Raw genomic sequence first — 144,179 nt, 5'->3', positions numbered from 1 at the left:
TCTTCTTCTTCTTCTTCTTCTTCTTCTTCTTCTTTTTTTCTCATCATCAGCTTCTGTTCCTTGACTTCTTTTTTCTTCATGCTTCTATTGGCGGATCATTTTCCTCAACGCCTGCGCTTCCTCCATTGTTCTCCTTGCTTGAGTAAATGGGATGGCCTCTGCCATGCGGGCTGTTCTCTTCCTCAATCTTGTATATCCCAGAGAGAACTGGCTGTCATGCTCCTCTTCTGAAGACTGGTACTCCGAAGGGTATCTCTTTGTTGGGACCCAACTTCCTGGCTACTCCAAGCATCTAACTCTGTCTTTTTGCTGTCAGTGTCCTTTCTGGTTGCGCTTTGCCTTGTTTGTTTAGCTTTTGGTTGCGGCCTAGAGGATGGTCTGGCCACAGGTCTTACTGCTCTTTAGATTTGTGAATCAGACCTATCTGCGCTTCTGTGGGTGGTAGATCATCAATTACCCCTAAGGCAATTCGTGTAGCATTGGTCTCGCATTCATGAAGGTCTTGCTCTTTTGGTACCCCTTTAGATTTGCTTCGACGATGTTGTCAAGGAGGTAATTTCCGAAGTCACAGCTGACCACTCTTCTCTCTGCTAAGTCCATTGCCATTACTACTTCCATGTGCAATAGCGGTTCCGTGTATCTTGGTGGCTTCTGTACTTTGAAGTGTTGCGATATGAGGCACAAAGGCAATTCGGTTTCTAAGTAGATCAAATCCTGATATGTCAACTTGTGGCCTCTTTGCTTTAGGAAAGTTTTGTCGTTGTCTATTGCTTTTGTCTTTTGCAATAGATTGTGCGTCCCTTGCTGCAGATGGAGAGCTTCATTGATCATTTCTGCTGTGATCTTAGCCATGACTGTTGCCCCATCTTTGTTAGTGAGAGTGGCTTCCCAATTGTATTGAATCAAGCTTATGAGTTCATGAGCTCGTCTGAAGTCCATTCCCTAGGGCAGTAATCGTAGGAAGCTATCCAATTGTAGGCATTTGTCCCCTGCTTGTACTTCTGGCTTTTGGTGTAGTGTCCACATTTCCCTTGGGAAGATACTGGTCTTCACTATTTCTCTGTCCGCGGCTTGAAATCTTCCAATGAATATGTTAGCCGGTATTCCTTCAAGTACCTATTCGGTGATACAAGCCTTCTCATTTGAGGAGATATCTGTTATCTCATAAGATGCAGCTTCCCACTCCCTTTGTGCTTTCCTTCAAGGCATCCTGTGGTCAGTTTAGCATTGGAAGCAGGGTTTAGCAATTGATCAGAACTGTCGGCGGAAAGTTGAAGAAAACGCAAACTTTGACAATAAAATAAAAATGAGCATAACTTTGTCAAAACAACCCCAAATTTGACCAAATTTCACTTGTGCATCTAGGATTACTATAGGCACAAGGGTATAGTGTAACAGATGAATTCTGGCAAAAAGGTACATGGATCGTGATCCATGTTGGGATGCATTTTGAAAATCCAACAAGGGGAGGTTGTTCTTGGGCATATGGAGATGCTACTCTGCAAATTTCTCTAGATTTAGGGTTTGAGGTACATGGATTGCGATCCATGTTGGACAATATCTTGAAAATCTGATGATACCATCTGGTAGGGTTCATCTAGATGGTGCCTTGGTCCAAAAATTTTGGGATTTGGATCATTGGTTTGGTACTTAGGCTAATTTTTGGAAATCTTCTGCAGATTTAGAGAAATTTGGCATTTTGAAGTGGATTTTGGAATTCAAATGGCTTGAAACTTCATGGCTTGGCTTTTTTGAACATATTGGGCCAAATGGTATGAATATTTCTTTGTTTGGGCAAAAAGGTACATGGATCGCAATCCATGTTGGGAGAAATTTTGATACAGGTTCTTTGCACATATGTTCCCATAGGTCTTCCTAGTACATTGGTGAAATATTTTCAAATTTGGACATGTTTTTTCTTAGTTTACCCCATTTTCCAGTTTATGAATATGTTTTTTCCGTCTTGACCAGATCTGTTTTTTAGAACCACTTTTGGGCACATCCTTTGCGTGATATCTGTTATTCCCTCGATTCCCGATGATTTGTGCCTCTAAATCACAGCTTTGCCTAGCTCCCTGTCAAATCCTACCAGAATCTGAATCCATGTGAGGGGAAAAATTGATCTAGGCAAATTGCACCACTTTGCAGGTAATCTTTTGCTTGGTTTTGATCCTAAAAACACCCTTAAGTTACATCTCCTTGATGATAGGCTTTGAGGAGAGTGTGAAGCTTCCCAATTGGCTAAAGCCGCAAATGAAAACTCCTTAAGAACTTTGCTCCTAGCCCTATTCCATGAGTTTTTTCTGAAATCATACCATTTTTCCTTTCCATGAGTTTTTTTTTCTGGAATCATACCATTTTTCTTTGAAAATGGCCAAAAGACCATTTGAAGTCTGAAGGTAGCAAACCAAGAGGATTTGATGATTTTAAGAGCAATTTTTGTGATTATTTCTGTAGCAGCGGTCATATTTCTGCATCCCCGGCTAGTGAACCACTCCTCCCCTGATTTTGGCAAAAAGGTACATGGATCACGATCCATGTTGGGAAGCATTTTGCAAATCCAGCTAGGGGAGGTTGTTCATGGCCACCTGTGGATGCTTCTGTACAAATTTTTTTGATTTTAGGGTTTAAGGAACATGGATCGCGATCCATGTTCCACCACCTTTTGCAGTTATTTTTGCCTTGCCTGATTCTGCCAACTACTTGGGGTCTACTGATGAAAGGTTTTTGGTTTTGGATGAGTTTTGAAGTCCCCCATTGGCCATGACGATTTGCAAATTTTGTGACTTTGTGCCGCTCTGATCTGTTGTTTTGGCAACGTTGATGCAGTATGGGGCATACATAAATGTTCTTGTAGGGTTAATGATCATACCTATTGAATCTGGTGTAGTAAGAGCTACTGAAGTAGTCGCAACAGGCAAAAACAAAGCCAAAAACCCTATGCTTTTGTGGCTCTCTCTCTCTCTCTCTCTCTCTCTCTCTCTCTCTCTCTCTCTCTCTCTCTCTCTCTCTCTCTCTGAATGCAAATGAGCTTATGTTGCCCCATTTGACTATATTATCCTAGTCTTACTTACCTCCACTCATCATATCTTGTTCATGTCACTTGCAATTCGAACCGTTCTTCATTCTAATATTCGGTCGACAAATGACGTTCAATCTGCAGTTTTGATCCTTTAGAAGTTGGCTCAAAATCCATCGTGTGTCGAATCTTTTCATATTTGCCATGTTCGAAGCCCTTGCTTTGAAGTTTTGCCGTTTGCTTTCAAAAGTCAATTCCAACTTTCCTGGCTTGACTCATCAATTTTTGTTGATTATCTGTTGTTTTTAGATTTTTAGTAAAAGAAAATTATCTACAATTATTATTAGATGGCCAAAATTTAGCCAAATTAAGTGTAATCTCTCATACATACATATTCTTAACCCGCCGGTATTAGATGGTGTCGGCATGGCTCATGATTGTTGCCGGCTAAGAGTTTATAAGGCTCTGAAAAGCTTGTTTTAAAGAAAAAGAAAAGCAAAGCAAAGAAATGATATGATAATAATATATACAAAATGATAATCCTGCTACATTTTCCTCCCTTCTTAAAGTGATTCGTCCCAGACGAACATGTGTTAGAGTGCATGGGAACAAAGTATGTGTCTATGCATAGCCGTATAGTATGGCTCTATGATGAGAATGGAGGATATGCATGGGGAAACAAAATGTTGTGCAAGAGAGGGTGCCGAACAATATGTTCAGTGGTTGTTGATGGCGAGGTTACGTTGAAGCTACGTGGTCCGAATAGTAGTAATTGTAGAAGACGTGCCTTGTGTTTGACAATGACCTGCAGAAGTTGTGATCCTACTTGTTGTTTTGATTGAGGGCTTTGTTTTGGTCTCCATTGAAATTGCTTTGGTGTGGATTCCCTTGAAGAGACATCTTGTGGGCGAGTTTGTTTTGGTTTCCATACCTACTTGACATCTTTTGGTTGTCGATGTTGATGTTGAATTGGCCTAGGTTGCCTGACAAAAGCTGTCGAGGTCGGATTTTTGTTGAGGCAATGTAGGCTATCTTGTATTGCTTTGTCATTTTGGTATCCATAATTCCTTTGGATTGGTTTGCATGATGGATTTTTTAACCCATATTTTCATGACCACGGTTGGAGGATATCGCCGAATTGGAGTAGGTGGTGATTGTAGAGGTTCCCATACATGGTCTGTTTGTACAAAAGGTGTGGCGAAATATTGGTCCTCTTGTCTAAGCCACAAAGTATTGTCCTACCAGTTTGGCGTGGCTTGATAAGTGCGCATCCACGGCACTCCCAAAATAACTGCTTTGTTAAGATCCTGGTCCTCGACCACATGAAATGGATGAGGATAAATTGTTCCATCAACAGTGATTGGTAAATTTACATGTCCTAGACTGTCCATCGTGCCTTTGTTTGCCACTTTGAACCCTATCGTGTTTGGCGTTAGAGGTTCCCTTGTGAGTTTTCTGAAAGTGGAGTAGTTAATAAGATTAGCTCTTGCCTCAGTGTCCACTAATGCTCGCTCGGTGGTGCCATCAGGAAGTTGTAACCTAATGTGTAGATCCATGCCACCTAACCATGTAGCCTCCATTTGTATGGATGCTATCAGAATAGTATCGATACAATCGTGTTGTTGTGCATTTCTCTGAAAGTTTGCTCGCTCCTTGCGCTTTAATATTTTGATTTTGGCTTTCTGCTGTGCCTATTCCCGAATGTCATGTGCTTGACTTCTGCACTGTTCTACTGCATGTATTGTTTCGAGTTCTTCTGGTGTCAATGGAAGAAGATATTTCTTTAATTTGCAGCCACTCGTCCAATTAGGCATCTTCTCACATGCTAATGTTGCAAGCTTGATGGCGCCGCTTTATGATATATCATGTATTATAAAAGGCCCCATCCCTCGCTTTTTGAGTTTTTTGGAGTGTTGTTTGAGGCTATACATTAAAACATAATCCCCTTTTCAGAACTCCTTGCTAATCACATGTTGATCATGGAAAGCCTTCATTTGTTTTTTTTGAGCATATGTCCCAACTATCGCTCTCATTTTGGTTTCATTTAATTGCTCCAGGGTGTCTAGTCTTTCCGATAGCTCGTGGCCCATCCACCCTAATTGTGTTGCAACTCGTAGGGTTTGGATTAAGAATGCCATGGGTAGAATCACATTAATCCCGAACACCAGGTTAAAGGGAGTCGTCGCGATGGAAGTTTTAAAAGCTACTTCGTAAGCCCATAATGTTGTGTGTAGCTTTTGATCCCAATCATTTCTTGAGTCACTGACTATTTTGGTGAGTATAGTGCATAAGATTTTGTTGGTACTCTCTACTTGCCCGTTAGCTTGCGGGTGACAGTGCTGATTTGCGATGAACCACCTGAATTCGTCAAGGAGGCTTTCAATGATGTTGTTTAGAAAGTGTGTTCCCCTATCGCTCACTATTTCAATGGGTAGACCATATCTTGTAAAGATATGTTCGAAAAGGAACTGAGCTATTGTTCATGCATCATTTTTTTGTGTTGCCTTTGCTTCCACTCATTTTGTCATGTAGTCTGTTGCCACTATGATATATTGTGCGTGCGACCTGTTGTATCTCGGAGGTATGATGGGACCAATAAAGTAGATCTCCCATTTGGTAAATGCGCGTACCCCCATCATTGGCCTTAATGGCATTTCATCTCTCCATAGGGGTGGTTTTGTGCGTTGACATTCATCACATTGTTTGACATAGGTTTCTGTATCCCTAAACAGGATTGGACACCATATGCTTGAGTGTAGCACTAGCTTTTCCGTTTTATCAGTAGAGAAATGTCCCCCTGGATGACCTGCATGCGCTTGTTCTAGGATAACATACTATTCGCTTTCCATAACACACAATTGTAGTTGTTCATCTTTTCCCCGCCTATACAGTTGGTTGGAAATTAGTAGATAGTATTTAGCCTCCTCTTCTACAATTTTCATTCTTGCCTTGCCCCATACCTTAGGGAAGGTCTTGTTTCTTAAGTACTCAAATATGTGAGTACTCCATTTGGGTGCTTGTACCAGTCGAAACAGGGTGGCATGTTCCACTGGAGGTTGCTTTGTACAGATATCACATGATTTTACGTATGTATGGACACTATGTTCCATGTTTTACCCCCCGTAAACTCCTTGTCTCTTTAGCCGTTGGCATGTTTGTGTTTCTCCATTGTGAAACCCCGTATTTTGTATATGAGCCTGTTTGAGGTAGTAGTCGGATTCTTCGGGTTGTACACATAGTCTCAAAATCGCATCCTTATCGTGCTTGTACAATCATCCTAAAAGCTGGAGATTTTGTGTTCGATGTATAATTGATGGTTGTCTTTCTACCTGTAATGACACGATTGTGAGTAGAGGAATGACCTCTTTACTTTACCTTGGAACCATTTCAACGTTAAACAGATACGAATCTGGAAGATCATCATCGATACCCTCAAGTGCTTCCCCATGGAACAATCTTGAAAGATGATCTGCTTGTATGTGTGTAGTCCCCTTTTTTACGACTACCGTGAAGTCGAACTCGAGCAATAGTGTAAACCAACGAACAATTCTTCCAGTGTTGCAAGGTTTGTTTACTAGATATAACAGTGCTTGGTGATCCACGAAGAAAACAAACTTATTTGCAAGAAGGTAGTGTCTAAATTTTTTGACAGCATAAATCATTCTCAGACCTTCTCTTTCCGTAGTGGTATAATATTTTTCTGTGTTGTTTAGCTATCGACTAGAGTAGCAAATGGGAAAATCCGTTTTCTTCTCTCCTGGCTGGTCTAATATGCATCCTATGGCATAGGCTGATGCATCAACATGAACATGAAAGATTTTGCTCCAGTCAGGGGCTTGCAAAATTGGAGCAGAAATTAGTTGCTGCTTCAATTTGTGGAAAGCTTGCTCGCATTCTTCTGTCCATTCAAACTTAGCAATGAGGGTATACAACAGCTCAGCTATTACAGCATACATATATATGAAATGCCTCTAGTACCCACAATGCCCCATAAATGCCTGCACTTCTTTCATTTTTGTTTGTCTTGGTAGTGCAGCAATTATTTGTACCTTTCCTTGATCAGTGGAAAATTCCATTTTTGGACACAATGTGGCCCAAAATTTTACCTTGTCTTACCATGAAGACGCATTTTTGCAAATACGATACATTTTGCACTTTTCAAAGACTTCCCCTAGATGCGTTATGGGGTCACTTCTCAGATGAGAATGAACACAAAGATCATCCATGCATATCTCTAGAAATTCTCTAAGATATTCCTTGAGTGCATGACTCATTAGTCTTTGGAAAGTAACAAGGGAATTGGTGGGGCCGAAACGCATTACCCTATATGCAAATATAGCCCACTCTATTGCAAGAGTTGTCTTATGCTAATCTTCTGCTTTAATTGTCAACTGATAGTAGCCTAAGAACCCATCCAAAAAACTATAGGCCTCTTTCCCTGCTACCCTCTCAATAACATGATCGTTATTGGCAGTGGATAGTTGTCCCTAATGGTGGCTGCATTTACTTGTTTGAGGTTTACACACACACAGTTTGCCATTCTTTTTTGGTACTACCACAATAGGGGACACCCAATCGGTGTGTTCAATCTCGTAGATAAACACTGCATCTTTCAGTTTGTCTATATCTTCCTTAATTTTCTTGGCCAAAGTCATTGTATGTGTAAGGACGTTGTCTGCATGGTCTAGCATCACCTTTAAGGGGTATCGTGTATTGACAGATCTCAGGATATATCTCCTTTAGATCTTTGTATGACCATGCAAAGACATCTTTGTATTGTTTGAACGTATCTATCAGAAGTCGCTCTTCTTCGTCAGTGAGGTCCGTGGCAATGTATGCCATTTAGGTTCCTCGCCTGGTTCTACTAAGTTGATGCATTTGGCTTTTTCAGGCCCATCATATGAAGTTCCTGTCTCTTTGGGATCTCGTTTGGGTTTCTGCACCACAATTTTGCTATCTTGAATAGTATACTTCTTATAGTGAGAAGGTGCATTGAATTTATCATCGTTTGATTCCTCATCGGTTCCCATTTCTGTTGTCCAAAATTCCTTCAAAGCTCGTTTCAGTTCATTGTATTTGTTTTTGCATTCCATTTTGGACAACTTTGTTGCTTTCTTGGAAATGCTCTCCATTTGTGGTTTTTTTGTGTTCTTCTTTTTCATTTTTGTTTTGGTTGAGTCAAGTTTCATGTCTTGTTTCATTTTTTTATGCGTTTATCTCGATATCTACGCTGTCTTCGAGGGTTTTGGTTTGAAAAATCATAGTAGATTACCCGTCGATCCTTCTGTTTGATGTTCTGACTTGAGCTACTAGAAAGCTCTTCGTTTGCGTTTTCCTCTAACAACTTATTTGTCGAGTCCTAGAAAGCTTCTTCGTCTGTTTGGTCAAGGTCTCTTACTGAGATCTCATCCACTATGCGTCGGCAATCGGCAACCCCTTCCTCGTCAGGGACTTCCAATTCTAATCTTGGATCTAGACTGACGCACAACATAGGCTTTGGTACATATGTCGCGTCTTGTGTAGTCCTATCAAGAATGCAATCTTCCTTTTTTAAACTACCACCCTCTGAAGCTTCTCTTGTCCAATGGTAAGCTTTGTTCTGCAGCCAAAGCTGGTATTTCCCCTTCTTGGTCAATTGTGGAGTTTAGTTCTTCTCCTGGGGTCGTTCTACATCTCTATAGCTATGATCTATGACACTAATTTTTCTAGTGACATCCTTGTTCCTTAGATAGATATAGTCGTATCCCCAATCTTGTACCATTTTGAGATGATGCTCCAGGATGCCAATTGGTCTCTCCAGATACCCATCTGCTAATACTCCTGGCCTTTGTTGAAGGTTGCACCACTGGGTTAGATGATCTCCTCCACAAGTGTCACATTTTTGGGTGGGCGGTTGTCGTGTGTTTGGGTTCATCCTGTTTCCTTGGTTTATCCTTTTGATCACTTCCTTGATCATTTGATCAACGTCCGGCACAGTTGGGTTTTGCCTGCCCAATTTCATCGTGGACTCACTAGTGGTTGAAGAGGTACTACTCATTCCCTGATCTATGTCTTCAATCACCTCTCCATATGCCTTGCAATTATCTACAGATACAATGCCTCTTTCATGACTTGCTCAAAAGTTACACATGCCTTTAAGTGCAAGTCCTTTTTGAGCATGTCATTTCGCAATCCTTCTAAGAAAAGGACTGACAGTCTTTCATCCTTAGGTAGTTCCCGAGCAGGGCATCTTTCTATGTATTGCTTAAAATGAAGGGATGCTTCCTTCACTTTTTCTTTCTCCTTTTGTCTAAATGCATAGATCTAGGGGACAGTGTTATGCTTGATTCCTCTCTTTGAGAATTCCTCACTGAACTCTCGGAGAAGTTGCTCAATACTTGGAAATTCCAGGCTATTTAAAGGTTGGAACCAGGTCAAAACAGTCCCTTCTAACGTCAACCGAAAACCTTTATATTGAGTATAGAAATCAGTTACCTATTTCACTCTCAACACTTGTTTGAAGATCGAAACATGAGCATACAGATCTCCTAATCCACTATACTTTTTGGGTATGCATTTTGCCACTTGAGATGGTCGCATACGTCTAGCCTCCGCAACCATCCTTACAACCCCTGCTCCTACTGGTGTAGTTTCTCTAGGTTCATAATCTCCTCTTGGCACTACAAGTGGTATCCTATCCGCTATACGTTCATTAAGTCGATCTCATGTATTAGTTGGAGGGATTCTAGTGGAGCTGTACTGCCCCTATGTGTATTCATGGAAGCCCTATATCCCATTGATCCTAAAGGCCCTGTGTTTGGAACTCGTTCATGTCCAAAAGAATCTTCCACTTTGGTTCTCACTGGACCCACATGTGCAGTCTCAGATCTCATGTGAGTGGTCGTGGTTTTCACCTCTTCCAGATTTACATAGTATTGGTGGAGTGGTCCCCCAAAATATGTATATCTCTCTAACTCCTTACAATCCATAGGAGAGTATTTTTTGCCATACTTGTCTATTATGACCACCTGAATACTTCTCCCTTCTGTGTACATAAAAACATATAGTTTTTTTATGGTCAGTCAGTTCCTTGATGCGGGGTTCGTCTCATCTATAATAGAGTGTTTGTTATCCAGCCCCACATACGTGTTGTCTGTATTAAGATGCTCTGTCTTATTGGTGCACTGTTAGGGTTCAACTTGTTAGAATCCTCAGTCATGAGACCTGGTAGATGAGCCACCCAAGGTGGATAGGCAAAACACAGTGCACCAATGCACTGTTAGGGTTCAACTTGTTAGAATCCTCAGTCATGAGGCTGTATGATCTTTCTGACGAAGTGTCAGAGAAGCTCTCCTCTAAAATGGGTTTTAAAGGCGGCAGTGGTCTTTGATTCATCAGTTGAGTGATTGCTCCCTTGGTCCGAGCCGTTGGGATTCCTATTCTGGTACAATATTCCTAATCACAAATTCATGAAGAATTAGTATTGTAGAATCCAAACCAGGTTACCTCATTAGCTAGTTTGAATTCCCTGGTTGATCTTACTTGCTGGGTAGTATCCTCTAGTACCTGCAATATGTCAAAAAGTGCTTGATAGCTGTGAGCTTACAGTCGTTCCTATTAGTTCTGGTTTTTAATCGTCAAATTTTAACTAGGTTTTTCAATAACACACAATTCCACACACAATATCAACAATTTAGGTCCAATTTCAATTTTGAAAGAGCCACCAGGGTCTTGTGGACCACCTCTTTGTGTAGTGAAATTTTGTTTCTGTTATGACTCAGACGAACATGGATCGCGATCCATGTTGGAAAGCCAAATGGACTTTTCTTTTTACCATCAAGTTCAACATGATTAGGAGGTCTTATGGTATCAAAATTTTTAGAATTGAACCTCTGGATTGAAAGTTGGGTCAATTCTGTCACTTTGCCAGAGTTCCTGCCAGTTTTGGGCTTTTGGTAAGGTTTTCTGTATCCAAATTCAATTTTGAAAAGACCACTAGACTCTCTGTGATGCCCTCTAGCTATGGTGCAACTTTTGTATCAAAATGTGTCAAAGAAACATGGATCGCAATCGATGTACCTTAGTGCCAGAATGGACTAGAACTTGACTTACAGCTAGTCCTTGGCCTACTAATGTTGGCTATATGGTTTTTTAATGTTTCGGAGTTTTTTAGGTCAACCAAAAGTCAGTTTTAGGGTCTTTTCTAGTGGTTTCCCCCTTGATCTTATTTTTGCCCCTTTGGCCCTCTTTTTGAACTTTTTCGATAAGGGTTGCTAGGGAGAAAGTACTTCAAATGTTATCACTTTGCTACTTGCCCCAAATCAGCTCAAAATTCCAAAAAGGTACATGGATCGCGATCCATGTTTGGCAAGATTTTGGACTGATACTTTGTGAGTTTGTGAGAAAAGGTCTAGTGATGCTATTCTCCAAATCTTTTTAGATTTGATCAAACTTTTCCAAGTCAAAAGCAAGATTTTGTGTCTGCTTTGCGGTTTTTTGCAAACAACTCCTTTTTTGGTATTTTGATCAGGTTTTTTCACTTTTTGGCTATGACTTCTTTTGGAAAAGTTGTTCCTTTAGTAATCAGGAGTGCACTGGTCAAATTTCACTGTCAGATGTCTACCTAGTACATGGATCGTGATCCATGTTGGGAAGCATCTGGTCATGATTTTTGGTTCTACTGGTTCCCTGCCCAATTCTCTTCCCTTTTTGAATTTGGACAAGTAAAAGTTCAGTTTTTTCCAATTTTCCTTAATTTTCAAGGTTTTGCTCTGCTCAACCCAATTTCTTGATTTAAATGATCTTTTAGCATACTATTTCCGACCAAACTCGAGGTTTTGGTGCCTGAGAGCATGTTCTAAGCAAAGGAAACAGTTTTAGCACGTTTTTCCAGAAAGGTATATGGATCGCGATCCATGTTGGACAGGCAAATTGGAAATCTTTTGCACACTTTGTTTCTAGCAAGCTTGTCTATCCCCTTTTTGAAGGTTTTGGCTGAGTTTGGTACAGTTTTGAGGCTCTGACCATCAATTTTTCAACTTTTCAGAGTTATGGTCTTCGATACCAAAGTAAGGTTTTGGATAGCTTTTTCCTCGATCCTTTTGGCCTCGAATGATGGTGCAAATTGTTACTTAACCTACTCCTATAAAATGAAATAAATCCACAAACATAAATGAATTTAACAGTACAAAAATGATAACGAAGTGCGGGGTGGAATAGTCCTTTTGAAGCATGGCAAAATCAAAGAACGAAATACTCTCTTGTACTTCACTCACAACTTTCTTTGCTCATAAGGAGTAGCACTGGCTAGTCTCGAACTCCAGTCTCTACTAAGCAGCAAGAAGATTCTCACTGTGAACGTTCAAAACTCTCTCAATCTCATGATATCCTTTAGTCTAAAACTAAGGGTTTTGACTTAAAGGCTAAGGGAACTTTCCCACGGCCATTCGGTCACTTACAATGGGGTGTAGACTCAAAGAGGCTGACAAGGTATACCAAAATATATTACAATTAAAAATCTTCATTAGCTGAATTACACCGCTTCGTTCAAAAAAATGAGTGAGTATTACAAGGTTTGGTGTATATCCGCATGTTACGTGTCAGTCCGCTGTGTCGACCAAACAGTGCTCCTTATTCCCATGTATATGAAGAATAAGATTATGTACACATGTGGGCAGGCAACTGCAAACTCAACAAGCAAACAATCTGGGACAAAGTGCTCAACTGAGCGTAAAGTGCATAACCGTATACGCAAGTAGAGATCAGACTAGCTCAAAATGCATCCCACAAGAGAAACTGCCTACAAAAGCGTGTGGAACCTATGACTGCATGTACTGTAGCCACACAAGCATATGCAATCCTCACTCCTGCAAGAGTGGATACAAGAACACCAAACCGTGTTCAAACTAACAAAGCCTGTCAAAATTTGTCAAAGTGAGTAAACCCTCGACCATTATCAAAGTGGGAGTCTAGCTCGACCACTAAACCATCAAAGAGAAAACTGCGGATACGCATAAACCATGGCGAGAAATCTTGGGAAAAATCTGGCAAAGTTTTCCACGGAAACTAAGCAAAAACTCAAAAAGCCTCACCAAATTGCATAAAGAACAAACACTTAGTGTCTCACTAAACAGATCCACAAATGGTCTACATGCAATGCCAAAAGCCTGACAAACTGGCTCACTCCTGATCGAATAGCTCTATGGACGTGTACATGTCCAAAAGCGCTGCAAACCTGTAAACCTGCTACCTGCGAGCTACACCTAGCTCAAGTTGTATCCACATATGCATACATAGCATGAAACTACACAAAACCATTCAAAAAACTGCTCTCTAGTGCTCAACACAAGTTGCACTGCAACCTGTGAGTAAAACCGCTAAAAAATGGTAACTACTACCTCATCAATCAGTAAACACGTCAACTGGAAAAACCTGCCGAGAGCTATGTGCGCTCAAGGAAAAACCCGCTCCAGAATGGGCAGTGGGCGCTGAAAATGTCGGTATATGCCATTGAAACCAAAAAACTAGGAAGATGTCAAAGTCGGAAAGCGGGGATGGCAATCGGAGCCATCTTCCGCCGCTAGGCGGAAATGTCAATGCTATGGCCACCTGTGCTCGAAGTCGAAAAATGGATGTCGGCTTCCGCCGTCGAGCGGAAGCGCACTAGTCAAATAGCCACAAATCGTTGTTGAAATCGATGCCAAGCTAATGTCAAGAGCCAAGGCCAAGCCGCCGTGAGTCACTGATGTCGAGGAGAACGCCAAAACGTCGAGAAAATTGCTAAAATCGGTGTCAAAATCGATGCCGAGAAGCAGGAGAAAAATAACTGAGAAGGTCGACGAAATTGGGTCGATGCCAGGTGATGTCCGGGCTTACTCACCGAGGCTTGCAAAACACTGCAACAAACACCTGTGTGTGCTAGCATGAGCGCATGCCAAAGGCTCTGTCTCTCTCTCTCACTCGCTCTCCATCTCTCTCTCTCACTCGCTCTCTATTTCTCTCTCTCAGCTGTGTCTCAAACGGGGTCGAAGAGGGGGGGGAGTTCGAGGGCTTTACGCGGGATCGGACCCTTGCACACACTAGAGTGTGTGCTCAAAGTTAAAAGAAAACTTCAATTTCTCTTTCGAAATCTGCCACCCGCCCCTATCGACTGTCGGATGAGACGAGCTGCATGATGCGAGCTTGCCCGCCTCCCCAACAGTGTTAGGATTTGAAGGGCAACCTATTCTTTCAAAAGATGGGTTGTAGAAAAATGCACCCTTCCGTATAGAAGGGTCTATTTTCAGTTTGCCCTTCCAATGAGAAAATTTCGCATAATTTACAAGGCAAGATACTATATTCTGTCAATGAGTATAACCAATATACATACAGATATTGTAAATGAGCATTAATATATATAGAATGTTTTTTAATTAGCCCTTCCATTGACATGTATTCTATTTTTTCACCCTTCTCTATAGAAGGATAATTTTTGAACAAGCCCTTCCAATGACAGACTCAAAAAAACTTTGGCCTTCATACGACCGGCAAAATGCCTTAAGAAGGGCAGATGGGCGTCAAATCCTATCACTGCGAGTCCCCAAACTATAGCGCAAAGTGTGTGTGTGTGTGTGTGTGTGTGTGTGTGTGTGTGTGTGTGTGTGTGTGTGTGTGTGTGTGTGTGTGTGTGTGTGTGTGTGTGTGTGTGTGTGTGTGTGAGTGAGTGAGTACAGAAGCCGTCAATTCTCTGGCTGCCATAATTCCAGCATTGTCGTGTTCCCCCAATTGAGTGTTGCTCGGCTGCACCCTCTCTGCCCGATTTCCCCCGCAATTGAGTGTTGCTCGGTTGCGCCCTTTTCTGCTCGATTTCCCCCCCAATTGGCTGCTCGGTGCTTGAGTTGACTTGCCCCTCGCTTGGCCTGCTCACGGTTCAAGTCGACTGCTTACACACACACACACACACACACACACACACACACACACACACACACACACACACACAGTGTCACAGTGTGTGTGTGTGTGTGTGTGTGTGTGTCACACACCACCAAACATCTCAAGCCCCTTGCTCAAGCCCTTCAAGAGGCTCCTGCTCTTCTTGCTCGACTTTGTGATCTCCCAGATGCCTTCAGTTGCCTTGGTTCCCCTGCTCGTGGTATGTACACATGTGGGCGGGCGGTTGAACACCGGACGTCTAGCCCGGGCAAAAGCGTAGCGCCTTTACCCCAACATTTTCATCCACCTGCAAGTTTTGTGAATATTTTTCGTTTTTCTAAAAACATGTATAACAATGAAAAGCAACCAAATTGCCAGTGCAAAACTTTTCCATGCTTGGAAGTTCAAAATGCCTGATTTAAAATGGGTGGATGTTATTGAGATTATAGTCAAGGTGATTGAGAAGATGCAGATAGAGATGCCAATGGAGAATTCTACTCCTCAATGGCTGAAAGCTTTCATGATATGGAGCACAAAAGGTCATATACTGAGTATTTATCATATTGTGGGCCTAATGGTTGGGTACATCAAGGATTTTAATTCCTAAAAGGCGGCTTGGAAGAATTTGGTCTTGCTAGATTTGACCAACATCAAGGCAAGAAAGTTGCAAATGAAGAGAGAGTTGAGCACAAATATGAAGAAGGGCTTGTATGATACTGACTATGTATTGAAGTTAAAGGATATTTGTGAACCTCTTGCAGCTATTGGTGTTATAGTGGACGATGATGACAAGGTGGAAGCCCACTTGAGTGGTTTGGGACCGTTGTACAAGCATTTCAAGACCTCTTTCCATACTCCGGAGAACATTTTGTGCTTCATATCACTTCTAGTAGTGGAATAGTTGAGGCAGAGAGGTTGTTTGTTATGCACATGAATCTCTATAAACATATCTAATTGTGGTAATAAAGTAGGGTGTGTTGATTTGGGTGCTTCAACTCACATGACCAGCCATGGCATATGGTTTAAGGACTTGCAAATTTTGGAGAGACTTGGTAATGTCAAAATTGGGGATGATACTATACATACTATTGCAGATACAAGAAATTTGTTATTGTCTTTGATAGATGGAAAAGTGAAGTATTTGGTTAATGTATTGCATATACCTAGCATTACAAAAACCTGGTTTTTATTGGGGGAATGAATCAACAAGTGTCTACATGCCAAGTTTAACTTAGATGGTCTATATGTAGAAAAATACACGAAGAAGAAAGGTAGAATATTCATTCTTGTGTTGTAAGGGAAATTGAAATTTTGTTATTTACTGCAAGTGACATGTGGAAAAAGCATGACCGAGCTATGGCATATGCAGAAGGACATCACATTTATGTATATATTATTATTCAAGTGTTCTTTATGAGCTATGGCCATTTATGTCTAGCCACCCAATGTGTATTCATTTTGAGCATTCAAGAAATCTATAAATAAATATGTGCAAGAGGAAAATGATCACTTTTACACATGGGGAGATTGCACCCAGTGCTTGTGTTATTCTTCTCTCCTCACCTCTCTTCTCTCTTGCCATGCCAGTGTAACACTCCGCTCTAGGAGGTGCATCAGCATGTGTTCTACTCTGTGTGTGTGTGTGTGTGTGTGTGTGTGTGTGTGTGTGTGTGTGTGTGTGTGTGTGTGTGTGTGTGTGTGTGTGTGTGTGTGTGTGTGTGTGTGTGTGTGTGTGTGTGTGTGTTACTCTCTTATAGTGTATAGCTTGGATTATGTGCAAGTATGATTAGCAGGATGCAAATCTATTGTTTTATGCCATGTAGTATGTTGTTTTTAGTATTTTGCAGGGTCTTCGCACCACTGTCTATTGCAGTGGTATCAAAGCCGAGGCTAAGCTCTTGCAGATTATGGAGACAAGGCATCCAGAATTCATATCAAACCTAGGATCTAGCTTTGTGACCATGGTAGTCGACATCATCTTCGTATAGCAAGCTAAGTACATTCTCATTTTTGTGTTGGAATTTTGTCTCTTAGCTATGTTACAACTCCTCTCAAACTTCCTCGATCTCGACGTACCGATTGAAGATTTTACATATAATAGAGAAATTAATTTATATAATAGTATTGCTATTTGTATATAGATGGATTAAGCGGAGTAATAGAGTTTTTTCTTTGGAAGTCTGCATGAGAGAAAATCAATCACGTTCGAACATTATCAACTAAAGAAAACTAAGTAATTTTTATATAGAAGTACGTGCACGAGCGTTTGGTGAGAAAAATTAGTAGATTGATCACAAGAGACTTGGCCTTGAGTTAGCTTTGATTTACCTCACCATGTTCATTAGATGAAGAAGAGGAGAAGATAGCTTTCTATTTTCATATATACATACCGTTCTGCAAAGAAATGAGATCTATCAACCCCGAGCTCTAGAGGATGTCCTGAAAACAAGGTTAAGACCACTCAAACCATGCTCACACACAAGATTTCAAATTGCAAGCGTGCCGAGTTTCCTCCTCATGGGAACCAAGCTCGACATGAATATATATAAAAACTAATACAATTGAAGCGAAACCATATCGTCAGATCAGCGCCAAAATGTGTACATTACATGGTTTGTGAAGTGTAGAGGATCTGGGAGCGGCGTCTGTTGGGATGCATGAGAGAAATGGCAACACAATAGCATAGGCAAGTGGATGGTCAACAGTGACACATAGCAGTAGCAGTAGCAGTAGATCTAGGGGCCTACCAATAACGCTATCTCTCTCTAAATCTGCCAACTCAAACGCTGCAAAAAAAATTTAGTTCCTTTTGGCTCCAACTGTTGCAAGCCTCCAAATGGCTCACGAGACATGCATCACTTCTCTCTCTCTCTCTCTCTCTCTCTCTCTCTCTCTCTCTCTCTCTCTCTCACACACACACACACACACACACACACACACACACACTCTTTACACCCAATGGTGATCTATCTCTCTCAACCACCCTTTTTTCTCTCTCATAGAAGAGTGGCATGCAGCTTGCATGCACTCGCAGTCTCTCAAGGCACTGAAATGATGGTGAGCATTCCATGCAACGATACCCACCAAATTACATACACCCATTTTACAACGAAAAGTATCCCGTTTTTGTGTGTTGGCTCCTACTGCCACTTTGGTGGAGCATAGTATAGCCGCCCTCCATTCCATCTCTTCCCCCCTCATCCACCCATCCCTCTCTCCCCTTCGTCTCTGCGACTAACGCCCACACTTTTTTTAAAAGATCATACAGCCACCCCCACTTTTGTTTCTAGTGTGCATACCTAATTTCTTTTAACATGCTCATAGCCACTATCACCATGCATGTGCAACCACGGTAGCAATTGTAGTCACCCTTGTAACTCTGCAATGACTATTGAAGTAGGTGGCTCGCTACCTACAGTGCATCAGCACCACCTTCTACACAAAGATAGCCCCTTTTGGCTACTCGTCATGGGGCACACCCAATAGCTCATGGCACCTTCCCGTGTGTGTGATACTTATAGGCTGATCGTAACAACCACCATCTTTTTCTACACACCCTTGCCTCCGCACAAGCGGGCTTTGATTGCGCTGGCAAAGAAGAGTTCCAGCAAGCTCCAATCTCACATGGAGTTTACTACGCGGTGGGGTGCACTTGATAACGTTCGATAGCAAGACGAAACTACACAACAGTAGCATGCACTAGTAGGTATAAGTAATGCTCTAGATGACGGCCCCAAGAGACAACAATAACAAAAAAAACAAAAAAACCCGATTGCTCGCTCTCTTTGGAGCTGCAAGATGGCGTTATGCTTATTATTTTGGTATCGTGCATGGATCTCTATCACCGCTTTTACAGGGTCGTGCCCTTTTTTTTTTGAATGATGGCCATGTGCTCTTGTGCCACATGCTACTGGCAAGGGTTGGTTGATGTTGTGTTGCAAGAGAAAACTAGTCATGGATGGAGCCACCCATGGATGCTTGTAGAGGTCACATGTCTAGTCTCTTATTCCTTGGATACTTAAGAATCTCTACTCTCTTGGTTCATTGTTTCGACATCGTAACTACTATTTACATCTTGATATGATTATCAGCCCTTCCCAAAAGCTAGAGACGACAACCAACGTTAACTCCCACTCTCTCTTTCTCTGATCATCACTCCCAATCAAAACAGACCATGGAACCTTTTGACTTATATAAGTCCAACAGCTACGATTGATGTTTTATAGCATCACAACTAAATTTTTAAGTATTATTTCACTTTTGTGATACACCCTATTAGCAAGTAGTTGCATAAAATGTAACTCGTTTGCACATAGCAACATAAAATGTTGCTCATTGACGCATACATTTTAGCATTACATTTATCCAATTCATTGCACGCCAAATCAATCTCCCCAAGCACCTAGAGGAGCGGGCCAAAATCAAAGATAATCAAATAATGGTATTACCTTGATTATTATCATTAAATTAGTCAACCATGTAAGTATAATAGAGGATGTCATTAGATATAATCACCATTAGCAAAACAAAGGGGTTTTAAGACACAGTATGTAACAATTGTAGTTGGGAATAATTAATAGGGTGGTGTTATCGTTTAAACCCTAGAATTTGCTGCAATAGTAGCAATCAATCGAAAGTTGGTTCATACTTTTAATTATGACAAGCAGAGAATGCTATCTCATCATTCCTATTTAATGCTAAGCTACCTCACACGACTTTTACACTGACTCATTCATAGATTGATGCTCTTAAATGTTATGAATGCATCTACACAACTTACAATTTAAGGCACATACAAATTTTGTGGAGATTCTCTTTTCTCTTTCATATTCAAATGACTACTCATTGTTATAAATCTTTTAGCTTTCAATTACGTAAAGAGAATGGCCACCATTGTCTCTAGAATGATTTTGTTAACCCGGGTATATAAGCAAAGTGATTTGGAATTGGAATTGGAATTGGACTTGGTATATGATGAGTTCCTGTCATAACAGTGCTTATGGAATTGGACTTGGAATATATAAAAAATTGATTACTAAATGATGAGTGTGACCAATGATATCTTGATTTGTCACGGTATGACATATACTACTTAGTTTAGTGGTATGGAACACTAGAATATGTAGTATGTGGATAACAACGTACAGAAGCGAATTCATTTGTTTACATTTACAAGTTTTATTTATGACATATAATTTTAACCATTATTTTTTGTCAAGTATGGTTTGCAAGTAACTTAGCAAACTGAGGACAATTGCTTTCTAACAAAGAGGTATGTAATGGATATTTATATTTTGTTATTTATTGTAGCTGACATGTGGAAAAAGCATGACCGAGATATGGCATATGCTAAAGGACATCACATTTATGTATATTCTATTATTATAGTGCTCTTTATGAGCTATGGCCATTTATATCCAGTCGGCCAATGTGTATTCATTTTGAGCATTCAAAGAAATTTGTAAATAAATATGTGCAAGAGGAAAATGATCTCTTGCACGGGGGGGACCCAGTGCTTGTGTTATTATTCTCTCCTCTCCTCTCTTCTCTCTCACCATGCTAGTGTAGCACTCCGCTTTATGAGGTCATCAACACGTTTTCTCCTACTCTCTCTCACTCTTTGTCTCTCTCTTATCACATAGAGCTTGGATTATGTACAAGTATGGTTAGCAAGTATGCAAATCTATTATTTTATGCCATGTAGTATGCTGGTTCCAGTATTTTGCAGGGTCTCCACGTCTTTGTCTGTTGCAGATGTAGCTATACAAGAGAAGAAATCTTCCATGTTTCCACAAGGTTTTGGAATTGTTGTGGGTATCAACCTCTGGCACAAACATATTAGGCAAGCAAATGTACAAACAAAAAAAAACAAAGCCAAGAGCTTTCTATAAGTCTGCCAATATTTAAAGTTGCTGAAATGCATAAATTATGTGAGCTTTTATTTTACAAAAGCAAGCAAAAGCATCCTTTTCTCATGTTAAGCATGTAAGCAAAAATCTGTTGATTTGGTACATTATTTGTATGGGGTGGGTCTCACAAAGACTGCATCTATGGGCAGATGGGGGTTTTATTTCACATTCATTAATGATTATAGAAGGAAATTATGGGTGTATTTCATAAAGGGGACAAGTGCCATGTTTAATTGCTTTTAGAATTTCAACGCTAAGGCTTAAAAATAGGGTGGAAAGTCTATAGAGTGCTTGAGATCAAAGAGAGGGGGAGAAACATCTCTAATGAGTTTAGCATTTTTCATAAAAAGCATGGATTAAGAAATAGTTTTCATGCAAGTATACTACACAACAAGGTGGTGTTGTTGAGTGAAAGAACATGCACATTGCAAAAGTTGCAAGAGCATTAATGAATGAAAAGAAAATGGCTCAATGTTTTTGGACTAAGGCAATGTCTACCTGGGTTATCGACCATGGGATTGGACCACATTAGTATAGGGGAGGGGGAACTTAAATAAAGGGGTGGAAATCACTTTCATATATGATCAAGTCAATATGTAAAAGATTATCTCATTAGATACCATAAAAAATGTGATGTGGGTACTACTTTAACACACCCTTTTCCTATTCATTATGTTTTTTATTTTTGGAGTTTCTTATTTGACACCCTTTTCCTATTCATTATGTTTTTTTATTTTTGGAGTTTCTTATTTGACACCCCTCTGTAAATAAAATGCAACAATTTTTGGAATTGTGAATATCCTGCTATTGAACCCACATGTTAGGTACATGTATTATAGATTATCTCCTTGAGAATCCAAATGCCCTCTTGTGCTCCAATTGCCTGCCCCCTTCTGCTACCTTGTGTCAGCGGCCTTGTCCACCTGTGTGAGCATAAGAGCTTTCCTTCAATGGCCTCAACAAGGCTTGGCTCCATCATCTTAAGCTTCCAATGCTCCTATTAGCTCCTAAGACACTACAAGAGGTCACTTGAATTTCGGCGCCACATTACCGGCGTCACTGGCGGGCGTCGGTATATGTGTGTGTATTTATGGAGGGAGCTAAGATTCTTTTTAAAATTTGATTTTCAAATTTCCGACGCCTCTTCTGGCATGTATTCTGACAATAGCGCGAATGCCCATACCGACGCCTCTTCCGATGGCTGTATCGACAGCTGTACTGATAGCTGTACCGACGGCACCTGCAAAAATCAAAACCACGGGCTTTCTCTGCGCATTTCTCTTAGTTCTTGCGCGTTTTCTCAAGCTCTTCTCTTCCCCATCTCTCACAGATCTATTGTGATACACGGTGTCAGAGGTGCTAATCTTGCTTGTGGGTTAGCGTATAACACTAAGGTAAGATTGTTTTCATGTTTACTTGTAAATTTAGGATGTAGGGTTTGACTTTGTGTTTGTGTGTGCGTTTTTGCAGGTTCCGGGACTTTTACAACAACTTTCATTGCTCAAATAGGACGAATGTGAGTGCTCAAACCTTTAAATGCATATTAAGTTTATTTAAATTACTTTGTATATTAAGAAAAAAAATTCGTGCTTTAAACTTTGAATGCTTTAAACTTTCAATGCTTTTAAAGAAATTAGGATTTGTTATGTGAAATTTCATTTTAAATTATGGAGAAAATATGCTTAAGTTTATGAAAAAATCTTGTTTTGAAGAAAAATTTTATTAAATTATGTCGTTTTTCAAATTATGTAGTTGATGGGTTTATGTTTTAGGTTAAGTTTAGGTTATAAGTTAAGTTAGATTAGGTTAGGTTACGTTAAGTTAAGTTACGTTGTTATGTTAGATTATACGTTAGGTTAGGTTAGGTTAGGTTATCTTATACGTTAAGTTAGATTAAGTTAGGCTACGTTAAGTTAAGTTATATTATGTTAGGTTAGGTTAAGCTACATTAAGTTAGGTTAGGTTATCTTATATGTTAGGTTAGGTTAAGTTAATCTACGTTAGGTTAGGTTAGGTAAAGCTACATTAGGCTAAGTTAAGTTAAGCTATGTTTGACAATACGGCAAGCCATCTGACTTTCCGTATTGCCAACGGCTCACCATTGTGTTGTTTATATGTTCGCGAGCGGTTTTCAAATCCTAAAATAGCACCATGGCGAGCTGTTTGGCAATACGGAAAGCCATAGATCTTGCTTACAATGCATATGCATTGTGGGCAAGATTTATGGCTTGCTGTATTGCCAAACGACTTGCCATGGTGTTGTCTATATGTTTGCGAGCAATTTTCAAACGCTAAAATTATCTCGTGCCCCTAAAAACAACACAATGGCGATCCGTTTGGCAATACGGCAAGCCATAAAGCTTGCCCACAAAACATATGCATTGTGGGCAAGCTCTATGGCTTGCCATATTGCCAACGGCTCGCCATTGTGTTGTCTATATGTCTGTGAGCAGTTTTCAGCCATAAAATCGCTTCGCAACTCTAAAAATAACACAATGGTGAGCCGTTTGCCAAATTGGCAAGCCATAGAGCTTCCCCACATCGCATATGCATTGTGGGCAAGTTGTATGGATTGTCGTTTTGTTAAACGCCTCACCATTGTGTTGTTTTTATGCTAAGTTAGGTTAGGTTAGGTTTAGGTTATAGGTTGGGTGAGATTATAGGTTAGGTTAGAGCTATCAACGGTATAATATTCAAAAAAATACAAACGGACTTCGAATATGATTCGTGTACTTCTAAAAACACAAACGGACTTCGGTTAGGTTAGGTTATAGTTTAGGTAGATGTTATAAGTTAGGTTACATTAAGTTAAGTTAAGTATAGGTTTTACTTTAGGTTAGATTATAAGTTAGGCATAACAATTATAGGTTAGGTTAGAGCTAGCATCAAATTAATAGTAGAAAAAACACAATCGGACTTCGAAGATGACTCGTGTACTTCTAAAAGCACAAACGGACTTTAGTTAGGTTAGGTAGATGTTATAAGTTAGGTTAGGTATAGGTTTTATGTCAGGTTAGATTATAAGTTAGGCATAACGATTATAGGTTAGGTTAGAGCTAGCGTCAAATTTAATAGTAGAAAAAACGCAATCAAACTTCGAAGATAACTCGTGTACTTCTAAAAACACAAACGGACTTCGGTTAGGTTAGGTAGATGTTATAAGTTAGGTTACATTAAGTTAAGTTAGGTATAGGTTTCACGTTAGGTTAGATTATAGGTTAGGCATAACGATTATAGGTTAGGTTAGAGCTAGCGTCAAATTAATAGTAGAAAAAACGCAATTGGACTTCGATGATGACTCGTGTACTTCTAAAAACGCAAACGAACTTCGGTTAGGTTAGGTTATAGGTTAGGTAGATGTTATAAGTTAGGTTAGGTATAGGTTTTACGCTAGGTTAGATTATAGGTTAGGCATAACGATTATAGGTTAGGTTAGAGCTAGCATCAAATTAATAGTAGAAAAACGCAATCGGACTTCGAAGATGACTCGTGTACTTCTAAAAATGTAAACGAACTTTGGTTATGTTAGGTTATAGGTTAGGTTTAGGTTATAAGTTAGGTTAGGGTTATGTTATAGGTTAGGTTAGAGCTTACGTTAAATTAATAGTAGAAAAAATGCAATTGGCCTTCAAAAGTGCACATTGACTTCAAGAACCTTAATATATAGTCATTGACCAACAAAGATGAGATTATTACCCTGTGGTCCTAATCTCTGTGCACCTCTAGACCGAGGTGTGCAAGGATCGGGCCTGCTGGCTAGAGAATATGAAGTTGTTAGAGCTAGCAAAAAATAGTTGAAAAAATGCAATCGGACTTCAAAAGTGCACACAGACTTCAAGAACTTTAAAATATAGTCATTGACCAATAAAGACGAGATTATTACCCTGTGGTCCTAATCTCCGTGTACCTCTAGACCAAGGTGTGCGGGGATCGGGCCTGGTTAAACCCTACTGGCTCTATGTCGTTCAAGTTGCTCCACGTAGCAAGCAAGTGTATGAAGGATTGGATGTTGAGCTCGAAGAGGTGATTCATGAACAAAGCGCAGGACCGACTCCAACTTTAAGTTTAGATTTTGAGGTGGATGTCAACATTGAGCAATTGTCTGAACCTAGAGATGAGGTGTCAAATAGTGAAGCTGATGCAGAGAGCGACAAAGAAGTAGAGTTTGATGACGAAGATGCAGAAGTACAAATTGAGATAAACATCTTTGGTTCATCAGATCTCATAGAGGATGAGAGATTAACTAATGACTTTTGCTAGGAAACCTTTTGTAAAGCTTTTTTTATTAGTTTACAATACACTTTAGATGTTGTCATTTGTGTAGCAGTTTCGTTGATTTGTTATTTGTATTGATTAAGCATTTCTTACGTAAACTAGCATATTTTGTGGGTGTTGTTTGTGTATGATTAGCCATGGCCGATGACGATGAGCCATACTCTCATAGTTTTAGTTTTCCAGTCACTCCGGCTGGCATGTCACTCGAGCAGATGGGCTCGTTTTTGTCTCAGTTCACACCAGAGCAAATCGCGATGGCACAGCACCTTTGGGGTGCAGGTCCCTCTAGACCTACTACGGTCGACCCTACGCCCGGGTCCCTACATCGAGCGGCCCCACACCTCAATCTAGTGTGCCCCCTATGCGTAGGACTCGTGTGTCCCCTACACCGACGGGTGGTTCATCCTCGAGACGACATAGCCGTCATTTTGGAGGCGGTGGTTGCTGTGGTAGTAGTTCTATCGATGCGTCCACACCACTGAGAGAGCGTCCACCACTCTCTTTAGTAGATAGTTCACCGATGGGTACACCACGTACACCTTGGGGATCACACGAGCATGATCCTAGCAAGGGTGTACAAGAGCAGGGATGGGGCTGTTGTGGCAGATAAGGTCAGAAAAGAAATGTGATAGAGGATTCGACAGCTCTGTACGATTCAGTTTGGTCACTTTGTGATGGAGATTTGGGAAAACCTCGATGCTGAGAGAAAGAATTACATCGTTGACGCCATTCAGAGTGAGTACAGGCCGGTAGAGGGGTACGATCAAGTCTCGAACGCCTGGATTTTGAGCGTGGCGAGGTCCATAATGTCACATCGTCGGTCCGAGACGAGAGACAGGTACAATGACGGAAGTCCCAAAACAGCATGGTTGGATGCAGAGGAGTGGCCAGGGATTGCAGGAGAGACACAAGACAGTCCCAATAGATTTCAGCAGGAGAGAGATGCAGCCAGAGCATGTTTGGAGTCTGCTGGAGCGTCACATCTTGGGAGTGGAGGCTATGATATGCTTCCACATGAGTTTGTAAGTATTATACGTATGCTTTAAATTATTGATAATATATATGTTATTTGAAGATTTATCTAATGATTAAACCATAATTTTGCAGGAAGTTGCCGTGAAGCGCCTTCCGACACGCCAAGAGGAGAAGTATGGGTACAAGCATGGACTTGTGGCCTTTTGACCCAGCTCTGCAGGAGGAGGGAGAGGACGTCAATTGGGAGGCATTACCATGAGGGTCTTCTCACTCAGTGATTGTTTGCATATGTACAGTTTTGGGTGCTTATGTTTATGGTTTATGGTTATGTTTATGGATGGCACGGAAGTTATGGTTAAGGTTTGACAGTCAACTTAAGATTATGGTTTTGCTATGATGATATGACAAACATCTGATGGTTATGGTTATGGTTATGGTTGTGCAATGATAGTTATGGTTGTGCAATGATGGTATGGCAATCAGGTGATGGTTATGGTTTTGCTATGATGGTATAACAATCATGTGATGATTATGGTTATGGTTGTGCAATGATGGTATGGCTGTTATGGTTATGGTATGACAAGCAAGTTATGGTAATGGTTATGGTATGGCAAACAGGTTATTTTTATGGTTTTACAGTTTTTGACTCATGTTTTAATTATGTTAACAAGTTATGTTATTCTTACAATTTTGCTAATTGCCATATACTCGCTCTTTAGCGTCAGCTTGTAGGTGGAGTGTGGTTGCTTGTGCACTCTTCCTTTGGGCAAAGAGGGTTGTTTTCTTTTGCTGCAATATATGCAACATTAGTTCCCAGCCTTCTCTGCCCAAATTTTTTTTGCAGGTTTTGGTCGTCGGTACAGGTGACGGTATCACCGTCAGTAGTGGCAACGGTATGACCGTCAGAATTTAGTATATAAATACCGATGCTTATTACATTGCATATTTCGATGCCTATTTAAAGGTCTATTCTGACGCCCTCTATATCGATGGTCATACCAACGCTACGATACCGGCGTCTCTTCCGAGGCTTATTTCAACGCTTTTTAGTTTAAAAATTAACGCTATTTCGTCAGTACCTGCGCCGATTTTTGCACGACGTCTTGTATGAGAGAAAAAAAATGTTCTTTATACATAGAACTGTTTTTTATAAAATCTTTCAAAGAGCTAATAAACTTTTTAAGAGGTCCATTAGGGGCTCATTCTCACTATGGGATCGTCTTTTGACAAGAAAAAACTCTCTTTTATCAATAGCAAGGTCACCATAAAAAAAAAACTACAAAAGATGCCATGCAAAGAAGCTAAAGCCCTATCAAGGACATAGACAAAGCCTCATGCAGTTTGCAGACTAGGAAGTCTCTCATGGGTTGCCTTCATCAATGCACCATGACACCTCAATCCATGGTATTATGAGGCAATTATAGTGATGGGGCTAGTCCATCTATTAGCTTCACAAACAGATATTTACAACACCAAAATGCAATGCAAGTCACCCAACTCGAGTGTAGCCACTAATGATCCAAGTTTCAATGAAGCCTTCCAGTAATTCGAGTGGGATGGACCAAATGTTGAGTGTCAATGTCAACAATTCAATTGGAATCCTCTTGAACTTTTAGTCCAGATGAACTAGTATTTGAATGATCATTAAAGTTTTAGTCTTACCTTTATGCATCCGCAAGTATAAGCCAAAAAGGTTTTTTTTTTTCACATGATTTTTCCTATTGTCTTTATATACTCATTCATTGGTAAAACGGGTTTAGACACTGCCCATATCACCCAATACACCATAAGACCACTCTATTATTCATGTTTCAAACAAACATCCTTCATCTCATTGTTCTTGTCTTGGTATAGTTTGAGGAGGGGAGCCATCTTTCTTTGAATTTAACCCTACCTTAATGTTTATCTCAATGTTTCACCACCTATGAGATGAAGGAGGGAAATGTTAGCGTAAGGACTACCTAATGGAATGGTATACACTAGATAAGGTAGCCTTAGCCTCATTGGCTTATCCATATCTAGATAGCCTATCACTATAAGTTGTCCTTTGTCTCTATAGAGCACGGTTCTTCTCTCATGGTTGGGGGGGGGGGGGTGGGGGGGGGGGGGGGGAGGGGAGGGGAGGGGAGGGGAACTCCCAATGAGAGAGAAAAGTGCCCCAACGGTCCTAAGTGTGTCACACATATCACTACCATATACATGGCAAAAAAGCCCCCCTAGAGTGATGCAGTGAACAAGAGTTGGCACATCGAATATAGGGAAGTGCCATGCCCTATGAACATGATCAATCCAAAAAGAGAAGTAAGCCCAAAGCTTTGCAAAAAGCTTCAAACTTCTCATGAGGCAATGCCTTTGTGAATAGATTTGCAAGGTTGTTCTATGTCGGCACATAAGCCAAGATGATCTTGGATGAGAGTCTCTCCCTAACATAGTGGTAATGCACCTCAATGTGCTTTGTGCAAGCATGAAAGGCTGGGTTGCAACTACCACCGTGCTCTCACTGTTAGTGTAGATGAGAGTGTGAAACTCCTAGCCAATTCCCCAATCATCCATAAGGCATGTGAGCCACACACACTCAACCATAGCTGTGAAAGTTAGCCCGTACTCAGTCTCACGACTAGAGGTGGCCACAATAGTTTACTTCTTGCTCAACTAAGATATGCATGAACTGCCAAGTATGAAACAAAAACCACTCATGGACACTCATGTGTCATAGCAATCAAATTAATCCAAGTTTTAAAAAAAGCATGTAATTCTAGCAGCAATGATCCCTCCTTGGGATAGGACAACCCAAGATGTATATGGACACTCGTGTCATAGCAATCATCCCAATCCAAGTGAGAAAAAGCATGTAATTCTAGTGGCAATGATCCCTTTTTCAGATAAACAACCCAAGATGTATAGTGCCACTCAAGTAGTGAAAGATCCTCTTAACTACTAGCCAATGCTTAGACCATGGGCTATGCATAAATCTGCTCAATTACAAGAGTAAAAATGGAATATCTAGCCTTGTAATGCAAACATAAATGAGGCAACCATGATAGAGGGTAACATATGTAGGATCTCCAACATCGTGTAGACTTTAACTTCAATTGTGTCTCCATAGGACTGGCAATTGGCTTGTAATTATCAAGTCCAATTTAGCTTAGCAAAGTTTGCACAAATTTTGTCTGACATAATGCAATACCCCCATCATAAGTAATGATATGAAAGCCCCAAATATGGTGTCTCAATTGTGGCATTCAAATGAGCCTTAAATTTAACAATATGTGCCGCATTCAAAGCAATGAGAGTAAATCATCCACACATCAAATGGTTCCCTATTGAAAATGAACACAAAAGACATAACTCCAAGGAAATGCGAAAATTGGGAATGGATGGCAATACCCAAAACCAAGATGGCATTGGGATCCTAGACCTAGCACTACACGTAGAAGCCATGTGTGCAAATCTATTAGTCTCCTTAAAAATCCAAAGGCAGCATTGGGTGGTCATGGCTTCGGATATGAGAGGCTAAAGTAGATCTTTTCTTGCAAGGAAGCCCATGGAAGGATGCTAAAGAACATGAATTTTTTTTGGCTCCAAACTAGAATTTTTTGAAGCTAAGGGGCTGCACGGAGGATATACTAAGAAAGCTCAACAAAGCGGCATTGTCACAATTGCTCCTACACAGATCTCCTTGGCTCTCCAATCTAGGAGGAGGATCCTTGAAGGCTTTTTAAAGGGAAGTCGCGAGAAAGGTGAATAACAAAGGGATCTCCAAGCTAGCACATTTCTAGGATGATTGCCAATTTTTCACAAACGACATGGACTAGTGGTGGTGCAACACATTTTCAATGTAAATGAAAGTCTATTCATCAATAGATTCTTAATAGCTCTATCCAATAGCCCAATGCTTGTTGTTGGGACAAAGCTGGCATTGGCTTGAAGATAGAATCTTTGCACGTCCAAAAACATTGGGAACTTATAAGAAGTTGATTGATAAAGGAGATTGGTTCACTCTGTTGATCAAATTGTGGAGGGTGAACTGGTCATAAGAGAAGTGGTTATAGAGTATAGACAACCTTTGGGAGGTAAAATGGCCAAACTCAATGAAGATATTTCTTTGGAAGCTGTTGTGAGGGGTTATCCATAAGATTATTGCGATACAAATTGGCATCGACACTTGCTCTAGGTGCAAAGCATCTTTGAAGGATCCCTTGCATCTATTTAAAGACTACCCTTCCTCGCAAGGATTTGCCACCAAAATCTGTAAGTGGGTACAAAGGACATGGAAGGTACTCTTCATTTAGGAATGACTTGGTTTTGGGAGGGAGAAGATTTTAGCATGCACACAAATAACTAGATACTACTATCTAAAGCAAATTTGGCAAGCCCAAAACCTTTGGCTCTTTGAGAGAAACTTTGTGGGAGCTCAATTCAATGATATTGTGCATGAAAGCACTGAGCTTACATAGGGTCAAGTGTAGGGTCTTGCGCAAGCCGAAGGATGGAAACATGCACTAAGCTGCATTGGCTACTCGGGTGGTGCCCTCTAGGGGAAAGCAGACCACTAATTTATGGCAATAGCTACTGGTTAAGGAAAATGCAGGGTTTCTTGCTGGTAAATTGTATAGCCCCTTTCTGGAAATATTGTCCCCTTAAGGCACATGTACTACTTGAGGTTTATTGTACATTCTTTGTTGAGTTAATATAACCTTTTCACTCACATTGTATGTAAAAAAGAAAGAAATAAAACGGAGAGGGTGCTTGATAACCCACTAAAGACAACTCTGTGTGTGTGTGTGTGTGTGTGTGTGTGTGTGTGTGTGTGTGTGGTTTGTCATTTATGCTAAAGACATCTAGTATGTAGGTTTGTGTATGTGTATATGTTTTACCTTCATTAGAGGGTGGCCAATTTGAATGGGGAAACATAAACCACATAGTGTGGGCAATCTCTTGATGATGGTTGGGCTTGATGTACTCCATGAACTTGCCTCAAAGCTAGAATTACATATCGATTGCAAATAAGTAGGAGGCCACTCAATGCCTTCAAAAATTGCCACTACTATAATTTCCTTTGCATTGCTCACATAGTCACATAGATTGATTTAACCATTGGTTTTGTGTAGTTTAGGTTAATGGAGGCCAATACTTTACTTTTTATCTCTTTATATGGCACATTGTAGGGTTGGTTTATTGGCACAACAATTAAACAATGCTCTTTGTTTCAAATAATAATGAATTTTTGATGCTTCTCTCTGCCTCTCTGTCTCTCTCTCTACTTCTATCATGCATGATATAGAAATGTGGCTCATTTCTTGGCCAAAAACATGTAGCTATGGTGGAAGAGAGTGTAGGTTGCAAAAAAAATGGCTAGAGGCTAGAAATTGTAGGCTTGGACTGTGTTAGTCATGATGTCAAGTGTTTAGGGGCTGGAGAGTTTAGTGGCAGCTATGATAGAGAATTGTTGCCTTTTATCTATCGGCTTGTAGCTTGGAAAAATCTTCAGGGGAACAAATGACAAGGGGAGGAACCAAGAGCAAAAAAATATAGACTAAGCAAACAATCTTATAGAGAAAAAATGATGAGGGGAGGAACCAAGAACATCAAATCCTATAGGAAGCAAACAACCAAAGGAGAACCAAGAGAAAAAAGACTTTTTAAGAACAACTAACAAGGGGTACTTGTGTTGTAGCAGAGTGATCAATGAACTATTAGTAAGAGAACCCCAACATAGGCCTTCAAAAATGGAAAGTTGTCTAAATTCAAAGGCCCTCTGTATACAAGTAGAGAAACCACATAGGGCTACCTCTTCAAAAATCTATACTGACAAAAAAGAGACCTTTGATTATAGACAATATATAAAGGTGTATAGTTGCTTGCTCTATCAATTGTGACTAAAGTTAGAGGTCCTTTGGAGGGTGTTTGCACATTACTGTAGCATAAAATGCGGTTGCTCAAGCCATGTCAACCGATTGAATAGAGCGGGTAGGCATTATGGGGAAGTGACACATTGCCATTTATAATAAATCAGCTTGGCTCATATATCAAACAAATAACACAACTTCTCCAACACTATGGAAAATTGGATGGATACAACAGGTAATGCCAAATGTAGGCAACAAGAGCTATTGTCCAAGATGATGATAGATTTGATGCTTGTGTGGCTTCTAGCTAGGATTCTGTGATGCACATGGAATGACAATGTGTAAATGTTGCTATGCCCATTTCCTCACTGTCTCTTTTGCATTGGCATTCAATAGGTTCAAATGAGAAGCATCGATGTAGTGTGAGGCCCTAAAATGTAGAGAGTAGTTCAAAGGCCTTCTAATTTGAGGTGCTTAAGAGGGATTTCCCATAGGCCCTCTAAAGGTGCTCGTGGAGGGCCCTCCAACTCCAAATGATAGCTCCATATCTACTACTTTTAGCTCCCAAAAATGCCAAAAAGAGGTTTGGCAATTTTATAAGGGGGGGATGTGTATCATCAACGGTTGTCAAAGGTATCAAGTGTCATAAAATTTAATATCTAATCAACCCAAATGATTTTCTCATACTAAATTGATCATTTGATGTGGGAGAATAAACGGGAACAAGGATTAGAATATAGACATGTGCTTATGGATTTGTCTCAACACGGGGCCAAGGTTAAAGGGGTCCAAATGAGAGATGGTCTTTTAAAGAGAAATGTTACCTAATGGAGCTTAAAGACCTTAGGGTTAGCTTCATTAAAGACCTCCAAAAGTTAGAGTTAAAAAGTCCTTCGACCTTAGGCAAAGCTAGGGCTAACCTTGAGGTGGGAATCCTACCCAAGCATGAGGTGCTTGTTGTACTTCCTAACTAAAGTGCTTAAAGTGTTTGTGGGAACCTTTCCCAAGCTTGATGTGCTTTTCATGCTTAAATGACTAAGGTTCTTGAAGTGTTCAATTCAAACATCAACTCTCAAGAGGCATAAAGGGTTTCCATGCTTAAATGACTAGGTGTTTGAAGTGTTCACTTCAAACATGATATCTTAAGAAGCACATATGGCCCTCATAATGTGCTTGAATCCTATTGGATAGGCTTTAAGGGGGTCCAATAATAATTTAGATGCATAAAAATAAATAATTAAGTTCTTTCTCTCAAAAAAGAAAAAGAGGACACATGTCCAAATGATATAATTAAATAATACGAGAGAGAGAGAGACAGAGAGAGAGGTGTACCAAGTATGAGAGGGGGTATACTCCCCCCCCCCCCCCTCCCCCCCCCACACACACACACACTCTCATTGTGTGGAGTGCAAAGTGCAAGAGCTCCATCTCCTTCTCCAAGCTTGTTGAGAAGTGGGGAGCCTACAACACTCTTGGCTATGGAATGCAAATCCAACCAAGAGCCATGCTTCAATGCTTAAGCTTGGCATCTTCTTCATCTTTATTAATATGCTATTATGCTATGCTAAGCAAGAAGAGCGATGATAAGTGAGGAATTATTTCTTTCTCCTATGGATGATTCTTCTTCCTCTCTTCCCTACCCTCATTCCCCGCTAGCTCTCTCTACCTTCGAAGGTGTTTGAGGCCTTGGGACTGAGGCTTGGGATAGTTAAGCTTTTTGCAAATTTTATGGTATGCTTGTGATGCATGAAGCTTTCCATCTTCATTTTCATCACCTAAGTCACAAGGAACACAAAGATTGTACTGTATCAAGTCTCTCTTGATGGGAGAATCTATAATACAAACGCCTTTGTGAGGGGGGAACGGCTCCAAGTAAATCCGGTCCTCAACTATTGTCATGTTCTCTAATACTCTCTCTCTCTCTCTCTCTCTCTCTCTCTCTCTCTCTCTCTCTCAAAAGTATTGTTCATGCCAAGTTAATTAAGTACTATGTTTATGTTGCTACCACCAATTAAGTTCACCCTCTATGTTCTCAAAGTAACCTCAAAAATGCTCGCTCTAATTCTCTTAATTCCGCTATTCTCAAAGTTCATAGGCCATTTCCATTACATTGGTATCAGAGCATTTGGTTTCTCTTTTTTTGCTTAAGAAGAGAGGTCCTTAAGTAGTCTATTAATGGTTGATTTTGTTAATTATATTAGGGTAAGTAAGACTGGGATCTATTATCGGTTTTGTTGAGCCCACTATGTGGGATATGCTCCACACCTTGGGAGCTTTGGTCTTAATAATGTGGTCTTTTTAGACTTACCTACATCTTTACCATTATTGAGCCATAATAAGTTCAAAAGGAGCTATCCCTCGGAAATTCTACTATGTTAGACCCACTCCAATACACTCTATAATTAACAAATTCTAGTTGTGTGGGTGTAGATATTTCAGTGCTTATTTTCAAAGGCTAAGAGGAGTAGCAACTAAGGTTTTGAATTGCCAAAGCGTACACGAAGTACACACACAAATTTTGTTAACATGGCTGACAATAACCAACAGAGTAGAATGAACATTGATAAACTTTGATTTTGCACATGAAGGTGCTAATGATGATGCCCCCATGTTTATCAATTATCTCGTTACTAGGTTGCGTTAAGTTATGGGCAACCCTCCTTTGCAAGCCAAAGTTACTCAACAACTTCGTGCTTATGGGTTTTCCCTTCCTCTCCAAGAGGAGAGAGAGAGAGCTTAGGAGGCCTCTTGATGAGACCCCCAAAAGAAGACTCTCTCCCCTACGAAAGGAGGAATTCAAAGAGCAAGAAAGTAATGAATCCCTAAGTTCCTCTGAAGATGTGGCTCAACGAAGACGGCGGTTTAGACGATCGCCAACTCCTCCCATGAGGAAATGGTCAACACACAGTCCTTCTCCTCATCACTCCAAAAGGGAAGAGAGGAAATGAAGGAAAAAAAGGTCAAGAAAGAGGTCACCCTCTTCTCCTTCTTCTTGATCTTCCTCTTCTTTCGACGAAAGCTATGGCTATTCTCTTTGAGAATACAAGAGGGGAGGACATCGCAAATCATACCCTGCATGGCGAAGATCACAAAAGCTCAAGAAGTTCAAAGAGGGAGGAAAGAGTATCTCTTTTCTCACCTATGATGGCACCTTTGGTGCCACTGACAAAGTATTGGCCATCATTCAACAATGTAGCCTTTGGAGACGAGGGCTTCCCGAAGTCCTCCAAGCTACGCCATGTAGCTATACACTTGCTGAAATCGGCTCGTCAATGGTGGGCTAGCCTTCGTGGAAACGATGATGCTCCAAAGACATGGAAAACCCCGGGGAGGTCACCTAATAAAAATGTAACCTATCACGTGAGTTCAATAGAAGGGTATTTAAAGTTCTTGAAACTTACAGAAATATATATACATAAGGGCATTATTTTTTCAAATTTGAAAAAAACTTACAGATTTTAAAAGAAAAGGGTACATTATGTTCTTAACAAAATTCACAGATAAAGGGTTTTACAAACATGTCTTGAACGCACGTGATATGGTAGTTTTACACATAGTGAACCCCGCGGGTGGAAAACTCTACGAGTTTCCATCATGAAGCAATTCCTTGCAAGCAATGCAAAGGACAAAGTACTTATCAAATGGCGCAGTTTGAAGCTTCTCTCACATGAGTCTATTCACAAATATCTGGACAAGTTTTGTGATTTACATCTCAAGGCTACCGTCTTCCAAAAGATAGACTTCGCTGAGCAAAAGCAACAATGTTGTGTGGGATTACCTGAAGAAATGGCCGAGTATGTCAACTCCCAACGGCCTAGTTCTATCACTGAAGTAATCCACCGTCATGGTTGCTTCCCGCATCAATTTCCAACAAGGGGCTAGATGGAATGTCAAGCCCATGGAAAACAAAGACAAAAGTGATGCAAAGGGAAAAACCAATGCCCAAAATTCTTCATAAGGAAATTCCAATAACAATAACAACAACAATCGGTCCAAGGAGAAGGGACTTTACAAAGGTAAAAAAAAACTCTAGCATGAAGAGCTTAAAGCTTTTCGCAAGGACCATAAGTGTTTTAAGTGGGGGGAGCAAGGGCATGGCTATCGTTCTTGCCCCAAGAGAAATGCCCGTGTGAGACTCCTAGAGCTTCCACCATCGAAACTCCAAAAGAGGATGCCCATTGCAAAGGATCACCTCTCTCCTATTCTTGGGGAAAGGTAAGGGAACATGATGCCTTCATCTTGTTTGACCCTGGATCTACTCACAACTTCATATCAATGGAGTTGGCCACCAAGTTGGGCATTCAAGCATTTGAGATGGGAGATACTATAACTGCTGACACAACTTTCAAGGGACAACAATCCTCTGTTACTCCCTTGATTGGGAAGTTGAGACTCTATGTCCAAATCTATGTCGACAAAGAAGATTTTTTCATCTCTCCTCTCCAACATGAGGATGCTATCCTAGGGGCACCATGGTTCAACCGCATGGCTGCCAACATGAAGCTCCCTACTAAAAGACTATTAAGGCACACCAAATGGCAACCCTCTTCATATCTCAGATTTTCAAACACCATGGGTTACCAACATCCATCATGTCAGATAGAGATCCTAGAATGACCAATAATTTGTGGAAAGGTCTCTTTGAAAATCTAGGTACAAGATTGAATTTCTCTTTGGCCTATCACCCACAAACAGATGGCCAAAGTAAGATAGCCAATCTTACGATACTCGATCTACTAAAGACTTGTGTTACAAAAGTAGATCAACGATCACAATGGGAGAAGTACTTACCCTTTGTAGAGTATGCGTACAATAATATTGTCCATACTACTACAAGAAAGCACATTTTGAGATCATAGAGGGAAAATCTAAAAGTCCCTTGCTACTTAAAGTACATGGGAAGATCTTCGTTGCTGCTGCTGCTGATGAGTATAGCCGTGACCTACAAGAATCTTTTCAAAAGGTTAAGGAGGCTATATCCATCTCTCAACAAAGGCAAAAAGATGTTGCTGATAAGCACAGAAGGACCTTACGTTCAAAGAAAATGATTGGGACTTACTTAAGTTTTCCAAGGCTCGATTGAGGCAAACGACGGGCAAAAATCCTTCGGGCCATCAAAAGTATTATGCTAAATTAGAAGAAAGATACTATAGTCCTTTTCAAATCTTGAAGCCAATCAATGACATGGCTTATCAACTCAAGTTTCCAAACCATTGGCTCATACATAATGCTTTTCATGTGAGCCTATTTAAGCCCTACAAAAGAGAGCCACCAAGAGAACCAATTATTGAAGACCCTCTAGAAATCGAAGACCAAGAAGAGGTGCTACAACCCGAAGCTATCCTTTGGCATGAATACAAGGTACTACGGCATGGTAAGATTACCCAACGATATCTTATTGAGTTCAAAAATTATCCTTTTGAAGATACTAGATGGATGCAAGAAGTACAACTAAAGGATAGTATGAACCTTGTCAATGCTTACAATGTTGCACTAGAGTAAGCAAATGTAAATGCTTTCTAAATGAACAATGTTTTTGTCTTTTAAGAGTAATCCTCTTTTGTGCAAAAATTTAAATAGTATGCATGCTTAGAATCATGTTTGTGATGACGGCGTCACTCAAACACCAAGTAGAATTTGTCACTCTACTTTGGGAGTATGATGGACTAAAGAGCAGACATGCTCGCGGCAGCTACGTCTCCCAAGCACCAAATGGACTAGTCATCCATTCTGGAATGATGTCGTAGGGTGAAAAGGGATCCTCTACCCGCTAAGAAACGTAGACTAATGACTAAGACTTTATCTCTTCTACCTCATAGTCGAGGTAATGTCATAAAATCTAATATCTAACCAACCCAAATGATTTTATTATATTAAACTGATCATCTAATGTGGGAGAATAAACGTGAACAAGGGTTAGAATATAGACATGTGCTTATGGATTTGTCTCAACACGGGGGCAAGGTTAAAGGGGTCCAAATGAGAGATGGTCTTTTAAAGAGCAATGCTACCTAGTGGAGCTTAAAGGCCTTAGGGTTAGCTTCATTAAAGACCTCCAAAAGTTAGTGTTAAAAATTCCTTTGACCTTAGGCAAGCTAGGGCTGACCTTGAGGTGGGAATCCTATGCAAGCATGAGGTGCTTGTTGTGCTTCTTAACTAAAGTGCTTGAAGTGTTTGTGGAAACCTTTCCCAAGCTTGAGGTGCTTCTCATGCTTAAATGACTAAGGTTCTTGAAGTGTTCAATTCAAAGATAAACTCTCAAGAGGCATAAACGGTTTCCATGCTTAAATTATAGGTGCTTGAAGTGTTCAATTCAAACATGATATCTTAAAAAGCGCAAAAGATACATGTCAAGATCCTCCACATGTGGCCCTCATGATGTGCTTGAATCCTATTGAATAAGCTTTAAGTGGGTCCAGTGAGAATTTAGATGCATAAAAATAAATAATTAAGTTCTTTCTCTCAAAAAGAAAAAAGAGGACACATGTCCAAACGACATAATTAAATAATACGAGAGAGAGAGAGAGAGAGAGAGAGAGAGAGAGAGAGAGAGAGAGAGGTGGACCAAGCATGAGAGGGGGTATACTCTCCCCCCCCCACACACACACACACACACTCTCATTGTGTGGAGTGCAAAGTGCAAGAGCTCCATCTCCTTCTCCAAGCTTGTTGAGAAGTGGGGAGTTTACACCAACACTCTTGGCTATGGAATGCAAATCCAACCAAGAGCCATGCTTCCATGCTTAAGCTTGGCATCTTCTTCATCTTTATTACGATGCTATTATGCTATGCTAAGCAAGAAGAGTGATGATAAGTGAGGAACTATTTCTTTCTCCTATGGATAATTCTTCTTCCTCTTCCCTACCCTCATTCCCCTCTAGCTCTCTCCACCTTTGTAGGTGTTTGAGGCCTTGGGACCGAGGCTTCGGATAAATGCTTTTGCCAAAGTTTATGTTATGCTTGGTGATGCATGAAGCTTTCCATCTTCATTGCATCACCTAGGTCACAAGGAACACAAAGATTGTATTGTATCAAGTCTCTCTTGATGGGAGAATCTATAATACAAACGCCATTGGGAGGGGGAACCGGCTCCAAGTAAATCCGGTCCTCAACTATTGTCATGTTCTCTAATACTCTCTCTCTCTCTCTCTCTCTCTCTCTCTCTCTCTCTCGCAAAAGTATTGTGCATGCCAAGTTAATTAAGTACTATGTTTATGTTGCTACCATCAATTAAGTTCACCCTCTATGTTCTCAAAGTAATCTCACAAAAATGCTCGCTCTAACTCTCTTAATTTCACTATTCTCAAAGTTCATAGGCTATTTACATTACATCAAGGTTGCAAGAAAGATTATTAGTTTGGCTTTATGGAGCATGCAAAAGATAGCTGACAAAGATCTCTTAATGAAACTTTGGTGTTGCTTTTGCATAGTGAAAGGTCACAATGGATTACATAAGAGGATAAGAAAGAGTGTGTGTGACCCACTACATAATGCCCGTCTTTATGGATATAGAAAATCAAACATCAACTCTCTCTCTCTCTCTCTCTCTCTCTCTCTCTCTCTCTCTCCACACACACACGCACACTCATATACAAAAGACATAGCTTAGTTAATGCCTCTGTTACACAAAATAGAAAGGAAAAAAGTGCCATTATTAACTTACCACCTGACGTTGATCGACAAGCTTTGCCTAGCACTCCTTAATTGCTCCCAAGAGTTGCATGCTCTTATGTAGGGAGGTAAAAGGGCACGAAAGCAAGAATGTGCCTACATAAGGCCTTAGTAGTGCATCGAACTCTTTGAAGCAATTGTGGTTTTTTTGGATACAACTTGTCGATTAGTGCCACATGAAAATTTAATGATGATAAACAAATTTTCTTTCTTTTTCTCGGAAGAGGGGCATTAACTAAGCATGCCTAATGTATATATAGGTGATGGTGAGAGATGGTTGACATTTGTTGGCACCCTAATGAAAATAGGGCACCACTCACAATACCCCTTCCTCGTTGTGCACTTATTTCATCTCGGATCTCTATTTTACATTTCTCTATTTTTTATATTAGTAGGGTGCTTGCATGGCAATCCTTGCATACATGCATGTTTTTTGTATATAAGACCTCTTGGGTGTATTAATGATTGAATGCTGCCAAAAAGAAAAGTCTTCTTTGAATCAAGGGGACTATTTTGTGAGAACCATTGTAATACCCTTGTAGGGACAATTTAAGTTTAAGATCTTGTAGGATTTGTCTACTTTGTAGATGAAGGGGACTATTTTGTGAGAACTATTGTAATACCCTTGTAAGGACAATTTAAGTTTAAGATCTTGTAGGATTTGTCTACTTTGTAGATGCTTGATATCCTTTCCACTTGCATTAGTCTAGCGTGTACATCCTAGCCTAATAAGCACTTAGAGAGCCAACCAAACTACATGATAATCAAAAGATGTCTTCGTCTTTTACTCTCATAGCTTTGTCAAAATACCTCGCTTGCGTGAAAAGGACAAGTAAATAAGTATGGGGCTCCTCATATTGTCAATTGCATATTTTCCCTATTCTCTCAAAAAAGAATTTTCCCTTGTCAAGCAAACTAAGTAACTACATGCATTGAGCACAATAAGAAAAGTGATTGCAGCTTGGGAGGTGCCCAGGTTGTGTTGCATCCAACAAAAACGGTTCAGAGCTTCCTAGGCTAGCCCTTGCTAGGCATATCCTCCTATGAGAGTTCGAATGAAGAGAACCCTCACTTCACATGTAGTTTTAAAAGCCCAAAGGTTCCTTGCCATAGCCATGTTGAGCATATCTCGCAATCAACGCTCTCCAAGAGACGACATTTTTCAAAAAAAATATCCACAAGAAGTTTTTATGCTTTTGTAAGGGCACCACATTTCCAAAGCATTGTGTATCAAAACATGTTCCTCCAAACGGCCTTGACTAGCAAGCTCACCATGAATGCTCTCACCCATGTGCATGTCTTGCCTAAGGCCACATGCCTCCTAAAATGCAAGCATAGGACATTGTAGGAGAAAGGCCTTCTCTTTGCATTTGGTTGAAACACCCCAGAGCTCCCTTATGTATAGCCATGTTTGGCATATCCTGCAATCATTTGGTTTCGAGAGATGACATCTCGGAGAGGATGCCAAAGAAGAAATTTTTGTGCTGTTAAAGCATCAACAAGTAAGAAATATTTCTCCAACATCCCCTAACTAGCATCCTCATTAAGAATTCTCTCGGCCATGTTAAGATCTTGTGTAAGGCCATAGATCTACAAGGTGTTTTAAAATTTTGTCACCTCTTCGACCAATCCTCGTGGAGTTGCTAGTGCCCCAGTATCTCCCAAGGGCTAATAATAGGGAGTGAGGGGTGTTTTGTGGCTGTGCCCGACCTATGTGAAGTAGTTTTCTCATTTTTGGCACATTCCTGCCATTGTTTTGCCCGCCTTGTATTGTTGGCTATGTCATATGGTGAGCCTCTTGGTGGCCTGGGGGTGAGGGTGTTTTTCCTCGATACCTTGTTCCATTGGTGTGCACCAGTGCTCGAAAAAAACTTTTTCCCAAAAACTTGGCAAACCTACATATGAGAAACAATAGAGGTAAATTGACTAAATATGAAGGTTTTCACACCAATTTACACTAGTTTTCTTCTAATTTTGCAGGTTTTCTCACCTTCAACTCAAAAACTTAGAGGTAAATCTCAAAATTTGTAGGTGGGGTTACACTAAACCTAGGTTTTTTTCGAGCACTGGTGTGCACCAAGTTTCTAGGGTTTTTATCAAATTTTTCGTATTTTAGGGTCGTGGAATTGAGAGTGGAGGTAGGGCAATATGGCCTTCCTCTTATACATGGGGGGAGGGGTGTGTGCCCACATTTGGTCATTATATCGGTTCATCAGTAGCTTGCCATCGTTTTGGGTCTCTCTCTCTCATGCTTCTCTCTTCTTCTGCAAAGTTTCTCTCTCTAGCTTTTTCTCCATATCGGCCTTCCTCTCTATTGTGCCTTTGCGTTTTTGTAGGTTCCGCGCCTACTATTCCCTCTCCTTCCTTGGGCAACTCTCATGTTTTGCAAACATTGTTGATCTAAGAAAGCTCCACAACAAAGTTGCTCTCGAAGGTTGCTACTACCCGCCGTCAATTTTTGGAGGTCTTGCAGACATGTTCTCGTTAATTTCAGCCATATTCATCCATCTTCCACTGCCACTTCTTACATGGTATCTAAGCTCCAGGGTTAAGATCTACCATTGGAGAGTTTTTGCGGCGTGTTCAATTCTTTTCTTGCATTTTTGGAGAGGAGTTACCTTGTTGCTTTTTCACATTCATATTTGGTATTGTTGCATTGGTGCAAGTTTACAAGGATCTAGTTCGAGTTTTGCACGTATAGAGAGGTTTTCTATTGTTTGAAGTAAATCTTAGACTCATAGCAGTCATTTTACTCAAGGATAGACCCGGATTTGTTGATCATCAGTTAAATAGTATCAACTTTAGTACTTGGAGGATGACAATGATGACGATATTTGATTCTTATAATCGGGGGTTCTTTGCGATTGAGACGGAGGAGAAGCCATGTACAACGAAGGAGGGGGCATTGTGGGAGTTTGTCAATGCTCGAGTGTAATCTTTTATCACCTACAATTGTACCCCATAGATTTCGAATCATATGAAGGCAATGACGAGTGCTAAGCAAATTTGGGATCATCTAGAGTCTATCCATGAGCATGTTACCCATATGAAGCATGTTGCTTTGCAAGTACACTTGATCAAAATGGTAAATTGGAGAAATTGATGATGTATAAATAAAAAATATCTTCCAAAAATAATATAACATCCTAACCAACTTGAGCAAGATATGCTGTCTTTGAAGAGTTGGATGTCCAAGCACGTTTATTTATATCCAACTCACGATAGCTTGCAACCTCAGGAACTCCTTCTCTGTTATAGTTATATGTGAAAGGGAAAGAGAAACAAAGCACTTATGTGCAATAAAAGGAAAAACTTGTTGTCGACATGAAAATGATGATTAAAAAAATTATGTTGCTAAAAAAATTTAGAGCACATTCAACACTGCCAAGGTTGGAAAGTACCTATGAATACAACTAGAGTGCTTCATTAGCTATGTTCCATCGAACTGAGATCGAACAAAATATTGGAAACGGAGAGAGTGAGAGAGTGAGAGAGAGAGAGAGAGAGAGAGAAGAGAGAGAAAGAGTGTTAGATTTTTTTACCTGAGAGTGTTTGGGATACCGATCATCGTGGTTTAGTGGTGTACCTCCGCATAAATTGGTTACCAATTGTAGTGCTTCAGAGGGGTACCTCGCCAAAAACCACAAGGAGTGTTAAGAGTTTTGTCAAGCTCAATGTTCATGATCATACAAGATGTCAATGTTATTAATTGTTTGTTGTTCCATTTTTATGTTTTAAAAAAAAGAAAACATGCAAGTCTCCTTGCATGGGGGAGTTTGCACAATCCTCCCCAATTTTTATAATACGAGGGAACGTGCCATTCCCACGACAACGTGCAATTTTCAATGTGTTCATTAACTGCATTCTCAGTATCAAAAATCAAAAAAATGATAATGCTTACTCACCGCGATTGAATGTCTGTCGGCAATGGACTTCCTTGCATCAACGATGTTGGGCATCTCCTGCACTTAACCCACTGTAAGAGACGACATCCCAGGGAGGATACCCTTAATGAAGATTTTGTGCTATTGTGAGAACACCACAATTTGTATATATTTCGATCAAACCACCACCAAGCATGAAATCGTACTCCCAACAAACGTTGACTAGCAATCATATCGTGAATTCTAATATCTATGGCTGTGTACATGATTGCATCTGTTGACCTGCATGCCTTCCAGATTCCTATGTAGACGTAGTTGATTGCGTCTGGATAGAGACCCTTCCTACGATCTTGTGGCGGCGTTCTGCACAACAAGCTTGCATAAGGTCAATAGCCTTCAAGGTGCAAGCACAAGTGAATGAATTTGTAGAAACTCCTTCCGTTTGCATCTGCTTCATGTTGTGTGTATTATGGGGAAAGTGCACTCCAATGCTTTGCACCCACTGAAAATATCGTAGAGCTTTCTAGCCCTGCTCTTGTTGCACATATCCCACAATCAGTGCATTCAAAGAGGCGACGTTCCTGGCAAGAAGCTCCTCAAGGACTTTTTGTGCTTTGTCAAGTGCACCACATCTGGCATACATATCGCCCAAGGCATTGCCAAGCACCACATGACTAACAATATCAGTCTCAGTTGTTGTGTCCATAAGAGCATCTTGCGTAGTGCTACATGCCTTCGAGATGCACGCATAGGTGATTGCATCTAAAGAGAGGTGCAACTGGAAAGAGGCCCTCGCGTCGCATCAACTGAAAACAGCGTAGAGCTTTCTGGCCTGCTCTCGTTTGCGCCCATACCTGTTTCTGAATAGCTTGTGAGTGACGAGCACTCTCATCATAAATTCTCTCACCCATGTCAACATATTACGAAGTCTTTCAAGATGCTAGCATAGGGGCTTGCTTCCATAGATGATTGCATTGGAGAAAGGCCTTCTACTTGCATATGCTTAGAATAGCCTTGACGAGCTTCCTTGCCGACATCCTACATCGATTCGAAGTGATTACCCATCTTGTGGTTTTTCTATGAAGGTACCAAGAAAGAAGAAAGGAAGCCGATCCCCTTTTTGCACTGAAAGGCTGTAATTCTAACGATTTCTCAGTTTGCGATGAGAAAGACGCCAGAGGGCCGAAATTGTAGTTTAGAGCATGAATAGCTCAATAGCTGCACGTCTTGACAAGGCGACTGATGAAGGTCATAAAAAAAGCGAGCAAGCCCTTGCCGTTGGATGGTCGATGCCATTCCAGATAGGAAGCTCCTCAGCCACATTTTGTGCTTTCTCAAGCGTACCACATTTGACATACATATCGACATGGACAATACTGCCAAGCACGACATCTTTCTTTAATAGCCTCCGACTCACAATATACTTCTGAGTTTTTGTGCCCATATGAGCATCTTGTGTAGAGCCACATGCCTTCAAGGTACATGCAAAGGTAATTGCATATGGAGAGAGACCCTCGCTTTGCATACTTATCGACCAAGACAGTGCCAAGCACGACATTTTTTCTCAACAGCCTTTGACTAACAATACAATTGTGAATTTTTGTGCCCATATCAGCATCTTGCTTAGAGCTACATGCCTTCAAGATGCATGCATAGGTGATTAAATCTGTAGAGAGGCACTCACTTTGCATCTGCTGAAAACAAACTAGAGCTTTATGCCCCTGCCCACGTGGGACAAATCTTGCAATTAGTGCATTCCAAGAGTGCACACTCCAGACAGGAATCTCCTCGAGCACTTGCGTAGAGCCACATTCCTTTAAGATGTAAGCATAGCATTCAAGACGAAAAGTATAGGTGACTGAATTTTGAGAGATACACTTGCTTTTGCGTCCGCTGAAAACAGCCTAGAGATTTCTGGCACTGCTCTTATTGCGCGCATCCCGCAATTAGTGCATTCCAAGAAGTGAGATTCCGGACAGGAAGCTCCTCAAGCATGTTTTGTGCTTTCTCAAGCGCACCACATTAAGCATACGTAACGACCAAGACAGTGCCAAGCACGACAGCTTCCTGTGCCCTTGTCGGGCATATCCTACAATCAGTGTGTTCCGAAAGATGACATCCCGCACCACATGTGGCATACATATCGACCAAGGCATTGCCAAGCATGGAAATTGTTGGCAACAACCCCTAACTAACAATATCATAGTGATTTTTTAGGCCAATATCAGCATCTTCATGCACGCTTATGTGATTGCATTTGGAGAGACGCCCTCACTTTGCATCCCCGTTGAAAGCAGCCAAGAGCTTTATAGCCCTGCTCCTGTTGCGTGTATCCTGCACTGAATGCATTCCAAGAGACAACATTCCGGATAGAAAGCTTCTCGGACACTTTTTTGTACTTTCTCAAGCACACCACATTTAGCATATACTGTTGATCAAGGCAACGCCAACCATGACATCTTTTTTCAACAGCCTCATTAGCATCCATGACCTTTGACGTTAAAGCCTCGATGGCCATGTTCTCATCTGCTATCCTAGAGCCTTGAGCATACTTTACCAGGAAGCTTTGCAAGGATGCATACATATCGACAAAGACAGTGCCAAGCATGACATATCAGCATCTCAAGCGCACCACATTTTTAGCATACATATCACCCAAGGCAATGCCAAGCACGACATCTTTTTGCAACAGCCTCACTAACATCCATGACCTTTGGTGTTGAAGCCTCGAGGCGACATTTTGAGTAGGAAGCTCCTCAAGCACTTTTTTTGCTTTCTAAAGCGCACCACGTTTGGCATACATATCGACCAAGACAGTGCAAAGCTCGACATCTTTCTCAAGCGCACCACATTTGGCATACATATCAACAAAGACAGTGCCTAGCACGACATCTTTTTTCAACAAACTCTGACAAACAATATAAGTGTAATTTTTTGTGCCGATATCAGCATCTTGCACCACATGCCTTCAAGATGCATGCGCAGGTGATTGCATCTACTGAAAACAAACTAGATCTTTCTCCTGTGGGGCAAATCCTGCAATCAATGCATTCCAAGAGTCCACACTCCAGATAGGAAGCTGAAAATAGACTAGAGCTTTCTGGCCCTACTTCTGTAGTGCGTATCCCACAACCAATGCATTCCAAGCATTTGCATCCGCTGAAAACAGCCTAGAGCTGTATGGCTCTAATCTTGTTATGGACATCCCACATTCGATGCATTCCAAGAGGCGACATTTCAGACAGGAGCTCCTCAAGTAAATTTTGTGCTTTCTCAAGTGCACCACATTGGGCATACATATCGACCAAGGTAGTGCCATTACAGCCCTGTTGCAACGGCAGGGTGAATAAGAGCAGAACAACAGTCTGCCATTTAATTTGAGGTCTGGTATTTGGGCAGCGAGTCTCTTGCAAACCTTGGCCCCTGCTGAGAGATGGAAGTTGATAGGCTCTGTGTGGGTGGACATCCTCATGTGTGTTAGAGCCTGCAACAATCCAGCTGAACAGCTCGAGCAGCTCACGCTGGGTGGTGAGTTCCTCACTCATCTTTGGGTCTTGCTGGGCCATCTGGGCTGCGGGACCCAATGACGTCCACCATTAGGCCAACTACTTCTCACACATAACACAGAGACATGGGGATGTTTAGTATTTAGGGTCAAGCTCGGAGCAGTGAGTACTGAAAACATGTCGTAGACTCTGCAGACTCTGCACTTAGATTGGTCAAAAAGTGTCCCTGTGTCAGTCCCAAGCTTCTAGCCTTAAACTTTCTGCTTGGGGTGGAAAATTTCCTTGTTCCTAGTAACTGCACAGACAGTATGTTTGCTCAATTTAACTGACTACCTCACTAGTATAAACCTGGATGAAGTATAATCCACTTAAAACATCAATCTATACAATATTGTCCCGGATGAAGTCGCCAACCTATAGCTGGAAAGTTGTCCATAGCAACTGCAGGAGAATCATAAGACTTTTCCTATTGGTCACAACAACGACAGTCTTGTAGGCACAACAAAAAATTGTGTCTCTTCTTCGAAAATGCAAACTCCTCCCTATCCTGAGCTGCGATCTTGAGCCATGTTCAATGCAGCAGTGGAGACATTGTCTACTACAAGAGCTTGCAAGGTCTCATGCATGAATGGCCAATGACCACCTCACAAACATCATTCCTGAAGTCATCTACACAGCCGGCATCCTTTTCATCAGAGCTTTGTTCTGCCTTTTGTGATGCAGCCTATGCACCAACCATCCAATTGCCTTCTGGAACTGTCTAGGAAGAGCTAAGCTCCTTCATGATGAATATGCTCGTCTACCTTGTGAGAATGAAGCTGACCTATAGCTTCATTGTAGAGAGAGCAGTAGCATGTTTTGAGAGTGTCATGTAACGTTGTTGCCATTTGTCTATGTAAAACTACTCTACCTGCACATCATAGTGGTTTTGCCAATTTTCTTGCAGCTCCTTTGGTACTAATGGCCTTCCAAGCTCGTCGATTAGCTACGCTGTCTATTCATGCCCAAATGAAGGGTCTCGGATCGGGTACAGGTGATTGCATCTGCTGAGAACAATCTAGAGCATCCTAAAATCACTACATTCCAAGAGTCCACACTCCGGACTCTGGCGCTACTATTGTTGTGCACATCCCCAATCAGTGCATTCCGAGAGGCAACATTCCAAACAAGAAGCTCCTCAAGCACTTTTTGTGCTTTTTGAAGTGCACCACATTTGGCATACATATCGACCAAGACAATGCCAAGCACGACATCTTTCTCAATCGCACGAAATTTGACATACATATCAACCAAGATAGTGCCAAGCATGACAACTTTTTCCAACAGACTCTGACAAACAACATAATTGTTTTTTGTGTCCATATCAGCATAACATCTTTTTGTGTCCATATCAACATCTTGTGCCACATGCCTTCAAGATGCATGCATAGGTGATTTCATAGGCTCTCCCATGAATACACCCCATTTGGCACATGTCCTGCAACAATAAGTGCATACCAAGAGACCGCATCCCATCCCGATCCTGGAGGAAGCTTACCAAGAATGTGTCGTGATTTTGCGACTGCACCAAATGCGACATGCATGTCGACCAAAGCAGTTCCAAGCACAGAGTCTTTTTCCAAATTGTCCTGGGCTATCTCATGAAATTGCCTTTGTCTGTAGAGAGAGAGAGAGAGAGAGAGAGAGAGAGAGAGAGAGAGAGAGAGAGAGAGAGAGAGAGAGAGAGAGAGAGAGAGAGAGAGAGAGAGAGAGAGATGACATCTTGGATGGGAAGCGCGGCACTCTGCAGCAGGGCTCCAATTTGCACCAGCAAAGGGCATGAGAACCAACCGGCAAACCAGCATACACGAAAGGAAGCTCCTCAAGCACTTTTTGTGCTTTCTCAAGCGCACCACATGAAGCATACATAACAACCAAGACAGTGCCAAGCACAACAGCTTCCTGTTCCCTTGTCGGGAATATCCTACAATCAGTGTGTTTCGAAAGACGACATCCTGCACCACATGTGGCATACATATCGACCAAGGCATTGCCAAGCATGGCAATTGTTGGCAACAACCCCTAACTAACAATATCATATTGATTCTTTAGGCCAATATCAGCATCTTGATGCACGCTTATGTGATTGCATTTGGAGAGACGCCCTCACTTTGCATCCCCACTGAAAGCAACCAAGAGCTTTATAGCCCTGCTCCTGTTGCGTGTATCCTGCACTGAATGCATTCCAAGAGACAACATTCCGGATAGAAAGCTTCTCTGACACTTTTTTGTGCTTTCTCAAGCACACCACATTTAGCATACACTATTGATCAACATCTTGTGCCACATGCCTTCAAGATGCATGCATAGGTGATTTCATAGGCTCTCCCATGAATACACCCCATTTGGCACATGTCCTGCAACAATAAGTGCATACCAAGAGACCGCATCCCATCCCGATCCTGGAGGAAGCTTGCCAAGAATGTGTCGTGCTTTCGCGACTGCACCAAATGCAACAGGCATGTCGACCAAAGTAGTTCCAAGCACAGAGTCTTTTTCCAAATTGTCCTGGGCTATCTCATGAAATGGCCTTTGTCAGTAGAGAGAGAGAGAGAGAGAGAGAGAGAGAGAGAGAGATGACATCTTGGACGGGAAGCGTGGCACTCTGCAGCAGCAGGGCTCCAATTTGCACCAACAAAGGGCATGAGAACCAACCAGCAAAGCGTCTTTGGTGGTGGTCAGAGCCTCCGGGGTACAGCGCGTGCAAAAAAAGGTGGAGGGCTGAGGTGTGCAGGAGTGAAGGGCGAGAGGTTGGTCGGAGGCTGCACGACGGCAACATTATTCGTCAACTGCCGGGTGGGTTAGTGAGAGGCCAGGGATTCAAAAGACACTGCTACGCTAACGAAGTAACAATTACAAAAGCAAGGAGGGGTGAAGCTGTAAGGACAACCTATTACAATAGTTTCAATTCCATGCACGCAATAGCAGCCCCTTACACCTTTGAGAGTCATGCAAGTTTTGTTAGCCAATGTCACCTACATTAGATGAACACGAGGTATTAGGAAAAGTATTATTGTTCCCATTGTTCAAATTTCCCAAATTCCCAAATGTTCATGTCCCAAATTCCTAGAGTTGATGTCCAGCTTAGGACACATCATATGAACAATAGTACCTTACCAAATGATGGGGGGGGGGGTTGGAGAGAGAGAGAGAGAGAGAGAGAGAGAGAGAGAGAGAGAGAGAGATGTGTTGCATCTTGTCCAATTTCTATATTGAGAGTGAAGCAAGCAACTTGTGCCACAACACTGCATTTTCACCACATCACAACTTTTTTGGGAGGGATTGTGATGTCAAAGCATGCAATTCGGTGAGATTTTTGGATCTTTTACTTAGTTCACAGGGGAAACTCTGCCAAATTTTTCCCAGATTCTCACCATGGTTTATGCGTATCTTCGATTTTCCCTCTTATGGTTTAGTGGTCAAGTTTACTGCCACTCTGGCATTTATTTGCAGCTTTCTGCTTGTGGTTTGTGTTGAGTTTTGGCTCGTTTTGCAAAGGAAATTCTATTCGTTTTTCCCTGTCTTCTCGCCATAAAAATTTGCAGTGTTATGTCTTGTACAGGGGTCGATATATTCCCACTTTGACAGTGATCGAGTATTTACTCTTACTTTCAGGTTTTCTCAGCTTCTTATATTAACATGCAAAGCAACTTTGTGTCATGTATGCTTTGCCCTTTTGAAGATAAGTGTCCTTATAGCCAGGTCGCACCCAGGGGGAGTAGGATGAGGATATTAACCATTTTCAGAAACTCTGAAAACTTTTGCACAAAAACTGAACGCGCGGGGTTTAAGCGAGGGTTACGGGAGAGTTCCTTCCTCCTTGATCGTAGGGTAACTGGAGCCAATGACGACGAAGCATCTGCGATGGTTTTTTTTGCACGTCCTTTTCTGCGCTGAAGTGATGTTGGGTGCGACTCGGTGCATCCCACTCCCCCACTGCCCCCACTCACACGGGCGCCACCCGGCTCTTATGCAAGAAGGTGTGCCGCCAACCCAAGTCACCTTGGTCCATGAGATTGTAGGCAAGGTGTCAAGTTGGCCATGTCACCCTCGTTTAGGTTGAATGACCTAATAAGATTTAATGTTACGGGGCCTCCGTACTATTTGGCACGGGCCCCTTCAAATGGGATCAACAATGAGAGTCGTTCGAGCCGTCGGATGTGTTTTTGTAAATTCGGGTCGATTTGTAAATTCGGGCCAGTAAGTAAATTCGGATTTGCACCTTGAGGCTCGAACTCACGACCTCCCTAGTGCAATGCATGTGCTCTAACCACCACGCCCACATGCGTTTGTTAAAGTATGTGACATTTCAATGCCACATATGTAAATACGGGTCGATTAGTAAATTCGGGACAGTTTTTTAAATTTGGGTCATGCGAATTTGTAAATTCGGACCGCCCGATCGCACGACCTACAATGTGCACGTCTCACCATTCTCATCCCATTTAAAGGAGCCAGTGCCATATAGTGCCTGGTGGAGAATGAGTCCTACCAAACCCCGAGCAAAAACATCCGAGCAAACCAAAAACCGAGCAAGATAATTTGTGAAAGCAAGGTAATTTGAATGAACCGTAACTAAGCTCCCATTATTCATGGTTTGTAATGTGATATTCTTTATCTTCTTATAACTTCAAAATGATAGTGATGATCCTCTTATAGTGCTACTTGATTACCTCCACCCTGGTAAGTAGGAAGTAGCATAAACCATTGGCTAGTGTTCACAAAAATAAAGGTTTAATATATTTGTAACCGGCTAAAAACTATGACTTTGTTGAAACTGTGACAAGAATTTGTGACAAACATTGTTTACATAAGAAACACTTCAGAATCTATGACTTTGTCGAATCTGTGACAAGAATTTGTGACAAATGTTGTTTGCATAAGATACACTTAAAAATTTTGCATATATTTGTTGGCTAGTTCCTATATTGCTACTCATTGGGACGAAATTGCTAGATCTAGAACTCCATGTCCGCATGGATTGCTAGAGAGAGAGAGAGAAACGAAAAGGGAAAATTAGTAAAGGACTTAGAAGAAAAAGAAGAGAATTTTTAACGTCATGGGAAACTAGAGAGAGAGAGAGAGAGAGAGAGAGAGAAGGAGTGTCAAAATGCGATGGAAAGAGGAGGGGTTTTCTTATAGAATAAGGGTCCTTGTTGTTGGCAAGCTCATTAATCATTAGCAACACATAAGAAGAAAGATGGGGGAGAAATATATGGCATGCTCATTCATAGTATTGTTGGCCTTGCTTGAGCATAATGCCTCATCCGGGGTAAGGACCCATTTTGAGGGTTTTCTCTTTATACTCTCAACCCCTGTTATCCTCAGACTTTTTCCCCTCGACTATTTGAGGAGGGAAGGAGAGAGAGAGAGAGAGAGAGAGAGAGAGAGAGAGAGAGAGAGAGAGAGAGATTCCAACCTGACAAGCTTGCCATCGACAAGGCCTAATATGCCATCGACAAGACCATTAATCTTGCAACCTTGAACCATGCAAGAATTTTATAGACCCAAAACAGTTTTTATTATCATAAGAGTACGTTGCAAAATCTATAAACTGAAACTCCTAGTTCTAACTTTGTAGCACAACAAATTGATTTAAAATAGACAGATATAATGCAAAAAAAGACAATTTCATTAATCTTGCAACCTTGAACCATGCAAGAATTTTATAGACCCAATTCATTCTTTATTATCAAAAGAGTACATTGCAAAATTTGCAAACGAAAACTCCTATGAAGAGTCACATTCATCGTCAATAAATATGTTGCGTATACGAGGTTGCCCACGAAGCTACAAATCAAAGCGACCATCTGTCTCGCCTCTGCTTCAAATATACGTGGGTAATATACTTCATAAAAAAATCAAAAAATTATAAACTAGCCAATGAGTCTAATGGCAGCTTTTTACAAACAACAAGACATATTGATAGATTATTAGACACACAATGGCATAGGAATACCAAAACACATATATGATAGCAAAAAGTATGTAAAAGGTCCAACTATGGAATGGGAGTCTCACTAGTCATGAAAAGGGTTCCCACCCATGGGCCTATCACCCTCATCCTCCAAATCAATAGGCGTTGAAGCCTCCTCCCTGCTCCGCTTTTTGTGATGAAACATAGACTGCACAAAACCTGTAATAATACTATCATCATAATCCAAAGAACCACACACTCGACCCGAAGCTGCACATGCTACCAACACAGGTGCAATCCCGCATCCAAACTCCAAGCAAATGCCTCTACTCATGCATAACAACTCCAAAAATTCTCCCAAAAATATAGAGCTCCTCTGCAATGTTCCACGCCAAGGCACTCCATCGGCGGCAATGGATATCGAGGTATCGGGAATATAATGTTGCATGATAGAATTTGTAGGCCTCATGCCAAGTGCTTGAAAAGAAGACTTACTCTCTGCTACGTAAATAGGCGGTGTGGAACCCCGTCGATGCACTAAGTAAGACATCGAGGTATCAAACTACACACATATAATACCAAAAAAGTTATTTTTAAAAAAAGGAACACACCTTACATAAACTACAAAAGAGAAATACAAGCTACCTGAACTTTGTCTCCTCTTGCTTCCATGAAGCCGTAGGGAGTGTGATGAAGCACTACTATCCATCGATAAATATGCATGTCAGAAGCAATGTAGAACCTTTCCACCCATCAAGGTGTATCACCTTAATTGCAAAACAACACATGAGTGATTTGTATACTTCAAATGTGAACCTCAAATACAAACTTTAAAGTGGTTAGAGACTACAAACATGTAAAAGAGGCCATGATTAACAACCAACCCAAGTCCGATAAAGTGTTCCATGCGAGATGAATTCCCGCACGGACATGATCCTCTGTGATCGTATCCCACATGGGCGGGACACCATAGCCACTCATCAATCCTCCATATGGAAGGTCGAGGAAAATAAAATCTGCAACCCAAGCTACTGACTTGTTGTTTCGCCTATAAACAAGATCACTTGGCCGGACCTTGAGCATATGCTCATGAATCATAGCCCAAGATGGAGACCTTACTCCCGATGAAAAATCTCCAGAAATGGCAATGTAGTCCCCAGACAGCAATACATTGATCAAAATCATGTCTAATCTGACCATGCATGGAGACATTATCTGGATAATCAAATGAAAAGACACGACGCAATTGACAAGATCCACCAATTTCTGAGAAAGTAACGGCACAAAATTAGACAAAGAAACATAATAATTGATTATAAAGTGTAATGATGTTATTAAGTATGAGAAGTACTACCAAGTGAGGATGGCATAGCCTTCTCCATCAACTCATCTACAATAGTGTTTGCTATAGCTTCCTTTCCTTTTCGAGAAATACTTTCTCACAATGAAAATACTTTAGAATTACCAAGTTTATACATTTCAAGGTTAAAGATGTGGATAAGGTTTTGTATCTCTACTTGAAGATGGTACTCGTACTTGTGTAGCCGGTCTAGGAGGAAGCCCTGCACCTACTGCTCCCGATAAACCTAGCACAGAACTACCTCCAATCGCATCTCTGAGATCTCTCTCACAAGCTAAAACATGGCCTTTCTCCATGTCTATCCACCAAGGGCAAGCTTCAATCTCCCATGAAGAAAGCTTATGTAACTTCTCTGAATATATACATGAATCGGGTATCTTCAATTCGATCCACTTTTTAGCAAGTAGTGGAGTTGAAGGAAGAATCTTTTGCGATACCAAAAAGTTCAAGAATCTTGAAAAAAACGACAATGGATATATTATTCTTAAACTTCTATAAATAAAATTTATTTATTTACATAATGCCTTGGAAACACAAATACCTGTATGTCAATCTTTATGCAGCCATACACAAAGTGTCAAGCTTTTTGAGGGCTTGTTTATCAACATCTTTTGTTCTCATTTCCAAAGATATCTCCAAAGGAAAGAGATGTGGCCTAGCCTCAAGCTTTATCTCCTCAAAGTAGAACATAAGGGTACAGTCAGCTGAAAATACAATATCTCCACATGTACCCAACATATATGTCACCAACTGTGAGGCTATATCATAGACCCTAGCCAAGAAACCCTCCCTACGAATCCAGCTTAAGTGGACACAAAAACAAATTGAACAATTTAATACTTGATTCAAAGCATTAAGAGCTAGTGAAAGGAAAAGTCTCACGTTTTATAAGCAGCATCTCCTTTTTTGATGCCATATGTTGTCTTAGTGAGATTGTCCGCCTCTAAAAGAGATAACCATAACAGCTTGTTTTGTATTGGAGCATCCACAATAGCAATTAAGTTAATCTTCTCTAATGTTGCCTAGCTTCCAAGACCCCACTGCAATGACGAGACTTTGCCAAGCCAATTCGAACCCAAGTGTGGATCCACAATGTTAAGAAGCTTACAAAACAAAAGAAAAGGTTCATAAGATGTGTGTAACTAAAAACCATACTATGAACACAAAAAAACGTACATACATAAAAAAATACATTTCCAATCTTGTCACTATACTTTGTAGTGGTCGTGATAAATTTTCTCCTCCTCTTTCTTTAAATCCTCTTTAGCCAAGCTTTCACGAGAGAGCTGATCAATCCTTATGTTATATTCCTTGGTCATTTGCACCTATCGAAATCTTGAGGAATTAACAATCATTGCAAAATTGAATGTCTTGAAAATGAAAGAAAGAAAAAATTATACTCACATCATACACAAGACGTGCAAGGTATTTTCGTGTCAATGGATACCAAGGTTCCTCACCCTTAGAGTAATATTTTTTGACATCTGAATCAAATTTTTATCTTTCTTTGGCAGGGCTTTTAAGTATACGTTAGGATCAGCAGCACAAATGTGAGTCAAATTCACAATCTCACCCCAAAGATGCGTAGTGACAAGAGAATGGGAATTCATGCTATTCACACCAAAAAAAATAAATCATTCAACATTTCATAATTGTGTAAAAGACAAGGAAAACACTCAAGTTCTCACAAAAACAACAAAGAGCACTTACAAGTTCATTCTTTGTAGACTGCTAAGCAAGGCAATCTCTGGCACTCTTGTAGGATCAATAATAGTACAAAGAACTTTGCAATGCTTATCTTTTGACGTGGAAAATTTTTCTTTAATGGCTTGAGTCCATGCCACTGTTCGATGATTTCCCTCCCAAACAAAAAACATGTGACCAACAAAATCTGGCAACTTTGGGTTATTTTGCGACTCCATTTCGAACTCTTCTTTGACCTCATTCCACAGTGGATCCCACTCCTTCATAATCTCATCTACATAAGATTTACTATTCAAATGCATAACAAAAAATAAAATCCAAGTAGATTACAAAGCAAAATTAAAAAGTAATTCTCACTTGTGACCTTTTTTTCTTCTGTCCACAAGGAAAAAATGAAGGACCCCTTTTCTTGCATGTAGCCTTCTTTAGCAAAAGTTGACTTCAAACCACTTAAATCGTCTCTTAAACCACGAACACTTGCATATGGATAAAGACGACAAAGAGGGATAGTGGGGCACTCAAAGCAGCTAAAGAGTCTAGTGGAAGCCAAAATATATGCTCCTTTATGCGTAAATGCATTGGATTCATCTTTTGGCTCACTAGCTGCAGTTACCTCATCTCTGATCTCCCAAGGAACTATCTGCAAATTACTTTCTTCAGCCGCTAAGATAGGATCTACCTCATGTAATGAACCTTGTTCCATCTCTGGTGACATCACATCATCCTCAAGCATATCCTGACTTGTTCCCATTTTCGTGCCTGACACAGAGCTGATTTGGTCTGTTGAATCATATATTCCAATTGGCAAGGTATCAAGTACTCTCCTGCTGGAACGACCTCTAGATCTTGGACTGCAACAATTCCATAAGGACACAAAAGAGTTTGAAAACCAACACTGATATAAGTTTTAGTGAGCTCTAATAATAAAAAATTGGCCATGGTCTCCTTTGTACATTGGACAAAATATCAAATAGTACATAAGGATTCTCAGTATCCATCTCACTTGAGGATTTAAAACATTTAGAAAAGCTTCAACTTAATTGCAGCTCAAAAGTAAGAGAGGTTCTTATACTGACTCAAAAAGCTCTTAACTGACTAAAAAAGGAGCCCTTGACCCAACATAGCAAGCAAACATCTACAATCTCTTAAAGCAGAGAGCAATGTTGCACACAACTTCCTTATCAAGCAAATAATTGATCCAAATAACTCAAAAAAAAGGGAATGTCTCAACAAAAAATGCACATGATAAGACACTTTATATAGCGCTCTATTTGCCAAACATATGGGTATCAAGCTATGATGCAGTCCGAAGGGATCTACGTTGACGCAGATCCTTGGACACCATCAATAAAAGGCATATTTTCTCAATATATTAGTGGGCTAGTTGATTTTGAAATCCATTTCTTCTCGTAGCATAATAATGAAATGCATGGTCTCAACATACTTTAAATTATTCTTGATGTTAAATTAGGCAGTATACTGTGTGTTCCATTAATGTTATATCAGGCAGTACGACAATTTGAATCGGTCAGGACGCTAAGCCGTTTAAATCAGGCAGGACACTTAGCCGTTTAAAATGAGGCAGTATGGCACTAAGCAGTGTGTTTAAATCAGGTAGACTGTGTGTTTAAATTATACAGGACACTAAGCCGTTTGTCTAAGGCAGTAGGACACTAAGACGTTTGTTTAAATTAGGCAGTTAAACTGTTTGTTTAACTTACTAATGCTGTTAAATCATGCAATAAGACACTATTTTGAGACAAGGACTAATGCAAGGCGAGGGGATTTGTGTCGACGCAGATCTCTTGGAGACTACGGGAACCTCGATCATTCCACAGTTGGCCGGCGCCAGCACTCAAAATCAAAACTAACTTGTTATTTATTTTGAGGGGAAAAATTCGAAATCAAAACTTACTTGGACCTAGCTTATTTCTAGGCTCCAACTTTAATTTCATTTTCTTCTAGTTTTTTCTTGTAGATGTTTTATAAAAATGACCGGCTCAAATTTAAACAATAAGGTTCTCAAGCCGATTCAAATTATGGAGTTTTTAGTTACAATATGAAATTTCTAGTGTGATTATCCCTCTCAAATTTAGAGTTAGCCAGCTATACTAGAAAATCTTATTTTGGCAATCAAAAAAGATAATGTCATAAAACCTCAATAATAAGAGAATCCTCTTCAGAAGATATTCTGCTCTCGAAATTGAAAAAACGTTCTTTAGTCATCATTTCAAGAAATTCAAGTCTTCAATGCGCTACATTAATAAGCCGAAAAGGATAAAGGTTTTGTTAGTTTTCTTTTAAATATAGCGAGGCGTTGTCCTAAGGATTGTTAGTATTCTTCACAATGTTGAGGCATATTACTGTTTTTGGCCCTTCTAAATCACAGAAGCTTGTCATTATATCTGATAAAGGACATATTGAACTTTCCACTGCTAATATTAGAAGCCATTTTGCATTGGATACATTAATGTTTAGCCTTCATCCATTGACCCTATCCGGTGAGTAGGTGAAGTTAGAGGCGATTGCAGCCAGCACTGGAGAAGAAGGGTATTTGCTTGATCATGAATACTGTCAATTCTACAAAGTTCTTGGTGTTGGTAGCTCTGAGACTCCTATCCCCTTAATTTCAGATCTAGATGAACCCTCAAAACCTATCACGAGTGTAATAGAAATGATCTGAGCACTGCCTAGACAAAGTCGATTGTTTCACTCCCTTAATCAGATCAGAGAGATTGTCAAAGTAAATGAGTTGCCTACTTATGATGATGGATATGTGGCATTTGAGCTTCCAGATGTTGGTGACTCTTCTGGAATGACAGGGATGGAACAACGACACGATAGCCATATGTGGACAGAGCACATCACTTGTAGTTCGGATTCATTTATGGGTGTTGTGCGATTCAACAGATGTTCTGGACATCTCAGATGTGTTAATGTGGACTACCCATACTACACAGGATTCAAGATAAGTAATGAAGTTCATTGGAAAGGCCGATTATTAAAATCTCCACCATGTGGACTAGTATCCCAAGAATACGGCACTTTGAGTTGTACGCATTGCTCTCAGGTGCTAGAGTGTGTTGCTATTTGTCCTGCCGTGATCTACTACTGCTTGCCAAGAGATAAATTGAATTCCACAAGGTGTGTTCTTCATTTAGGGGAACACAAACATCCTTGTAGAGAAGGGAAATGCAGAGCTTCAGTGATTGAAATTGATGCACTAATGAAGAAATGTGCTACTATTGAACCATTCACAACTGCAAAGCAATTAGAGCGCATGACAACACAGGACATTATTATGGATAAATTAGTTGTGGAAGGTGACCCTGTCTCAGATGCCATGGGTGATGATGAGTTTGCTTCCTTCTTGGATACAATTACTCCATTATCCAATAAACGAAGGACTGAAAGAACATTGGAGATTGCAAAAAAATCAAAGAACATAACTGCAAAAGGTTTGGAGGCTGTTCTTGAGCTTAAAAGTAAAAGTAGGTATCCTTACATTCAAAGTGTACTATTTCCAGGACAGCTTGGGAAAGAACAACAGCCACATGTTTTCAAGATATCAATGAAAGGTCCTGGAAGTGGAGTTGACTTGGTTAATCGAATGAGACTAGGTGGAAACCTTGAAAATATGTGGGTCCATTTTGATCACGTTCATCGTGTAAATGGATGGCCAACAATGTCTGCACATGTGTATGACCCATTTGTTCGTGAATTAATGACCATTGCTACTTGTGAATTTACTGTAGAGAATAAGTTTTCTCAAATTCAATTCTGGAAAATGCTTAATAAGGTTGTTGAGGATGTAGGCTTTGACAAGCCAGAGTTCAGAGGCTTTATGGTTGATGAAGCAAATGCTTATAACTGGATTGCAGTTCATGCAGTGTATTTTGGAGGTGCAAAAAAAGTCACACATGATAAAGAAAGATCTTGTGCTTTTCACTGGGAGTAGTCCATGATACGACACACAACCAAGTGTATACGTCCTTCTTCTCAAGAAGAGCACAAAATCTTATGCCGCAAGTGGAGAAATTCCCCTTCAGAGAATCAAGCTGACATTTGCAAAGGGGAACTACGTCGATTTTGGACCGCTGGTCATGCAATCCATGATGAGATTCCTTGTTTAGAAACATGGTTGGATTGGTGGGATGTTAGAGGTTTTCATTGGGGTGGCAGATTTGTGTCCCAAGATGAGTCCGATATGTTTGTGCCTAATACAAATCTTTTAGAGACAAAGCATGCAAGCATGCGAGCATTTACTGGATATAAGGAAAATCTAAACTTGTATGAGGCAGCTGGTGGAGACATGGCCATGGCAGTGCTGCAAAGTGTAAAGTATAATGCATATCTTTAAGGTGTTTGTACCTTTGTGGGTCCAGGCTTGGAAAACTTGGCGGAGCGCTTCATGCATCGTACTTCTGGTGTATCAACCACAAAAAAAACTAGCTGATTATGCTAATGGTTCTATGGAGGAAATGGGTTTCAATAGTCCGGAAATGAATAGAATTCCCACAAGAGAAAAGAGCATTAGGAAAAAAAGACCTATCTTTGTTGATGCAGAAGTGCAACTTGATGAGGACAGCCACAAGCTGGAATTTGTCACAGAAACCGTTGACATTGGTGGTTCTTGTCAAAAAAGAGATGGAGCTCGTGATGTGACCAATTCTTGGCATGAGATGACAGTTGCCACAAGTATGTGGGCAATCAGACAAAGAGACCCAGGGTCCAAGGTCACATGCTTTGGAGTGGTTGGTGGAGAAAGTAATCAATGCGATCGATTCATAAATGATGATTCTTTTAATATTAGAAATGGAACACCAGCCCCTTGCTTTTGGGGACAGGGACAATACCCCGGCTCCAGCTCAAATGCAGGTGGAGTTAGAGAAGGATTTATTTGGTTTTGCAATACCAGTAATGTGCACACATCGAATGTTCATGAGATGGTTGTGGGACCTCCTGGACCGGCTCCCGGAGTATGGCCTGTGGCGCAGGGAACAACATTGAGTTTACACGAAGTGAAGCATCTTCAATCTAGTGGATTTGTGCTTCGTGACACTACAAAGGGCAAAAAACGACAAGTGTGCTCGAGCTCCAGGCCGCATACCAAGTGCTTTTCGCCCAAAATACAGAGAGGGCAAGGTTGTTAAATGGAGGTCCAAAATGACTAAAGAGTTCCAATGCAGGATTGACCTCGGAAGGACCATGTCAGCAGAACTAGTTAGAGAAGTAATAATTGTTTGTAATGAGTCACACATATTCTACATTAATACGGATGGGTCATTGGCTAAAGGGGTGTCTTATTCTGTCACGCTGTCTGATTTCCCACGATGCACATGTGAGGATTTTCAGAAGCGTGAGAGTAAGAAGCTTGGATATATACCATGCAAGCATATATATTATGTGTTTCTTCAGGTGCTGGGGTTAGATGCAATGGCCCATGAGTTTATCCATTAGGCAGCTTTGACCAAAGTGGAACTCTTTCAGGCTTTGGGGGGTGCACGAGTAAATATCCAAAACTAAGAAATAAGAAGGGTGCTGCAATTGTGATGTTTGTTAGTGCAAGTTATTTTATGATACTTTTAATAGTTGTTATTTTTGTCAAGGGATCACAAGGTAATACTATGTACCGAATGGATGGTTTTGTGTTATATCTTCTTTTCAATGTTTTGAGGCACCTCTGTCAAAATTTCATTGATATTTTCTTGTGAGATGGACCAAATTATTGCTGATTTGAGGTGGTTTCTCTCTTTCAACATTTTGGGGTGATCATATATGTAAATGTGCTCAACATTGCCTGGCTCAAGACATTTAGTACAATAATAACAAAATGTAGTTGAATTCATGATTGTAAAATAAATTTATCTGAGGGTGTTGCTTCCATACTTTTGGTGTTTAGGGACACCTTTATATGTCAATGTGGTCAGAGTTGCCTAAGTCAACTCATTTCATATTATATCAACATAACATAGTGAAAATTATCCATCAACATTTTTGTCTGGGGAAGCTCAAATTATTGTTGATTTCGAGTAGTTCCTTGTTTTTGATGTTTTGGGGTGATCAAAGAAGTGAAATTGCTCAACATTGCTTACGTAAGCTCATTTAATATCTATACTATATATTAAGGAGACTGGTTTTCCAGTGCCACGTGTCAAAGTTTGCAGGTCTCGCCACTTGCTTCTATGTTGCTAAAACTTGATTGCAACGGCTGGGAATCTCTCTCTCTCTCTCTCTCTCTCTCTCTCTCTCATGGGCTTTGAGGTGGTGAGCCCGGGAACGAATTGGTGAGCCAACAGGCAGCACTAACCATCATGGGAGGTGAAGAGGCCACAGTTACACGCGCAGAGAGAGAGAGAGAGAGAGAGAGAGAGAGAGAGAGAGAGAGAGAGAGAGAGAGAGAGAGAGAGAGAGAGAGAGAGAGAGAGAGAGAGAGAGAGAGAGAGAGAGAGAGAGAGAGATTGCTTGAGCAGTACGAGCGAGCAGCCACAATCTACTCTGTGATGAGCAGTTGCTAGGTAGTCGTATGAACAACCACGATCAACTCTTATATGATGATCTGTGGTAAACAGTTGCCAAGTAGTCATCTCGCTGTGTGTGTGTGTGTGTGTGTGTGTGTGTATTTTGGTGTGTCTGCTGTGGTTTTCTCCTAAGTTGTTCATTATGCAAGGACACGAAGGTGCGGCTTCAGGCACATGACCTCTTGGCGGCGGACAAAACTCTATTGATATAAGTTTGCACAAAGTGTAGTTATGTATTATCGGAAACCCAAGCATCCGAGATGATGATATTCTCTACCTGGCCCCCATTCAATTCAACGAGGAGAGCAATTAAGCATCGTGAGTCGAAAGGGAGGCAAACCCTCAGCTTGGCCAACGAGAGAAGGTGAAGAGACGGGAGTCGGTGAAGTGGCAGTTGAGAGAGAGAGAGAGAGAGAGAGAGAGAGAGAGAGAGAGAGAGAGAGAGAGAGAGAGAGAGAGAGAGAGAGAGAGAGAGAGAGAGAGAGAGAATTTCCATTTGTTAAGTATAACCCGTGTGATTCTCTTCGGTTACTTGATCGTTGAGAATTTTTGCTCTCTGATTTACAGCAGTGCTGAAGCAGCAGGAAGCACCAGGGTTAACGCTTCTTTCTCTATATCTTGGTTGGCGGATGCTGACCATCAACACCTTGCGGCTTGGAGTCAACGACAATGTCTCGACAAAGCAGCCAAGATGAGAGAGAGAGAGAGAGAGAGAGAGAGAGAGAGAGAGAGAGAGAGAGAGAGAGAGAGAGAGAGAGAGAGAGAGAGAGAGAGAGAGAGAGAGAGATATGTTCCTTGCCATCAACATCTAATGAGCGGAAGGGAGCAATCTGAAGAAACAGAGCGCGAGGATGGGAGCAGTCTGTTGACACGCATCACTAAGAAGCCCACTGCAACCTGCACTTAATTTTGTATAAAATTTTGGAGGCAATTTTTCTCTTTTCGTATGTCTTTGTAAAACCATCGGACAAAGAGAGAGAGAGAGAGAGAGAGAGGAGGAGGAGGAGGAGGAGGAGGAGCAGAAGAAGAAGAAGAAGAAGAAGAAGAAGAAGAAGAGAATTTAAACGTCGTAGGAAACTATCCCAGGAGACCTCGCCGATGTGAGAGAGAGAGGGAGAGAGAGAGAAGAAGAAGCAGAGAGTTTTAACGTCGTAGGAAACTATCCCAAGAGACCTAACAGATCTATCCCAAGAAAGAGAGTAATCTACTTACTCTATTATTGTTGTGAATGAGAAAATGGACGTAGTAGGCTGATGAGGTAAACAGGCGGACATACAAAGCCGAGAGCTCACACGAACTCAATAAAGCAAGCCCAAGATGTGAAAATGTTCGAGAGAGACGACAAGGCAGGCAAAGAGGTACATGCACCAACCATCAACTTAGAAGTGGTGGTTTTAGACATGGAGTCACTACCATTTTGTCAAAATCCCCAGCGACCCAAACGGGATGGTATGTCCCCCGTTCACTACCATTTGAGTGGTGGGAGAAAAAGAGCGTCACTCACAGTCGTCTGCATGTCATGTGAGGCTTCCCTAGGGCCTGCAACAAACCTCTAAGTACAACTTCCCCGATTGAACAGTCATTGGTTGTAAACAACCAAATGCCACTTCCGTCTTCCAGAGAGAGAGAGAGAGAGAGAGAGAGAGAGAGAGAGAGAGAGAGAGAGAGAGAGAGAGAGAGAGATCCATGCTTGAGCCGATCCCTTTCATCTACTCTACACAAATTTTTTTGTTGATCCTATGCAAGGTACACTAAAAGAGGAGTGTTCTTGCCATAACAAGGAGGCTCGAGAGGATGGGCCCATCATGAAGCCACTGATAGGAGAAAAGCATCCGCCTCTCTAGCCCTTGAGAAGAGAGTAGTAATCACTTGGATGCCCAGAGGAGGGAGACCAGTTTGGAAGCCTACACCACATGGTAAAGAATCCTTCTCCTACTCTCTCTCTCTCAATCTCTCTTTGAGCCTACTTCCAATTAGCCTCTCAATGATGTGATTATGCAAGATGCGGTATCACTTACTCTACACACTATTTTCCTTAATTTGGATATATTTGCAATCTCCTATGGCGTGTAAACTCCGATTATCTAGCAAGAGAAACATGGGGGGGGGGGGGGGGGGGGGGGGGGGGGGGGGGGGGGGGGGGGGGGGGGGGGGGGGGAGAGAGAGAGAGAGAGAGAGAGAGAGAGAGAGAGAGTGTTTGTACACATACATATATATACTTACATGCATAAGTGGATACGTAGACACATTCTAAAGTGGGAATAGAGAAATGAGAGAAATATACTATGTATCTATATGTGCTCATAATAGAGCTTGACATAACGTATAGCATTAACCGTATGAAATTGATGGTAAGAGCGAGCGAGACCCGCCGTACGCGGGTCGCGTAAGCTCGTGTCAAATTATTTAGAAATGATTTTTGTCTGAGCTCGCTCGAAAAATAGGTTGCTCGGGGATATTTGCTCGTATTTCTCGTGGAGAATAGGGATGCGTTCCACTCTCGTCTCCCAAGCTCGCACTCACAATTCCGGCACGACTGTCGAGAAGCTATCAGTTTGTCTCCTGGCAGGAAGCGTGCTGCCCGCAAGTCAGCTTCGATGGCCGGTAAAGTGCAGCGGCAGGATGAAGACTGTGTGTTGCAGCGCCTTTCCATCAGAGGCTGCTGTCTTCACAGCCTCCCGTCTCAACGCCAGCACTTTGCGCATCATTGGTCCTGGCAGTAACTTCACCACGGGCGGTATGTCAAGCATTTTTTGCTATTGTATTTTCTGCTTCTTGTGTCAAGAGACTGCTCTTTACAGCCTTTGCAAACAGGAGCGCGGTTTCCTTTCGTCATCATCTTTTTGTATTTCACGTCTTCATAGCAGGAGATTGGTTTATTAACACGTCACTTTTTTTCAAGCGCCTATGGCAAAGGCCTTAGTGTTTGGTTGTGTTTTTTGCCTTTGGAGATCATGCAATGATGGCTTTCTAAGTGGTAATCGTTTCAATCATTGTTTGTTTCTTTAATGCTAAACCTTGAACTTGAGATTATCAAAGATAATCATTAATGTTTCACTCATTTATTCTCCATCTCTCTCTCTCTCTCTCTCTCTCTCTCTCTCTCTCTCTCTCTCTGGCTGGCAAGAAAAGGGGCTGTATTCTTTGTACAGACCTCTCGAGATGCTTAGTGGCCTATTACCGAGAGGAAGTACAAAAGTGGGCTAACAATGTGTAAGCTATGTATACATCAAAGTGGTCTTTTCTTTACACTTTTAGGGTGAAGTGCTTCTTTGCAAGTGCTTCAAAGGAGGTTTTAGGTATTTGATTGATTTATAAACCCTCGGCGGGATCCATGCGTACCCCATCCTTTGAAACAATGTGCCCAAGGAAGTGAATCTCTTCCAAGAAGAATTCACTCTTCTTCGCATTAATGAGTAGCTTGTTCTTGCGTAACTCATTGAAAACTGCGGTCAAGTGATCCCTATGCTCCTCTTTAGACTTTGAGTAGACAATCATGTCTCAAAGAAGGTACACACGTAGTTTCCATGTGGTCTAAATATTTTGTCCATCATTCTATTGAACGTGGCAGGAGCATTTGTGAGACCGAGTGGCACAACAAGAAAGTCATAGAGACCAAATGTTGTCTTGAACGTTGTCTTATGGACATGTTCTGGCCTAATGCGTAATTGGTGGTACCCACTCTTTATGTCTATCCCTGTAAACAATGACGCTCCCTCAAGCCGATCAAGAATGTCATCTATCCTCGGTATGGGAAACTTGTTCACTAGGTGTACATGCGAACAAAAAGGGATGAACTGGGTTGAATCAACCCCTTCTCTAGAAGCTCGTTGACTTGATTGATAATCTCTTTCTGCTGGGCTGCACTAACCCTATACGTTGGTCTATTTGGTGGACTAGAACTTGACACAAGATCTATCATATGATCCTCAGGTCTCTCAGGAGGTAACTCCCCTGACAAAGAGTCCGAAAAACAATCACTGAAACCACTCAGAAAAGTTGACTAAGGTAGACAAATTAGATACAACTTTAGGTACTTTTACAAAGATCAAGTACGTAGAAAGATGATTCTTTATTACAAATGAAATAGCAAAACCAGAAACAACTGGAACAGACTCGCCTTTAAGCTTCACATTACGGACATGAGTCTTTCCTCTATGTACAAGGGTAATCTTTTTGTTGTAAGTATCCACCATAACATGCAACCTGTAACACCATGGGATACCCAATAACACATCACAGCCCTCAAGTGGCATATTATGAAATTTTTCCGCATCCACATAACTCTGAATGTGCAAACGAAGCTTCCCCAAAATGGGAGTAATAGGCTTTGAAGGACCCGGGCATGCCAAACTTGCTTCACCTGTCATACCCATCTCCTATGCACGAATGCTCAACTTTGATGCCAAATCTGGTGATATGAAATTTGCATGGGCTCCTGGATCAAAGAAAACCAGCACTGTTTGGTCTCTAACTTTGCCCCAAGCTCTGCACAGTTCCGTTACATCCATGTTTTGCTTTTCAGCAACTAAATTTGGGACAAGTACTGCACTGGGCTTTGGCTTCTTCCCTCTATGCTCTGACTTGTCAACCTTATCTTGTGACTTCTTCTGTGGGCATTCATTCGCAAAAGGTCCCTCTTCACAAATGTAGCATTTCTTGGCCTCTCTTAGAGCTTTCCTTTCCTCAAAAAGATTTGCCAGAAAAATGCCTTTTTTGTCCTTGTCCTCGCCCCGAAGAAGATTTAGATTGCTTCTTGGACGTGTCAGCTTCATCAGTGGGGGGTTTCTTTGTGGAAGGCACAGAAGTCTTTGCTGTAGCATTGCCCTTGGCTGAAAACTGTTTACCTTGGGACCCTTTCTTGTGGCTATTAAATCCATCAGAATGTCCCTTCGACAGATTGTTGGCCACTCTCGCATTTTCAATCAATTGCGTCATATTCACGACAATAGTCTTTGTGCAGTAGTCCTTGATTTTCTCAGGCAATCCGCAACAATACTTCTCAATTTGTTCTGACAATGGCACAAACCTATAGGAGGTTACTGGTAAAAGTGCGGCCCATAACTGTTTATTGCACTCCTCAAGACTTGCACACAGTTTAGCATTCAACTCGTGCCATTCTGCCATCACATCCACTTCAAAAGTGTTTGTTAGCAATGTAGGTGCAAACAGTTGTTTGAATTGGACCCACGTTGATGGGACTTGACCCTGATTCAACAATGCGGTCCACCATTGAAATGCATTCCCTTTCAAGAAACTGGCAGCCTTGCGTATCTTCGAAGACTCGGTGAAGTTTCTGCATCATGCTGCTGTATGAAGGTCAAAGCCTTCAAGTGATCCTCAATTCCTCTGAAAGTTTCAAACTTCACTCCTGCCCACCTTCCTTGTAATCCTTTGGCTGACTCAAAGGAGTCACATTGTCATAGACAGGTGCTTGCAAAAGTGGTGCTCCAGGAGTGACCATTCCAGCACTCGCATCACTTGTTTTACCTGTTATATTTGCATTTCGGACATATAGCTGCGAAAAACAAGCCATATCAAATTGTGTTCTAGGCATTTGAAATTAACCATAGGCACCCTGAAAACTTGGTTGGACACCTATGTTGCCATACATAGGGTTACCCATGCCCGTTTGCATTGTCCCAAACACATTCCTGTGGAAGGTCCAGCCATAGCTTGGAACACTGAACCACCTCTAAAATAACCAGGTATGAAGTAGGTAAGGGAAAGGTCTGACGCATAGCCTGTTCATTACTTCCTTGACCATTCACAAACGGTTCTTGTCCAGCTAAAGCAAGTTGCTTGGGATTAATGGATACCGCAACCACATGGGCTTTCCCTCGAGCATCACGAGTCCTCTGTGCATTGGAAATCTCCTTTTCCTGCAAAGGCTCACTCATGCCCTGTGTCATAGGCTGAAAACCCTGTGTTGGAGCCTGAAATTCCAGTGTAGGAGCCTGTAAGAACTCCTGCATCCTTGGTTTGTTAGCCAACTGTTGAAATATTTCCATGCAACTATGCAGTTGAGCTTTGAATAACCTGTTCTCTTCTTGAAGAGTTGAAGGAACTTTCTCTGTGCCGTGTGAGGAAGATCCCTCTTCAGGAACTTGGTCTCTCTTCTCTGCCATAACGACAAGGTCTGTGTTGCTTTCACCCACAACAATCCACGCTCCACTTTTTAAAGAAAAAGTGGCTATCCCGTCAATGTGAACCATATAAGTATTGGGTTAAAGGCCCAAATGGCCCCCTTTGTGCATAGTTATAAAGGTTATTAACCAATGTGAACTTGGCCACTAACATTAAATTGGTCCTATACTTTTAATAAAGAGAACAAGTGAGCCAATTTTACTCACTTCATTATTTCCCTCAACAAACGAGTAGTGTGCCCTCTCTCTCTCTCCCTTCGTTCTGCTAGCGCCCTACTTCCTGCTTGCACTCGCCCCTCTCCAAGGTGCACACCCTGCACATTTCCGCATGCTCTTTCACTTGCACACACCGCTTCACACTCATCAACTGGTATCAGAGCCCAATTAGGGTTTGCTCCCAAACCTGCAAACGTTGATTTTCAGCCAAGGAGGTCAACTTTCACGCGAGATGTTACAATTTCATCGCCAAAGGACTCGTCCCCGGACACTAGAGAGCTCCCGGCAAGTCAAATTGACCTAAAACAGGCTGAAATTAGGTCAAAATTAGCAAATTACAGGTTATGACAGCAAAATACAGGTTTTGGTGTGGGAACACTTTTGCTAAGTCCCCCCTACCCGAAAACACTGAAATTGCCGAAAAACAGGTTTTTTCAGCAAATTTCAGATTTATGCAGGTTTTTTCAAGTGTTTTTATGATGCGACTACATTGGGGAAAGTGAAAATTGATGCAATCTACGCACGTTTGACAAAGTTTGGCTATGTATGACCATTTGTGGCTCAATTTCGTGCAATTTGATGCTACAAATTGGGGCTTTTGCTCTTACATGCTTTAAAAGGCTGTGCATTAGCCTTATGTATGTTCTGTGAGGCTAAAAACAACTAAATTTGTTGTTTTTGAGCACAAATTCGCTCGTTGAAATTTCTTGCGCATAAATTTCAGAAATTGTTTTTTGTGTCCAAATCGACCTATTTTGCCCCAAATTGCTCCGTGACCATCTGGAGCTCTGTGAGGCTATACTCCGGTTTTTGTGCATTTTGCCCAAAAATTCAGCGTATTAGCTCTCTTATTCGTGTAACTATGGCCTTATCTTCTTCGGATGTGAAGAATCTCTTCGAGATTAGGCGGTTCGATGGAACAGGTTTCGACCTTTGGAAAGACAGGATCCAGGGAATCCTATTTCTTAAGGATTGTGAAGGGGCACTTGAACAGGTAAAGCCACAGAATATGACGGATGAAGCATGGGTTAGCCTGAACAGGAAGGCTGTTACATACATTAAAACGGCCATGACCAATGAGACAATCATTGATGTGAAAGGTCTCACAACTGCTTTTGATGTGTAGGAGAAGTTAAAGGGAATGTATGAGAATACAACGCTTGTCAACCAAGTGCATTTGATGCGAAAACTTGTTGGCATGCAACTAGATGAGTCCAAGAGCGCTGCAGAGCACTTGTCGTTGTTCGCAGGTACTTTGTCGCAGTTACAGGATTCAGGCTTGCCTCCCTTTGATGATAAGCTGAAAGCTATCTTCTTGCTTATGACCTTACCTGAGTCATGGGAAACATTGGTGGTTTCATTGTCGAATAACACCAATTTGACCTTTGATGGTGTTAGGGGTTCTATCTTGAATTAGGAAGTCAGGAGGAAAGCAAGTGAAGAGGGAGGCAGCTTTGCCAACATGGTTAGAGGCAGGACAGAGAAGAAGAATGTCTATGCACAAAGGAGTAAGAGTAAGAGTAAGGAAAGGGGAAATGCCAGCAAAGGCAAGGGTGATGTGACTTGCTATCAGTGTGACAGGAAAGGTCACAAGAAACCCGATTGCATGTACTACAAAGCCAAGTTAGAACGGAAAAAGAATGGCGGAGATAAAAAAAAGAGAAGAAGGAAGTCAAGACAGATGCACAGGATAGCTCAAAGGACAAAGAGAAGGCCAATGTGGCCTCTAGTATTGTGATTGAGGAGCTGTCAGATGTAGAGGACATCTTGTGTGCCACTTTTTCAGATGATGATGCTTGTGACTTTGATGCCTCTCTAAATGTTTATTCACAGGACGTGCAGATCACCAAGAGTGATCTTATCGATGCTTTGTTGAGTGTCAATGATGCATTATCCCAGACTTGGATTGTTGATTCCGGTGCTTCATTTCATGTGACTCTTATCAAGGAGTGTTTCTCTACTTTTGATGCAGGCAAGCGTGGCCATGTATACCTTGGAAACAATCATGCATGTTTCATTGAGGGTATTGGCAGTGTGCATCTCTCCATAGATGGCACAAATGAGCTTGTCTTGCATGATGTTAGATATGTGCCGGGAATCAAGAAGAGTCTGCTTTCTGTTGGTCAGATGGATATGCATGGTTACAGCATCTTGTTTGAGAGAGGATATGGAAAATGACTAAAGGCTCCAGGCTGATTGTAAAGGGCACAAAGAAAGGGACACTTTACTGCATGCATGGAAAGGTCGTGTTAGGCAAGTTTATTACATTGGCTGAAATTAACTCTCACATGGAGTCGTGGCACAAGAGGCTTGGCCATATGAGCCAAAAGGGCCTTTCTAAGCTTTGTACTTTGAACAAGCTTGATGCTAAAGGCACAAAGCTTGACTTTTGTAATGAATGTCAATATGGCAAGCAAGTAAAGAGTTCTTATTACTCTGGTGTCTCTCATAAATCTTGTGTGCTTGATCTTGTACATTCTGATGTATGTAGCATGCCTACTAAGTCTATGGGAGGTGCATGTTATTTTGTCTCCTTTGTTGATGATCATTCTAGGAAAATTTGGGTTTATTTGCTTAAATTTAAGGACGAAGCCTTTACTATGTTTAAGAGATTTCATGCATTTGTGACCACCCAAATAGGTAGAAAGCTAAAATGCTTGCGTACGGACAATGGGGGGGAGTTCACAAGTGCTGAATTTAACAAATTTTGTGAAAATTTGGGCATTAAGAGGGAGCTTATTGTGCCATACAGCCCCTCTTCTAATGGTGTGGCTGAAAGATTCAATAGGACACTTTGTGAGAGGGTGAGATGCATGCTGTCCACAGCTAATCTCTCTCATGGATTTTGGGGAGAAGCTTTGAAAACTGCAGTCCATATATGCAATCGATCCCCTCACACGTCTTTGAAAGGTGACATCCCTAAAGAGATTTGGTCTGGCAAGCCTGCTTCATATGATCACTTACGCATTTTTGGTTGTGAGGCTTTTGTGTATGTCAGACACGAGTTGAGGAGTAAACTAGATGCCAGGTCCATTAAAGGCCTCTTCATGGGATATGGTGAAGAAGGCGAAATGGGTTATAGGATTTGGTTACCTCAGCTCAAAAGGGTTGTACGCAGCCGGGATGTTGTTTTTAATGAGGCAAGGCTGCTTCAAAACAATTGTGCCTCAAAGCATGACCATAAAAGGGTGAAATTTCAGCATGACCAGCCACCTGTTAGGCCTATTTTTGACCCTCAGGATGCACCACATATGGCTGAAAATGTAGATGATCCAGTGGTGTTTGAGCCAGATGATGTTGGACAGCAAATTGAGGCTTCTGAAGGGCAATTGCAACCAAGAAACAATGCTGAAAATGGTGCTGAAAATGATGGACAGCAGCCCATTGTTGATGATTTTATCATGCCACCTGATGTAAACCCATTGCCGGATAAAGTGGATCATTGGGTGAGGCGGTCTACTCGTCAAAGACGGCCTGTGAGCATATATGATCCCTCTTTGCATTATATTGTGTTGACAGATGAGGGAGAGCCTCTTACGTATAAAGAGGCAAAGACATGTGAGCACAACGACAAGTGGGAGCTTGCTATGCAGGAAGAGATTAAAGCTTTGCATGCTAATCATACTTGGGATTTGGTGGAATTGCCCAAAGGAAGGAAGGCTATTCCTAACAAATGGGTGTATAAAATCAAGACAGTTGAACCCAAGTATAAGGCAAGGCTAGTTGCAACAGGATATGTTCAAACCAAGGGCATAGACTTTCAAGAAGTGTTTTCTCCTGTTGTGAAGATGACCACTTTGCGTGTATTGTTTGCCATAGTGGCTGCTCTTGATTTGGAAATGGACCAAATGGATGTACATACTGCTTTCTTGCATGGTGATGTGGAAGAAGAGCTTTACATGAAGCAACCCGAGGGTTTTGTTATTCTTGGCAAGGAACATTTGGTATGTATGCTCAATAGAAGCTTGTATGGGCTGAAACAATCATGTAGACAATGGTACAAGAAGTTTGATCGCTTCATGCTTAAACATGGTTACAAAAGAAGCCATGCAGACCATTGTTTGTATACCAAACGTGATGAGGATGGCAGCCCTATCATTCTTGTGCTCTATGTCGATGATATGTTGATAGCTGCAAAGAAAAGAAGCACTGTTAAAGGGCAGCTGAAATCTGCATTTTCAATGAAAGACCTTGGGGCAGCTGAACATATACTTGGAGTGCGTGTTACAAGGCAAAGAGACAAGCGCCTATTGTATTTGTCGTAAGAAAAGTACATTGAAAAGGTGCTGGACAGATTTAACATGGCTGAAGCAAAGCCTCTTGGTGTGCCATTACAGCCATATGTCAAAATCTCCAAGGATGATTGTCCCAAGTTAAAGGAAGAAGCCAATGACATGCAAAGTGTGCCTTATGCTTCAGCTTGTGGTTATGTCAAAATCTCCAAGGATGATTGTCCTAAGTTAAAGGAAGAAGCCAATGACATGCAAAGTGTGCCTTATGCTTCAGCTTGTGGTTCACTTATGTATGCTATGGTTGCTACTAGCCCTGACATATCCCATGCAGTGGGAATTGTGAGCCGGTTTATGGCTAACCCGGGCAGGTTGCATTGGGATGCAGTGAAGTCCATTATGAGGTACTTGAAAGGGATTAAAAATAAATGCCTCTGCTATGGTAAACGACCATTGGAGTTAAGGGATTTTGTGACTCTGACATGGCTGGTGATGTGGATACATGGAAATCCACAAGTGGCTATGCATTTACTCTTTCGGGAGGTGCTGTTTCATGGTGTTCTAGATTGCAAAAGGTCGTTGCATTGTCTACTACAGAGGCTGAATATATTTCAGCCACTGAGGCTTCTAAAGAAGCTATTTGGTTAGCACGCCTATGCAGTGAGTTTGGTTTGCCTGCCAAGGCACCTATGCTTGGTTGTGATAGCTAGAGTGCCATATGTCTGGCAAAGAATGCACGCACAAAGCATATTGATGTGCGGTATCACTTCATACGAGAAGTGCTTGAGTATGGCCTTATTACATTGGTTAAGGTCCATACATCACAAAATCCAGCAGATGCTCTCACTAAGTGCTTATCCAAAGCACAATATCATCTATGTATAGAGATGGTGGGAGTCACGTAGCTTATAGGCGCCATTTATGCCTTACCGTGGGAGGTTTGGCCACTAACATTAAATTGGTCCTATACTTTTAATAAAGGGAACAAGTGAGCCAATTTTACTCACTTCATTATTTCCCTCAACAAACGAGTAGCGTGCCCTCTCTCTCTCCCTACGTTCTGCTAGCGCCCTCCTTCTTGCTTGCACTCACCCCTCTCCAAGGTGCACACCTTGCACATTTCCGCGTGCTCTTTCACTTGCACACACCGCTTCGCACTCATCAATAACCGGCCTGTACACAGTAGAGGGCGGTACTATTTCAATTACGTGTTAACTTTACACAAAGCACTGGGAAGAAAAGAGAATACAGATGTGTCCAGTGACTAGAATGTCAATGAGCAAACGAGACCGACACCCTGTAGGCCCCAAAGATTGGTGCCCCTTTCGATATTCTTTATTCAAATGAAAGAAGACGATCTGAACACTTACATCAAACTCTCACAGTTGTCCAAAGCTGGTGAGGTTCTCACTTGATTTTGGCAGCATAACGGCGCCAAAACTCCTGTAGGTCAAAAGTACCTGTCTAGGACGGATTCCCTCGCAATTTAGAAGCTTTCTGGTGAGCTGTCACAGCATTTCAACGTGCTGTAATTCCCTGTTTTTCCACTGTCAGGTGCCCAAAACCCTGTACATGCATCCCAAGGCTTTCTTGGGGCTCCCTTGGTATTTCCTTGCAATTTAGGTGCAAAACCCTAAACTTGCAGAAAACACAGCAGGCTGTAATTCTTTGTTTTGGATCATTTTCATCGGAGCGAACACGTCTAATCGTGTCCCAAGGGCTCCCGCATGCAATGGGACAGTTCCCGTGTAAATTGGACGAGTTATCACGCGAGAAAACACTCCAAATCCGAATCTTTCGTGATGGAACTGTGCGTACTTGTGGGGGATTAGGAATTAGCTAATCGGGTTCTAACCAATGGAGAAGAGCCAGATGTGCATTTTCACAACTTGTCTCAAAGGAGACTTGATTGGTTGTGTGTTTCAGCCATGGACAGCCATGTGTTCTGTGCTTTGCAACTCAAGAGGGGGTTTTAGGGTGTTGGGACTCGAGCCGGTTACCAGCTACGGAGATCTCTTGTTGGTGTGTGTTGTGGGGTGGTATGTTGTGGATTCAACATAGCCCAAGGCTTCTTGAGTCTTGGCCAAACAAAAGTATCGCTTCACACCTTTCAAGGTGGTAACAATGCCGCGGTGACCCGTAAAAGGTGGACAGTGGCATTTGGTTAGAACCTTTTCCTTCAACGGTTGTGTAACGCATAACATCGTTTTCTTCATCAAGTAGCCATCCCAAAAGGAATATCCCGCTACTACCTCCCCATTCTGTATTCAACCGAATACATCTGCAAAATCTGTATCTGTGGCGTATTGACCGACCATATCCTCGGAGCTTCTATGATGTATCACGGAAATAGCTAGAACCAACAGCTTCCGGGACAAAGTATCTGCTACCAATTTCTTCTGTCCCTGCACATAGACAATTTGGAAGAAAAAATTGTGACAAGATATTTGCCCACCGCATCTGCTTTTCCGATAGCTGCTTCTGTGACAAGTAGCAGCGTAAACACCAACCATCTGTGAAAACCGTAAAATTGGCTCCAAGTAGGTAATGTTGCCACTGAGTAAGAGCATGGATAACCGCCAAAAGCTCTTTCTCACATATCTGCACTGTCAATTCCGGCCTTGAAAACAATCGGTTCTCATAGGCAATGACATGGCCTTCTTGCATTAAGACCGCATCCAGACTACGACCACAAGTATCACAATATACTTCAAACGACTTCTGCAAATCCGGCAAAGTCAAAACTGGTCCTGTAGTCAAATTCTGTTTCAATTTCTGAAAGGTAGTCACCTCTGTGGGTCCCCACGAGAAAGGGAGTCCTTTCCGTGTCAACAAATGCAAAGGGGTAAGCAACTTCTGCAAACTTTCTGATGAACCGCCGATAGTAAGAACATAAGCCTAAGAAGCTTCGAACTTCATGGACATTCTTCAAATCGGGCCAATCACGGATAGTCTCTATCTTGGCCGGGTCCATATGCACTCTTGCTGCTGAGACGATGTGTCCCAAAAAGTGTATCTCTCGGCTCGGCTCACACGGTAAGGTGGCCGGTTCGATGGTGTGGTTCGAGGTATCAGATCAATGGTATGTTCCTCGGGACGAGTTGGTGGCAACTCGCCTGGCAGGCCCTCTGAAAAGCAATCGGCACGAGTGTGGAGAAAAATCTGGGCATTCTTTTTCGAGGTCAAAACATATTCGACCTTTAATCATCATTCGATCCTTTCCAGAAAGTAAAGAAATTGAATTTCATCAAGTATAAGTCTGTGCCCTTCATTTATCAAAGTCGCTTTCTCGGCCCGTTAGTCAACCACTGCGTTGTTCTTGTGGTACCAAGGGATTTCGAGTAGGACGTCACAACCTCTCAAGGGAATCATGTAGAAATCCTCGTGCCCTAAACACCCCTGACATTGCAAACGAAGTTTGCCAATGATCGGTGTAATGGCAACATCCCGTCCGGGTGCCGCTAGAACTACCTCCGCCTGTGGCCTCAGCCTGTCGGGCGTAATTCCAAATCGAGCCGCCAATTCAAGTGAAAAGAAGTTTGCCATGGCTCCTTTATCCAAGAAAAAGAGGGCTTCCCGATCTTTCACTTTTCCCTACAGGCGGCAAAGTTTTGTACTTTCATTCATTTGATTCGGTTCGGGCCCCACGCAATGTGGTACCAGTTCTGTTTTCATGTGCCTTTTCTGCCACGTTCCTCAGTTGCTTTCAAACTCTGATCTTTCTTCATCCTGTTCATTTGATGCCTTTTTAGGGCACTTCGCGGAGATGTGCCCAGTTTCCCCGCATCCAAAGCACTTCCCCTCTTTGATATAGCTGACCCTCTCTCGAAGAGTGAGCTGGGGTCGTGTATCCTTTTCTCTCTTTTCTGGGTTGCTCTTCCTCTTTTACTTTCATTGTTCGAAGTCTGTTTGGTCCTTTGCGTCATGATTTTCGTCTGTGGAGTAGGTCAAACTGCCTGAGTGAATTGCAAAACCCCGTTTCTCACGACTCATCAGTTCCTGAACGGAATCTGACTTTTGCTCTAAGCAGTGATCTCGGATCTCTGTAGGAAGTCCCAAGGTAAACCGCTCAATCTGTTCTTTGAACGAGATCTTCTTAAATGAAGAGGTTGGTAGAAAAGAGCTCCAAAATATGCGTCCAATGAATCTCTCTTGGTCATTCGAAGATGGTTCCAAGCAGTTCGTATGTCACGTTCGTACTCCAGAGTCAACCAGGAAGAAATAAAAAGCCTTTTAAATTTCAGCCATTTAACTGGTGCTTTCTTGTTCAATAGAAGAGTGGACAACCAAGTTCGAGGCTGGAGCATTTCCCTTGAAGTAAGAGGTAGCCCTCCGAATCTTGGAGTGCTCTGAGTAACGCCCTCCAGAGAAAGCTATGTCAAACCGCTGTATGAAGGCCAAAGCCTTCGAAGCATCTCGAAATCCAGAAAACGTGAATTTAATTGACTGTCCACCTTCTTTAAACTCTCGGACTTTCTTGCTTTTATCTTCCAGAAAGTCATACTGGTTGGCTTTGTAAAAATTGTTCTTCCTTGCATAAAATCTGTTGTCATCGAAGTCCGAGCTATCCAAAGATGAGTCCTCTGTATAACTGTCCAAAACTTGGCGAGATTTAGACTTCTTCGCCTTTTTCTTGCCCTTTCCGAAGCTTTGCTTTTTGCTTCGCTTTTTCCCTTTTTTGTCTTCTTCGCTCGAGTCAGAAGAGCTAGAAGAACTGTCAGAAGGAGAAGAAGAAGAACTGGATACTCCTTTAAATTTGACATGTTTTTTCTGCTTTCTTGCCAAGGCAAAAACAGATTGACGACCCAAATAACCGAGGAAGTCAGTTCCTTTCTTCTGCTTTTTGTCATGCTTTTCAGTTTTGTTCTGCGCGTCAAAAAGTTGAGGAATCCCTGCATCAACCACCTCTTCTAATTCTTGCTCAGTAAACATCCTTGGAGTAGGAGGTTTCTTGAGTACCAGTTGGGGGTGGTTCTATGGTTTGCTACCACTGTGCATACACCTCGTCGAAGGCCCGTCGAAGGAGGTCTGGGTCATAAATTTTGCAAATTTCAGGTCCTTCGCAAAAATTAACATCATCTTTACTCCATCGTCGATCAATCGTCGACGCTCCATCTCTTCAAGCTCTGCTTGAGTAGGCCGAGGTGGGCTGAATCTTCTTCGTGATCTCTTCCCGCATCTCCGGATGCAAAGGAAGGCGACTAATCTCTGTCTGAATCCATAACTGTCGCGTAAAAAGGATCGGATTTCATAGTACGCTCTGATACCACTGTAACGTACTTGGACACTCCAAGTCAAGATTTTACCGCGACACGACAAGAGTTCACTTCAAAACAGTTCATAGTTCACAATTGATTCCCACGGCCCGGCGCAGTTCCATGCCTAGAGATATTGACCCCAAAGACTGGCGCCCCTTTCTGTATTTCTTTTTGTATTAATCTATTGCACAAAGTACACGGAGTGGTTGAGTCTCACTCTCAGACTCTGTGTCTAGATGCTCTGAGAAGTGGGAGCCCAAACAACTTCTTATAAAGGTTTACAAGTGATGCCAAAAGCAGAGCCACAAAAGCTGTTTTGAAAAAACTGCCCCTCTTTCTATCTCTCAAACTTACGTGCAAATTAAAGCAAGAATTTGCGTAGGCTTTCCAGCTGCCGTACTGCTGCTTTATTTTCCGTACGCTGGCCACATAACTGTCCGTACAGCCTTCTGTGTTTTCTGGCGCAATCTACGGAGGTGTTCTTTATGGCAGTGCCACGTCATCATTTCAGCCTGTTTTCCCCGGGACTGTCCATGCGAAAGGGGAAGGTGTGTGTGTATACGGGCTGCCACATCACTGAGTTGTGACATATTGCCATTACTTCATGACCCGTGCTTTATAGCCAGAGGGGGTTTTTGCCTCTTGCGTAGACCACATGCCTCAATACAAGAGCAGGTTTTCTAGGGGATTGTTGATTTTTCTTAAGTTGGCAATGAAATGGCAAGACTACAAGTTCTTACATGTCTGTGGTTCTATGTGCCATGTCGACATTCTACTACAACACCTTCAAAGCCAAGGTTTGCCAAATGAATCTACGGGATTTTGTATGGGAAACTTTGTGGGCCTATTCACACAGCATGCATGACCGCATAAGGCCATTAGATGGGTTTTTTCCATTTTGGAACCTTCTTGTGTAAATGGTTTGTACACAAGTTTGGCGATTTACACAAGTTTGGCGGTGTAGTCACACTTTGGTGGGCACCTGGTAACTCGCATGTAGCTTAGGATAAATGAAATGTCTTCCCTTTGTTATTGTATATCTTATGAGTTTTTTCACTACCAGATCCATTTATTTTGTTGTGCCTATGGGCTTATGTAACCTGTAATTTAAATACATAATGCGAAGGGTACCAAGCCCTTCTTTTCTTGTAAAGGAAAAAAAAAAAAACGTCATGGTCTAGTTCCCACATCAAATGGATCACTAGATATGGGTCTTGTAGTTCCCTAAAAATTTGTGTGCGCAGTTGGGTCAAACATCCACAACCCTTGAGGTTTGCTGCGTGCAAACTTTGAGAGTTCGCCACGGTGAGCCTGGAGGCTAGTGCATCAAGACTTTAGGTCTGTTTCCTCACATACAACACACCCACTGACCTAGGGAACTCGAGATCTGCTTCTAACACAACTTGGTGGTGACTTCCGGTATTCGAGGTGTGCTGTCTCTTACAAGGTTGCACTAGACCTATGGAATTCGAGGTCCAGAAACCTTTATAAAGCAGCCTCTTCCTCTCTCACTTGGGCATGCCTTTGGAGCCTTGTGTGACATTTTTACTGCAGGAAAATCCCTCTTTCTCCCTCTTGCATGTTCAGCCAGGTTGCCCCTCTTGCATCTGGGTATTTAGCAGCCCGTTGCCCTCCCCATTCAGCCAAGGTCCGTCACATTGGAGATGCCCTATCACCAGCAGGTTTTGGCCATCATCTCCCTCATCTAGCCTTGCATCTATGCGTCAGATGTGTGTTTCTTCCAGCCATATCTGTGATTTTGTAGTTAGCATTCAGCCATAGACCCTGCACACATCTAGTGTGCAAATCAGCCCCGGATCTCTCCCATAGTGGCTATTGGCAGCATAGATTGAGTCGGAGCTTTGCAGCCGGCATTCAGCCCTCTAATCCTCTCACATCAGGTGTGCAAATCAGCCCCAGATCTTCACCGTGGTGGTCATACGCAAGCCACATCGATTCAGTTCTCATTGGTGTATCAGATTACCCCCGAGTTTCTTCATTTTGAAGATTGTTGTGGATCCCTAAATTCGAGTCGAGTCTTGCATTGAGGTATATCATCCATGTACAATCTGTTTATGCAAAGAAAGTACCACTCCGGTAACGGGGTGACCCTTGAGAGGGTTGGTTGGGAACCTATCGGTGAGCCTTCTCCTCTCTCTCTCTCTCTCTCTCTCTCTCTCTCTCTCTCTACCAAATCTCTGTGATTCTCTATCTGATTATGTCATTCTGTACAATAGATCTTCAAATTTGAGCATGAATTTGCCAATCACATCGAGATATCTATCTAGCCACAATTGTCTAAAGATTCCGAGAAGGAAAACGCAAAGGATTTGTGATTGTGTGAATTGGTCGATTTTGTTTGAATCTCTCAATTTCGCTGCATCTGACATTTTACTTGTGGTATGGAGGCATATGTTTCAAAGCATTGCATGAATAGGCTTGATGCGGATGGTCTTGATCGACTCATGTGAAAGAGGAAGATCTGACTGGGAGCAGGAACTAGACGCCCAAACTTGAGCGTCCCAGCCCCTTAGTTGCGGCATGAATTGCGGGATTGTACGGATATGTTTATGTGCCAACGTATGGATGGTTGGAACATGACCGATCATATGGATGACTGCTTACGTGGCAAAATCTACGCTGGGATGCTTTTGTTACAAGCTTGGACATTCCAAGCGAGAAATCAATAGCAACACACGAACTGAAACTGTAAATCATTGAATTGAACTTGAATAGAGAGAGAGAAGAGGAGAGTGGACACGGAATGACTGTGTGCTACTCCCAGATGCATTGACCCCAAAGACTGGCGCCCCTTCTTGCATTTCGTTATTGATTGCCGATCACAAAGATACAACTTCCCGAGGGTCCCACTCTGTGAGACTGTGTCTAGATGCTCTCCAGAGAGTGGCCTCCACGGCCCTTATAAATAGCACAAGGGATGTCCAAAAGCAGAGCCGCAAAAGCGTCTGGTCCAAAAGCACTAACCCCAAAAGCACTTGGCTCTAAAAGCATGGCAAAATCTTGCGCCACTTGTGAGTGCACGAATGCGGTGCGCGTGCGTAGAGCGAGAAGGAGAGAGAGAGAACATAGGATGTGCGTGGAGCAACTTACCACAATATGTGAGAGAGAGCCCCTTATTCTTCTATCTAGTAAAGAATAAGGTGTGTACAAGTGATGGACGGTCGGGTGTCTGTGGCGTGTCCAACCGGGGTAAGAGGCCTTTACCTCAACAATCTCCCACTTAAAGGCGAATGTGCCAATAAATGGTACTACTATAGGCTCTAGTAGTTTGTAGAGTAGGTATAGGGAGGAATCTCGTCTCAACCTATGCCCACTGGTTCTCTCCAAGTCGATGCATGCTGCCGTATAGGCTTTAGCAGTGTGCGAAAGCGTATATCTCTGCTAGAATTAGCATGCGTACCCTGCAGGTATCTTGTAATGACTTGCGTTGCTTCATGATGCATCATGTTAGTGTCAGTCATCTCTCGACTGACAACCCCAACTGCAAACGCTTCCACTGCAGCTATTATGTCGGGTCTCGATACTAAGAGGTCATACACGAGAGCCTCGAAACCTGATGATAAACGCATAATCTTTGCCACCATATCCGTGCCAATCGCATTAGCGCCATGTGCAATGATTTCTGCCAAAATATTCGCAGTAGGTATCTCAATGCTCACTGCATTACCGGTCACGCATGAACACGCCAATCCAGACTCCGGGATAGTCGTCAATTCCTCATCATCCATAGGGACTGTATCCACATGTCCTGGCATCATCATATCAACCTCTAGCATGAGCATATCAAAGAACTCCATATCGCTCATCTCCGTTGTAGGAGGCATCTCTGTCTTAAGAGGATCAATATGCTGTGTCTCGCTAGAGCATGGCCGCTCTAACTCTGCATCTACAGACATGTCGTGCACAACATTCTGGAGGTCATCCGCGAAAGAGATGTGTCTAGTCTCTTGCTGACATGACTGTAATGTAATTGAGATTGTGTGCCGTCTCGCATCTCAGATTCATGCATAGGGTATACCAAGCTAGTCCTGGCTCCTCTCGTAGTGACTAGCGAATTACAATGCATCTGGAAGAACTGCTCTCTAAGTAGTACCTGACATCTGTTGTCTCTCAACTATCTCACCGAGATCAAATTTTGTGCAATCTCCGGAACATAGCGCACATGTCGTAGCATATAAGATGCACCATTGGGTAATGACAAGCATACATCTCCTGCACTTGCTATGATATATGCTGATTCGTCAGCTAGATGCACACGACCAAGGCTCCCACTAGCAAAAGTGCTAAACCACTTACGACATGATGTGACGTGGAACGTTGCATACTCATTTAGTAGCTATCGAGAACAAGTGGCATCTCTATCAGACATAAAAGCAAGGGGAACACCAGAGGTAAACATGCCATCACTGTCACTAGCATACAAAGCCACCTCTCTAGTCTGTGTCGTCAAAACCATCTCTGCATCACGTATGCATCTGCGCCGCTACCTCATGCGTCTAAAGCAATGTCATCTAATGTGCCCTGTGTGACCACAAGACCAACATCTCAAGTGTTGACACAAACTGGACCGCTGTCTCACATGAATCATCGTCGTGGACTCAGAACTGTCACACATATTAACTGCCATAAGTGAAGCTATGGCTCTATAGCATGTACAAGGGCAATGTGTATAAATCAATGCCAAAGAGAAGTGCACTAAACCTAGAACGAAAGAAGCTCCTTGCAAGAAGAAAACACTCTCAAAAGAGCTCACCAACACTTGTAGTGTCACAAGACGGGCACCACGTGCCAATAGAAAAGAATAGACTGAACAGACTTTTAGATCTTCAATAACAACTGAACTGAGAAAGAGAGACGACACGTGACACGGAGTGGTGGAATTCCACCCCAGAGAGTATTGGGCCCAAACCTTGGCGCCCCTTTCGGTATTTCTTTATATTGCATCAACACAGTACAAGTCGGTACTCCAAATTCTGCACCTTCTCTAGGAAGCATACCAGAGAATGAGCCCTTAGCACATATTTAAAGGCCCTTGGCTTGAAAAGCAGTTATAATGAAAAGCCTTCAAAACTCAAAAGCATCTGGTCCAAAAGCAAAGCCAAAAAGTTGCCAGCGTAAATCACGGAAATCCGTACAGCCTGCCACGTCATCAGCCAGCGCAAAATGCGAAAATCCGTATAGCCTGCCATGTCATCATGCAAGCGCAATTTTTAGAAATCTGCCACGTCATCAGTTTGTGTGTGTGTGCGGGTCCTGCTTTATTTTAATCCTTTATGTCACTAGGGCCCCATCGGACGGGGTCCCCATAAGTTGGTAGGACTTCTTCTATTACTTGTTCTCTTAGGGTTTAGGCCCCTCGGTTGGCATCTACAAGTTGGCTCCCTTCTTTAGGGCTTTGACACGTCAGTAGTTTGTGACATCTCCCCTTCTTGAAAAAGAGTAATCGTCCGCGATTACAACATATTTGCAAAACAACTCTTAAGTTAGCTCAAAAATTTCCGAGGGACAATCAGTTTGCTCTTTTTGTTAAGGAGTTAGCTTCTCCTTTCGGCTCTTTTGATCAAGGAGTTAGCTTCTCCTTTCAACTCTTTTGATCAAGGAGTTAGCTTGTCCTTTCATCCAGATCAGAACTCTTGATATTCCGGCGTAGTAAAATTAGCCATCCCATCCAGTCCACGGGTGTCTTGATGCACTAAAATTACATACCGAGGCAATCTCATCTAGTTAGGAATATTCAGTGGTTGGCACATCACAATGCAACACAAATGCTCACATATGCATGTTACAAGACATAGAAACATAAAGTCGCCGATGAACACTCCTCCTGCATAACCTAACAAGGTCCGGGCTGGGAGATATTCAACGACTCCCTCATCACTCCTCCCGCATAACCTAAAAAGGTTCGGGCCGGGAGATATAGAGACCTCTTACAACCAAACGCTCCCTAGACCGTAGCTTGCGTCGTTTGGAGGTGCTGAGAGTAACTACTGCTCAAACTTCTTAATACTCCTCCCGCATAACCATCCAGGTCCGGGCCGGGAGTCACAACAACAATTATTTTACAAGCATACAACGAAATGCCGCCCAGGCATCGGCCTGCGTCGTTCTGAGGTTTTCAAACATACAACGAAACGCTCCCTAGGCATCGGCCTACGTTGTTCCGAGGTTCAAACAATACCAAAACAGTATTTCTTACTTCTCCAACCGGGAGTAAAATCACCAAGCATTGAAACCAGTATCAAACCAGAGTCAAACAATTCAAATCGGCACCATAATAGGTTCAAAACAGACACCATCCATTTCAAACAAATTCCAAACATGATCACCAAACAAGTTCAAACAGAACTCAAACTTAAAAAGCAATCTTGACATTAGTCGAGCTCGAAGTCGACTGACTTTCCATCCTGAAACCTGCATAAAAAATTAGGGTTAGGTTCCTTCCATAAGATCGTAGACAACCACAGCATGGTCCATTAGCTCTTGGACAGATAGTGTTCCTCTGGCGGCGATGGTAGTCCCAAGACATAGCAATCGCACCGAACCTCCAAGGTTATCAATTCAAGAAGAGACATCTACTGAGAGATGTCGAGAAATTTCAAGATATAATCTGCTAGGGTTTCCATGGCAAGCATTTCAGGATACCCCGCTCTGCCAGAAGTTGCACTCCGAAGGAGGATGTCAGAAACCATATAACTTCGGGCAAAATTTTTCTTGAAAGCTTGCCAAGTACTTGAGTATGCTGCTTGGTAGCTATCAACATCTGCATGGCACCTCCTCTGAGAAAAACAGTGACTCGAAACAAATCTTGGATCCTTCTTTTGCAAGTGATCTTCATGGCTTATGCCTTGTAAGACATGAGCGGTGAAGATGGGAGCGCGCCCGATGCGCGATGAAGTAAGGGTGGGAGTGGCTGATAAGCCCGGGGCGGTTACCTCGAATAAACTCCAGAAGTCTCTGGTTTGCTCCGTCTGGAGGGCGAAGATACCTCGAATAGATTCCGAAAGTCTCTGGTTTGCTCTGTCTGCTCTTTTGTGGGACCGGTATGCTTTCAGAAAAGCACACGCCTGATGCTCTTATACCACGGTCACAAGACGGGCAACAGGTGCCAATAGAAAAGAACAGATTGAACAGACTTTTAGATCTTCAATAACACAGTACAAGCCGGTACTCCAAACTCTGCACCTTCTCCGGGAAGCATACCAGAGAATGAGCCCTTAGCACATATTTAAAGCCTTCAAAACTCAAAAGCATGTGGTCCAAAAGCAAAGCCAAAAAGCTGCCAGTGTAAATCATGGAAATCCGTACAGCTTGCCACGTCATCAGCCAACGCAAAACGCGGAAATCCTTACAGCCTGCCAGGTCATCATACTAGCGCAATTTTTGGAAATTTGCCACGTCATCAGTTTGTGTGTGTGTGTGTGTGTGTGTGTGTGCGGGTCTTGCTTTATTTTAATCCTTTATGTCATTGGGGCCCCATCAGACGGGGTCCAAATGTGGTCCAAAAGCAAAGCCAAAAAGCTGCCAGTGTAAATCATGGAAATCCGTACAGCTTGCCACGTCATCAGCCAACGCAAAACGCGGAAATCCTTACAGCCTGCCAGGTCATCATACTAGCGCAATTTTTGGAAATTTGCCACGTCATCAGTTTGTGTGTGTGTGTGTGTGTGTGTGTGTGCGGGTCTTGCTTTATTTTAATCCTTTATGTCATTGGGGCCCCATCAGACGGGGTCCCCATAAGTTGGTAGGACTTCTTCTTTTGTTACTTGTTCTCTTAGGGTTTAGGTCCCTCGGCCGGCATCTACAAGTTGGCTCCCTTCATCAGGGCTTTGACACGTGAGCAGTTTGTGACATGTAGTGCTCAAGCGCATCAATGCATAAAATCTCCCGCAGTAGTGTGACCACACTGTGCTCTGCAATCGTCACACTGATGCAAGTCTCAACTGCCAAAAGTACATGGAACGTGTAGCTAGTGACTACGTGTATACTGTATGCAGTGGACTCACAATCGGAATATTCGTTGATCGGAAAAAGTGCATACCACAAGTCTACGTGTAGCCACTGTGAGCATACACAAATTTGACTCTTGCGAGAGTGGATACAAGAACACAAATCTGTGTCCAAAAACAGCCATATCCCCGCCAATGTGGGAGCAAAGTCGATCACAACAAGAGGGATCACCGTTTCAATCCAATGACGGTAAATGCATCAAAAAAGTGTATGGCCATCAAGCCAAAAGTATGGCGAGAAATTTAGCAAAAATTGTACAGAATCTCCCTTGCAAAATGAGCGAAATCTCAATGCAAATTCTCAAACCATAAACCACATCCACGATGCCAAAAGTGGGAGATGAGCTCAACCACTACAAACATAGCAAAAATCTGTAAAAAGTATGGCAAAGTGGGAGTAAACCTCGACCATTATAGTCTCCTAAAGATGACTCAAAAGACCATACACCAAAAACACTACTCAATGCCAAAGAGTAATGCCAAAACGGCTCCACAATGTGCATTCAATGGCAATCCGCACTCAATGTACATAAACGGAGTGACCACGCATAAATAAGCGCCATAAGAGTTGCAATCTAAAAAATTGATCAATGCAGAACAATGTTTTCTACAAAGTTCACCGGCACGCAAAAGTGCGCGCCAAAATGCATGTACAATGGGCATCAACCTTGCACCATAACCATATGCAAATTTGTCTGCAAAGATCATAGCCGAATCACAAAATCGCTGCCAAAGTGTTGTGTGAAAGCCTGTGAAAGAAGCTCCACCTATAGTGCCCAATGCTGACAACTTCGCATGGGTATCTGCCATCGGGCCAAACTACCCGCTTCTTCTTTACCCAAATCTACCAAAAACTTCAAACCTCAAGCTCTGCACAAGCTGAAATTTCTTCTTTAACTCAGAATTTATTGACTCAACTTCGAGCACCTGCCGTGCTTCCAAAAGTGCATCAAACTTGCACAGTGCGCAAAACATAAAACTTGAAAGTTTTTGCATACAGTCAGTCTGTCACGAGATTGTGACAACCACTATATATATTTGTTGGTTTCTTTCCCTTGATTTTTATTTAATTATTGGGGCCCTTTTGTTAAAATCACAATGCCCGAACATTGCATGGCTAGTGTGAAACGGCCGTTGGCCAAGAGTTTCACCCGCAGTCAGGAAGGGCAGGTTGCCACGGGATGTTCGGGCCAGTTGGCACTGGAATCAGAGCAGTAAAAGGTTGGCTAGGCTCAATTCAGAGTCATTTAGGCCCCTCGGCAAGACTTAAGTTGGTGGGTACTAGGAAATTAAACCAATGGGAGTCAAATGGACACTTGGCAGTAGGGGAGTTGTATGCAAGCCAACACACACTTTCGAGAAGCCTCATCCAAGAGGGGACGCTCATTTTTGAGTGGGGGCTGATTTTTGGACTTCAGAAGTATGCTACACAGTGTGGGTGAGTAGTGGGTGCAGGTGATCACAGCTTTAATGGAAACTCGCCTTCTCCCTTGCTCTATGTAGCGCGATGATTTGCTTTCACACATCTCTCTCTCCCCTTTGCACACATGGTAATGCCCCACTAGTTGGGCTTCTCAGATGACCATGTACAGTTCTGGGGGTTTTATGCACGTTTGCCAAGGCAAGAGCCTTCTGTACAGGAACCGGATTAGCTAATTGCTAATCCACTTCAGGTACGCACAGTTCCATCACGAAGGGATGTGAAAACAGAGAGTTCTCTCGCGTGAAAACTCCTCCAATCTACAGGGGAACTGTCCCATTGCGTACGGGTCCCGGGAGCCTTTGAGACACCCGTAGCGGAAAAGGAAATTACAGTCTGGTGTGTTTTTCTGCAGGTTTAGGTTTTCGCACTTAGCCTCAGGAAAGCCGTGGGTGCTTGTACAGGACAATTTAGAGAGATTTCCCGTGAGGAATCTCGTCTAATTCAAAGGGCAAGTGACCCTACAGGTGCGGGAGCTCGAGGGCTACTCACAAAAGTGATCGGCACGCGAATCGGAGCACAAAACAGAGAATTACAGCTTGCTGTAATTTTTTGCAGGTTTAGGGTTTTGGCCAGTTTTGATGCCTACAGGTCCCAGGAGCTTCGGGGAAGCTAGGAATCACCGAATAGGTGGTTTGGTGCAAATTGGAAACCAAAAACAGAGATTTCAGCGTGCTGTAATTTCTCACCAGGTTTTGCAAAGTGCTCCAAAGTGCGTGAAAAGTCATTGTTTGCTTGGGATTTTGTCCGTGGAGACTTCTACTATGGTTATGTTACCGAAATCGGGTTAGAGTAAGGGAATTTTAGCCCAATAAAAGTGGGATAGCTTGTAGAAGTTTACAGGTTTTTCTCAATTGCAATAAGAATAAAGTACCGAAAGGGGCGCCAATGTTGGGGCTAACAGGGTGTCGTTGTCTGCTTGGGAGCGCTCTAGCTGCCAAGTTGTGAAATGTCTTGAAGTGTTGAATTCCAATCACAAGCTTAATCGTGAAGTTCCTTTGTGTTGTAAAGCTCAAGTAAAGTTTATGGAGTAAAGATTCGGGTGAAAGCTAAAGTCTACCGCCCCACGGGCCGATCTCACAATCTGAGCTGAATATCATCAAAACGGTGAGGAATTTGTAAAATGTTTCATCTTTAAAGTTGTAGACCATGTTGAAACGGAGGGGTATCGTGGACATAGTTTTCAGATATGCAATTCACAAGGAGAAAAATGAATTTGAAAACAGCGCTGCTACGCGCATAGTTTTTAGGGCAGCATCTTCACCTACTCACAATCTTTCACATTCTCTCCCGAGCTTCCACAAGAGCATACATCACTCGCAACTGAGCTCACAAGCTCCCATTGCGTTCTCACAAAGCTTCCAAGCTTTCTTGATCTCTCCACCACCAAGAGTGAGCAAGCGATCGCCTCGAAGCTCTCGACACTGGTGTACTCGCCGTCATCGCCAAGCTGTAGCTCTGATAGCACTTAAAGAGTGCATGAATACGGTGCGTGTGCGGAGAAGGAGAAGGAGAGAGAAAGAGAACACATGATGTGGGTGGAGCAACTTACCACAATATGTAAGAGAGAGCCACTTATTCGAGCCCCTTAATTCTCCTATCTAGTAAAGAAAAGGTGTGTACAAGTAATGGATGGTTGGATATCTCTGGCGTGCTCAACCGGCGCAAGAGGCACACCGCTTTTATCCCAACGCCCCTGCTGACTTGTTTGTACGCTGTTGCCACATCACCAGTTTTTGCAATTTTTGGGCCAACCTACCACGTCAGCATGTTGGTGCAATTTTCGGAATTTGCTTGCAAGCCTTTACGCTGTGTCTTTTTAGGGTTTAGGTTGTAGTCTGTTCAATCTAGGAAATTGCCAATTCAATGTTCAAATTTTCATAAAGTCATTCTGCAAAATACTGCTAGACCATCAATATCCCTAAAATCACAAGGAGAAATTAGTGACTTTGTTCAATCTTAGGCAACCTGTGATGACAAGGGAGTGGAGTGGCTCTCCCCTTGTGCAGCACGCATTGCACCATATTCAACTTGTTGATACAACATGTCAAAAGCCTAAAGGTACAATCAAAATTGAAGAGAATCTGCAAAATTCTCCTCCTCCATCCACTTTGCATTTGCTCTCGAACAATTTATCGGTGGACTTAGCTTACCCTTATATTCTTTTTCTTGTGTCCTGGGACCTGTAGATTACTGTTCAGCAACCACCCCACCCTTGTTCCATCGGCACAGTTTTGAGTTGTTGGAACTCTCTTATGAACTATTAACTTCTTTCCTTGGTTCTTGCTTTGGACACTTTGTGAAGACGTGCCCTTGTTCACCATAGCTATAAGACTTGCCCTCTTTGATGTACTCTTCTGTCAATTTGGGCTGTGTGGATTTCTTCTTTTGATTTTGCTTTCCCTTGGAAGATGAACTATCAGCTGGTTTCCTTGGTTCTTGCTTTGGACACTTTGCGAAGACGTGCCCATGTTCACCATAGCCATAACTCTTGCCCTCTTTGACTCAGCATGCTGCTCTTCTGTCAATTTGGGTCCTGTGGATATTCTACTTTCCCTTGGAAGACTCTTGCCCCGTTGAGGCGGACACTTGCTTGTCTGTAGATAGGTCAATGAGCCAGCATGCATACCAAAACCTTCCTTGGCATGTCCCATGAGCCTCCGAATGGATTCTGACTTTTTCTTTAGGCAATACCGTTGAATCTCTTTTGATAGCTGCAACAAAACTTCGCAATCTGCTCCTTCAAGGTGATTCTCGGGAAAGAGGATACTGGCAAAAAGGTATCTCAAAACCTTTGGCAATAGGCAACTTAAGTGTGTTCCTTTTACATTCTTAGATGATGCCAAGCCATGATGACATCCTCTTCATATTCTTCCATTAACCATGCTGAAGTGAGAATTCTCTTGAATTTGATCCACTTCTTAGGTGCTTCTTTGTGCAAGAGAAGGGTAGACCACCATGACCGTGGGTTACCTTTCAGGCAAGACGCCGCCCTTCGTACCTTGGAGGCTTCCGAGAAACGACCTCTTGAAAAGACGATGTCAAACTGTTGTATAAATGCAAGGGCTCAATGGGTATCCTCAAAGCTTGAAAAGGTGTTAAAGTTTACTGTTTGACCCCTATCCATGAATTCCTTGGTCTTCTTTCTCGTTTTCTCGCTGTTTGAACTTTGAAAAGAGGACGAGGTCTCCTCCCGTGAATAGCTAGATTACTTTTTGTGCTTTCTAGACTTTTTCTTGGATTCGCTTTTCTTGCTTTTCTTGGTCTTTCTCTGCTTTTTCTGCTTTTTCTCATCCTCACTAGAACTAGAGGAAGAGGAAACGTTGGAATTATCTAAAGACGAAGAAAATTTGGGATCATTCTTGAAGCGAGCACGCTTCTTGGATTTGCTAGCCACCTCGAAAGTTGATTTCCGGCCCAAATAACCGGGGTAATCCGCTGATCTGCTTTCTTCCGAGAGTGCTTTTTGCCTTTCATCAATCTTGTCACAAACTGGTGATGTGGCATGCCCAGATACACCCACACTGGCTGGCAGTAAACCTGTGAAATGCAGAAAGTACTGATGTGGCAGTCCTAGATTTCACACCGGATTTTCCGCTGATAGTCCTGTACGGAGAATCGTGCTTTTTGCACCGAGTTGCTGACGTGGCAGAGCGTACGGATTTCCACTTTTTACGCTGGTGTACGGATTTTGTGCTGGCTGAGTCTTTGGACCAGCTTCTGGAACTTGATGCTTTAATTTTAGAAGGCTTTTCACTTATTGCTTTTGGGGCTCTGCTCTTGGGCATCCCTTGTAACCTATAAATTAGTGGGCAGGGCCTCACTTCTCAAAGCATATGGACGCAGAGTCTGAGAGTGAGAACCCTCCCACTCTCTTGTACTTTGAACACAGATTAATACAAAAAGAAATACCGAAAGGGGCGCCAGTCTTTGGGGCCAATATCTCTAGGCACGGAACTCCGCCGGGCCGCGTCGAATCGAGTGTGAATTGTGAATTGTTTTGAAGTCAATCTTTGTTGTGTCATGGTAGAATCTTGACTTGGAGTGTCCAAGTTTGTTATAGTGGTATCAGAGCGCGGCCAATTTCTCTTCTACTGGAAATCCGATCCTTTTCTTGCGACACTTATGGATTCCAACAAAGAACAGTCGACTTCCTCTGCATTTGGGGGTGCAGGAAGAGATCACAAAGAAGATTTGCATGAAGAGTACGGCCCACCTCGGTCTACTCAGGCAGAGATTGAAGAGATGGAACTGACGACGCGACAAAGATGACGATCAACATTGCGAAGGATCCGAAATTTGCAAAATTTTTGACTCAGACGTCCTTCGAAGAGGTGCATACCCAGTGGCAGAAGGCCACAGAGCCACCTGTCAAATTGGCACTCAAGAAACCTCCTCCTCCAAGGATGTTTATAGAACAAGAATTAGAAGAGGTAGTTGATGCACGGATTAATCAGCTTTTTGATGCGAATAACAAAGCCAGAAAGCAATCCTGTGATGTGACTGTCGATTGGTACATGTGCTAGATGTGTTGTTCCTAGTGCGTCTGTACTAACAGTCAGTGTCTGCTAAGACAGTTTATGGCCTTTGTCTGTTTTGCAGGCGTAATCGAGGGTGATTACAATGATTTCAAGAGGGGGGTATGTCACAAATTGGTGACGTGGCATGCCCGAATACACCCACACTGGTTGGCAACAGGCCCGTGAAACGCGGAAACAGTCCCGGATTCCACGTCGGATTTTTCGCTAACAGGCCCGTACGGAGAATCCCGCTTTTTGCGTTGAGTGGCTGACGTGGCTGAGCGTACGGATTTCCACTTTTTACGCTGCTGTACGGATTTTGCGCTGGCTGAGTTTTTGGGACAGCTTTTGGAACTTGATGCTTTAATTTTAGAAGGCTTTTCACTTACTGCTTTTGGGGCTCTGCTTTTGGGCATCCGTTGTAACCTATAAATTAGTGGGCAGGGCCTCACTTCTCAGAGCATCTGGACGCAGAGTCTGAGAGTGAGAACCCCTCCAACTCTCTTGTACTCTGAATACAGATTAATACAAAAAGAAATACGGAAAGGGGCACTAGTCTTTGGGGCCAATATCTCTAGACACGGAACTCCGCTGGGCCATGTCGAATCAAGTATGAATTGTGAGTTGTTTTGAATTGAATCTTTGCTGTGTCACGGTAGAATCTTGACTTGGAGTGTCCAAGTTTGTTACAAACCGACTGATCTTCTTATCAAGAGCTTCGTTAAACTCTTCTTGTGAGTACAGCTTTTGCTTTTTGCACTAGGCTTTGCTTTTTGCTTCATTGCCGACTTGAGAGGTGAATGGACGGCTTCTCGTGATCTTGTGTGAACCTCGTCAAGTGTATGATTCTTTAGGTGCTTCAAATACTTCGGGTCCTTGGAGTACCCGATCAATCTTTTCACACGTGTCAACTTGTAGTGGATGTCGGTTCTCTTATCTTGTCGAGATCTCCGCTGGAAATTTGCCATGGTCTCTTAAATCATCGGAGGGAGCCTTGCTTCCGTTGGAATCTCCATTGTTTCTGTTGCTCCCTGATTGGGATTAAAATTTTCTTCATCTCCCTACAGACGAGTTGTATGACTAAGAATTTGATACATGCTTAAATTTTCAACACACTAGTTGCATTGAAGATGCCTGGGCATTTTTCTAAATTATTTTTTAGCGAAGAATTTTCTGGATATGTGAGAAAGTTAGATTAGATTTTTGCCTACACAAACTGTTTTGTCTCCTAGAATCTCATCGAGAAGTTTTGGTGGTCTTGATTGTAAGAAACCCATTGCAGCTTGCAGGACTCGGGTGTCTTCTAACTGTGGATGAGTTTTTTGAGCATCAGTTTCATCAGCACGAAGAACCACCTCACCAAGCAGAGTCTTTAACATATTTTTTGGACGTAGAGAATGGTAAACATGGTATTCAGGTCCTATTCCACTCGCGCAAGAAAATTGTTGCTGATCCAGATGCAAAAAGTGACTTGTTGCAGCCTTCTTTGCCAAGTACTTACATAAAAGATGCAGGTTCTGTAGAAACCCTCTTTCTTGATAGTGACAGAGACAAGGGAGGTGCAAAAGTTCGAGTTGTTGCGGGACAGTATGAAAGTGTGCCAACCTCTGTTCCGGAAAATTTTGTAAGTAATTTACCATCCTTATGCATTTTCTGTAGGTTTTTTGAAGTGCCATGCTGATAGCCTGCATGCACATTAGAATGTCTGGGTGAAGGGTTGTTATTTCCACAAATTTCTTGCTCCTAGCTCAGATAAATTATCCAAAAGCACAAGAAAGAGGATAACAAGTTAAGCTTTTTGCAATAGTCTCTTACAACATATAAGTAGTTCATCCTTTTGAAGCTATGGGTCATACAGTTAAATAACACACATTACAAAGACCTCTTTGTTCAAGTCATATGGAATCACAATTCTTTGGGGCATTCTTCTGTATAACAGCACTATGAATACCCTTTTGTTAGACTCAATACTTCTATCTAATAGATATATAAATACGCCTTTTTTCAAGGCAGACTGATTAAAGTGGGGCTGGGCTGGCTGGTCAGGGTTGTGGTGCTTGAATTTGGGATCATTTATCCAACAGAACCACAACACTAAACTTAACACTACATTTGGTATAATGTACATGATGTGAGAAGCTTCTCTAGGTGTGGAAGAAGCTTAAGAAGAAGAGTTACTGTTATGCTTACCATTGGTCTTATCGTTCTTACCATTCGGTGGGTTCTGAGGGTTCTAAGAGGTACTTTGAGATGACTCCTTAGACTTGCCTTTGTTGTGCTTCATCTCTTGGGCGAGAGCTATCGCCACTGCGGTATTGTAGTCCATAGGGTTAAAGAATTGCACATTAAACTTGATGTACTCGTCTAACCCAAAAAGGAAAGCCTCCTTTTGTTCGGCATCCGATTTGTGCAATTGGACGCCAATCTGCAAAATACGGCTAGAAAAAGACTTAACAGGACTGCCATTTTTCTTAAGACCACACCAATCTTCTTTTAGCCGATCAAGGTACTGTGGTGGCATGAAGCGAGCCTTGAGCTTGTCTTGGAAGTCGCCCTAATTGAGAGAGAGGGGTACGCCTTCCTCGGCATAATCAAGGTGCTCAATCAACTGCGACTCCTACCAAGCTTGATACCAATTATTGGCATCTCCTGCTAGATACATGTCAAAACTTTACTGTTATTTGTGTTCTTGTTAATCGCAAAGTAAGCATTAAATTGATGCAACCAAGAATGCATCACAGATGCATCCATCTTACCATCATACTTACTAAACGTCAACTTCTCAGTGACTGGATTGTTGGAGTCGTGGCCTTTACCTGTGCTACGGGATGACTCGCGAGGCTCCTTGAGCGGCTCGCCTTTCGTGGAGAGTACATGTAGGACCAACTCTTGCATGCGTTGATCCCTCTGCGCCTCTGGTTCCAACTCCATAGCTGCTCGCTTCTCTTCGCCCTCTATGTGTTGAGCCTCGCGTGCTTGCTCACGCTCGAGCTCCATAGCTACCTTTTTTTCTTCGGCCGCTAAGCGTTGAGCTTTGCGTGCTGGCTTACGCTCAAGCTCCATAGCTGCCCTTCTTTCTTCATGGTCACAGTCCATGGAGGCGCGTTGCGCCTCTTGTTGTAGCATCATATCCTTCATCGACTTGACCAAAGCCTCCATAGGGTTTGGCGCAATCCGTGGCGTAGATGGGGATGGGGGAGGATTGGGAAACAATCCTCATGGTTTAGAAACTTCGTCTTCCCCGACTCCACTCTCATCACCTTCACACAAAGTATCCATTCCGTTTTGGCTGATGACCATGCACTGAGTTCTTGGGTACTTGGGGTTCTTGAGTTTCTTGAAGGTCTTGAGGTTCTTGAGTTTCTGAGGTTCTTTGTAAGGTGTAGCGGAATGAATGTTTGAACTTTGCTCAAGATGAGTGCTCCGAACTATGCTCAAGGTTCTTTTTTGTTCTTATGGAAGGGAGAGCCTTTCGTTCTTAATGAGAGAGTGCAATGATCACAAACAAGTGAATGTACACTGTGCGTGCAAGTGTATGAGACTGAGAGATAGAGAGAGAAGAGAAATACGACACCAGAGACGTTGTAAAACCCTCCTCCGAAGGCCCCACTCTTGTCGGCGAGAGTGGTCTACTATTGATTGCACAAACTGGTACAAAGTAAATGCATGTGACTGATGCAAGTCTAGGCTAGATTGATGACGACGACGGGGATGGCGAGACCGATCTAAGGGCTGAAATCTGACGCTTTATGTACTGCTGTTCAAAAACGCTATTGGCTGAAATCTGAGGCTGAATTGCTGCTGTTCCCAAAAAACGCCACTGGCTGAATATCATCGGGACCAAAAACGCTGAAGTGGGCTGCTGTTTGCGGGCTGAAATCTGATGGTTATGAGGCGGTCAAGGCTGAAAACTGCTGGTCTTTATTTGCTGAAAAAGGCTATGGGCTGAGGCTGTAAATCTGGAAATGCTAGGGTTTCTGGCGATGATTTACTGAGCTTGATGGCGATGGTCTGCTGAGTGCTGGAAACGCCAAGGCTGAGGTTATGCTAGCGATGCTTGATGAAAAACGCTAGGGGATCTGAGTTCTTGCTTGGAGGAGAAAAAGCCACCAAGGGGGGTTCTTGATGAGAAGTTGCCTGTTGAGCTTGTGCTCCTGCTGCCTCTTCTGCCAATTAGTGCTAGCCTAGGTTTGCGTATATACAAACTTACTCAATTTGCCCTACCTACTTTCCAACAAAAGTCACTTAAAAATAATAAGTGAAAAATGTCAAAAATAGAGAAAATAGGTTAAATGCACTGGAAAATTCCCCTGAAGGATTCTGATGGGAATGCTTATGATCATGCTATGCGCAACCAGAGGATATGCATCTACACTCAGTGCCTGGGCATGCACGGTCTGCGAACAGACTCACAAAAGTGCCAGAACACTTCTAAATCTAGACTGACTGGACTGACTGAACCCTTGTCGTGTTGTAGCTTGTCCACGGACACATAGTGTTGGATGTGTCACGTGACATTCGTGGCTTGCAACTTGTGTTTAAGAAGGCTTTTCTCTTACCAAAGCTCAACTCCTTCTTGCGGGTGCACCCCTTGGCGGCCTTGCGGTCACACCAAGGTTGCTTTTTCCCACCTCACGTCGATTGGTAAGTGCAAGGTCCGCTCTCAATGAGTGGAAAAGAGGAACGAGGGGAGGCTGGACAAGCCCTTCTTTCTTGGGTTATGTGCCACTCTTCAGAAACATAGATTAGGGATTGACACGCCCAAGTGGTCTTGGGTTATGTGTGACCTCAACAAGCAAAATAAAGTTCTTGTGGTTCTTTGTGCTTCTTATCTTGAGTGAGGATAACGAACACTGCCAAAGAGCTCTGATACCAATGTAATGTGCGACGGAAGTGAATGTTGGTGTAAGCTCACGATGAGTGATCAGTGAGTGCTCAAGGTTCTTTTTACTTTAGAGGAAGGGAGAGCCTTTCTTGCTTAGAGAGAAAATGTGCAATGACCAAACAGAGAGTGGACTGCAAACTGTGAGAGTGCTAGAGAGAGAGAGAGAGAGAGAAGAGACAACACGAGATGGGGTCCCAAACCCCCCTCCAAGGGCTCCCCCCTCTATTGCTAGAGAGGTATTTGCTTTAGATTGCACAAAGGTCTGGTAAAGTGCTTCTAGATGCTCTAGTACTTGTCGACAACGACGGCGAAGACCGAGGGCTGAAATTGAAAAACGCTAGGGCTGAGGCTGGCTGAAAACTGAGCGCTGTCTTAGGGCTTAAATCTGCAATTGTGCCGGCGATGACGAGGCTATGCAAAAAACTGATGGGCTGAAATGTGAAATTGCTGCTGAATCTGAAATCGCTAATGGATATGTGGGCTGAAATCTGAGCGTTGGCTGTTCTGCTGCGATAGGTGGAAATCCGGCGAGGATCTGCTACCGGGAATGGGTACTGAGCCGCAAGGCGAAGGGCTGATTGCTGGTGCAAAAACGCCAAGGGCTGAAAGCTGAAAACGCTAGTCCTGCTGATGAGAAAACCTGGAGAGTATGCTGCTCTGCTGGGCACTGTGCTCTCCCTTCTATGTCTTCTGCTTGAAACTACTAGTGCTAGGCCTCCTTATATACTTGCATGAGACTGGGTCGAGCAAGCTCCCCTACAGCCCCACGACTTGGGAAAAAAGTCACTTATTTAATAAATAGGAGAAAAAATGTGTACTTGGCAAAAAAGGTTCTATGCACCGAAAAATGCTCATGATGGGTATTGACTTTAATGCTAGTGAGTATGCAGCTACTCTTAAGTGACTGGACGTGCACGGCTTGCGTATAGGCTCACAAAGGCGCCACAACACTTTCTAGGCTACCTAAACCCTAGAAATAGGAACAACTTGTCCACATGCACATAGGGTTAGGTGTGCACGTGACAGAAAGAGAGAGAGAGAGAGAGAGAGTACTCGAGACCAAGATGCACTGGCCCCAAAGAATGGCGGCCCTTTCGATATTTCTTTATCATTCACTTCACAAAGTACAACTCTCGAGGGTTCAACACTCTTCGAAACTTTGTGTCCAGGTCCTCTCGAGGAGTGGCCCCTGGGAACTTATAAACAATACAAGGGATGCCCAAAAGCAGAGCCCTAAAAACCTCAATCCTAAAGGCATTCTCATCCAAAAGCATCTGCTCTCCAAAAGCCACACAAAAATTGCCAGAAACCAGCCAGCTGGAAGTTCGGAAAGCCGTATAGGAGTGCCACGTAGTCAACACAAATTGCGGGCATGTGTACAGTTGCCATGTCATCAGTCCTTTACACAATACTTGAGCGTGTCTTTAATTTAGGCCCCTCGACATAACTTTAAGTTGGGTGGGGGTTAGGATTAAAAATCTTAACCCATTTTGGGCCACTTGGCAAGATTGCACAAGTTGGGGATTCCTTCTGTTTCTTCTTCTTCTAAGTTTTAGGCCCCTCGGCCAAAAGCTACAAAACTCCAAGGCTCGAAGGTCACTCAGATGTCCTAGGGTTGTGCAGATGATCACAAATGCACATACAGTGCATAGAAGAGAACTAATCACAACATAGAGGATTTTGGCTTTGACCAAGAGATTGGTATGAACCACCTTTCTAAAGAGCATGAGTCTGTGACTGGCCCAACAAACGCATGGATCAGATTGGTCGATGACCTCGATGTAGAAACCCTAACCCTAAAACCTGTCACATTACAACTCTGTAGCTTTGCTCTTTCTCTGCAACTCGGATGCTAGAGAGTGAGCCCTTGGCATATATTTAAAGGCCCTTGGCCTCTCAAAAGCTTCACATGAAAAGCAAAACTTTCAAAAGCATCTGGCTAAAATCTGACACCAAAAAATTGCCTGCACAAATCATGTGCAGCCAATGCAAATTTTGGGATCATCTGTGCATGTTGACCCGTGAGCATGACTCACACAAATTTGTATGTGTGTGTGTGTGAGTTTTGCTTTATTTTAGGATTTTAGGCCACTTGGCCAAGGTTTTGCAAGTTGGCTGGGTTAGGATTGCGGTCTTTTTAATCTTTAGGCCACTCGGCCGGGATTTGTAAGTTGGAAAGTCTTTTTCTTCTTCTTTAGCTTCTTCTGTCAGGGTTTAGGTCCCTAGGCTAGGATCTGTAGGTTGGGCCGCTTCTCGGGGATTGCCACATCATCAAGTTGTGAAAAGAATTTACAATTGATGATCAACCGGAAAATACCCAAAATCCTCGACTACAATGCACAAATTCTTGAGATTCTTGTGACATATCAACTCTGCCTGCACGACCTCGCTTGACTATCCACCAACGAGAAACTCTGCAACAAGAAGGTAGGTGTTTTGAATGTTTTGAGGCAGGTCAACTTCTTATTTCTATCCCTACAAAGGTGATAAACCTCCAGAGAAACCTTCTGTCAAGAAAGCTAGAACCTGAATAGGACTTGTTCCAAATATTTACGAAATTTCTGAACCCGATGCTTCGAAGGAACTATGCGGAAGATTACAAAACACTTATCTTTTTGATTCAGGTTATCGAAAACTTTATCCACCTAGAGTTTCTCAAGCAGATGGATTTTGAGTGTGACTAAATTTTTAGAGACTGTGGTCTGGGGAGTGTCTAGTTGTACTTGGGACATCTAAACAACGTAGGCTGCAGTTTGGGTAGCGCTAGTTCTAGATGGAAACCTTTGAACGACGCAGTTGCGGTCTAGGGAGCGTTTGGTTGTATGTGGATGTCTTTATGTTATGTATTTGCACATGTGAATGTTACATCATCTGTAAAGCATTTCGAGAAGCAGATGAATCTGGTCGACCCATCAATAGTTCCAATTTACCTAGGTATGTGATCTCAGTGCATCGAGACATCCCTTGAAAGGACTAGCGCAGTGTGGGTGTGATGGCTAATATGGTTACGTTGAAATATCAAGAGTTCCAACGAGGATGAAAATGTGATTGTGGAACTGTATGGTTTAATGCATGCTAGAGAATGTGTTGTTTGGCACTAATGGGCATTGGCATGCATGCATAAGGGCAATGTTCGCTAAAGAATCGGATTGAGTTTTGCAGGTCTAATCGCGGCGGGCGATTACTCTTCCTTTAAGAGGGGGATGTGTTACAAGTTGCTGACTTGGCATTACCCCTAGGGGGTTAGAGACATCAAAGAACCCAACTTGGACAACATTGCTAGTAACCAAAGCAAACCCTAAAAACAAGCTGATGTGGTTGCATGTACGAATGCCCAGTAATAGCGTCGCAACTCGCGAAAAGCTACATGGGGAAATTGCGAGGCAGCCTTTGGCACTAGCTTTTGAGGTCAGAGAGCTTTTGGAGCTAGAGCTTTTCATAGCAGATGCTTTTTTAGGCGAGGGGCCTTCAATTATAAGCCTTGGGGGCTCACTTTGGCTTTCTTTCGTTTGCGGAAGTAGAAATAGAGCTCCTCGACAATTGTACCTTTGTGAAGCAATAGAAAAGAAATGCTGAAAGGGGCCCAGTGCTCTAGGAGTGGAACTCCGCCACTCCGTGTCTACTCTCTCTCTCTCTCTCTCTCTCTCTCTCTTCAGTTGTTTTGAAGTGCTAAAAGTCTCTTCTAGCTTGTTCTTTTCAGCTGGCATGTGGTACCCTCCCGTTACATAGAGATTACAAATTTTGTGGCGAATACTTCCCCCGCTAAGACTTCAGTTCTCCATTGGTGAAGTTTGCTTACAATAACACCATTGCCCACTTTGATGGATAAGGCGCCATTCGAGATTGTCGAGGGCGGAAAAAAGGTTCTGCTCGGGATCTGGCGACTGCCTTTGCCAAGGTTAAAGAGCCTTGCAGAAGTCTCAAGAACGGGATAAGAAGTCGGCAAACTAGCATCGCCGCAACTTGCAGTTTAAGGAAGATGATTGGGTGCTTCTTTGGTTTGAGAAGACACACCTTAGAAAGAAGAAGGATATGGAGAGGCTTTGTCCAAAGCTAAGTATGTGATACTATGGGCCCTTCTAGATTTTAGAAAAGATAAACGATGTAATCTTCCGACTAAAGTTGCTAGATATGTGGAAGATTCACAGTGCATTTCATGTGAGTCTATTGAGACCTTTCAAGGGTGAAGTGCCAAAGGACAGAGAGCTTGAGGAGCAACTAGAGGTAGAAGAAATCGAGGAGATTCTTATACGTGAACAGGTCCTAGCACACAAGGAAAGGAAAGTGAAGGGTAAGCTGGTCCGCAGATATTTGGTTGAGTGCAAGAATTTATCTAACTTTTGATGCAAAGTGGATGGAGAGGATGACTTGATAGATACTCCTTAGATATTAGAGCTTTACCTTTTGGATTTTGGTGTAGCTACGACTATTCCGAAAGTGCACGTTGAATCAACATGTTGAATTTGGTGTAGTGCATGCTACACAAGAGGGGAGCCAATCCACTCCTTGGTCACATGTTGCCCAAAAGGAAATACGATCAACCGATTTGATCTTGACATTTTTGGGGTGTTGACAGGCTGACAATATGCTGCTGGAGTGACTTTACAATATGTACATAAATTGTTGACCATGAAATGTATCGTTACGGTTGGAATTCCTTTAAAGTCCGAATGATTCATGTACTCTTTGATGTGTATTGTTATGGTTGGAATTTTAAAAAACTTGAATGATATCTGTACTCTTACAATTGTCTCTTTGTTTGAGTATGTGTGTAAGATGAAATGTGTGTAGCATTTTGTCTTGGTTCACCTGAGAATTGATATGAATCTTGAAATGATGAGATTTAGTAGATCAAGACATCTGCTAGGGATCAACGTGGTTTGAATGTGATTGCTTAATAAGTCATGATGATCAAGATGCGTGTGTGTGATTGTGATTGTGATTTTAGTGACTGGGGTCTTTGTGCTAGTGCATGGTTTGAGTGGTCCAATGCATCTCTTGAGCTGCTTTATTGTCCACCATCTGTTTTGTAGGTGTAATTGAGGGCAGTTACTCTTCTTTTAAGAGAGAGGGTGTGTGTGTGGGTGGGTGGGTGGTTTGGGTTGGGGGGCGGGGGCGGGGGGGGTGCTTAAAATGATGACATGGTTGCACCTATAACATGACAAAGAAGAGAAGGCCATACGGACGTCCGGGATCCGTGGGGATTCACGGGTTGTATGAACAAGATGATGTATCATGTGGCAGCTTTTCGGCATTGTTATGAAAGCAATTGAGTTGCAGAGCTTTTGGGGGCACCATGTTTTTAGCAGATTGAGTTTTTGGGCGGGAGCTTTTGTAACTGGTCCTATAAATCAGGGCCCTGGGGTCACTCCTGTCAGATCAGTGTATGGCCATACACTTGTAGAGTGACTCCCTGGTAGTTGTACTCTTGGAAATTGATTAATACAAAAAGAAGCACCGGAAAGGGCGCCAACTTTGGGGCGTGTTAGGTCTGCAGTTGTTTTAAAGTTCAAGTAAGAACAAGTTTTCAAGTTTGTTGGTGTGTTTGCTGTTGATTCACCGCCTTGTTAGTGGCTTACCGGCTACAATGCTCTTTGGGGGCTTTGCCATGGTTGAGCAAGTGGATGATAGATACCAATTCAAAGGCTTCACTGTTATTGTTTTTGAAGGGGTTGGGGACCTCTATTACCAATAGCAAGCTTGTCCTCTGAGACATTGGCCAACTTGGGGATAGCTGGCAAAACTATTCCCTAGGGCCATTGGCAAGAAAATCCTGTCTAGACAAACGTACAACAATTTTGGATTTAGCAAACCATGCAAGTGCTAAGGTGTGTTATTCCTTGTGCATGTATTTGATATTGATGATAAAGTTATTAAGGTCAAGAACCACTGGTTTCGCCGATTGTTTTAGAGAGTATCACATGGATTTGAAGAGATGTCTTCTCTAACAATTATGCCCCTTCCAAAGTGTGAATTACTGTAGTTCACACCACGCAAAAATTCCCCACCCATTTTAGAAAGGAATAATGCAAATCAGGAAGAAACAGAGAGAGGCTCTGTATCATGACCTTTTGCCGAGGGAACAGGACCCCAACTCCTTCCTAGCAGAACAATCTATTATCACTGGTGATTGACCTCCATGTTGTCACAACTTGGTGACTGCAGATATCGTATTTGATGGGACCGATCGGGAATAGATGCTGCTCATCCCAAATAACAACACACCTGCCTACAAAACTCGTGGGTGTTGACGCAACACACGGACCATATCCTCCGTAGATGAAGAATCGATTGAAGCTTTGATACAACGGTAATCGGCTTGACATTGACAAAATGGTAATCTCACAGCAACACACGAACATAACTGAAACTTTAACACTTACACTTCAAAGCTCAAAGTAGTCGCCACATGTAGCGGTGAAGTTCCGCTTCTAGATGCTCTGGCCCCATAGTCTGCGTCCCTTCCGGTACTTCTTTTTATATTAGCAATCACAGAGTATGCTAGGGAGTTACTTTGCAGCCCTGCCCCCAAGGCTCATAAATAAAGGCCCTTGGCCGAAAAGCTACAAACCCAGAAGTTGGGAACCACCAAAAGCAACAACTGCTAAAAATAGTAGCTCCAATAGCTCTTTAACGTAAAAAATTGACCATGTCAGCACTCATGTAAATTCCGTTGTAAAATATGCTACATCATCACTTGCAATGAATTCTCTCTCTCTCTCTCTCTCTCTCTCTCTCTCTCTCTCTCAGACCTGGTATCAGATTCACCAATTTGTGACAGATTGGTCTCATAGGTCATTTTGGCCTAATATATCATTTCATCTCTCTCTCTCTCTCTCTCTCTCTCTCTCTCTCTCTCTCTCTCTCTCTCTCTCTCTCTCTCTCTCTCACTCAGACTTGGTATCAGATTCACCAATTTGTGACAGATTGGTCTCATAGGTCATTTTGGCCTAATATATCATTTCATCTCTCTCTCTCTCTCTCTCTCTCTCTCTCTCTCTCTCTCTCTCTCTCTCCCGGCCTTCTCCTGACGGGTAATGCCATATCGTCACTCTAGTGACAGGATCAACTAAAAGTCACTCTAAGATAGGTATCCATGCCTCCAATCCCCCCCCCCGGCGCCAAAGTCGATGATGCGGAAGCGTAGAGACCAAGGAGAGAGAGAGAGAGAGAGAGAGAGAGAGAGAGAGAGAGAGAGAGAGAGAGAGAGAGAGAGAGAGAGAGAGAGAGAGAGAGAGAGAGAGAGTCTCTTGAACCAATCAACCATGGCAATAAATAACTAGATGTGTAATACAATGGAGGCAAGGGGTTGCTTACATAGCAACCTCACTAAATTGCCCTACCCAGACTTCGACAAATAAGTAAAATAAATGCCTAAAAGCCAAAATAAATAATGGGATATCATTGGGCAGTTCACTTGAGACACTACGTTCAATAATCCCCATTTGTGAAATGTGGACACATCATGTCCTAAATGAAATACTCCAAGATAATGGACTGTGGAACATATCCTATCCATGATCCGACCAACAACAATGGATTGGTGCACTCATCTATAGTGTTTTAGATACGTCTGATTGGTTCCCTACCAAATGCATGTGCATTGAACTCCGACCTACTGTTCCAAACACCGATAACTTGAACTCCAACACAAGGGTCCAAATTAATTATAGGGAGCACTGTTTGCCCCTCTCTGCCACTCACAAGCCTCTCTCTGGCTGAAGCTAGTGGCGGCAACTGCCATTTGACTAGAAATCTGACGTCGAGGTCATGGTGGCCGCCGCCATGTGTGCCATGCCGATCTCCTCTGTCAAATCTTTATCACCGTAATCTCTGTCCAGCGTGCCTTTGTCTTTGTCTTCCTATGAGTTCCTGCTTTTGCCTTTGGCTTCAAACTCCCGAGCCAAACAAAGCATTGTGTCACATTTATAACAATGGTTGTCCGACCTCGTGGGTACCGAGGCAGCCAACTGACTACTACTGGTACTGCCATCCTTGTCAAGCTTGCTTTTGCCGTTGTCCTCTAGCGACCTCGTCCATTAGCTTTTGGCTACACAATCTCGATCCAAACAATTTGCCGGTTTCCTTGAGAACTGTGGTTGAGCATAGCCGCTAACTGGATGGTTGATCTGCTATCCATAGTCACTTGTTGGTTTTGGTTATTAACGTTGCTAGCGCTCCAGCAAGGGGGGGGCCAAGTTGAAGTTGCAAGATCTGGTATTCCGGGAAACCTTCTCGCAGTAACCGGTCCCAAGCCGATGTTGTCCTCTTCGTCTCCCACTCCGATCCACGGAGTTTTGCCCAAAATTTTGAGCTTCGAAATGCTCCCAAGCCGCTCTTGTTGTCCCTCTCTAGAGCTCCAAGTTCTGCTTCTCCCAAGCTGCTCCGCACCCTCTGCTATCCCTCTCTTCAACTGCAAAGTTGCTCGCCTCGTCGTCTCCCAAACTGCACCGCAACAAAATCGCCGCAAAATGGGCTCAAAGCCCCACCTTCCTTCCTTCTTCCAAAGGGGTGCCCTCACAACCGACAACATTTTAAAACACTCGGCTCACTACTTGAAAGAGGGGGGTGCCGCTTGTGCCAAGACAAGGGCATGGAGTTGTCGGATGCGTTTCAAAACGCTGGGGTCGGGGAGAGACCTTGTTGTCGTCGCCAAGGGAGGGCCGCCTAGGCAGTGGAGGGCAACATTTTAGAATGCCCGTTGAGAGGGGGGGGGGGGGGGGGGGGGGGGGGGGGGGGGGGGGGTTGCCTAGCTACTGCAAGGTAGCGTTTCAAGACGCTCGAAGGGGGCAGGGGAAGGAGCTGCCTAACATGCGTTGCCGGGCAACGTTTCAAAACGCTGTGGTGGGTGTGTTGTCGGCGCCGTCGGGTGGGCTGCTGACCCAACGTTTCAAAACATAGGGAACAGGGGGGAGCTTGTGGACTGCTGGCAAGGGATGCCGTTCGGAACGCTAGTGAGGAGGGAGGGATCCGACGCTGGTTGGGCAGCATTTTAGAATGTTGGGGACAACAAGGGGAGAGATTGATGTTGGCGACAAGACGATCTTCTCAAACTCTCTTCTCTAAGCAGCTCCGCCTCCACCAAGGCTTTGATACCATGTCAAAGTCGAGGATGCGGAAGCGTAGAGACCAAGGAGAGTGAGCACGAGAGAGAGAGAGAGAGAGAGAGAGAGAGAGAGAGAGAGAGAGAGAGAGAGAGAGAGAGAGAGAGAGAGAGAGAGAGAGAGAGTCTCCTGAACCAATTAACCTTGGCAATGAATAACTGGATGTGTAATACAATGGAGGCAAGGGGTTGCTTATATAGCAACCTCAGTAAATTGCCCTACCCAGACTCTGACAAATAAGTAAAATAAATACCTAAAAGCCAAAATAAATAATGGGATCACATTGGGCAGTTTACTTGAGATGCCAATACTCTAACACCCCCTCCCCCCGTTGTTGGGGGTAAATGCCTAGAGGTTACTCCCGATCTCCTCCGGACCATTTCCAGCAAGTAGCTTTGCTCGAGAGCTTCGTGGATATATTTTTTGTATATTTTTTTAGCCCACCATTTTGGGCCTATACATGGCTACACCCTGGCACCAAATCTATCCAATGATTCTCAGGTCTCTCTGGCGGCAATTGCGACGGTAATGAATCAGAGAAACAGTCACTAAACTCTCATAAAAATACTGACCTTTCTTTATCTAACACATATAAATTTGACTGACAATTATCTGAGACATCACGTGCAAAAATCAAGTACACAGAAAGATGATTCTTTATTACAGAAGTGATAGCGGAAGCAGATACAATAGGGACAGACTCCCCTTTGAGCTTTACATCCAAAACATGAGTTTTGCCTCTATGCTGAAGGGTGATCGTCTTGCCAAAGGCATCCAGCATGCCATGCACTCACAGAATTCCAAGTAGCGCATCGCACCCTTCCAATGGCATGATATAGAACTCTTTTGTGTCCACATACGACTGAATATGCAGACGCAGCTTTCCAATAATAGGAGTAACACACTCTGAGCGGCCAGGACATGTCAACTCTGCCTCTGCTATGTACCCCATTTCTTCAGCTCTAATGCCCAGCTTCATAGCTAACTCTGGTGAGATAAAGTTTGCTTTGGCACCTGGATCAAAGAAGATGAGTGCCGTTTGATCCCTAACTTTACCCCATGCCCTGCATAACTCACTGGCATCTGTATTGGGCCTATCACCCATCATGTCTGGCACCAATCCTGCCGTGGGTTTAGGCTTCTTGCCTTTCTGGTCTTCTTTATCATCTGAGTCAGCTGGTCTTTTCCTTTGTGGACAACTAGTAGCAAAGTGACCAGGCTGCTCGCATATAAAGCATTTGTTTTCAGCCGTTAAAGACCTTCTTTTCCTCGAGCGACTTAAACACAAAAGGCTTCCTTTTTTGTTTCTTTGTCTGTGCTCCAGACGTCCCGGCTGAGTCCTTGTCTTTGGTGGCCTTTTCTGACCCCTGTGACGCTTCAGAAGTTGTTTTCACAATGGGCTTCTTCGCTGAATTTTTCTTTTGATGTCCTCCTTTCTCGTTGCTTGGAAACCCACTGTTCTCTCCTCTCAACGAGGCAAGACCAGTGTTAGCAACTTCCATGAGCTTGGTGAGGGTAGCCACTATGTTCTTGGTACAATAGTCCCGAAGCCCTTTAGGCAGCCCACAACAATACTTCTCTATCTGCTCTGTCAATGGCACAAACCTGTAGGAGGTCACTGAGAGTAACGCTTTACAAAACCTCCGATTGTACTCCAGCAAGCTCTTGCATGTAGCCGAAGTAAGCTGGTGTCAATCTGTCATGACGTCGGCTTCAAATTCATTTGACAGCCAAGCAGATGCAAACATTTGCTTGAAGTAAGCCCAAGTGGCGGGTGCCTGTCCTTGCATTAACAATGTCGTCCACCATGTAAGCGCATTGTCCTTTAAGAATTTCCTTACTCTAGAGGCCTCTGTAAAATTCCCTCTTGCATAAGCTGTATCAAATTGTTGGAGGAAAGTAAGAGCCTTTGCTTTATCCTCAAAGCCACTGAAAGTGCTGAACTTCACAGCTGCACCACCTTCTTTGTAAGCTTTCGGCTTTTCCAATGCCCCCAAATTGTCATACGGAATAGTTTGCAACATGGGCACTGTAGTAGGCATCATCGGCACATCTTGGCCATTAACATTTTGCGTCAAAGGTGCCATATCTGGCTGCTGTCCAAAAAAACTAGCCATGCCAAAATGACCCTGTGGCACCCCAAACTGGCCCTAGTTGCACTGAAAACCCTGCTGCATGCCGATGCTACCATACATGGGGTTTGGCATCATGCCTTGCATACCCCCAGACACTGATCCTGGCATATACGGTTGACTTCTAGGCGCATAACCAGCCATACTCTGGAACACAGATCCACCCCCACCCCCGAAATACCCAGGATGTACCGTGGGTGGTGGAAAAACTGGGTGTATTGCCTGGTAACCAATTCCCTGTCCATTGAAGACAGCATGCGGGCTCTGAAAGGTGGCGGGCTGAACTGGCATAACCTGTCGAATAGGCGTCCTTTGCTTGGTAACCAGTTCCTTGTCCATTCAAGACAGCATGCGGGCTCTTAGAGGTGGCGGGTTGAACTGGCATAACCTGTCGAATGGGCGTCCTAACCACCTGTTCAAGGACGGGAGGAACCTGTTTTGGAGCCCCTTACTTCCCAACATGCGAGTGTTCCCTATCCTGCTGAGTCGCATGAAGTACTTGGGCTTGAGCCTCAACAAGCTTCATTCGCGGTGTGGGTTGCCTATTTTGTTGTTGCACTCGTGGCGCTTGTAAGAACTCCATAAACCTTGGGTTCTGCACCAGTTGCGAAAAGACATTCACTGTGGCAACTAACTGAGTCCTGAATGCATCATCCTCAAGCTGCCCAGTCATAAAGCCCTGTACTACTAGAGGGACATTCACATCAACAGGAGGTACAGGATGACGTGGCCGTGAACTCTCGCCAATCTCAAAGACCATAGGAGTTTTCTGCTTGTCCTTCGAAGAGGAACCCTCTTCCATAATGCCCTTCCCTTTGTCGGCCATAGAGTAATCCCGCGTTCTTGTACTCTGTGTCTTTACCCAAAACAACCGAGGCTCACTCTTTGAGGAAAAAGTGATTGATATCCCTGCAATGGAACCTTGAAACCGGCCCGTGGGGCGGTAGGCTTTGGCTTTCACCCGAAATTCTTTACTTTACTTTAGACACACACACAGAGAGAGAGAGAGAGAGAGAGAGAGAGAGAGAGAGAGAGAGAGAGAGAGAGAGAGAGAGAGAGAGAGAGAGTATTTTACAAAAGGAACTTGCGACGGGAATTAACACACACGGCTCGGAAGCTAGAATGCCCCGAGCAGACGCCGACAACTTGTAGGCCCCAAAATTGGCGCCCCTTTCGGTATTTCTTTATACTTTGAGAGGGTAAATTACAAAGTAGAGTACTGGGAATTCTTCACCTATATCCAGCTAGATACCACTTGCTTTGGCCAAATTTCGGCAGCATAACAACCCCAAAACTTGCGCGAAACCAATTGCCCTGTTGGAACTCACTTCTACTGGCATAGACCCTCTGATTCTTGCCCAAAAACAGTAAATTCAGCACGCTGTATTTATTGGTTTTTGCCCTGTTTTCAGCCCTAAACAGTCCCCAACTGTCTGTGCCAGTGGGGCACTGTTCCCAATGGTTCTGGCGTCCGTATGGCTGAAAACAGTCAAATTACAGCGCATACACAACGCTGAAAACGCACCTGTTTGGTGAGGTTATGACCCTCACCAGTGCCTGCTTTGGAGTAGCAATTAGCTTGTGACAGTTCTTGCAAAATGAGGCCTTCGAGCTACAAATTCAGCACCACTTCTTCATGCATGAGAAAAGTGCACAGAAATGTGCCATTTGGCGCGGTTACAAGCATTTTCCCGTTTCGGGGTTGCTACCTAAAAATCTCCCGACTGGTTGCCCAATTGACTTCGCGGTACAGTTGTAAAATTTTCCCCTTGCCATTCCGAAGGTAATGACACGAACACATTTCACGGCCCAAAATAGCAGTTCTCTAATTTTTAGGAGATGTTTCCGTTGGGCTCCCATTGGTCTTCTGACCATCTATCCTCATTGGGACTGCATCCAAAAGTGCAATGTGGCCCAACTGTCGGGTACTTTTTGTTGGTGGTCCCACCCTGACTTTATGCCTTTATTGAGTTCACTACCTAGTATCCACCAACTTGCTGAGTGCGATGGTGGGACCTACATGACCTTGGACTGAGCCTAGACATCCTCTTACTATACGAATTCCAATGTCGACCAACTTCCCGTCTGTGAGTGAAACTACCGTTCACATTGGCCATACAATGTCCGACCATTTGCAACTTCAAAAAGAGAGTCTCAAAAATAAAACAAAAATCATTGGAAAGAAACCAACAACTAAGGTTAGCAATTGCCACATCCTTGTGACATAGGTTTCCATACGCGTTATGGTCATTATGAATTTTTGGTCTTGCCTTTTGGTTTGACCAAAACTCCAGCTACGTTACAGGGGATGATGAATGATCTGCTGAGGCCATTTCTGGGCAACTTCATTGTTGTGTTTCTCGATGACATCTTGATTTACAGTCGAAGTTTGTATGAGCATTTAGCGTATATACGCGTTGTTCTCGAGGTACTGAGAATTGAGAAGCTTTATGCTAGGGCTTCTAAGTGTCAATTCTTCAAGAAAGAGCTTTTGTATTTGGGTCATATTATTACTCGCGATGGAATTCACATCGACCTTGAAAAGTTTGATAAAGTGTGAAATTGGCCCATTTTGAAGAATGTGCGCCAAGTGAAGTCTTTTTAGGCTTTACTCGATTCTTTCACAATTTTATCAAGGATTACTCCAAAGTTGACGTGCCGCTTACACAACTTCTAAAAGGAGGGTTGAAAGGACCGAAGACTTCGGGTTCTCACCGTAAAGGTAATCCCCCTTTTGTATGGAATGAGCGTTGAGCGTCTCGACGAGAGCTTTCAGACGCTAAAGCACTTGGTGACTACTGCACCAATATTGCATATTGTGGATCCTAGCAAGCCTTTTGTAGTCGAAACGGATGCTAGTGATTATGTGACTGGTGCAGCGTTGTATCAGGATGGACGTCCTATTGTGTCTGAAAGTAAGAAACTTCCTGACACTGAGATGCGTTATCCAACGTATGAGAAGGAGCTTTACGCTATAGTCCACGCCTTGAGGAAGTGGCGACACTACTTGTATGGCTCTACATTTGTTGCATGGACAGAGCATCACTCTTTGCGCTATGTTTGTGATCGGGGTGATCCCAGAGACCGGATGGCCAGATGGGTTGAGCTTATGCAAGAGTTTGACTTTGAGATCCATTACAAAAAAGGATCCAGAAATCGAGTTGCCGATGCACTCAGCAGGATTCTTGAAGTTAAAGCCTTGTCTATGGCTAAAATCTTGACGGATTTCTATCTCTCTCTTGGAGGGCTATGTCATTCCGATAGCTATTTTGGCAAGGTATGGAATGAGGTCGAAGCGGGGTATGACTTGTCTATAGGCTTGGGTAGTCTGGAGACCCAAGTGAGTCGTGCTGGAGAGACGATACAATGACAATATTTCATTAAAGGTGGACTATTGTTCAGAAATGGAAAAGTCTGTGTCGGAAATCGATGAGGTACAACAAAGGATTTTGATCGAATGCCACGATGTTCCTAGCTCTGGGCACCTAGGCATCCAGAGAACTTTGGCATTGGTCAAGCGTTATTTCTACTGGCAAAGGATGCGCTCTTACATAGAGAGCTATTTATAGAGATGCACTCAATGTTTTGTCAATAAGGTAGAGCGCCTTAAGAAAGCTGGCCTCCTACGTCCATTGGAAATCTTAGATGCCAAGTGGCAAAGTATTTCCATGGACTTCATCGTTGGTTTGCCAAATACTACTCGAGGCAATGAGGCCGTTTAGGTTGTGGTTGATAGACTTACAAAAATGGCAAAGTTTATACCAACGAAGTCGACTGTAAAAAGGCCATGCGTTGGCGGTTTTATTTGTCGATCAACTTTACAAGCTGTATGGTCTGTGAGAGGATATCGTCAGTGACCAAGATACTAAGTTCACTGTACGATTTTGGCAAGATGTTTTGCTCATCTTTAGACGAAGTTGAGTATGTCATCTTCTGACCATCCTGAGTCCGACGAACAAACTGAGAGGATGAATCAGACGCTAGAGAACATGTTGAGAGCTTATGTCTCTCACCTGCAGTCTGATTGGAAAAGGTATTTTCCACAATTAGAGTTTGCCTACAATAGTAACAAGCATTCTGCTACTGGATTGATGTATGGATTTCAGCCTAAATGCCCTATTGCTATTGGCTTAGAGAAAGTCAAGGATCGCCAAGCTCATGATTTCTTGTATGACATGCAAGAAATGCTCCAATTGGCTAAGGATAGTATAAGAACGGCTCGTGATCGAGTCACCACTTATGCTAATCAAAAGAGATCTGCAAGGACGCTAGATGTGGGACAATGGGTCTATCTGAAGATACCCAAGGATTCCAAGACTATGCGAACTGGAAAGCGGTATAAGCTTTCAGCTAGATATTGTGGTCCATTCTTGATCACAAAGAAAATTGGCCAAGTTGCCTACAAACTCGCTCTTCCTTCGGATGTTAGTGTACATCCAGTGTTTCATGTCAGCCGCCTTAAAGAAAAATTAGGCGAAGCCAATGGTGTTGTGCTTATCAAGGAAAATGTATGGCAAGATACGCAAACTGAGTATATTCCTCGAGAACCAGAGGTAGTTTTAGATCATCGTACTCGTCATTCATGCCAAAAGGCTTATGACAAGTACTTAGTTAAATGGAAGGGTCAATCTGAAAGGTTTGCTACTTGGAAATCACTTAGAGCCTTGAAAGCTCAGTATCGTTCGTTTCACTGATCCTTCCAGATGGACAAGTTTTCTGACTCCTTGGTATCCCCATGGGCTTCAACATCTTCGTAAGACAAATGTGGCAATGGGTGTGCAACAGAATTTAGCAACAGCTGCAGCTGTGAGTTGGCATGCATTTCTCACTAGCAGACTCGCAATATTAAATATATTCCATTTATTTGGTGTGTGTATTTCGGGGGCATATTGGATGGAACACTAGAGCATTGCAAAGAGAGGATTTTGTAAGAGCCCGGACAGAGTTTTATACCACAGTATGCGTATCCCTATCTACCTCTTGTATACATAGAGCATTGCGAAGGGAGGATTTTGTAAGAGCCCGGACAGAGTTTTATACCACAGTATGCGTATCCCTATCTACCTCTTGTATACCACAGTATGGGTATCCCTATCTACGTCAGCCGCCTATTTCATCCTAACCGGTAAAGCAAGCTGGTGGCTTTTCATATGGTCCTCTGCCCCTTGACGTGTCATAGGATGGTGACTTGCACGTCGCAAGGGAATATTCCGTGTTGAAGGCCAGTATACCACGTCCTCTAGAACAAGCACATGAATGAAGATTGGGGTCCTTGAAGCATAAGAACATAAATACTGAGACATATAGTTTTCTTCTTGCATGAATGATTGTGTTAGATTGCATCTAGGGATGCCAGGAAAAGAGTGTGTAGCATGGTGTCAAGTGAATAAGTTCATGATTTAGTATTCTGATATTGTTACATGCTCTGATATTTGTGCTCTACCATCAATAATGGCTTTGAGTATGCAGATGTGCGTTTATGTCGTGACTTGTGGTCCCAGTCTGGTGTCAAACTTCCTTCTGTTTTAGTGAATAAGTAAGTCCATTTAGTATTTTGATCTCTCTCTCTCTCTCTCTCTCTCTCTCTCTCTCTCTCGCCTGTAACATTTGTGGTCTACCATCAACAATGGCTTTGACTATGAAGACGAGATTTGGCGTAAATGCTCTCTGACTATGTACCTTCATGGTATATTATAGCTCACGCTGAATGGTCTTTACACCTTCACTGTGGAGCAAGCGTGTTAGCAGGTGCTCAATGTTCTTTGCATCGAGGGGTTCTTTGTCACAAGCTAATGTTAGTTTTATACCGGACAATTTCAAGCTGGTGAATAGCATCTCGCATATCATGAGTAGTCTGGAGATTGAGTGTGGATTGTGTGGTTGAATAAAACCTGAGCTAAGTTGTGATCTCTTATGATCAATTAACGTGTTGGTTCTTAGGACCTAAAAGGATGAACTGCATCAGGTTTTTTTGGATGTCATGATGCGTCCTGGCTCAATGACAGAAATTCCTGTTCAAGCATCTCATGGGCTAGTCATCTACATATTGGAGGTATTTCATGTTTCTTGCGAATGGCTATGTGGTCAGAAAGTCACGTAATCTAGTGCCTTTGATTAGTGAAACTTTTGTCTGCTTCTCTCTGCATGCCATGCAATTGCATGCCAATATTCATTAGTGCACAATGGTTTTATCTTCGTTTCTGCATTACTTGTTTCATATTGTTTCAAAGAGGTTTCATATTTCAAGATTCTGCTCCTCTGGTCCATTAAAAAGATGATACCAAACTTTAAATGCTTGTTTCCATTTATTTGTGCACCAAATCTGGGAAACATGCGGTCTTTGAACCCCACCCTGCTTTCTTGTACAATATGGATTACATATTACTTTGCTTTAATCTGAATAGGCTGATGTTAGAAGTCAAGTGAGATGTAAAACCCTGTGGTCTCTTTTCATTCTTGTCAGTGTTTCCTCTGTGTTTGGCAGTCTAAAAGAGACAGCATTCTTTCTGTGAATTCTTTTCCTGTTTTGTGGTATTTCCATAGTGATGCTGAGGTTTGTTTCTGAAGTGGCTCGGCTCATCCCTGGTGCGAGCGCTGTTGCCCGCCCGCACCGTGCGCCGATGCATCTGTTATGCCTGTCACACAGCCTGTCATTGGCTGACAGCCTCCTGTGTGGTTTGTGGCATTTCCTTTTTCCTTTTTTCCAAGGTGTGTGTTTTAGTGCATGTTTGTGTGTCTTGATCTGTCTGTGTGTATGTGTGCCCTTGTGTGTGCTGGGGGTTGCGTGCTTGTGTGGTGTGTTTTGGTGTTTGTATGTGTTTGCATGCTTGTGCAAGCTCTTGGATATGTGTGTTGTTGAGGGGTGTGTGGGGATTCCCTTGTGTGTTGGTTGTGTGCATGTGTGTATATGTGTACGTGTTGGGTGTTCGTTTTAGTTGCGTGCTGGGTAATGCATTCTTGGTTCGAAAGTTTCAAAGTCTTAGAATTTGGGATGCTTGGTAGTCAAGGTTGCCCACTTAGTGCACTGCTTATGCCATTGCAACACATCCTAAGTTATTTCATATGGATGAACTCACTAGGCAAGATAGTTTACGAGGCCTTTCCATGCCGGATGGCTTATGTTTTGTGGTTGAGGCTCATGCAGGTGATCCGTTTATTTTTCCGCGAAAATCAGCCCAGGAGGTACAACCAATTATAGATGCATTGCCACTTTATGGTTTTGCTACCGGTTTACATAGTAATTTTGCATAGTTATGTCTTTTTGCCCTTGCTCATCTTGGTTGGCATTCACATTTATGGCTTGGTCAAATTGTTCCTCATGTTCAAGTTAGTTCAACATCTCGGTTACCCTATTGGCTGGGATGTCTCATTGAAAGAGGAAGTTACCTTGGTTTTGACTCATCTTGAACGTAAGATCAATTATTGGAAGCTTTCTACGTGGCCACTGCATATACGTTTAGGGATAGTTCAGTCTATTATTATACCTTACATACAGTTTCATCTTCCATTATGGGCTTGGAATGCGAAGCATATTGACTGCTTTATGTCCAAGGCCCTAGAATGCTCATGGCGAACTCCATTTGACTACAAAGGTTTGCATTTGCTCAAAAGAACTTTAGTATACTCACCAAGATGTTAACTTCTACATACTTGCTCGAAAGGCCTCTTAGCTACCTACAATTCTTTGTCAACAACAACTGTGGAGTAAGATGTTAGGTGTCACCAAGATATGTATTTTTCCTGTTGCCCACTTTATATATGTATTACATATTTTCATTTTGCTTGTTTTTCCGAAACCCTTGAAAGGTGCAAGTAGACATTGCATGGCCGGTGTGAAACTGTTGCAACGGCAAACGGGCTTCTCACATCGGGAATCTAGGTCGGTCGGACAATCGATGATTGGTCAGGCCAGTTAGCACTGAAATTCTGATGAGTAGGCCAACACATGTGTGCCTAAATGGAATCTGGGCCATGCAGCAAGTCATTGACAACTTTATATGTTGGGAGGGGTTAGGAAACTGAACCATAAGGGGCATAGTGGACACACGTCAATAGGAGAGCCACCTGCTTGACATCTCACCAATCAAAAGCTTAGGCCCAGCTTGGGGGCACCCAAAAATGAGAGTGGGGACTGTTTTTGGCTTTTGTGAGTGGATTTTTAGGTTCACAACTTTGCTGGAAAGCTTTCCTCCCTTGTGTCATGTAGCGTGATGATTCTGCTCTCGTGCATCTCTTTCCCCCTTATATACATATGGTAATGCCGTGCCCCACTAGTTGGGCTCCTCAGATGACTATGTACACTCCTGTGGGTTTTATGTGCATTTTCCAAGGCAAGAACCTTCTGAATAGGAATCGGATTAGCTAATTGCTAATCCCCCACAGGTGCGCACAGTTCCATCGCGACAGATTGCGAAACAAGAGAGTTTTCTCGCGTGATAACTCGTCCAAATCAAAAGGAAAGTGTCCCATTGCGTGCGGGAGCTCTTGAGACTCTCATAGGCATGTTTGCTTCTCTCAAAACAATCCAAAACAGAGAATTTCAGCTTGCTGCATGTGCCATGTGAGAGCACAATGAGTTGCCCACCGATCCATGGAGATATATTCACTGCCAAGCCAAAATCAAAGAGGTAGCATATGGGCAACCAGATATGCGACCAAAAACATGCCCATAAATGAGATCCATATAGTCAAATGTCCAATGAACATAAGCATGAACTTTCCTGTGTCCAAACAAAGCTCCTAATGAAACCGCCCCCAATACACAGTAGAGGGTGGTACTAGTTTAATTATTTGTTAATTTCACACGGAGGATTGAGAAGAAGACAGATCACTTGCCTTTTGGAAGCTTTCCGGTGAGCTGTAAGTAAATTTCATCGAGCTGTAATTTCCTGTTGTGGTCAATGGCAAGCGCCGAAACTCTTGTATAACCACCCCAAGGCTTCCCCAAAGCTTCTCAGGTGTTATCTTGCAGTTTGGGTGTGAAACCCTGCAAATACGAAGTAGTCTTTCTACAGCCAGTAGCTTTGGCCTATCCATGGAAAGCATATAAACTCTCTATGATTGGTATACATACGTCATGTTGATGTTGTGGTTGATGCGGAAGGTATGGTGTTTTCGTTTCACGCGCCTGTTCAAAAGTGGAATTTGGGAACGCATCATCGACCAATATGGAGAGCTATAAGTCAGCTTTTTACACAGGTAAGCGGCTCCATTATTGGGCAATCCCATTGGGTCACCATCACCAACTATTGGGTCGTTTTTGGTTTTGATCATTGGAGGTAAATTTTTCTTCATCATGGATTCAGATGGGGCATCCATTGGGATAAGTGTCTCAACAGTTAAACTAAGAATTATTCACAGTTTAGTGGCCACTTTAGAGGCATGTTTTCTGGTATGCAAAGTGGTGGGAGAAAGGTTGTCAACCCGGTAGCTTTTTGACTTCCTCAAAGCTACCTTTCTCCCGTCACTATTCCTAGGATTGTGATTGTCTCTCCATCAGGGAGAGGTTGCTACAGGGCGAGTTTGAGACATCGGAGGAGGGAAGTTTAGCATTGGCATAAAGCCCCTTCAGCTTGAGCAACGCTTATTGTTATCTATATAGATGGACGCAGGGGATGGATCTAGCTAGCCCCTTGGCAAGGGTTTAGCTGTTACAATCAGATTTCCAAGGCTGCACCAAAGTTTGAGCCACATATTTGAGTGATTGGCAATAATCTGGGTGTTGTTTTGAGTGAGGGTGGTGCATTGGCCGGTAGACAAGTTTACAAGTGTGGGGATTCTCCACAGGATCCACCTCTTCCGGCTTGCTCTTCCTTAGTAGAGATACCACCTACTTCTCTCGAGCCCGATAGGATTCCTATATTGTGCCTTCATGCAATTCTTATAGAGATCATGTTCCACTTGCTGCGCTCATGGCACAGTACGACGAGAGCTTCTTGGATTATAGAAAAATGTTTATGCTAGAAGATTTGAGAGGGTTCTTTTGAAAACCAAATCATGCCCATTGTTTGCATATTTTATGGATATTTTGGGATCACACCTTTGTGGTGATTGGCTTTGTACATTTATCTTGAGGCTGAGTCCTTGAGATGTTATGTTACTGTAATAGGCTTGGACACTCAAGTGAGAAATCAATAGCAACACACGAATAGATCTAGAGAGAGAGAGAGAGAGAGAGAGAGAGAGAGAGAGAGAGAGAGAGAGAGAGAGAGAGAGAGAGAGAGAGAGAGATGGATGAAGTGGCGGAGTTCCACTTCCAGACGCACTGGCCCCAAAGACTGGCGCCCTTTCGGTATTGCTTTTTTTATCAATGATTTGCCAAGTACAACAGCCGCGGAGCACCTTTTCTGTAGTGTGCGCACTGTAGAGTGCCAAAGAGGGCCCCCAAGGCTTACTAGATGCACTACATCATCATATCCATCAACATATAAAATGTGGTAGACATTTAATCTTCCTACATATACTCAAACATTACACACATGAAAGAGCACATGTAAAGAAGTTCAATCGAGGAAATTTCCAATTCAAAGTACATCTTTTCATGAAGTCATTCCGCAGAATACTGTCAGTAATAAGTATCCCTAAAATTTTATGGAGAATTTAGTGATTTTATTCAATCTAGGCAATCTGTGACAAAGGAGTGGAGTGGGTCCCCTCGTGCAGTATGCACTACACCGGTTTCGACCTCTTGATTTGACGTGCACTTTAGGGATAGACACAACTAAACCATAAGCCTCAAGGTACAGCTCTAGCGGGATAAATTCCTGTTCTTGATGAAACTATTGACGGACCAGCTTACCCTTTTATTTCTTTTCTTTGTGCCCTAGGACCCGATGGTTGTTGCTCTGGCTCCGGGCCCATTGAAAAATCATTCTAAATGTACGGAACTCTTTGAATCTTCATAATTCAAGGAGCCTGAGTGCATGGAGAAACTTTCATTTGCGTGTTCTGAGCTTCTAAATGCTCTTGGACTTTTGCTTCAAGTAGTATCGGCGGATCTCTTTAGGCAATCCGCAACAAATCTGTCCATTTGCCCTAGAAAAGGAATCTTTTGGAAAGAAGCAACTGGCAAATAGATATCCCAAAATTGTAGACAATATATAGCCAAGGGATCGTCTTTCCATCAGAGTTACCCGGAACGCGGAACGGGAACGACGACGGGCCTCCTTGCGGAATGGGGGAATGGGAAGGGGTCCGGAATGGGAACGGCGCAGAATGGGAGGCTAAAAAAACACCCAAATAATGTTATTTTTAGCATTATGTGTTTGAATACAAGTAGTACTAGAGTCCTTTGACTCTAATACCGACAAAGAACACAATTCGAAGACCATTCAATCTTATTATAACTAGATTGGGATGTGCGGCGCCCAAAGTACATAGTACATATACAAACATTGAACACACACAATGCCCATACACAATTGTCAATAACATACGTAATTACAGATTAGAGCTCTCAAACAATTGCAAGAGTAGAAGTCAGAGATAACACTTTTCGCTTAATTTTGGCTAACAAAGCCCGCCAAGGCGCTACAAAAACCAAAGGTGACATATATCATAATGAGATTCGAAACTACAAGGGGGCCAAACCAGTGACCACAATACCAAAAGAGTGAAGGTGATAAGTACCATAAAGATGCTAGTAGCTACAAATGTCAAAGAGGGCAAGGCTCAAGCAGCCATACAAAAAGATAAAGATAATGGAAGTCCTAAAGTCGCAACTCTCGAGCCTCAAGACTCAAGAGCCACTAGCCTGAGAGGCCTCCCAATTCGTAGTAGCCGGCTGTAAATCATGCACATCCTCCCATTTCTCATCATCGAGCTCTAGGCCCGGCTCGATCTCAGCCACGGATGAAGTACCCGGTGTTGATGGATGCGCATCTCCACCTGCCTGAGGAGCCACTTGCTCCATCTCCCACTGTGTAAAAAGATCTGTCTGCTTATCTGTACTCTTGCAAAGCATTTTCAAATTTGCGGTGACAAAGACAAGATCATTAGCCTTCTCCACTCCAAGCCGATTCCTCTTCTTGGAAGCAATGTGGCTAAAGGTACTCCACAATTGCTCCAAGCATGAGGTACTAACTGACTGGCTGAGAATACGGATCGTCAATCTCTGAAGCTCAGGCCCATCATAGCCATAGTCCTCCCACCATAGCACTGAACCTATCTTCTTGCAATCAATCTGAGCATCTAGACTGCCAAATGACCCTCGCATCTCTCTGTACTGCCTCAACTGATCTCTGACAATGCGTCGCCCATCTCTGTTTAGAACCATCTTGTTTAAGATCTCTGTAAATTGGTTCATGACTTCTCTATCTGTCTCTTGCTTTGCACCTTGGAACTCTGGATCCACCATGTACGCTGCCCCGTGTAAAGGAGAGGCATATGAATTCCACCTCGAGCTGCAAAGCGCATGGATCTCCTCATATCGCTCTACTTTCGGCTCAAGCTGTGCAAGCTGCTCGATCATGCGGTCCATTGCCTCATAAATCTTGCCAATGCAAGGATCCATGCCATCTAGATCTGGAAGTAAATGAACCACTGGTTTTACTTGTGCGTCTAGACTCTTGAGCTCCATCCATAACTCAATATCCTCTGCCTTATCCTTGCACAAAATCCCTGCAATTGTTTTGCATAGGGGAAGATGGTGAACTCATCACTGATGAAGACCTGATGAACCCCATTTTGACATTCAGACAGCCTGCACACAAGAAGAAAGTTGAATGCAAAGCGGGTGTCTGAATACTTTAGAAGCACTTTGCCGCCCGACCTCTTGAGGTACTCGCTCCGAATCAAGTTGTGATTGTTAATGAAAGTAACAATCTTCATTGCATGAGCAATGACTGGAGCGATCCAGTCTAGCTTGCCGATGTCTTTAGAAGGTTGTTCAAACAGAGTGCTATGCAAAAAGTACCCTGTCACATGTGGATAGTGGCCCTCTATAATAGCTATTGCTGCCCTGTCTAATGCCTCCCCATCTATGACAAAGGCCACCACGTGTTGCTCACCGATCGATTCTATGGCTGCTGTCCACTCTGCAGAGAGGACATCGGCGGACTTGCTACTCTCGGTGGCATCATGAGAGTGCACAAAGTACATCTCTCCACTTGAGTATGCGACGTGACCATGGATAGATCTCTTCCTTGTATCGCTCCACCCGTCGGCAATGAGGGAAACACCATGTTTTGCCCAAAGACGCTGAATATTGAGTGTTGCTTGCTCCACGATAGCCTTCTCTCGATCGAGCATAAGTGGTTCGGAGAGCCTCTGAAGATGGCGGCACATAGGCGGTGCCATACTCTCCTATCCGTTGCACCATGACTTTCCAATACTCCGACCTATTTCGATCAAACATAGAAGAGGTTAGTATCAAAAAGGTGGAAACGATGATAATGGAAGAAATGAGAGAGAAGATTGATAAATCATAAAACATACCTTGCCACGACAAATGGGATATGGTTGTGATAGAAGAATTGGTCCATGGCTGCATCCACCTCTTCCTTCTTCTTTGGGTCCCAAGAGGTGGCAAGGGTCCTCTGGCGACGAATCGGACCCGATGAAGATCCACTGGCACCTAAACCGGGTAGAGAGGAAGAAGGAAAAATGAGGGTCTTTGGGTTGATACCTTTGCGTGCGGGCTTGGCTTTATGGTTGAATTGCCGATCCTTTTCCTCGAGCTCCTTCCTCTTCTCGATGGTTACGTTGGTGCAAAATTTCACCTCATGTCCCGACACTCCAAGGAAGTGTGCCCTCACTTTGTCATACCCCCCTTTCCGCGTGTAAGAGCATAGCTTGCATGTCCATGCACGAGAACCTCCCGTCGCCGACAAGGTGCTCTCCGGGGTCACTTCATCCCACCGCGACCATTCCTTCGCCGTTTGAGTGTTGCCCGCATGCACGGAGGGGGTTGTACGAGAAGAAGAGGCCATGGAGTGATGGATGATGAAGACAAAAGAGAATCGCGGTAGAGAGCTTGAGAGAGGCTTTACTTCTTGAGAAGTTGAGAGTCGAGCCCAAGGGAGAGAGAGCTTGAGCCTTGAAGCCTTGAGAGCAAGAGAGAGCTTGAGAGCCTTGAAGGCTTGAGAGCTTGAGAGCTTGAGAGCAAGAGAGAGCTTGAGAGCCTTGAAGGCTTGAGCAATGAGTAGACCGTAGCGCCGAGGGGAGGTTGAAGCTTGAAACTTGAGAGCAAGAGAGAGAGCCCTGAGAAGTTGATTGAACTTGAGAGCAAGCGACTCGAGAGAGCTTGAGAGGAAAGGGTGAGGGGGTGGCTAGTCTATGAGCCTATGAGGTGTTAAACCTTTTTCAAAATGCCCATTTTTTATCGTTTTGCAGTTTTGTTCGTTTGTAGGCCGTTCCAGGTCCGTTCCCCTGTCCGTTCCGGTTTCAAGCGGCCTGTCGGAACGGTAGCCCGTTCCGGGGTGTTCCTCCCATTTCCAGTCGGCTGGAACGTTGTTCCTGTGTTCCAAGCCTGAATTTGGCCGTTCCCCGATAACTCTGTTTTCCACATCTTTAGATGGTTTCAAACCGTAATCATGTCTTGCTCATACTGCTTGGTCAACCATACCGAAGTGAACACTTTCTTGAACTTGACCCACATTTTGGAGCTTTACTGTAGCACCATGTCTAAGCATTGCCCTTCAGAAAAGATGCCGCCTTTTGTACTTCGGAGGCTTCAAAGGAGTTGCCCTTGGAGAAAGCAGTGTCAAATTGCAGTATGTAAGAAAGGGCTCATGGGAATCCTTGTAGCCCAAAAAAGTGTCAAAACCTTACTGCTTGACCCCATCCTTGAACTCTTTTCTTTTTCTTCTTGTTAAGGTTGTTATATTGAGTGACTCTCAATAGGTGATTCTACCTTCTACCTTAAATGATACCAAAACTGTAGGTATGACTGTCTTAATTGTCTAAGAGGACGAGGTCTCCTCCTTTGGACTGCTAGATTGCTTTCTGTGCTTTCTAAACTTCTTCTTGGATCTGCTTTTCTTGTTCTTTCTCCACTTCTTCCGTTTATTCCGCCTCTTCTCATCCTCATTGGAACTAGAGGAAGAGGAACTGTCGGAATGCTCATAAGATGAAGAAGAAATCCTCGAAGTGAACATGCTTCATGGATCGACTAGCTACCTCGAAAGTCGATTTCCGACCCAAGTAACCGGGAAAATCCTTTGACTTGCTTTTCTTCCAAGAGAGCTTTTTGGATTTCATCATTGGACCGATCTTCTACTCAAAAACTTCGTCAAACTCTTCTTGCGCGTACAGTTTCTGCTTTTCTGTACCCGGCTTTGCTTTGTCTTCATGGCTGAATTGATAGGTGAGTGGATGGCCTTCTGCCATCGACAATGAACCTCATTAAGCAGATGATTCTTTAAATACTTCATGTAGTTTGGGTCCTTCGAGTACTTGATCATTCTCTTGGCACAAGTATCAGCGTGTAGTTGATGCTTGTGCTCCTTTTTGTCAAGATCCCCTATCGGAAACTTGCCGTTGTCTTCTCCTGATACGTCTTGCTCCTGGTAGAATTTCCGTTGATTCCTTCCATTCCTCTACTGGGGGTGGAGTGCGCTTCATCCTCCCGTGCAGTCGGTGGGATGGTGTCTTCTCTGTTGTATTCATTGCTAGAACCCATTTGTGCTGCAAAAAAAGGATTGGATCCTTCGTAGGAGAAGAATTGTCTCAGCTTTCATACACTGTAGCAGAGGAAAGGGTAGCCCAAGCAAGAAATCAATAGCAGCACATGAACATAATTGCAACAATTGAACTTGAATATATATATATATATATATATATATATATATATATATATATATAGAGAGAGAGAGAGAGAGAGAGAGAGAGAGAGAGAGAGAGAGAGAGAGAGGAATTGACATGAAGTGGTAGAGTTCTGCTTCCAAATGCGCATACTAGTTCCAAATATTGGTGCCTCTTTCTTTATTGATGATTCACAAAGTACAACAGCCGGGGAGCACCTCCTCTGCAATCTGTGCATTGTAGAGTGCCAGAGAGGGGTCCTCATGGCTCTCTTTTTTTTTTCCCAAGGAAAAGGTCCTTCTATTAGTTAATGAAAACTCTCCCCATGTGTACTACCAAGCTGTGGAAAGAGCTTGCATCAGTCGAAGAACACGAAGCCACATCTGCTGTGCCAAAGGATAGTCCCAAAGACAGCGACAGTGACTCTCTACAGGATGGTCACAAGCTGCACATGGAGCCGAGAGACCACTATGTACAAGCCAACTCCCAACTGCTGTAGCTCGGTGTGCAACCATCCACTGAAACAAAGTGACTCGCCTCGGCTGTCTAGACTCTAGAGTCCCACAACCTCTCCCAAAAAGCTTCCAAGAACTCAGCTGTGAGACCCTCCTCTTGCCAATGAGGTGCTGCAACAGGAGGAGCCTCCCTCTGCGCTGCCAGTATGTGACGTCCCAGTCGAACAGTGTACTGAAAGAAAGGGACACCTGGATGGTCTGCTGAGGAGAAAGGGTCCCTCCAAATCCTCTCTCCAGGATCCCACTGAACTTGTGCCAGTGGACAGCTCTCCCAAACCCATAGTCTCCAGTGGCCAGTCTCAAGAGCTGCTGGGTCAGGAACTATGACACAAGTCCTCCCACAGATGCCCACCACTTGGATCCTCTGAAAATAGCACTCTGCCACCTGTGGAGCCTCTACTGCAACTCTGTGTAAACGTCCCTAACCATTTAGCTCGAAAAACAGGGAGGGTATAGTCTCTGAGCAAGCCCGAACTGAGATGAGAACCTCCAGTCGCGTGAAGGCTCCCATTCATCTGGGCGTTGCTGACTCGAGAGGTGTGAGCCACTCAACTAGTACTGCCTCTGCGATGTCGTGACACATGCTCTGCACCCCTCTCATGCCCTCTAGTGTAGCTGAATGCCCTGAAGCTCCTCTGACAAGCTTGAAAAGTGTAACCAGTCACCTAAAGAGCGCGCTGGACCCTCTGCCATGGGACCCCAGGAAACATGAGGTCGATTACCAACCAAGTTCTCTCTGAGTGCTAACCATGGGGTTCCAAACAAGGGGCTCTCTTAGGCACCCCTCTGTGCAAGTAGGTTGACGCTGTTGCAGGCCTCGCCGCAGTTGCTCCCAAGACCGGAGCAGACTCACAGCGAAGCGGTCCTCCAGTCTCCTACTCAAGCCAACTCTGCGCATCTCTGTGAAAATCCATCGAGTCGAGGGTCGCCAGGGGCCGCCAACCTTAGGCACCCTAGCACTAAGCCGCTGAAGCAAGAACTCCTTCCAGGGCTCCTCACCTGGTGACGATGAACTTCCCAAGAAGGGCTCTGCTCTGCTGTATAGGGTCTATGATCCCCAACCCTCCCTGAGAACAAGGAAGAGCGATGACCTGCCATGCCACTTTGGCCCGGGCTATCTGAGTGTCACGCCTTGACCAAAGGAAGTTCCTGATCAGCCTCTCTACCTGGCTGACACAAGAACTCGAGAAGATCCAACAAGAAGTGATGTACCACATAGTGGCCAACAACACTTGGTTGGCCACTACAACTCTGCCTGCCAGAGAAAGTCGTGCAGAGCTCCAATGTAACAACTTTCTCCTGATAGACAGGAGGAGGGGAGCAATCTGCTGCTCCGGAGACAAGTTCAAACCAACCTGACAGCCCAAGTACCGAACTGCGGTCCCTAGGGAAATCCACCTGAAACCCTCACCTGGCATCCAATCGAGCATAGAAGCACTACCAACCGAGAAAGCTACTGTCTTTCTCCAATTGATTAGTGCGCCAGATGCACAATAGAAAGTCTCAAGAGCCTGCTCACACCTGTGAAGGTTGGCCTCCTGGCCATCCAAGTACAAGGCTGAGTCGTCTGCAAACTCAGCGTCTAGTAGCTCATCTCCCCAAATAGGGAGCACTAAGCCACGTAAACCAACTTGCTGTTAAACCAAAAACCTGCTCATCGCCTCAACATAGAACAGAAAGAGGAAGGGGGCAAGAGGGCAGCCTTGTCTGACCGAACGTGTGAGCATGAAACGATCACCTCTACCTCTTGACAACAGCACCTGACTGTGTGCGCGTCTGTACAAAGCTGACACCCCTCTGATCCAGGCATCTGAGAAAGCCCATCCTGCGGAGAGTGCCCTCCAAAAGGTCCCAGTCAACTCTGTCGTAGGCCTTCTCAAAATCGAGAAGAAGAATCACCAAATCCTCACCACGGAGCCGCACGAGGGCAGAAGACTCCCAAAAAGTAAAGATGTTGTCAAGGATACTACGCTCCTTGACAAAACCTGTCTGAGTCCCATGTATAATGCTCTCTAGAAGTGGGTGAATCCTCAAACTCAGAGCCTTGGCAAGAATTTTGTAGGTTGAGTTGAGGATGCCGCCACTGTCAAATCTCATCCAAGGAGCCACCCTCCTTGGGAATGAGGTAGATCAGGCCCTCACTCATGCTGTCAGGCATCTCTCCTGTGTGCACGATGTACTGAAAAGCGCTACAGAGATCTGAGGCAAGCAAGTCCCAGTACTCCAAGAAAAAGTTGGGAGTCAAGCCATCCTCACCTGGACAGCTACCACAGGGGAGTGCGCTAAGAGCTGTGTGTAGCTCCTCTAGCTGAAGAGGCAGGTCAAGCCTCCGACGCATCTCCTCAGTCACAAGACAAGGCATCTGTGCTCACATCTGCTCTTTGCATCCATCCTGACACTCTGACTGGGGCTCTGCAGACAGTAAGTCACGGTAAATGTCAATAGCAACTACACGCATGTCCTCTGGCTCTAAAGCAACTGACCCGTCGGGCCTCCTCAACTGATTAACCTTGGCATGCGTATGCCGAGGTCCCACTGCCTCAAAGAAAGCGCCTATCACTCTGTCACCCACCTAGGTCCACTGAGATGCCTGTCGACAGAAAGCAAACTCATGGCGCTGCTCCTCTCTGCTTACAAGCTCATGGCGAGCCTGCTGTAACTCCTCCTCCAACCAAGGACTGTCTAGATGTTGCTCCTGCATCCTCTGCAAGGAAGCAATGCCCCGTCTGAGATGCTGCTCCTCCTCTCTCGCTGCAGACAGGCGAGTTGAAGACTCCTGGAGAAAGAAACGGCTAAGCTGAGCTAGTCCTGAGGCCACTCTGTCAACTGGAGAATTCTGCATGTCCAAGCTCTTTGTCCAAAGAGCCTCCACTCGCTCTTTGAGTGCAGAGTCCAACAAGACCTCTCTGGGATGCGAAGCATCGTGTTCCCCCTCCTCTGCCTATTAGTCACTGTAAGGATCACTGGAGCATGGATCACTGGGGGTCCGTGTCAGAATGCCAACTGTCCCACCCAAGTCACAGAAGTGGTCACTAGTGTAGAAGCGATCTATCCGAGATAGATTCACGCCTCCCACTGTACGGTCCGAACGAGAGAAGGCCATGCTTTTTGGAGGCAAGCTTTCTGGAGGCCTCACAAAGCTGGAATGCTACCACACATCTGAAACCCGTAGACTCACTACAAAACCTCTCCTAAGCTGCTAGCTCAACTCCATACACAATAGTATGGCTACCACCAATCCTGTCAGAGAGTTCCTCCAACATGTTGAAGTCACCCCCTATGCACCATTGCTCTGCCTGCGGCAGAGACTCAACAATCTGAGACCAAAACTCTGCACGTGCACTTGCCACATTGGGCGCATAGATGTTCAGGAAGCCCACGAGACAACCCTGAACCTGCATAATGATCCACTGAGACCCGCTTGGCACAATAATCCCTCTGCCCACAACGGCCTGCTGCAAAGAATCCGCGATAGTCATACATACCCCGCCCTGGATGCCTCCAGGTCCAGATGCACCTGACAAAGAGTCTCATATCGTCGATGCAAAAGCTGACCACAACGTCTAATGCGGGTCTCACACAGATGATGCTCCTGTAGCATAAGAAGGTCAATCTCTCCTCCCACAAGACATCGTTGGAGCTCCCGATGAAGCCGGTCCCTCTGACGCTGAAATTGGGGCCCACCTAAGCCATGTATATTCCATGAGACTATCCTCATGGGGAGCGAGAGAGAACTGATGCTACCGCAGCAGCTAACCGTGCTATCTTCGAGGCAGGCTTGGATGGGGAGTAATCCGCATCCGAGCGTCGTCGAGATAGGCGTGAGTGCATAGAGTGTCTAGCCCAAGCCCAAGTAGACCCAGCCGTGCGTGAAGCAACCTCCTCTGTCCAGGAGTCCTCTTGTATGTGTACATAGCATGGCGGGCTCTGCGTGTCAGCAAAAAAGTAAACCACAATGTGTCTACATCCTGTTGTGTCTGGAGGTGTCACAACAAACTTGGCCAATGGCCAAAGAGTCTGTAGCAAGTTTGTAACCCCTAGGTCTCCCATGTGATGAGAAAACTCTAGGGCCTGTGTTTGCAGCCACTCCAACACTGAGTCTATAGTCCACTCAGCCTGGTCCCTGCCGCATAGGGAAAAGAGAAGCCAACTGCTGAGTCCAAGGCCTCTATCCCCATAGCTGCAAGGAACAGCACCTGAACTCTGAAGCAGGCTACCTCAAGGTCTGGTGAGGGGTCACCGAGAAACCGTGTAAAGTCGTAGGCAAAGAAATCCCAACGACGACGAATGTCGAAGCTCGTCAGACCACGAGGAACTGCTACAAAGGGAGATGTTTGTACCATAAGAGGGGGTCGCAAGAAAGGCTGTCCCTTTCTCGCCTAGTGACTCGTGGCAAAGGCGCTACCAAGAGATCTCCTAGCAGGCGAAGAGGGCTGCGGGACTGGAGTGGGAGGAGGTGAGGGAGCAGGGGGAGAGGGAGGGCGAGGGGGATCGGCAAAGGTGGGAGGGCGAGATGGAGAGACAGAGGGAGAAGGAGGGGGCGAGGCGGAAGAGGGGGGGGGGGGGGGGGGGGGGGGCGGCTGAGGTGGAGGCTGGAGTAGGGACCTTGTCCTGCTGTAGAGGGTCGAAACGGTTCCCCGTGGGAACCCATTGCTGCTGGGCAGGAGCCTGAGGACCGCTTTGAGTGCCAGGTTGGCGCGGTGGCCCCTGCCAACGTCGACCACGAACCTGTTGCCAGCCCTCCTCCGCTTGAGCCCTAGGCTCGGAGGGTGGCTCTGCCTGCGTACTCTATGGTTGTGCCTGTTGCTGCCGCCCAGCCCCCACTCACCCGAGGAAGTAGTATGACCTTCGGGAGAGTGTGGGTGTCCCTAACCAAAACTTGTACTGAGGGAATGCCGGCCGCCTTGGCAACTATTGAGGCTGCCATGCGAGGTGTCTCTAGGACAGTCCCAATCTCTGAGCCTATCTTGGACAATAGTGGTAGGTACTCCCTCCTCAAACCAGGAAAGCAGACGGAGATGGGAAGGTCTGCCTCCTCTACCAGAACATCCGAAGCTAGGTCATAACCGTGTTTCCACTGTCGAAAGTGGGCTCGAACTGCTCGGATGGTCAGGGGGCTCATCGTGATGACCTTAGACGCCATCTCGGAGGTCTCAAACTCTATCTGATAGTAGCCGCGTCCGAGGAAGTGAACATCCAAGATCTTGCCCACCTCGACAAGAAGGCGGACCTAGAGAAGGTCACGCAGCTCCTTTGCTGGGTCTGGTACCGAGAATCTTGCAGATGACGGAAGTCGCCTGCAGGCGTTCCACCTCTGCGGCTAGGCTCGCTTGCTCTGTCGGAGTGAGAGCAAGTCGAATGGTGGGCTCAGCGGGGTCGGGCGAGGGGACTTCATCAGAGTCCCTCTGTGGCGGAGGTTGAGCCTCCGTGTGTGTCTGCTGCTGTGGCGGAGAAGGAGTGGATAAAGTAATTTCTCTGCAAAAAACCCCGAGTAGCACTGTCAAGAAACCAGCACTGCCAGAGCCAATCGAAAGAAACCTTCGGGGAGAGTACAGCAGAGAACGAAATGAGCGGGGGGGGGGGGGGGGCCAGCACGGGGCCGGTTGGAAGCGACAGAGGGTGGGGGCAACGCGTGGCAGGCAGGAAACGGCAGCTGGCAGCGAGGGCTGAGGGTGGGTGCAAATGGCGAGGCTGGCGACAGGGAGGGGCAGCGCAAGGGGAAGGCGGGGGGCAGCGCGCGCAACAGTGAGTGCTGGCAGCACTGGGTGGGGGGGGGGGGGGGGGGGGCGACAGGTGCAGGTGAGGGGAGCGTGCGGTGGCAGCAGCCCCCATGGCTCATATTTAAAGGCCCAAGGCCAAAAAGCATTAGATATGAAGAGCTGGTGCCCAAAAATGTTTCCTAAAAATCTAGGATTTCCCTAAAAACCCTCCTCAAATAGGTGCCACGTTATCATATTTTGAGGTTCCAAACTTGTCCGACTTGATCCGGCCACTTTCAAGCGCTTAAAACAAGTCCTCTTCAATTGAAATGCCACATTGGCAAGAATCTACGCAAGGTTTAGAGTTTGTTGCTTTCAGTTTGTTGGAGGGGCCTAACCCCATTTATGGCCATGCCATGTCAGCAACTTGTGGCAATTACTAAGATTATCTTTTCTTGTAGAGAGAGAGAGAGAGAGAGAGAGAGAGAGAGAGAGAGAGAGAGAGAGAGAGAGAGAGAGAGTGTAAATGCAGGGGGTTGGAATTATCAATCGAGATCCATCTTACCGACCTTTCTATGAGAATGAAGGGCATGGAATCTGGTTTCCACCACAGTCTACACCAGAATCAAATGGCAATGTTGTGGGCAATACTTTGCATGTTACTTGTCATATGTGGTCAAGTGTAAGGTTCCTGGTGCTTGGTATACTAGCGAGCTGAGGTGTGGTTTTAGGTACATTCTTGACTGGCAACAATTTGGTTATGGAATGTTTCTTATGAGTATTGGTTTCAATGGCATGCAGGAATGCTCATGATTTTGAGGTCAACATCACTTGACAAGAGTGCACATGGTGCACCCATGAGCATGATGCTATTCAACGAAGCTTCATTAATGTGATAAACATTGGGGATTGCATCTACTTCCTGAATCACTACTCTGAAGTATTGGGTTAAAAGAAAAATGAGTGGTTGCACCTTGTTTTATGTCCTCTAGTGCGGAGCTAAACACATTATGCTTGCGCACAATGTTGGTTCGCTGTATTGGATGAGTTCGAGACCGGCTACATATAAAAAACAGCACATATAATGTAATTAGCATCACAATAGACAAGCATATGATTTTTAAGGCATGTTGAAAGGAATTGAAGAACTCTGGATATCTGTAGTCTATAAGCATTAGTGGATGGAAGGTACCTACGGCTCTTCTTACAAGGTGGTAACTGTGGGTTAGAAATTATGCTTTTGTGAGTGCAACACACTCCAACACACAACATGAGAATAATTTCTCATTGTGTTCAACCTGGTCATACTATGAGAGCACGTTTGCTGACACTAGCCTTCATAACCAAGCCTTTGCATGATGTAAGTGCTTCAGCAACAAAGATTGCTTGTGATATGCATGAGAGGGGCAAGATTATTGTAGAACAACATTGAGAGAATAAAGTTTGTGAAATTGAGTAAAATCATTTTTTTGCTTTAGATTCTCTAAGGTGTGGGGGAGCTTTAAACCTTGAAGAGCTTTAGCCATTCAAGAGGCGGTGTATCAAGAGTTTATCAAGCATCTTGACATCTAGTTTTTTGGCCGAGTGCGAGAAAACGTGTTGTACCCACCCACGTACCAGGTCTTACACCCTAGTTTGACATAGGATGGAGGTAGTCATCTCAATGCACTTCAGGATTGTACTTCCTTGAGCAGCACCCATATCCCCTAGAGGTAGAGCAACCTCGCTTCAACATCAGTAGAGCTTCGTTCGTGTTCCCATAATAGGAGAGGGCGAATGAAACCTTAGGTCCAATCTATTCCTCACAATGTTCATCTGACATGATTTAGGGGTGCACACTCGATATTATGAGTGGGGCTCCTTGGTCTTGCAAGTAAGAGGATAAAATCTGAAAAGTGGAGAATGGTCAGAATTATTTAAAGAAAGAACTCCTGTGGCTTGTCTAACAATTAACAAATATGATCACGATTCTTACCATGCAAAGTTGCCACTTAAGAATGTTGGTAAGTTGAAATCCTACTTTTGATATTGGGGCACTAAAAGCTTTTCATTGCATTGACAACTGGCAAATTTATACTTCCCTATTATTCTGTAAGATTGTTCCATAGGGAGATTGTAACTTGAACCCATCTTTTGATTTTGGAGCCCTACTTAGCCAATCATAAGCGTCACCCATCATAATCATGCATAGTTTTCTTATGTTTTGTGTTAGAACTAGTTTCCACTTAATAAAGTACTATGATTTTTTCCCCTTGCCCATTTGTGAACTCTCTCTCTCTCTCTCTCTCTCTCTCTCTCCCCCAAGTGTGGTAGATTGGTTATGCCATTTCCCTCTCGAATAATAGGTCTTGAGTTCAACTCTCCTCGTCGGTTAGATCTTTAAGGTCTCTTGGGATAGTTTCGTACGACGTTAAAACTCTCTTCTTCTCGGGTGTGTGTGTGGGTGTGAGTGTGTGTGCTAATAAAAAGAGGAAAATGGTATAACCTTTCTATCACCCAGGTGTGGTAGATTGGTTATGCCATTTCCCTCTCGAATAACAGGTCTTGAGTTCAACTCTCCTCATCGGCTATATCTTTAAGGTCTCTTGGGATAGTTTCCTACGACGCTAAAACTCTCTTCTTCTTCTTCTTCTTCTTCCTGTCTTGCATAGCTCTATGGCACAAAAGGTTGCTCAACCCTTGGGAAGGGTGTATAGCCATAGTAGCCTCACTAAACACCCCATTATAGGCATCTAATCTACGTACCCATTGTTTGTGTAGCACACCCTTGGAGTGTGGATACTTGTCTACATGGTTTGATAACCCTCAATAATTCATTGACATGTTTCACGAAATTCTTACTCCCTAATGTACTAGACTTTGCAACCCCCAAGCCATGACTATTGCTGCCTAAATTTTTGGCATGGTCTTATCATTGATTGAAAATTGAAAAGATCGATGTTTGTTTTCCATGATCAATTATGGTACCTCACTATGGTTAGATTCAACAATCACCGCTAATAATCTGTCAACCCCATGTTTGCATGCGGCATTCAACATAACATTGCATATGCCTAGTCAAAGGTCTAAGTCACATTCCCCTTCAGCTTCATACGTTGATGAATGCAAGAGTGTTCATAGTTATTTTATCGCATAATAGCTATCGGGTCTCTGTCCTAAGATTGTGCATAAAGATTATTTTCACAAATTCTATAGAGTAGGAATGTACAAATCATTGCATCCACATACGATGCTTGAAAGAATCACCTCCTATTAGCAAAATCATACCAAAATTTATGGTGTTGTTCAACCTTTAAAGTTGTGCATGTGGCAAGTGTCCATTCTCATGATTCATTGATATTTTAGGCGTGAAGCCCTGGGATCAATGGTTCCAAATAACCAATGGTATTCAATTGGATGTTCATGGTACCAATCGTAGATTAAGGTGAACGCCAAGGCTGCAAGGGGAAGGGGAAGAGAGGGGTTTTGTGGTGGTGTGGTGTTTTGGAGCTGCATTTTTCTTACCCTAATATTAGAAACAAGCTTTGCCTCACATTGTCTGTTGAACCCTATTGACGATGGAAGTGCCAATGAATCTTGTGGGGGCATACCTTTGTACAAATAGTGCTAAGGGGGATGAAAGTGGGGGCTACTCGCGCTTCATATGTGTGGCCACATCGCGTTTGTTGTTGCAGTTCCACCTCATGTACACGTGCTGACTTTGGCAATCGTTGAGGTTGGAGAAGCTGGAGTAAGGTCAGTTTACATGAGAGTGTGGTTGGCAACCGGTTGCAAACCACATTGTTCCCATGGAGCAACAAGGCAACCACCAAGTCCATGATCTAAACTGGCTGCCTTTTTTACGACAAATTACCAATTTTCCTGCAGCCCACGTGAACCCACAACCAATGGGTTTTCGGTTGCTAACATGTTCGCAACCAACATATTCGTGATATGTTGGTCACATGTGGCAATTATAAGTGGCCCTTTCGTGTCACCTACAAGAGTAGCTTGCAACTTGAGAGAGAGAGAGAGAGAGAGAGTTCGCAAACATTGCAATTTTCCTACCATTCAAAAAACAAGCCACATCTCACATTGTCCAATGGTTGTGGAGTCCACTAGTTGTTGTCAAATGTGGCGCTCTAGTGCCTATAAGCTTGCTCTCTCTCTCTCTCTCTCTCTCTCCTTGAATGCAAAGGACATTTTTCTTTAGCTTTAATAGATAATGCAGCTAACATAATCACCAAATCTCTTGCAAGGGTAAAATTTTCTTTATGATGATGTAAAGCTATCAAACTATTACCTTGTTGTCTCCACCTAATCATCCTATTCACACCCTTTTATTGCCATGCCATCATAAAAGGTGTTGTGATATGAGGAATGAAATCCCTTAATACCTAATGTATTGTGATATGAGGAATGAAATCCTTTTAATACTTTGTTCATATCATTCATCATATGTGCAATTAAATTACACATCCTCACCAACCGCCCCAATGTTGTATGCATCACACTAAGATCCCTGCTTTACACAGCTAACTAAAACTGATCATATCTTGAATAAAGATCCCCCATATCATAAAAGGTCCTTCTTGTAAAAGTTTTTGCAAAATCATCAACTATTGGACCAATTTCCACATTTCTAATTGTAACCTTCTTTTTTGTCATATAGGTCGTATAAATCTCAATGCACCATTCGTTTTAGGAGCTATAAACCATATATTTGAATAGGGCACACATGATGGTTCCAAAAACCCAATCTTAATCTTCTCATTGAGCGAGTCACCTAACTTTGTCACATGAGCCTTTGGATCCGGAACAACGCAAATATGGAACAATGAAAGTAACCGTTGGCGCTATAATATTAGAATCTACACAACCAATCTGACATGGTTGGAAAGCAAAAGCATTCCCATCTTTTTTAGCATGTATTGAAAACACTCTCTCCACCCGTGTAAGAAAATCCTCTTTTCTAATCTTCAATTCTTGCAATGTCTCTTTGGAAAATTTGTGCACAATATCCTTTGAAACCCTGAGAGTTGATCGTTGGTAGGACTTTCTTATAACCTTGTCAATTTCTTTTGGTAGATGTGTGCTACATGCCTCACCTTCTTTGCGACAGTTTTGTACTTTGTGTAAAATTATATATCATCAATATCCTTCGAGTCTTCCTTTGGATGAATGAGAATTTTATACATATCTAATGACCTTACCTTGTAATGGAATTTGCCTATTCAATTTGAGAGTAGCGGAATTTAATGAGAGTACTTTCAAGAAATGATTTTGTGAGCATAGCGGGTAGACATAATTGAAGATAGCAACATAATCATAGCAATTAGTTAACTTGGCATAGACAATACTTTTGCAAGAGAGAGAATTTAGAGAACATGACAACAGTTGAGGACCGGATTTATGTAGAGCCGGTCCCCCCTCCAATAGGCATTTGTATTATAATTTCTCCCATAAAGAGAGACTTGTTACAATACATTCTTTGTGTTCCTTGTGACCTAGGTGAAGCAATGAAGATGGAAAGCTTCATGCATCACCATCATAGCATAACCTAAACTTGAAGAAAGCTTTAACTATACCAAGCCTCAGTCCCAAGACCTCAAACACCTTCGAAGGTGGAGAGAGCTAGCAGGGAATGAGGGTAGGGAAGAGGAAGAAGAAACATTTCATACGAGAAAGAGCTAGTTCCTCACTTATCATAACTCTTGTGCTAGCATACGTAATAGCATAGTAATGATGAAGAAATAGATGGCAAGCTCAAGCATTGAAGCATGGATCTTGGATGGATTTGCACTCCATAGCCAAGAGTGTTGGTGTAGGCTCTCAACCTCTACTTGCTTGGAGAAAGAGAGGGAGCTCTTGCACTTTGCATAGTACACAATGAGAGTGTTTGTGAGTGTGTGTGGGTGAGTATACCCCCTAAGCACCCCCTTAGCTTGCTTGGGTCGACCCCCCCTTGTAGCTCATGCTTGAAGCTCATTGGACCCCTCGAGGCCTAGCCAATCACAAGCAGGAGCCATTACAAGCAACAGGGGTAGCCTTGGGACAAGTGTCCCCCTTTCCCCTTTGAGAGAGAGGACTTGATAAATGCAAAATCAATTAATCAAATATCCTTTATTATCATTGGACCCCTTGGGTGGCCAACCAATAGGTTTCAGGCACACCATGAGGGCAACATGAGGAGGAACTTGACAAGTGTCCTTGCTACCTCTTCAAGCTGGGGCTTCCCTTGTGTGTGTGTGTGTGAGTGTGTTCTCTCTCATCCCCCCCCCCCCCCCCCCCCCCCCCCCCTTGTAGGCTCGCCCCCCTCCTTGTAGGGATCTTTTTGACTTTGGATGAGCAAGCCCCTTAGTCATCAAGCATGACTAAGCACTTGAAGTAGGGGGTGTTTCCACAAGCATCTTAGGCAAGCTTCTCAAGGCACCTCAAGCACCTTAATCATGCACCAAGTCAAGCACCTCAAGCATGGAGCCAGTCAAGAACCTCAAGCATCTTAATCAAGCACCTCAAGCAGGACAAGCACCTCAAGCACGACAAGCACCTCGAGTTTGGGCCGGGTTCCTACCTCAAGCTCAGCCCCAGCTTACCTAAGGTCAAAGGACTTTTACACACATTATTGGAGGTCTTCAATGAAGCTAACCCTAAGGTCTTATGCTCCATTGGTTAGCCTTGCTCTTGATAGACCATCTCCCATTTGGGCCCCTTTACTATTGGCCCCGTGTTGAGATAGATCTATAAGCACATATCTATATCTTAACACTTGTTCCCGTTTATTCTCCCACATTAAGTGATCAATTTAATATGAGAAAATCATTTGGGTTGGTTAGATATTAGATTTTATGACATTACCTTCACATAGTCAACTCCGATTTGAGGCGTGATTTGAGCAACAGTTTCCAATTCTGGTCATTGTATCCACAAAGAAAAAGTTCTTGAAAGACTCCTGAGGTTACTTCTTTTGGATCTAGCTTCACATGCCTATAAATACCTTTTAATATTGCATACATTAAATCATTGAATTTCTTGTAACATAGTGAATCCTTAGAAGTTAGTCCCAAAAATCCCAAAAAAAAAGCTACTTAACAATCAAATTTTGGTAAAAGATTTCCCTTTTGTGTAGCATCATAGTCTTGCTTTATAATGGCACCTGAAAAATATTGTGTATATCCATGTACTCTTTACATTCCTTTGTCAAATTTGGTAAATGACTGATTGTAAAGACTATCCATGTTTCTTACACATAGCTAAAAATTGAACATCTCTCTTACCATTTATTTTGAATCCTTGCATAAGCAAATCCATCATCTAGAACCTTCGTCTCCATCCCCATGATTGTAATAAAGGGTTGTCCCAAAATAAGAGGATAAGTAGATAGTTCTTGCGCAAAGAAATTATCTTCATCACTCACATCCCCAATACGCACTTTGGCATAAAGATCTCCAGGTAGAAGATTGTCAGTCGATATCTGCCACTCATGATCAACATCTATAGGCCATCTCCTTTTAAACACATACTTTTTGACATAAGATTGATCTCTAAACCATGGTCAACGAGTGCGACAAAAGGTTCACCAAAATCTCTTACCTTGACCAAAGTTTCAATTGTAGCCTTAGCCCAATGATTTCTTGTAAAATGGCTTCTTTACGTGGTGTTTGACTTGCCAACATTAACTAATTTTTGACATAACTCATTGAGGCATTTTTGAGCACCTACACAATTTCTTTTGTGACACAAACTAGGAAATACGATGGTCAAGGTTTGTTGTTTGGTCCTGTAGTGTGGGTACTTATGCTACATAGCATCCATTGGATGAACCCTCTCTACGGTCAGTGGAAACCAAAACACCATGTTACCATTTTATGTTTTGCACTTGTTTAGTTTTCACTATCTTTGAAAGAAGCTTCATTAATGTGCTTTGCTTTGTCACTATGCTAAAAAAAAGACAAAATATAAATTCTTTTCCCTTACCTCAGTAGAGTTTCCCAATGCTTGCTCCCCATAAGGTTGTTCCTTCATTGAGCTAGTAAGGTCTATGTAGAAAGCATCCTCAAGACGAAAAGCCATCCCATTGGAATTTGAGAAAATTTCATCTTCAACCACCACCATGTTCTTTGTAGAGATAGATTTGTTCACAATATAAAACCCCTCTCTTGAATGATTGCTAGGTTTTTCTAGTGGCACTGCTAACTCTTCACTGCCAACCATGACAATGGCGCGTAAAGCACTCAATTAATCGCAAAAATAATCTTCCCATTGGTAAAAGGAAAAGATCTTTCAAAGGAGGAGAAGACTATAGTGCATGATCTAGTAGTAGAGTTCAAGAAATTAACACTAGATGGAAAAATGAGAGTGATAATACATAGCTTTGTGTAGAAGAGTTATAGAATATTATGTTAAACTAAAAGTTCTTTTTTTAAATAATTTTTGAAATACAAATTAATTTATTTTTACTTCTAATTTGTATTCTTTAATGTGAGAGGATGTTTTGGTTGCCTAATGTCATTATTCACCAGCATATGCTAATGGCTAATGCCTATAGATAGATTTTGAAATTGGAAGTTTCACATTACAAAAAGGATGTTGGCATTAGGAATCCAGGAAAACCATTACAAACATATATATTCGGGTATTATGATAGAAACTATTTAAAGATAGTATTTAAAACATAATTAAAACCAAGTATCCTTAATTCACTTGGCTTAGTGACCTAATTGTTGACAAGTTTTCCATCCATGGTGGCCAAAACCATAAATCTTGGCCAACAGTATGAAGTGGTATATTGCCATCACCAAGTTAATTATTTTGCTCCTCGTTCCACTAGTAAGGTATCCTTCCTCAAGAATATTCCTCGTGGTGTACTTGATCACATTTAGTGCTATCAAAAGTTCACTCACTTGGCAAAATTGATCATTTTGGACTCGAGCTCTCTCAATGCGTAAGCCCATTCTTAGCATAATTGATGAGGTGGGCAATTAGTCTTTAGTCTTTTGGTGTGTTTTTGTAGTGTGGGTGGCATCCTCATTCTCTGAGGTAGATTTTCCATAATTGAATGCATTTGTGTTGAGAAAAAACACATCACATGAAGATGATGCCATTGTGAGAAAGATAGAGAGTGCATGCAAGAAGAAGAGAGAGAAATTGAGATCAAGAAGAGGTAGAGTTAGAGAAAGAGAGGTAGTGTGTGAGATCACGCAAGGGGGGGGGGGGAGAGAGAGAGAGAGAGAGAGAGAGAGAGAGAGAGAGAGAGAGAGGTAGTGTGTGAGAGAAAAGCTCATGTGAGTGTGTGTGTGTGTGTGTGTGTGTGTGTGTGTGTGTGTGTGTGTGTCTGTGTGTGAGTGAGAGAGAGAGAGCGAGAGAGAGAGAGAGAGAGAGAGAGAGAGAGAGAGTGAGAGAAAAGATCATGTGTGTGTGTGTGTGTGTGTGAGAGAGAGAGAGAGAGAGAGAGAGAGAGAAAGAGAGAGAGAGGTGCTTGTGAAAAAAGAATGCTTACCAATCTATAGTTAGTTTACAAGAATCCAATTTTTATTAAACTAGTAGAAATTCCTAAAGTTACCTTTTTGCTATAATTATAGTATATTTGCTAATAGCAATTCATAAAGTTAACTTTTTGCTACAATTATACTAAAATTAAGTCTTTTTCAATCATTCACAAATAAGTAAGTCATAGCCTAAACAAGTAAAATTTCATTAGAAAGAAACACAATCTCTCTCTTTCTTTCTTTCTCTCTTTCTCTCTCTCTCTCTCTCTCTCTCTCTCTCTCTCTCTCTCTCTCTCTCTCTACACACACACACACATTTTCCCCTTGTTTTGCAATAAAAATAGGACTTTGAACTTGAGCATTACATAAAAGCAGACCATCGATCATGGGAAAAAGCCTCTATCTCTCAGTGATGTGTATCTAATTGATAAAAACCATCTCTCTCTCTCTCTCTCTCTCTCTCTCTCTCTCTCTCTCTCTCTCTCTCTCTCTCTCAAAATAGACCTAGTATCAAATACCACATTTTGGCATTTAAAATGTAAGATAAAAACGTAAAAAAGCGTGCGAAACGACTCCAAGTATAGAGAGACAAAAACGAGTAGGCAAGATTGGGACGTTGAAGAACCTTAGAGTAGATAAGGATACACGGGGAGGTCAAGGGGTGATTAGGGTAAAAAAGGGTGGGACACCAAACAGGTTTTGCTCATATTGAGCTCATCAGTGGTGTCGGTTTTCATATATAAATGAAGGAGGTGAATGGGGATTTATAGAGGGGCAGCTTGAGGTGGATTTTGGGGGGGGAAAACAAGGGAGTTAATGGTAGTGTACAAATGTACATAGGGAAAGAGTTAGGGTGGAAGAGTTAGGGACAAGTGAATTAATGGTAGTGTGCAAAAGTACCAAGGGAAAGAGTTAGGGTAGACAAGTTGTACCCAATAGAGTTATGTATTTTGAAGCTAATAGTGATTTGATAACCAAGTTAGTGGGGAGATAGGGTGGTGAACAGAAGAGGTCCAGCTTTAGGGGAAAATAGGGGGGAGGAGGGTGGCATCCATTTTATATTTTTATGGAGCTAGTAGACCAATTTATATTTTTCATGGGGCTAGTAGATCAAAGGTGTATTGGTAGGCGGAGTTTGGCTTATGATTTAACAAGGGGTGTAGAGAGAGAGGTATTAGTAGGGTTTAGTTAACTGAGGTAGGGCCCCCAATATAGGGGAGAGAAGAGTGGTGTTACGGGGGGGGGGGGGGGAGAAGGTAAAATAATGGAAGTAAAGAGCGCGTGAGGGGGGAAGGTGTGAACAAGATAAGGGATAAGGGATAAAATAGAAGGGCCCAACTACTAAAGTCCACTTCTTAAAGGGTAGGGGTATCCAAACAATGGAGATTTCCAAATATTTATTTGTAAAGGTGTGTGGCAGCCTAAAAAGGAAAACGAGTAGCCCATACAAAGATTTATGCGAGTCTTTCGGGGTGGTGTAAGGTATGTACAAGTAGGCTATGGAGGTTGGGCCCAGAGGTCCAACAGATGGTAGGTCTAGGTAGAAGCAAGAGTGAGGGGTTGTATTGGCAAGCCGAAGCGATAGGGTTGCTGATACAAAGGGAGGGCGATAGCCTTCTTGTGGAAGGAGTGAAAGGTAACTTGAAGGTTATGGGGGTGGTTTTTTAAATCGAAGAGTGGGCTCCATGAGGGAGGTGCCATTCTGATAGGTGACTTTTTTGAATACATAACGAAGAAAACCTTGTGGATATCCTTTTGCCCTAAGGCGTTGGTAGAAAAGATTGCGGATAGCAATGAAACCTTCCAAGGAGCTTTCTCTAATGATAAATCTTTTGAGTTCCGCAATAATGAAAGCCACTTTTAAGTGTGTAGGGTGCCATGAGATCCATGGGATGTAGTTATAAGCATTTAAGGGTTTTTGATGGCAGCGACAATCCAAAAGGCTTGACGAGGCAAACTTTGTTCCTTTAAAAAATCCAATGTCGAGGATAGTGGCATGGTTGGGAGAGATGTGGCTAGAGATTTTAATGTGATCTTGAAGCGGTTTTCCATAATCCTTCAAACAAGAGGTCAGAGATGCCTTAGAACCAATCCATAGCCCAAAGACATCATCTACATATCGTTTGAAGTAGAGGAGGTTAGGACTACTCAAAAGGGAAGAAGAGGCTTCCAAATGGCATAGGAAGAGGCATGCATACACTACGGCAAAATTGGAGCCCATAGCGGTGCCTTTGACTTGTTTCCAAAATTTTCCTTTGAAAGTAATGTAGTGGTGCGACAAGATGAGCGCTGCAAGAGAGAGGATAAAGTGTGTTTTGAGAGGGTCAAAATGGGTAGAAATGGAGGCTTTGAGAGCTGCAAGGCCATGGTTGATTGGGATACTAGGGTAGAGGGCCTCAACATCAAAGGTGAAGAGTAGGGTATTGGGGACGAGGGGGAGTTTGTTAAGGTCCTGGATGAGGGTGAGAGAGTTTTTAAGATTTTTTTTGTTAAGGTCCTCCCCACCTTCTTTCCTACTTATACTCCACTGCCCGCCTTGTGAAGCCCCGTTTTTTATGCTCACCAAACCCTACATTCTCGCTACAGCTCACTCACCAGGAGACTGGCCACGGAGCAGCTCCATCTCGGACCTTCGCCTTCGTCTATGAAGCAGCATCTACTTCGCAAAATCCGGAGCTATTGGAGCACATCCTGGCTTACCTTAGCCACACCAGCTAACTCTGTTTGCTGAAGTGCGCCAACTGTGCTTAAACAAGGAAAGCGGAGGACCACATCTTACACACGGAAAGCGGAGGACCGCCAGCAACAACACAACACCTGGCTTTTAAATAATTATCCAGCCATCCCTCTGCTTCAATCTCAACAGAAATCTTGGCTCCGAGTCGATGTCTTCTCTGCAACATGCGTTGGGATGTCCTTCGACGTAGCTCGCTTTTCCAACACTTACTTCGGGAATCCCTTCAACAAGGTTCTTCTTCGGCTATGGCAAACCTTTACATATCATGGATTACCTTTCACCTTAACTCAACCTGATGGATCTATTCCCCTCTCACCTAAAGTAACCTACTCCAATAAAGGGTACTCCAATAAAGCTTCAATGCCTCTAACTTAACCGGTGGACTTAGCTCGATTCTAGGTAAACTTGCATCGTATAGGCTAATCGGTCGCACACATCACTTTGCACCCTTTCCCACTTTGACCCACATTTCTTAACCTAACCCACCTCATCAACAACACACTTTATCACTTACCCCGCCATGGATAACCTTAATACTCCGCAATACTACCACCGACAACCCTCGCTTTGGATTCGGCTTCAATCGGCTTGGCGGCACCTCCCACACCCTCTCTCCCCGGTTTTGTCTCGGTCACCACAGTTCTTTTGGCTGAAAACGCACCCACAATTATGCCTTCGACGCACGCACCCACCGGTAGCATCGTCACATTACCAGACAACCCGCATGCTTTGAATCATTACGAGCACATGACGGAGGAATTGGAAAAACTCCCCGAAGATTCTTTTGACTTCTCCTGGGTGCTTGCCAAAAATGATCTAACCCACAACCGCTTTAATATAACTTCATCCTCCACCATCGACACACCTCTTACCTTCGGAAAGCCACAGGTTTTCTCTTCAATTTACCCCTCCACGAATTTGGCATCACTACCACAACTCAAGAAGCCGGCGGATTTTGAGGTGATTCTCTCCAATTCTATTTTGGAATTCAAAACGCTACATGGTAAATTAAAAAGAGCTAAAAGTTTCTTGGCACATCTCAATGAGTTACTCCGTAACCAAAAAGCTCCCAATAGCCTTTGTATCAAACCTCCCAAGCTTACCATTGATGATTCCCAAGCCCAAGCTCTTCTCAATGCCAAACTCACTTCGCTCACTATACGTTTCCAACTTGATTCCACACAAGCTCTCATCCAAGCACAAACTCTACTCATAAAAAACCTCCAATCTTATCTTGATGGTTACCACGCACTCGTTGAAGAACTCCTCAATGATCTTAACAATAGGCTTCTCTTGATCTCCATTCCAAAACTGTCTAAACATGATTGGAGTCTTAAACTTAAAGAATGGAAAACCTCTTCTCTCAACGTCTTTCTCTTTGAAATCCAAACCTACATCTTGAATGCCCATCTAACCTCTACCAAGGAGAAAGATGCCATACTTGCACGTAAAAGATCTATCAATGCATTGGAAGAGGAAGTCATTTCCCTTCCCAAAGAACA

At 43.1% G+C, this 144,179-nt stretch overlaps 1 protein-coding gene and 1 pseudogene across 2 annotated transcripts; one reads left to right on the top strand and one right to left on the bottom strand.

The window, feature by feature from the left end:
- Positions 1 to 53,916: 53,916 nt before the first annotated feature.
- Positions 53,917 to 56,939, bottom strand: LOC147458805 (uncharacterized; annotated as a pseudogene).
- Positions 56,940 to 64,954: 8,015 nt separating this feature from the next.
- On the top strand, positions 64,955 to 131,636 carry LOC147458804 (uncharacterized). 2 transcript variants are annotated; one of them, XM_086510241.1, is made up of 5 exons: positions 64,955 to 65,258; positions 93,687 to 94,021; positions 114,484 to 114,570; positions 131,006 to 131,204; positions 131,275 to 131,636. In XM_086510241.1, exons 1-4 carry the CDS (start codon positions 65,009 to 65,011, stop codon positions 131,189 to 131,191), a joined length of 858 nt encoding a protein of 285 aa, XP_086366367.1. In that variant the 5' UTR covers positions 64,955 to 65,008; the 3' UTR covers positions 131,192 to 131,204; positions 131,275 to 131,636. The 2 variants fall into 2 exon arrangements, with proteins under 2 accessions (XP_086366367.1, XP_086366366.1); XM_086510240.1 differs by having other exon boundaries at positions 64,956 to 65,258; positions 131,006 to 131,192.
- Positions 131,637 to 144,179: the final 12,543 nt, after the last annotated feature.

The sequence above is a fragment of the Adiantum capillus-veneris genome, chromosome 4 (assembly GCF_014529385.1).
Source record: "Adiantum capillus-veneris isolate H3 chromosome 4, ASM1452938v2, whole genome shotgun sequence".
NCBI classification, from domain to species: Eukaryota; Viridiplantae; Streptophyta; class Polypodiopsida; order Polypodiales; family Pteridaceae; genus Adiantum; species Adiantum capillus-veneris.
This window is presented reverse-complemented; position numbering and strand designations above follow the sequence as displayed.

Coding starts and splice junctions, on each gene's coding strand:
- LOC147458804 (XM_086510241.1), top strand. CDS start 65,009: ATGCGTTCCACTCTCGTCTCCCAAGCTCGCACTCACAATTCCGGCACG. Junction 65,259..93,686: donor CAGTAACTTCACCACGGGCG/GTATGTCAAGCA, acceptor TGCAGCTTGCAG/GACTCGGGTGTCTTCTAACT. Junction 94,022..114,483: donor CCTCTGTTCCGGAAAATTTT/GTAAGTAATTTA, acceptor GAACTGCATCAG/GTTTTTTTGGATGTCATGAT.